Source organism: Spodoptera frugiperda, chromosome 29 (assembly GCF_023101765.2).
Source record: "Spodoptera frugiperda isolate SF20-4 chromosome 29, AGI-APGP_CSIRO_Sfru_2.0, whole genome shotgun sequence".
Classification (NCBI taxonomy): Eukaryota; Metazoa; Arthropoda; class Insecta; order Lepidoptera; family Noctuidae; genus Spodoptera; species Spodoptera frugiperda.
This window is the reverse complement of record NC_064240.1, coordinates 8464484-8608181: the sequence shown is the minus strand read 5'-3', so window position 1 is coordinate 8608181 and position 143698 is coordinate 8464484. Positions and strand designations below refer to the sequence as shown.

General features: G+C 36.6%; 15 protein-coding genes across 16 annotated transcripts; 6 read left to right on the top strand and 9 right to left on the bottom strand.

Annotated features, from left to right (window-relative positions):
* Positions 1-45784: 45784 nt before the first annotated feature.
* Positions 45785-47755, bottom strand: LOC118268163 (signal peptidase complex catalytic subunit SEC11A). The gene is made up of 4 exons (XM_035582493.2): positions 47587-47755; positions 47245-47504; positions 46773-46950; positions 45785-45949 (listed from the first exon to the last, which is right to left on the bottom strand). The coding sequence occupies exons 1-4, from the start codon at positions 47632-47634 to the stop codon at positions 45899-45901; spliced, it is 537 nt and encodes a 178-aa protein (XP_035438386.1). The 5' UTR covers positions 47635-47755; the 3' UTR covers positions 45785-45898.
* An 848-nt stretch (positions 47756-48603) lies between these two features.
* On the bottom strand, positions 48604-51935 carry LOC118268166 (NEDD8-activating enzyme E1 catalytic subunit). Its single transcript, XM_035582497.2, has 7 exons — positions 51773-51935; positions 51347-51691; positions 51097-51257; positions 50846-51014; positions 50344-50593; positions 49188-49407; positions 48604-48887 (listed from the first exon to the last, which is right to left on the bottom strand). Exons 2-7 carry the CDS (start codon positions 51685-51687, stop codon positions 48673-48675), a joined length of 1356 nt encoding a protein of 451 aa, XP_035438390.1. The 5' UTR covers positions 51688-51691; positions 51773-51935; the 3' UTR covers positions 48604-48672.
* Positions 51936-52114: 179 nt separating this feature from the next.
* On the top strand, positions 52115-59087 carry LOC118268165 (uncharacterized). Its single transcript, XM_035582495.2, has 10 exons — positions 52115-52459; positions 52927-53122; positions 53228-53389; positions 53472-53756; positions 54291-54453; positions 54844-54991; positions 55507-55663; positions 56157-56391; positions 56545-57288; positions 57511-59087. The coding sequence occupies exons 2-10, from the start codon at positions 52934-52936 to the stop codon at positions 58956-58958; spliced, it is 3531 nt and encodes a 1176-aa protein (XP_035438388.2). The 5' UTR covers positions 52115-52459; positions 52927-52933; the 3' UTR covers positions 58959-59087.
* Positions 59088-60564: 1477 nt separating this feature from the next.
* LOC118268204 (ATP synthase subunit beta, mitochondrial) lies at positions 60565-62343 on the bottom strand. The gene has a single exon (XM_035582580.2). The coding sequence runs from the start codon at positions 62223-62225 to the stop codon at positions 60678-60680; it is 1548 nt and encodes a 515-aa protein (XP_035438473.1). The 5' UTR covers positions 62226-62343; the 3' UTR covers positions 60565-60677.
* Positions 62344-62799: 456 nt separating this feature from the next.
* On the top strand, positions 62800-64798 carry LOC118268209 (ubiquinol-cytochrome-c reductase complex assembly factor 1). The gene is made up of 5 exons (XM_035582587.2): positions 62800-62968; positions 63136-63303; positions 63622-63900; positions 64158-64352; positions 64650-64798. Exons 1-5 carry the CDS (start codon positions 62942-62944, stop codon positions 64728-64730), a joined length of 750 nt encoding a protein of 249 aa, XP_035438480.2. The 5' UTR covers positions 62800-62941; the 3' UTR covers positions 64731-64798.
* Positions 64799-64893: 95 nt separating this feature from the next.
* LOC118268210 (sphingomyelin phosphodiesterase) lies at positions 64894-73037 on the bottom strand. Its single transcript, XM_035582588.2, has 10 exons — positions 72870-73037; positions 72641-72783; positions 71234-71392; positions 70988-71146; positions 70327-70722; positions 69870-70045; positions 67672-67866; positions 67195-67365; positions 66224-66401; positions 64894-65524 (listed from the first exon to the last, which is right to left on the bottom strand). The coding sequence occupies exons 1-10, from the start codon at positions 72931-72933 to the stop codon at positions 65192-65194; spliced, it is 1974 nt and encodes a 657-aa protein (XP_035438481.2). The 5' UTR covers positions 72934-73037; the 3' UTR covers positions 64894-65191.
* Positions 73038-74065: 1028 nt separating this feature from the next.
* Positions 74066-79478, bottom strand: LOC118268211 (60S ribosomal export protein NMD3). Its single transcript, XM_050706411.1, has 9 exons — positions 79282-79478; positions 78915-79049; positions 78565-78715; positions 77910-78153; positions 77437-77730; positions 76892-77001; positions 76199-76356; positions 75708-75890; positions 74066-74325 (listed from the first exon to the last, which is right to left on the bottom strand). The coding sequence occupies exons 1-9, from the start codon at positions 79329-79331 to the stop codon at positions 74139-74141; spliced, it is 1512 nt and encodes a 503-aa protein (XP_050562368.1). The 5' UTR covers positions 79332-79478; the 3' UTR covers positions 74066-74138.
* A 395-nt stretch (positions 79479-79873) lies between these two features.
* On the top strand, positions 79874-81692 carry LOC118268182 (ATP synthase subunit beta, mitochondrial). The gene has a single exon (XM_035582535.2). It carries the CDS (start codon positions 80020-80022, stop codon positions 81559-81561), a length of 1542 nt encoding a protein of 513 aa, XP_035438428.1. The 5' UTR covers positions 79874-80019; the 3' UTR covers positions 81562-81692.
* A 2309-nt stretch (positions 81693-84001) lies between these two features.
* LOC118268265 (60S ribosomal protein L24-like) lies at positions 84002-85570 on the bottom strand. The gene is made up of 5 exons (XM_035582683.2): positions 85481-85570; positions 85280-85355; positions 84953-85038; positions 84346-84507; positions 84002-84176 (listed from the first exon to the last, which is right to left on the bottom strand). Exons 1-5 carry the CDS (start codon positions 85483-85485, stop codon positions 84038-84040), a joined length of 468 nt encoding a protein of 155 aa, XP_035438576.1. The 5' UTR covers positions 85486-85570; the 3' UTR covers positions 84002-84037.
* Positions 85571-85746: 176 nt separating this feature from the next.
* LOC118268266 (protein MIX23) lies at positions 85747-86695 on the top strand. Its single transcript, XM_035582684.2, has 3 exons — positions 85747-85915; positions 86036-86308; positions 86503-86695. The coding sequence occupies exons 1-3, from the start codon at positions 85874-85876 to the stop codon at positions 86608-86610; spliced, it is 423 nt and encodes a 140-aa protein (XP_035438577.1). The 5' UTR covers positions 85747-85873; the 3' UTR covers positions 86611-86695.
* Positions 86696-86944: 249 nt separating this feature from the next.
* Positions 86945-88320, bottom strand: LOC118268267 (UPF0389 protein CG9231). Its single transcript, XM_035582685.2, has 2 exons — positions 87940-88320; positions 86945-87364 (listed from the first exon to the last, which is right to left on the bottom strand). The coding sequence occupies exons 1-2, from the start codon at positions 88143-88145 to the stop codon at positions 87145-87147; spliced, it is 426 nt and encodes a 141-aa protein (XP_035438578.1). The 5' UTR covers positions 88146-88320; the 3' UTR covers positions 86945-87144.
* Positions 88321-90134: 1814 nt separating this feature from the next.
* On the top strand, positions 90135-96725 carry LOC118268141 (importin subunit alpha-7). The gene is made up of 11 exons (XM_035582444.2): positions 90135-90301; positions 90830-91003; positions 91163-91372; positions 91763-91986; positions 92230-92339; positions 92417-92570; positions 92733-92937; positions 93199-93326; positions 93410-93576; positions 93820-94052; positions 95791-96725. The coding sequence occupies exons 2-10, from the start codon at positions 90830-90832 to the stop codon at positions 94008-94010; spliced, it is 1563 nt and encodes a 520-aa protein (XP_035438337.1). The 5' UTR covers positions 90135-90301; the 3' UTR covers positions 94011-94052; positions 95791-96725.
* Positions 96234-100663, bottom strand: LOC118268140 (juvenile hormone esterase). Of its 2 annotated transcripts, none has more exons than XM_035582441.2 (4): positions 100379-100663; positions 99862-100030; positions 96866-98163; positions 96234-96612 (listed from the first exon to the last, which is right to left on the bottom strand). In XM_035582441.2, exons 2-4 carry the CDS (start codon positions 100009-100011, stop codon positions 96399-96401), a joined length of 1662 nt encoding a protein of 553 aa, XP_035438334.2. In that variant the 5' UTR covers positions 100012-100030; positions 100379-100663; the 3' UTR covers positions 96234-96398. The 2 variants fall into 2 exon arrangements, with proteins under 2 accessions (XP_035438334.2, XP_035438336.2); XM_035582443.2 differs by having other exon boundaries at positions 100240-100380.
* Positions 100664-102016: 1353 nt separating this feature from the next.
* Positions 102017-104026, bottom strand: LOC118268142 (uncharacterized). The gene is made up of 3 exons (XM_050706413.1): positions 103858-104026; positions 102541-102633; positions 102017-102301 (listed from the first exon to the last, which is right to left on the bottom strand). The coding sequence occupies exons 1-3, from the start codon at positions 103947-103949 to the stop codon at positions 102043-102045; spliced, it is 444 nt and encodes a 147-aa protein (XP_050562370.1). The 5' UTR covers positions 103950-104026; the 3' UTR covers positions 102017-102042.
* Positions 104027-120145: 16119 nt separating this feature from the next.
* Positions 120146-124417, top strand: LOC118268484 (protein artichoke). The gene is made up of 2 exons (XM_035583003.2): positions 120146-123158; positions 123420-124417. The coding sequence occupies exon 1, from the start codon at positions 120576-120578 to the stop codon at positions 123090-123092; it is 2517 nt and encodes an 838-aa protein (XP_035438896.2). The 5' UTR covers positions 120146-120575; the 3' UTR covers positions 123093-123158; positions 123420-124417.
* The last annotated feature ends 19281 nt before the right edge of the window (positions 124418-143698 follow it).

Sequence of the window (143698 nt, the reverse complement as noted above, 5' to 3'; positions counted from 1 at the left end):
TTATGAAATAGAGTACCTGTAGCATTTGTAATAGGAGATGTAGGAACATATACATACCTACATCTCCTTTGCATGGAATTCCTCCCCCTTCAATCCAGAATAACAAAATATGCCTGGAAGAATGACGAACTAGACTGATAGCACGCTAACTTTTTACCAGCGCGAGTGGGACATTTTGTCAACTGGACATGGAACGGCGCGCTACGCTGTAACTACAAAAAGCCATAGATTGAAGAGAAATTCTGAGTTTCAGGATTGCAAATCTAAAAATGTGTGTAGTCATGTATTATTCCACGTTTATATTGGAACAGTGGGTCTACCCAGATTGGACGGTTGACCGCAATAGTGCACAAGGAACCAAAAGAAGCCCGGAAAATTCTCGATTTTTCTATCATACTGTTATTTTAATAAAATATTCCATGAGCAAGTCGCGCTCCCTCTGCATGAAACTAAAATATAACATCGTTGTTCTTTCCTCTTCTATCTAAAAGCGATATATGGGATACTTTATTTTTAGTCACATACTCTCTCATATTATAGGTACTCATATTAAAAATACTTTAACCAAAGAATGCAAATCACAGATCAATGAAGCCACTACGTAGACTATAGTTTCTTCAACCATCAAATGCTTTTCCACTTGTAGATGATCAATATAATATAAGACGATAGAATTTTCTAGTATTTCTTTTTTTAAGTATAAAAAAAGTTTGGGACCCGAAACAAACTAATAAGTACAGATTTAATACTAATAAATATTTTAATAGTTTCAAAAGATAAGACGAAAATCTTCAACTATATTTTTCTTGAAACTCTTTTTCTTTTTAAAATAACGAGCATCTAAAGCTCGTGCTTCAACATTTGCTGGATCAGAAGGCTTACCTTCAAAGCAACAGACAAAAGATCTAAAGACAATTCAACAAAACTTACTCTCGGAATGCAAAAACCGGTAAAACATATTTTTCTTTACAGTAATAAGATTTATAAGATCACTTTTAAATTTTAAAACAAACTTTTGGTCTGTTTAGGTATATTTAGTTACTTAAACTACGTCTAAATTAACACTGAATTTAGATAACGTGACAATCCTATTATCAGAATATTTTTGAGTTCGTCGAATTTAAAATGCCTTTAAAAAAAAACTTGATTTCTCTAACTATGTCTAAATATTCGCTGATTTTCTCATTTGTGTCTAAGTTAGGTCAGAATATTTTAGGGTACCTAGATTTTGATATTCTCAATAGTTATCGCGAAGGCTGGAATTACAAGCCCGAAGTTCAATTCAATACGCTTGCCGTCCAAAAAATACTGTAAAGTATTTTTGCTTTAAAAAGTACAATCATTTTTTTTTCCTCAAATGAAGAGTAGGCCCAATTTTCACCAATTATCTTATTAATCCCCTGTATTAAGAGATGAGCCTGGCATGTACCGGACACAAATCCAATACTCGTGCTATGACGAAAAAATGCTAAACAATTTCAATTCTCCTATAGCGTCAGTTAACAGGTTAGAATAACATATTTGAGTGAGTCTGGTGCACAGTGGCGTAAAAGTATTGTCAGTTATTTTATTAGGTCTCCCCAATCGGGATATGAGTAAAAGACCTGTGAAAAATAAATCATTTCCCAAAACAAAACCTAAAGCGTTAGAGTAAAGTCCAATAAATATTTTAAACCTAAAAAAATAGCCTTGTGTTTCTTTTTTAATGTCCAACCCTTTTATAATGTTATAAAATACAAGTACGAATCAATGTAGCCAGGCGTTACCGGTATATTGACCCTTACAACAACTATTCTAATAAATAAACGTGGTTTTAAACAATAATGAGGCAAACTAACGTTAACTACTTATTTGATTGTACACCTAAATCATATCGAGCTAAATGCGTCGTTGACATGAACCGTGATCCAATTTGGTAACTTAACAATCTCTAGCATAACAATCGTTTGAAATAAATCATTTTATGGTATAATTAGGTAGCCATGATACCGCCAACGAACGTCGATGGAGGGTCAAGCTGGAAAACAATAAGAAATGGAAAAAAACCATTAGTCACGCGAACTTGCCAACCGTATGTTTTGATTGCGGACTACGAATATGCCGCTGTCGCCAACCCTTGTTTTCGAAATAATTGTCAATTAACGTAGCAATTTTAATTCTGATTGCAAACTTTTAGTTGGCAGTAAAAATAATATTAGTTCTTTTTATTATTGAAATGTTAATCGTGTAATGTGCTCGTTAACCGTCTATACGTTTTTTTTTTTTTTTGTTTTAAAAAGCTTGCTCAACGCTAGTATTTTCTTCTGTATCGTAGGTGCGTTTACAAACATACAATTTCACATACACATGACCTCCAGCCCCGAAACAATGATTTTTAGGTCACACAAAGAGTTGCTCCGTGCGCAAACGAACCCGCTACACATTGTGCGGCAGCCAGTTGCCCAGCTACCACGTCAACTGTGCAGTCAAATTCGTTAATATAAAAATAGGTTATATACGAAGTTTGTGTTATTTGCTTTGCCAACTATATAAAGCATTTATTTACTCAACCACCTTCTGAATCTACCAATTATTTCTCGATACTTTTTCAGTCTACTATTTTAACAGTGCGAAACAACAATAAACATTTTGATCTTATATATAGGAGCTTATATACCCTTATCTTTAGATCCATGAAGCAGTTCGGCAACAAACAAACACTCATAACCTTTATCATCAAAAAACCGCTAATTCCTAAGACCCCTATGCATTACTAATTGGCTCAGTTTGCATGTGTACGTTATTCTCTCATGATATAGCAAGTTGGAGCTGAACAATAGTAAAAGCTTATACTAAGGCTAACGAGGTTTTAATGTGGAGTGGAGCGCCCAATCCGCGGCTTATCATTATCTGAACCAGTATAACTCATATGATAGCGAGATAGAATGACTGGCCGGTGAGCGCAGCGGAAAAAAGCGTTCTTTATGGACGCGCCGAGTTCTTGATACAATCTCTTTGTTGAATTTTAATTAGTGGTTTGTTAATTTCGCAATTCTATAGAGAATTGGCAATTTACTATTTAAGTATATCGTGATTTTTTTATTCGTATAGTTATCTTTCTAATATCGATTCCTTCAAGGTATTATGATGTATGTATATTTTTGTTATACCACAACGGTGGCAAGAAAGCACACGGCCCACCTGATGGTAAGTGGTTACTGTAGCAATGAACGCTTATAGATATTTAATATTGAAGAGTGTAACCACTACTTAATACCCTTGGAAAACCAAACACTAACAAAAAAGAATTTCTTCTCAGAAAAGAACTTCTAGATTATATCGTCTACCTCTTAATATCTTTACCTAATACAACACACAGTAAAACCTGGAAAGATATTCCAAAAAACGTGGTACAAGACTCGGCCATAAACGTATGTAAATGTACGTAAACGATCTAAAGGCAATATCGAATATTGATCATTTTACTGCGTATAAATAAAGAGAAAGTGAGGTTTTATTGGCCAATACGAAATTGTTACTGCTATAACTTAACGCTCTCAATCTCTATGATATTGGAGTGGATGAGTTACGTCGAAAACATTTGCCATCGCACTTACGGAAAACCTTCGTGTTCCTCGTGAATACTAATACCTTTTATTAGAAACGACGCCATAATTTACCATTAAAACTATGTAATATCGTTACAGGGGTTCGCCATAACATATTGCTGCAGTTTTGCATAGAAACAAATTATACAAATTACCACTACGTGTTACATGTCGACAAATAAAGCAACATCAATTAACAGGATACTTCAACTATTATGTTATAATCAGTATTTGCCTAATCGGAACATTTGGATAATCGTTTAATACCAAGCACACATTACAATATCGCTTCGTCGATATGTATTACGTAGCCAACACAACAAACAGAGCCACATATTGATAATTTACAATAGGAATGTACGCACAAGGTAAATAGTACAAAAAGGCCACGGTAAAAACAAAACCTCGTAGATCCCCCAAATCCTCGAGGTGAATCTCGAAAAAGTCTGTTACGGAAAATTTGTTTAACTTGAGTTGAAAAGGGGCAGATGCCGTCGGAACAAAGTAAAAGATTTGAGGAACACCTCTAAAGGAAAAATACGAGGAAAATTTTATTTGGTAGCACTTATCTTTCAATTAACATTTGGCTTGACAGAAGTCACGCAGTGGGACCAACTTATGCTCAATTACTCTGTGTTACGCCTACTTAGGAAGAATAAAAGTAAAATAAAACAAAGAGGAAAGTGTGCTCGGACTTCTAATACGCTGACAGTAACACAATTGTCTAATCACCTGTCCCAGTTTACCTCAAGTGTTAATAGGAACAAACTTATCTGAATCGTGGATAACTCCGGCCAACTATTGGTAGCACTAATCAATTCAGAAGTTTCTACTGGAAACTTTTCAATGGTCGGATTCGAGGTTAGCAACAACGTTTTATACAACTATCAAAACTTGATTTTATGTTATTTGCTAAAGTTTATACGTGAGCGGACGGCAGCGGAATACTAATGCTTGCGTCCACCAGCAACTTTAAAAGATAAACATTCATAATATGGTAATCATAGCGCTCGCCCGATTGAACAGAAGGGTTCAAACCAAACAGTTCGACTGTAGAACACGTTGTTTTTATATTGTATGTATTATTATGTGCTACCTGAAAATAAGGTCCGTATCAACATAATCGTCCAGAGTAAAGGTGAACCGGTAACATGTTTTTGTAAGCTACAGGATAATAAACAAAACATGTTCTTCGTGTGTACATACACCTACAAAGTCATATTGTAAATTAAATTAAATTATAATTCAGCTATAGACGACTCATTGTATGTATATGTTTTGTTCATAATCCTAAGCACTTTAAAACGTTATGTACCTTATCAAAATTATATAACTACCTAGTTAAGTTTATCTTGTTAAAAACTCCGTACAAAATATCAGTAGAAGGCAGCTTCACTGCAACGCTGACTCGGACAGTATTTGGCAAGGAGAAGTTTTGTTTTTCTTCACCAGTTACTTGTTCAAGCTTAAATTAAGATTCGCGTTAAGTTGGAGAGGATGAAACAAGTGTAGGATCCAGTTTTAAGTGCACATAAAGCGGGTTAGCCGCCGCTCGACCAGCCGACCGACGTACTATATATCGCATTCTTTTTAACGAGTCTCCCGCCAGCCATATTTCATGGCGTAGAAATAAAAACTCAACTTGTGACTTGTCTGTGTTGGGGACGGATGAAATAATTTCCGTGGCCAAAGAAATTGGAGAAAATTCATGTGAAATTATATTTTTGCTTTTGTTTAATAACTGAAATTTTACAATTATTTCTACTTATTTTTAATTTATATCGTATATCTACTCATCAAATTCAATTCCCTATTTTGACAGAAGAATCTGAATAAACAAACAAAGAAATACAGTTTCATAATAATCAGAAAAAATAATTAAAAAACGATTTTTTTTAATCTGTAGCCATTTATTAATTACCCATGTACAACAAGTTTATATCCTTTCATTTCAGTCCATACTATCGGAATACCAATAGGCCCATTGTTAAAATCTGTTACTTTTACATTTACTCCATAAAGAACTGTAATTATTTTGCAGAGACTCTTGAATCTGTTACTGAATTCAACGCCCGTATCATCACCGGCCGCTCGCTCGAATCGAATTTACATCTTAACGCATCATTCATTGAAACTTTATTGAAAACGCCACGTTGAAATTTTGTAAAATTGAGTGGACATTCACGTAAATTCGTAGGAAATCTCTTGTTAATATTATTATGGTATATGCATCACTTTTGTTCCCTGGAACTAGACAAAGATTTTATTGGAACAATATTAAGAATAACTCTGAGTCTGGAATTCAACCAGTGCACTGAAATAGCCTCATACCTAATCAAATCAGATTCATAACGCATTTGGTGAAAAATTAAAGTCGTGTACCTCACTTTATGGTTAATAAAAAAGCGTGAAATGATGTTATGTAACACACTGCTTTCCATACATTCAACATACGCCAAAACATTATCAATATTCATATATCAGGCTGTCCCTTTTAATACTCCCTCCATTTCAGCATATGAACATTAACATAAAATACGCAATCGATTCGAAATCCTTTGTTTAAGCGAGAAAATACGAAACACATTCTGAATTCAAAGGACACCGCGGTTCGTGGATTTTCTGTATTTTTCCGTAGGTTAACTCACGCAGTGTAACCAAAGGATCTAAGCTTATAATCTTCATACAAAGTCACTAAATGGACTTGGCTTGGCTCTTGCCCAGGCCAAAACCAACCATGTCCGAAGCTAAAGTTGAACAGAATTATGCAAATTATCATACTCTTTGTTCCGTTCCATATGCTATTTACATTTTATTTATTTGCTACAAAATAATGTGAGGTTACCTCAGGTCGGTTGGACGGGTGAACGGTTTTGTTTAAGCTACGTTATGTTAAATCAGTACTTACACAAAGATATGTTTGTGTTCGCTGTTTACTTTAAAGGAGATAATGCTTTTTATTTGAATTGTTATTCTCTGAAGGGTAGTGGTAGAAGCGTACTTGTTGAATTTCCGTTTTTTGATGGTTTTGTCATTTTATTGGTTACTTAAAGTCTCATTGTAAAAAGATGTCACATTTTTAAGCTATAAATAATTATATCGCCTTCGTATAAAGACGTCGTTAAATTATTTTTATTAATATTTGCAAAAAGAAATTACAAAATGTTTAATTATTATGTTATCGGCTTACTCACGTAACGCGTGTTACGATTTGCTACTAATTAATTATTAAAATTGTACTACTAACAGTAGCAGCACGACAATCGCCACGTCGTGTGTCGAGGAATGCTGCTCATGAATATGAGCCTCTAGCATGGCTTGAAACTAGTCGAGTTCCCCGTCAAACAGTAACGTATGTAAGCCAATAACATAATAATTAATTTAGTGTCTTACGTTATAATACTACATTTATTACTATTATTTATTACTTACGTTATAATACTATAATATTTATTTAAGTTATAATACTTCATTTTTGTTCTGTGTAGGTAAAATATATGTGTATTATGTAGCAAAGATGGGAACTGTGTTGGTTGTAAATTAACTAGATTTACGGTCGCTGCACCACGAGACTGCAGCTTGACACTTGCCAGATGGTCACCGCGTTACTTTGCTATAAACCTCGATCTTCCAACTTCTCTATGTACGATCTGATACATATAAATCTATTATGCAGAGGTATGAGATTTATATACAAGATGTAACTGAATAAATATAAAAGTAGTAGAAGGACGGTTTGCAAGGATTTGCATACATTCTGCTACACACTCCCCCATAGAAAAATGGTGTTTAAACACTAGTCGAATGAATAAATATACATAAATCCTTATGTATAGGATTAACATATTACAATAAAACTTAAGTACCTATGTGAAAATTCGAACAATTTAGTACATACTTGACTTTATGCAACGTCACGCCTTTTATTGCCGAAAGGGCATGCAGAGTTGCACTTGCACATTACGACAATTAATGCCACTGGACAATGTACTACTGAGAAATTTTCGAAAAAACCGAAAAAAGCCCAGCATAACTTTGCCCGACGCGGGAATCGATACCGTGACCCCTTGTCGGGCAATCGCACTTGTGACCACTCGACCAACGAGGCAGTAAATATAATATTAAAAATACAACTTCAAGCAAAATTATCTTCGTAAATAAACTGAGAAGTATAAAAACTACGAAATAAGATTCATCAAATTATGCAGTTCATAAAGAGAAATATAAAAACTGCATCAAAAACTTCTTTCTTCGAAACACGAAACTTAATCCTGAAGCGAAATAAAACATAAAAAATATTAATTTGCTTCACAAAACATTACGGCCTTTGAAACGAGAAGGGTGGACAGAGATGCACATATTTTTTAATAGAGTAACGATAGGAGTTTCTTGCTCGTTCTTCTCCATTCGAAACTACACTTTGGAACGACGGTCACTTCACTGACGGACAGACTGACAGACTGTTATTTATTTCTTGATTTGCTGACATTTTAAACATACGAATTTGTGGTTTCATTGGAATAAATTATTTGATTGTGATTTAGACTTTGAAATAAATATAACGCCCTTTTCACAGTCATTTTATAAATCTCATGTTATTCATAGATGATTGATTCATACTTCAGATACAATTCTAAACACAATACTTTTACTAAGAATTATTTTTAAACTGGATACAATATATTATATAATCATCTATGAAACCCGGAACCGAACTTGGTACATCTTGTCGTATTTGCCAATGAGGCAGCCTATTATTCCCAGCTATTTCTTCCTGGTTTATTTAGAACGACGCACAATACGAACATACGTATGTATCCACATTCCCAATAGATTGTTCTAGAAGCTATCTATCTTTCATTATCCATCATTAGTGTAAACAAGTTTGTTAACAAAACCGACGCTGCTTTTCTCAAGTCTTGGCTCATGGGTATTGAGTTCCTACACTCCATCTTAGTAAAGGCGATCAATTCATTTCAACTCACCCTCTGACATTAACACCCCTTGTCGAAGTATATTACCGAAATCTCAACACTTTTCGAACATGATCATTCTTAGTCTTTTCCTTCTTGTTCTTCTTTAAAAGTACGAAAGAATGATTGAAGTTTTTGAAGGTTCTTTACATAAAGAAACTTGCACTTTTGTCCCGTGAGCCTGCTTGTTACCAGCCTTATTGCTTTGGCTTCCCTATCAAACATGTATTAGTATGTATTTATAGGTACCTATTACCAGAAAATCACAACGTTTCCTCCTTTGCGACCGCACGTTTTAAATCATTATAACTTTGTAACATTAAAGGTAAATCGAAATCACATAATTACTTCTCTAACTCATTTGTATGTATGATTTCGGGATGTAATCTGAATGTTTGACTAACTATCAAGTTACTTCAAGCCTTTTTCCCTAAAGACTTATTTGAAAAGGTTTCGGGTTTAGTCCGGTATTGTCATCCGACCTCAAATGTGGAAGTTCAAGGTTAAATCTCTGGTTAACATTTTGACTGTATTATATTTTTCTATCAAGCACTGTTTTAAAATCAACATTTAACAGACTCACGAACAACAGCCATCAATAATAACACAAAGTTGTCCCTTTAAATGTAATTAATCTGACCACTCGTTATCCAATTTAACTTAATATGTACCTACTTCAATGAATGTGATCGGTAATACAACTCTCAATTAGAGATCAACTTACAATTTTAAAGAAAATGGTGATAGCGCGGTAACAGAGACAATTTGGACGACGTTCAAGCAAATTGGCTGCGATCACGAATCTCCTACAGAATTTAGGTACATACCTACCTACCTGATTTTCTTTAGTTGTAACTTGCCTCTTAAGTTGCAATAGATTAAAGAATTCATACAACGCAAACGTTTAAAATGACATCACAAAATCAATGTAAAAATTAAGAAAAATATTTCTGTTTATTGATGACGTAGGAATGTGTAGAACTCGGTTGTCCTCAGCCTTTACTCTACTTCACAAACAAGTGAGAAGATCCGCGGCAGTGTGGCGTGCTCGAAAACCTTACAATTGCATAACAAAAATAAACAATAGTGCAGAAACGAGCGTTGCCTTTGTGTGGGCTTCGTCTTGCCAGGTGAAGGAAGCTAAACAATGGTCTGTTGAATCTAACACTCAGGCTCAAGCCCCTAAAGTCTACTGAACGAGACAATGACTGTGAGAATATGGGCTCGAGAGAAACGCTCGCGTCTTGTTACCGCGAACGTTGTTAGTTTTATGAAGGAACTGAAATAACCCTTTGTGCAGGCTTTTTATATTACTGTCGCGCCATCTTTGGAAGCTTTTTACACGTCTTCTATGCATACACAATTAAACACGTTAGGTTTTACTGCACAGATTCTGTGTACTATCTTTATTTGTGGTATGCCTTTGTCTTTTTATTGCCAGTGCTACATGGAATACCTTGTTAGTCTAATGATGGTATGCACTGCTTAATACGAAGCCTTGAGCTCGATTCACAGTGTAATAGTATTCACGGAACTTATAATTGAACAGAATAAGCTATAATGTAGCCCTAGGCATTAACATCACTAGCGATAATTATGTATTTAGACCACTTAGCTTTTCGACGAAAAACTTGATTACGTCATGTTATGTAACGAGACGGTTCTGAGAAGTGACCGGTGTTGATATTGTAAATATCCCAGTCTAGTCCAGTCAAATCATATCCCCTAATGGATACTGGCAGGCACCTATTACATAATCTAAACAAAGCAGTGAAGGCTTGACCAAACGATAGTTAGGCCGATGATTGAAAGGGGACGTATCTAGTCGCTCGGTGCGTAAACACTAGAGTTGTGGACAATAGACCAAAGCGACTGTTTGTGCTATCGACTGGATACACTTTTGTAATTAGCGTAACAATCCACTCTAGTATCTACTTACAGGTATCGATGTTTTTCGTTTTACTCTTGTTACGTAGCACGTTTCACTCAATTTGCTTTGAAGTCAATTTCAGAACAGTAATCAAATAGTTATTGGATACTTAAATTTTATTTGAATACTGAAATCCGAATTGGTTTTTTAAATATTTAGTTCTTAGTACCTATGTGTTGGTGTTTTTTAAAATTTTGTAAAATGGAGAGATTATATTGATTTAGCTAGACATCTAGAAGCGTCCCTTATAAATACCAAATCGATTGCGCTCTCATTATATTCTATTCATTCATGCGTCAAAAATTCCTAAACCGCAGCAAAATAAATTCTTTAAAAACAAAAACAATATTTCCTTTACTACCTATACTACATTCCTGTACCGTTGCTATTTAGAATTCGTTTAAAAACCGTGCATTTTCCAGCGACTGATAATATAAAGTTGAGTTGTTACTCCACCGTTAAAAGTTTTAGCGGCAATCCGGCACGACACGCGAATTAACTAAGCTTGACGTACTTATACCGACGCGGCATTGTGAATTGTTTTTAAAATGTAGACACACCACAAGAATTGTGATTGGTAAAACATGCATGCGATTTATGTATGATGGACAATAAAACTATTTTGGCAATGTACTTGGAAGGGCCAAATAAATTGTTTAATATGGCCCTTCTAAGTACACTTAACACTAACTAAGAGCATGTGTACATGTGTTACAATAGTATTCAAAAGGCTGATGACTTTTTATGAAGTCAAAAGGTATGTAAGAATCGTAATAATTGGCGTTCACTAGTCTCTAGCATGACTTGAAACTAGTCGAGTTCCTCGTCAAACATTTACGTGAGTAAGCCCATCACATAATAATTAACGTATCTGTTGTTACTCGTACTACCACGGATTTTAATGGAAATTCACAGAATCAACATTTTTAATGAAACTCATGTCAAAAATATATCTTTCGTAGCCATAATTGATATTGGTAGTTTGATTATGTGTCTTACCAAAAATGAAGTGAATGGCTGTTACTGCATAAATCTGCTATATTTTTCTAAGAAATCGATGTATTTTACATATGTGCACAGCCGTTTTCTAAGCCTTAAGCCTAGACCTATGCAGTCAGTCTTGAATAGAAATGTGAATACGTGTGCCAGACTGTGGAGAGACTGAAAGGAACGTTTTACATGTCAATAGGTCAATGATCTCCTGTAAAGCCTTGCCAGAATCATTTTAAAATGATACGTATGAATCGTATGGTACGGCAAAGTTATAGTTAAAATGCGTCTTATTTATCTCTAAAGAAATTCGCTTTCTAAGAAATATTATACTTATTCCATTACAATTCAGTATCCCTCATGTTATGGATGTACATAGTAAGGACTATAAAAACCGTGTATATTTTATTTTATCGATAGCAACAACACCTAAGAGCAATCTGATGGTAAGGGCTAATGTAATCTGAAACGCCAGAGGCATCACAATCGCATTGCAGATGATGTACTAAAACACTTAGTGCTTGGTCAATTTCGGAGATCCCTTCTCCTTGAAAATCTCATACATGTAATAGTAATTATTACTATCATATTTTTTTACTACAACAAACAATAAAACTTCAAAAAAAGAACGTATTTTTTTTTTAAACGCCGGCAACACACCTGTGTCTCCTCTGGCGTTGCGAGTGTCCATGAGCAGCGCTGATCGCTTGCCCCCCTATTTCAAAAACAGAACAACGTGGAAAACGAAATATGAATACAAAACATGTACTGTACATACTCCTAAATGAATAACACCGAAACTTTTTAATTAAAGTATAGACAATAATATATGTATCCATCACTTTATACACGCTAATAGTGGCCAGTGTTCCCTCAGTCTTTGATCCTTCACTCCCTTGTTTTAGCTTCAGCCACCATTTACGACACCCACGGGACTAGCCCCCTGTATCCAAAACCCTACTACTCTATACTTACCCTATGATATTTATTATAAATGTAACATTCTAGTGCTTAATTAGTTTTAAATCATAAATGTGTGACATGTCAGGAGTTTTAAATATATAATTACATTACGTTAGTAGTAAATCAAAGTTTTAGTTGGTGTTGCTTGCTTTTGGAGTGTTTTATTTATCTAGAGAAGGTAAAACTTTGATACGAGGGTTTTAAAAAATATCTGTCGTGTTACTTTAGTTTATTTTTTAAGTAATTAGAAGTTACTTCTCAGTTCTGGTACTTAACTTCTACTGTTAGTTAGTTAATAAATAAACTCCACTTAACATATTCGATACAAATAAAGTAATATTTTCTTTATTATGAAAATAATTATTTCACGAACGCAATGTCATAGCAATTATTTATTAAAATAAATATACGTGTATGATTGTAAATTCTGTCGCTTCGGCGCCTAACAACACAAGATTGACGTAACGTGTTCGCGCCATGTTACTCTCTGTGACGTCACATCCGCACGCTCGCAGCATCTTGACATTTCACCCCCTTTAAATATACCAATCAAAATGTTTTTGTAAACATGCTGTATAATATTTACATAATATAATATGTAGCAACAGTTATCTACTCCTTATGTCATCAGTCAGTACAACTGTTTGCGAAATTCATTGGCTGGTCAATGATTAGACATTATATTCTGATTAAAAAAGTTTTTAACTATGTATATTATACTGACTAAACTACATAATGATTAACTATTTTAATGGTATTGTATGTGAGATCAATGTAAAGCCCTTTCGATTTGTAGTATTTTAATGTCAGTTATAAATCATCAATGTGTCGCATATTTTAAACAAAGAAAAATAAGATTTTTTACCAAAAACAGCCTTACAAAAGCATAATTGTAAAGGTTTTCTCTGATTTCATTTGTGCTTTCCCTACAAAGAGAAATACTCATTGAATTGAAGTTTATAAAGGTGTAAATAAAACAAGATACTTACTAAAGGCATAAAGGAAACAGGCAAAGTTAAATGTAATATAAGGTCCGCAGTCGAGCTTAGGAGTATGGCATTCAAATCCTTTGATGTTCGCATTTTGAATAGAATACTTCAAACAAAACACAAAGTATTGTGAGAAAGTATGTAAGTTATATTTTTGTTTGTTTTTTTTTTGTTTGTATCAAAAGAATTGTATCGTTTGGGGCAGCCCTATGCATGTGCTCGCGGGAAAACTTTCCGCGAGGTAGCACAGACTTAACAAGCCTTTATATTGACGCCTCTTCAGATTTAAGCTGATATAATATTATGATTAGTAACGAAATTATTATAACAACAATACATTTTTTTAATTGAATATTTAAAAATGTAAATGTCAAGTAAAGTAAATAAATAAATGGTGATAAAATACTAATACTAAATTACTCTATAAAAACAAGACTCGATATTTAGTACCATTGAACTCGTACATTTTATGGTCTCCAAATGAGTAGCGTGTCCAAAAAAATAAATAAGCATTGTTACCAATAGCCCCTCATTATAGCAACGTAGTCGTACTCAGTATGGTTATATCAGGACTATTTTAACCCCAATTACAAGCAGAAACACGACATTAAAACCGCCAAATATATTCGTATCGGTAGTCTGGCATTAAGTTGAATAAACATACTATTACAGTCGCTTAATTATTTTGAACATAAATCTTAAGATATTTACTTATTATAACGTCTCTAATTCTAGGTTGACTGAGGTCTGAGGTCACGCTATGGAGTAAAAGAGTATGGTATAATTTTGTTCCGGATTACCAAGCAAATGAACAAAAGCCATTTATACGGTCGAGTTATTCAATAATGAAGTGCAGCTGCCTTGCATATATGAATGTTCATTACAGCTGTTATTATTTTATATCACATACACGTGTAATTGCAGGCATAAAATTAAATTAAATTGCATGTAGAAATTCAAAACCATTAAACTATCATTATGCCTAAGCAATTGACTTGGTTACGTAAGGTACCTACTCCGTTTCTTATTAATTGTTATTATATTGTTACGGTAGATGGCTGGAGGTAAGAAGAATGATTAAGATGCTAGCTGATGCCCGCAGCTTCCCTCGAATGGATCAGGGACTTTGTGACCAATAAAAGTAGCTTAAGTTACTCCTTAATATATCAGCTACCTGGCAATAAAAGTCCCGTCAAAATCGGACCAGCCATTTCAGAGATTAGCGAGAACAAACAGACAGACACAAACAAAAATTAACAGACAAAACTATAGAAAAAACATGGCTATTTCAATACTACAAACAGACACTCCCCTTTTATTTGTTAGCCTAGATGAAATAATACCTAAAATATTAGGTAAATCGTTGTTAACTATCATATGTACCATCATTGCTGTCACCTTTTTGGTCTAATAACAAGAAATTAGGAACTGATTTTCATCTTCCATCCGAAAAGAAATCTTTGCACAGAAGTGCTACAAGAAGGCGGATATTTTATTGATTATTATTATTATTTGGGACGTAAGAACTCAAGGTTACTGCTTTCATACTCGTTGGGGGTGCGTAAACAATGCGACATTATGTTATTAATACAAGGTAATTGAAAACATAGCAGTTTCCCCCGTACTTTCTCACTTTATCGGTAACCAGTGGTATTGTTGTTTGAGGCAATAACATCTATTGTGCCGTGTTGAGGAAACTGAAGCCGTACCTTGTACCATTGATATTATATTTGTTCACCATTTTATTTCTTTTACGCAACTTCTTGTTATAACCGTATTTCTTGGAAGTCAGGTTTGATTAGAGTCTACTTAATGGAAATGGTTTATGCATTTGATTACTCAACTGGGTATACCGTATGAGGAAACCTCTTATGACTTAATTTAAACACACATTTGTTATCATCTTGGCTGACAATATACGAAAAATGGGCGAAAAAAAAACTTTTGAGCTAATTTTAACACTCTATATAAATATGGCATTCCAACAGCCGCGACACATATCCGTTAACATTACTAGGCAACAATACAGCTCTTCTGCTCATTCAGAATTTATTACTTGATCAATATTATTTGACGTTCAAAAGTGCCTTCCTGGTCTAATTGAAATAAATAATTTTGACTTTGACTTTAACTATAATTATTTATTTTGTTTGAAAATTGCATTATTTTTTAATTTTCAGTTTTCGTTGAAATATTAAGTCATATGAGTGATCTTCATACTGCATATAACTGGATAACAAGTTGGTTTAAGTTGTAAGTTGCAAATCAAATTAATTAAATCCTGACCTCTGGTAACTCGTCTCGAAAACCTGCCAGATAAAAAAAAAATCATACTGTAACGTCTATTATATGGTAACGAGTGACAACCCTAGCGAGGTAACTCCGCACGAGTTTGAAGCAGAACACGAGCCCTTTCGTTATGCATGCCGCTATGCAAAAATAGTTTTTTGCACCACAGTCAACATTATTTCCCTACTTGATCCCTTTACGCTTTTTTTATTCCCAGCTATTTATTAATTTATTACGGTACAAATTACGCTTCATTTTTATAATGAAATTGAACCTTATTAACATAGAATAACTGTAAGGATATAAAGCCGGATGAAATGTATCTTTGAACTAGGTAGACTTGATTAATTAGACTGTATTGACTACTTGCTATCAGACTTGTTGATTACCAAGCCGTTTAAGAAAAAATCTCGTTTTGAAGTCCTATAAAAATGTCAAAAAAGTCACGTTTGTGGAATATTGTTCAAAAAAGATTCAACTATCATTACATACTTATAACTGGTGAAAATCAAAGTGCAGTGGATACTCTTACTTGTCTACCTTTATAGGAATTTAAGTGTTGAAGTACATAACTTAACATATACATATATAGATTGCTACTATGAATTTCGTCAATAAATATTCCAAAAAGTAACTGTGACGAATGATTCTAGTACATACAGATACAGGGTGCGTGACACACAAACATACGATTTAATAATACAATAATATTACAAGCAATGGGTTCGTCGTATTCTAGTTTCCATGTCTAACTGTAACATTAATATCATATTTCTTCATTTTATATAATTATCTAGTTTAAGTCCTAATCTGATTTTGTTATGTGATTATAATATTGGGTCAATTGAAGCTAGGTATTACGATAACATTGATTCTAGCTTTTATTTAGATGTCCTATATGAAAATGCTTGATTAAATAAACCGTACTCTTTATTTTGTCGATCGCATCGTTAGTTACACTGAAAAGTAAATACAACTAGGCTTTGCTTCTTAAGGCAGATTAAGGTTAATTGCGAAATTATTGATCTAGATTTTAGGTACTCGACGTACGGTAAAAGTTACATAATTCTCCAAATTTTAGACCTAAAAAATATGATAAGTATTTGCTATATTTAGACTACTATCTCTACTAAATAGTATATTTGTAAGTTAAAAACTAAGAATATTAATTGTACATACAGAATGCAAGTTCTACATGAGCACTCTACCGGCCTCACATTATGATTGATAACTGCGATGAGTGGCAGGACTAAGCCGAACATTTTCGCTCGGTCATTTCACTCTCAGGAGAAAGACGAGAGGGCCACGAATGTACTCCTTGAAACTTCGCTCTACTTCATAGAATTTGAATTTCATTTTAAAGATTTTATTTAATGTTATTTCTGTCGTGTTTCGATGGGGATGGATGAAATAGATTTGTTTAATGTGATAGCCACTTTTGGTTGGTACTTCATAAGATACTGTGTGTTTAAGGCCTATTGTCACACGTTGAAGATCATTAGTACGTACGTATTTATCTCTGAAAATAATTTAAAGATGTACCTATGTAAATGAATAAACGCGTTATACCATATTTAACTATGTACAATGAAACGATTTGATATCCACATATGACTACTGTTTGAACTAAGTAGCCGAATAAGAACCTCTGGGATTACCTTTCCTAGACGAATGTGCGGAATAAATTCCAAGAGTTCTTTGAAATAATATCTCGGGAAGCAATAAACCAGTAAGTTGGAACATACTCCGGAGAAATATACCAAAGTTTTCAGCACGAGTCGTAACTCGTGAATACTTAGCGTTGAGGTAATAATTTGTGTCGTGCTTCTTATATCATTGGCTTATACTTCAACCGCGCCACACGTAAACCAACTAATACCGCAATGAACACCCGGGAAAGGGAAGGGTTATCCAGGACTTGATGGAATCGATCATCCAAACAACTTCGAGCATACAGCAATTTGTAAACGAGAAACAACTAACTGACGCGCGCTGTTGACAAATTGCGACCGGCCCAACTGGTATTCTACTCTACACCATAGATTGGTGATAAGCGACCAATTTGAGGAGGCGCCACGACGGGGTACGGAAGTCGTTATTACAGTAGGCGGTGCGACCTAGCAAATTGCACCCGAACACGCCATCTGAACGTGACAGCCCTGTCGAACACATTCCTTATTTGAAACGTCTCAGCATGACATTCGTACAGTTTACGTATTACGAATATCGAAAATCGGTGTTAAGTTACACGGTTAGATTGGTACGTTAGTACCCACACGTAATGGCAGAAATTTAAATAATAATACTAAATCACAATTTACGTATCAACCCGGTCTAACGCTATTTTGACCGTGAGTATTAAGCAATAAAAAGTTTGGTAAAACCGCTACGAATCTGTAAGTATTTCGTAGCACGCGCGGCTACGCACAGTGCTACGACTGCTACGAGCGACAAGGCCAGGCTACGAGCGACATTGATTCTAATGCATTGGAGCTCATTATAAACAGTGAATAAATAGGATCGGTATACAAATATGAAGTCCCCAGAGAACCAAACCATATTCACAGACTATTAGGTTATTATTATTAGATTTGCTTTTATGTTTTAATATTTTATCGTCCACTCTGCAACACTCAGTCCACGTGACAATCATCAAATATACAATATTACATTTCGAATCTGCGGTTGTTTCGTTCATTATACAATTTCCATGTTCTGTCGATCAAATGCAATTTATGTCACTATACATGTATGTGAGAGTGACAACTATATTTGATAGAAAATAATTTTATAGTTTCAGGTTTGAAATGGTTTAAAAAATGTCGACAAAGGTAATCCGTCTGTTAACACGTATATATTATTATTGAATGTCGATACGCTGGACTTTAAAATACACCATTATTTATTCTTTTTTATGAACTAAAAATCATGATTTACTCTCGTAAATTAATTGAAAATTTGAGAAAAGCTCTACTAGTTTCGAGTCACAGATGGACTCTTCGACATGAGCAGCGTGCGCAGACGCGGCGATGCCACGAAGCCTACATTTACGTGAGTAAACCGTGATTTTTAGTTAATCTAGTATGTCTCACAATAGTTATTATAAAAAATATATTTTTTTATTCAATAAAAAAACAATCGCCAATCAATAACCAGAACGTCCAATAACTAAATAGAAAACAATAGAGAAAAATATTGTAGTAATAAAAATGTTTAGACAAACAATTTTCCGAGGAGTCTATTTACTTGTACTTAAGAACGATAGCGGGAATCTAAGTGACACTTGAGAACATTATCGGAATTACTCTTGGGACTAGCGTTGACAGTTTCGCGAAGAAAAAATACATTTACAAGTGATAGGATCTAAAATGTTTTACGTAATTATATGTAGGTGTTTATTTAGGTAACCACCTCATCATTGCCTAGGGAGTTTTGCGATTACTGAATTACGGAACATCGCAAGAGATTTGTTTTTTTTTTACCGCCGATAATAGTTGAAGCTTTGATCCAGATAAAATGTAGAGGAAGGAACGAAATATACCAAAAAATACTTTAACATTTAGTGCTCTAGAATTAAAAATATTTATTTTTCTGTAGGTAATAAAACGAAACAGTCGTTTGAAATACCTACTCATCCTCTTTTTGAATCAACTTTCGGAGAAAAGTATTTACTAAAGAAAATATGTTTCGTGGAAGCCAGCTAATTGGTAGACATCACGTAAAAATACAAATATATGCCTACTATTTTAAGATTCCAAATAAAAAGGAGGAAAGAAAATTTCAGTTTAAATATTTCTACTTATTTTGTAATGCAAATAAAGTGAGTTGCAGCAACTGCAGCAATCCTTTACCCGGCAGTTAGTAACTAAAGTTGTTGCAAGTCAAAATGCCGAATAATGTACAACTTTAAGGAGTTAAGTTAACTACTACTATGTTCAGGTATTTTGCGTCAAATTCGATATCAAATATATCATATCACCATATCTCTCACTTTTATCTAATAAGAAGATTCAATATGAGAGAAATGTAATATCCATTTTTGACTATACCTTTAGCCTCTAAAAGTCTCGAATATCGAAGTCTGATTTTGGATTCAAACCTGGTTTAAGAATAGTGTAGATGAGAAAAAATGTAGAACTCGACCTACCAGCTAAAATCCTTCCTTAAATCTTTTTGAAAAATTCTTATTATAACAATAAAAAAAAATCCGCATAAAGTATCTGGAGGTCCAAAGTATCATGACATACTTACTTCCAAACTCCTACATACAACAAAACGAGCACATGATTAATATTCAAACAAGCTCCTCACACTAATTTCCTACAGAATAATACGTATAAATTTCTATTTAGGAACGAAAGAATATCGGCTCCAGTCGAAATTATTCTTAAATGGCGCTCGTATATTTTAATTAAGGCTCCGTGCTCATGCAGTAGTCGATAAGGCCAGTAACAATATGGTTGACTCACAGTCGAGACCATAGTGGCACGTTTTATTTCACCTAATAACATATTAGGTTAGGTTAAAGGCACGCGTACCCCCACAGTTTGGAACCCATGTAAATAAAACTGATTTAACGACTACTTACAACGCTAGCGGTCAAATGCTTTCAGATTTTTTGGTCGGTAATCAGCTTTTAAAATATTAAAATGTACTGTAGTAGTAACCATGCAATTTATGGTATATTTATTGACTGTGTCGTCGACCGAGTGGTCGCAAGCATGACTGCCGAAGAAGGGATCTTGGTTTGATTCTAATCCAGAATCCATGACAAAGAAACTATGAAAAATTCCAAATATTTGAGAATTGCATAACACTTTCCTGTTACATTGCTTTACATATCCTAGTGCACTCTTTCCTATTGTATGGAACTTGAGTTAAAAAGTATTAGAAAGTTGCGCGACGATTTTAAAATATTGCTAGAAGAATAACTGCATATGCAAAGTGTGCATACTTTCTACATCACCTGTATACTTTTTATGTGCCTAAGTAAAAGTAAGTAAGAGCGAAATAACATAATATAAAAGTCCTATTACAACAATCGTAGATATGGTTTTCTAAAAAAATACAAAGTAAAATACTGCATCTCAGCAAAACTTTCACTTAATGCAATGAAAAAGAAAATCTGTGGAAAACCATTTTGAATCTATCTTGAAAGGTCACACTTAGGTCTAACCTGTCGCAACTTTTCAAACGCAACTGATCCCATATCTAGACGTTTTTAACACCCACGCTTGAATAACTCGTGTCACACAAATTACGTAGTTATTTACAAAAAATGTGAATATGTTTTATTTATTTTTGACATGCACACTTTAAGACTCCGTCTCACCTCCAACTTAGTCGAAATATTTCACGATTTGTTATGCATACTAAACAGCAGTAAACACATAATTGCATTTTAGGAAATTAAATTTTCTGAATACCACTACCAATAGGTACATCGTTTGCATAATTTACTCGAAGTCATTCTGGCAACTTTATCTTATTCGCTTCAAATTTCATCTGCAAGAGCTCTATCGACTCGGACAAAGTTTTCTTTACTCCCAACTTTATTGAATTGTAAAATAAATTTCAGCTATAGAAGATACGTGAGCACTTCGATAAGAAATCGAACCATCATTAATCTAACAGATCATGTTAGTTATAAAAGATAATAATTCTCGTTAGATGTGCATTAAGGGTATTAAAATATGAAACATTGATGTGTAGTGGAGGGGTCTGGCCGGGTGCAGTATGCAGCTCTCATACCGCGGTTACCTGTACTGGGGTTATAGACAGTTAGGGAATGTAAGGGCTCTTACCCCCGTATCATCCACGGATGGCCGGCCCCCGTAATGAGGGCGAGTTGCGTAATTTACGACCAGGGGCGGTTATGAACTCAGGGTGCAACTGTTTGAAGTTTTTACGCGTATTTGGACTGCGCGCACTAAGTGAAAGCTTTATGACGAATTTTAGCCTCTTCAAAACATGGTTATAGTGATTTGTCAAAGTGTTACACAATCTAATAGGCTTTTGTTTGATACTGAGGGACGTCCCTAATTGTATAAAATTGTAGATCCCTTCTCCGGTCGTGATATAAAATTAGTTTTGTATATACAGGACGTGGCTCTTCGGAAAGTCATGATAAGCCCGTTAAGCAACTTTTAATAAAACAGGGTATTCAACCAATTAAAATAATTATTATATTTGATTAGTTCGAATTAAACATTGAGCTTACCTTACACCTGTATTAAAAAAACAGTTTTGTGCCTTCCGGGAATAAAAAGCATAGTGCTGTATTTAACTATTTTACATGCATGTTATAGTCATGATCATCAATTCCGATTTCCGACACTAACGCATATGTTTGAACGGTCAGAGATGTTATCACAGATAAATTATTATACACCATATCTACCCCTGTGCATAAAAAATGGCGACTCAATTTTTGTTACACCCGGTTTTATTTCCAAAACAGGCTTTTTTAACAATTTAATTTAGATGTAGTAGGTATAGCATGACTGCCTCGAGGGTCGAGGAGTACGACTGTTAACTACGTGGTTTGGTTCTTAGAGTAGGAAAAACTAAGGATTGGAGATTATGTTTGATACATAATGATCCCTGGTAGTAGTTGTAAGAGTTCACTGGACACATTTCCAGACTAAATCCGAAAAAAGGTCGTAATATTAATTTGCTAGAACTGAGATTCAAACCAGCCTTGCCTTCAATCACTCGACCAACAAGGCAAACTATGCATGATAAGGCACAACTAATTAAACATATTAATATTGTATCATTACCCATATCAAATAAATCGAGTTTGTATCGTAATTACAAACTAAGTTTATCATGTTAAATAACATTAAACAACTTACCGAAGAGATTACTATAATTACCTCCGTTAATATATCCTAGCTTTCTGGCCCAAATTACAAGTTTTTTATGTCTTTTTCCACGTATTTCGGCTGGTCGTAAGCCTCCCAAATGATGATGCAAATTATGATCTGTGTTAAAGCAACGATCCCTATGTAAACATCTCATTAAAAATACTAAAGCATATGATGATATGAGTTCATTTTAGCCAAAAAGAGTACGGAAAAATATCCCTTCTTGCACACCTGTATAAGTTCTAAAAGTATGGCCACAAATAAGTAGTGCAGTTATTGAAATTAAGTTAGTTTCTTTCTTTATCTCTTCTCATGATTTTCCTCATTTTAACACTACATTAGTGTCTACTATCTTTTTAGTGCCTACATCAAAAACATTTGCAGCAATTTTTCTTCGACTTTCATTCTCATTCGCTCACCCAACTTATTTAACGACATCGTTTTAGATAAAACGAATATATCTTATTACAGCAATATCAAATATCGTATATCTATAACATCATTGACAGTTACTTAATATCAAAAGTCATAAACCAATAGGTAAAGTTTTATGGATCCCGCGCGTCCATAGCTCATCCACCTCGAGCACACCCTTCTCATTTGTCAAATCAACAGAAATATATGCGTGAGAACTCACAGATTGATGGCGAGGCCTAGATTGAATTACATCTTGGTAAAACCTGACGAGGGTCTTACATTCCATGCGGGTATAGCCGAGAACAAGAATAATATGAGAATTTGGTCGGATATCCGATATAAGGAAGACGTTCGTTTTGTTAGGGATCGTAAGAAACCGAGTTATTTATTTGAAAACCATCCCACCATCCCAATTTTATAATATAAATCTCTCGGTCCCCTCTCTCACTAACGCGACAACGCTTAAACATCCATTAAATTCTCCATCAAAAACCACTTTCTAAATCACTTAACACATGTTAAGAGCGCTTGTTAAGTAATCCCGCGGTCATAATAACAACACATCAATCCATTTACTTACGTGATATCTTAAATAATCTGAGTATACCATCTTCGATAAGTAAATAGGGCTTATCTCAAGTGTGTAGTTTAATCGGATGTTTATCCAACTAATTGGATTTTCTGAACCAGCCCGCCTCGCCCCGCGCCCGCGCCCTGCTGTATGAAACTGCACTTACACAGTACATGTACACTCCCAAGCAGTTCGCGTACAACTTGCTGCAATATTAATGTTGTTCCCATATTGAAACCGAACTGAAGTCTTGATCATAATAGTTTGCAGAAGCGGAACTTTGTAGATCCGAATCGAATCTCATGAGTCCACTTCAAATAGAATACCAATTACTCCAAATCCGAGCACAAAATATAAAGCAAATGTTCCGCTCACGTTATTTTGTGTGTTCCCATTTTTGCTCGTTGGCGGTGGTTGGCGGTATGCACTGTTGGGGCTCGTAGACTAACAAGCTGTTACAATTGGAACATGTTACAATATTTGAGCACAATATGTTATTGGTACGATATTCTAGCAATATCAATTGACTAGTGTTGATACAGGTCAGAGCTTTTACACGTGGGGATGAATGCAAATATGTACCTTCTGGTGTATAACTACGTAGTATTCAGTGAATTACACAATTGCACATTGGAATAACACTCTATTCTATATTCCTGACAAATAGAAAATCCGGATTTTAGGTATATTCTGCCAACGCCGAATAAATTTATACAGAAATTACTAGACCGTCACATGCGAGTGTATCCAGTCCCTTGATAATTGTTTCGTCTAACCCGTAAACTGCGTCACCCATCGAAGGGATTAAAGAGGATAAAATAAAATAATTCCCCCGAGATGTAGGAACTTAATAGTCTAAGCACATGCTTACTGAGCTCCTAAACTAGGTGTTGCATATTCAACGAGCGATTTGCGTAAGTAAGCAATGGCTTATGTACATAACTAGATATACGTCTTAGTGGAATCTACATTACATAGTTTGCCGAAGAATACGCTCAAGTAGTTCAAAACACATTCGTAAGAGACAGTCAGATGTTGAGACAGATTTAAATACTTATACAACTTTGTCTTAACTTACAACTGCATATGTTATATGGAACCTCCTGATTATGAAGGTAAGTACTCTTTCCGAAAGCACAAAAGATCGTTATAAAATAAGTCCCATTCTATGATAATACTTAATAAAACTACACACAAAACCAATATTATATTCTTTTAAATTATCACCTACAACACAAACGCCACCTACATTCAAACACACGAAATAAAGATTTCTTCCAATCATTACGCAGGCTTCTTAAGTACGCGCCTACATATTCAAAATGCTCGTGACATCAAAGAAAAGGTTTTCATTCGGAGAACTTATTATTTATTGTTCCACAAAATGATACATTAGAACACACACGTTCATAGAAAGTTATTTCGTAACATGTTTTATGTTTTGACACTCCGATTGATTAAAAGCATACGAGTATATGTATGTAGATAAGAGTACTGTAACGTATCCGATTCATTCATATTGTTATGTTCGGGAAACATGTTTTCAAATGTTTGATTTTAGGCAAATATCATAACATACCTAAATATAATGACGATTTGTTTACAATTCTATGTCTATGTCGTGTCGCTCAAAATTGTCTTGTTTGTCAAATAGTTGCAAACTTGTACAGTACAGTTCCGAAAAAAATCAGTGAGAAATACCAATATCCCAGGATTGAACTCTAAGAAGCCGTGTTTGATATTTTTAACCACTTTCATTGATATAAACAAAGACAGATAAATATGTATCTTCAATAACAAAATCTTGCACACTCACCAATCATCCCAATATATACTCCCTCAGACAAAGAAAAACTAGATAGAATCAAAAATAATTAAAAAACAAAAGCGCAACATGAATAAAATTCCCCCGTTTTTCGATGCGGAAACATCATCAGTTGATACAGTGAAAAGTGTTAAAATGAAACAGATGAACACGCTGAAATTTTATTTAAAACCAATTAAAGAGTGCTTTTTGCTGGCGTCCATGGGTTTGTCAAGCATTTCAATTAATTTTTTTCACTTGATCGATCAGTTCGCGCGAGAACAAAGCAATTACGACATCGGAACGTAACCGATAGCAATTAATTTGTTTTCGCCTCTGCGAGCAACCGTCCGAACGCGCCCTTTGTAGGCGTCAATTCGGCGCCTTTTGTATTAAATTTTTGTTTGTACTCAACTTTACAGATAACGAATTCCAGGATAAACTTTTAGTGTTTTTATTGCCTATTATCCTTAATAGCCGACATGCTATAAATCTACTTTATTTGCATCTTGCGGAAAACTTATCTTAGGCATTAAAGATGTTACCCACGCAAGTAGAAAATAAGTAAAATAAAATTGGTATAAAGTCTCAGTTCATTCTATATAATACAAACTGTCGAGCTGTCGCCTTTCTGATGTAATAAATGTGTGGAAATGTCGTATCAATTCATTAAATCTTAATGAAACACGGGGTTAAACAAACATCATTATTTATTAAGCAGATAACCTTTGTTGGCTTCGCGTTCACGTAACATTATTTTAATTTTCCAACCCAAAGACAATAATTGCGTACATCTATTCAGAAAAACACAACATAAAAAGCGTGTATTTAATGTCGTACCGCTTCATAAAGTATTCCTCGATCCAGAAAATATGTATTTCCCTAAAGTAATTCTCATGTTGGGTAATATGTGTAAGCGGGCTTTAGTAGGGTAAATCGGGACGCAATATTTAAAACAAGCTTTTATGCCCGAGCAAAGACGGGCTTTCAGGAGACCAAAGAAAATAAAAAATCTGTAGATTTACTTTTCAACGTGTATAGATTGTTGAACAAAGGCGACTCGGGCCTCTTTGTCTAATAAAACCTTAGAAAATCACACACCTTAGTGTTTTGATGTTCAATAAAAAGCTATAAAAATACTTTACGGTTATATTTATGAACTGTTCGTGGATTTGATATCAATTGTAAAGTGTGTTAAATATTTGCTCTCATTCAAATTATTACTTTATTATCGCCATACTTTCTGAATCACTAATTTGATTCGACATAAATCCTGCTATTTGTGTAACTCCAAAATGATGATACAGCTCTACTAAAATCTGTCAAAGTTCGCAAAAATATTTAGTCAATTAAAAATAGTTACCAATCCAAATTTGGATTGTAGTATCAATAGTGTTGTTATTAAGGTTCAATATGCTATTATTCAGTAAATAGCATAAAATTCATGTATGTATGAAATAAATATTTCTCCAACGTTCACGCGTGCAGCCATTTAGAATTCGTTTCGTGTCGTCGTCGTTTCGCAATGTTGTCGTCAGATTTTAATCGACGTTGTTGTGATACATTTTATATCGTATTCCTTTAGACAACTGATGTTTCACTTGTTAAATAGAAATGGTTCGAGTATTTTCTAAGGTGAATGAATTTCGAGGTGGGCTGAGGTAGGCTCTTTAATTATGGTTTGTTTGATTATGATTTCAGACAATTTAAATAATAATAATAGATTGGCTTATTTTATTGGCTACTCTAAGTAACATTTCAGTCCGAAATAAAAAGATGAACCGTATGACCAAAATGTAGGACACCAATAGTTGGCCTTTTAGATTAATTGCAGGCTAGATTCCTCTTCTTTATTTATACCATTGTGTCGTTCTAATACGTTATGTCCGATCTGACCGACTGACTCTCCTGTGCCCATCGGACACGTATATCGAAATACCGGGTCACGAAGAATGAGCAACGTAACGAACGTGCAATAAACCCAAGACGTGATATCTACCTTTTTCTGGCAAACATCTGGTAAAATGTTACATTGAACGGTCCAGCCATCAACAAATGACAGGCATTACGAAAATCTTAACAGAAAATCGATTCTCGAAGAACAATATAAAAGACAACTGCGTCAGAAACTTATTGAAATCAAATATAAACCGTTATCAGTGTGAATGAATCCGGGGAAAAAAGGAGTTAAATAAAAGACAAGAGATAAAGGGCAATAGTAAAGCGCATCATTTATAAAATGAACACGAATGGTACCATAAACTGGAATCATGAAAGTTTATTCCCTGTTTTAGTTAAGGGCGGACCATTCAATCGTGACGTAAAAAATTTACGATCACACGTCAAGAGAAACACCAATGAGGCTGTAAACAGTACCCTTCCAATAGTTAAGTATCTTCTTGTAAAAGTTCATTAGCAATTAACGTTATCTAGTTTGGTGATTACGTCATCCCCTTTCTTTATTAAATAACGCCATCTTGATCCGGCTTCACTTGCGAAGTAGTCGGGACAAATCATTCTAACTTGGTTTTGTTAAAACCTTAAGCCCCGGCCACGAAGGAAAATATATTCTATATAAGCTGTTTTCTTAGAGATTTATTCGAGTAGGGTCACATAAAAAATAGAGTTGGCTTTTAGATGTAGCCTCGCGTACAAATCCTGAAATATCGCTGCTCATTTCAATTAGTTCACTCAGTTAAAAATTCAATACAAGAAGCGCAGTGCTTTAGTTTTTTTAAGCAGCAGTTCCTCGTTTCTTTTCTTAAAACATAAAGTACAATATACGTTCTTAAACATAATTTAATATCAACTTAATAATAAGCAGAATTTCGGACGTATATTCGTCCAGATGTTTCAATGCTTATGTTGTCATCTTCACTACTTTTAAGATTTCTAAATGCGGCGAACACCACAAACTAATCCAAATAATTGTCAACAAAAAAAAATCTTAAACGTATCTTAACCTGCCACTTATTAATATCTCAACATTACGTACTTAAATCTCCATTCCCTTAAGAGAAAACAAGCATTTAAACCAACCTTCAAAAAGAAACAAAACTTGGAAAACAAAAATCAAATAAAACAAATGAAAGTGCTAAACTTGGAACACGCATTGTAATAGTCCATCGAAAGTCGAAAACTAAATACTAAGTCCATTCTATTATACGATAATATATTACAGTATACAGAGCTACCACATTGAACTGTCAATTACGACGATCAGATTTCGATAGTAGTTTGAAAGTAATAAATATATTAACGCTATAGTTTAGTACGTAGGTCGAAGGATCGTATAATATTCTCAACGGACACGTCTCAATTATTCAGAGCGAAAAGATCGACACCTGTTAAAACTTTGCTCTGATTCACGATATATTATAAGAGTTTTATATCACGTGTGTAAATATATTTGTATCTACTCATTTATATAAAAGAAAGACTATCTGTCGGACTGTTCTATTAAATAAAATTTAAAAAGGATCATTCACAGAGCAAAGTTTTCTTGGAGCTTCGGCATGAACTGGCCGGCTCGACTGGAGTGATACCACGGCCTCACAGAAAACCGACATGAAGCAAAGCTTGCATTGCGTTTCGTAGTCTGAGTGAGGTAATCCCTTCCCCAATCTTCCCTATCCTCGAATCCTCAACAGTCCTCAAATTCGTAACCCCCAAAAGGCCGGCAACGCACTTGTAACGCCACTGATAAGCGACGCCGATTGCTTACCATCAGGTGATCCGTCTGTCGTCTCGTTTACCGACCTTTCCGACATTCCTTTATTAACCTTACGAAATCAGAAATGCAATAACTTTAAAAGTAATATAAAAATGGCCGTTACTATAACAGTAATTACTCAGGTAATATCTTATCTCTCCCTTTTCTCCTTCACAAAAACTGCATAGCCTGCAAAAGAACTACTTTGATTCAATAAAAAGTACCGTTTCCAAGTAATTTAAATTTACAGGCAGAGAGAATAAAAATGTAAAAATATTTTAGTCACAAATGAATGCCGTAAATGAAGAATAGTACTTATGTTTAATATGGTATAATAGTTATCAAAATAAAGTAAGAACTTTTTTTGCAAACCTCATTCCAGCTAAACCTGGAAATTATGTATAAGAGCCCTATAGTCCAACTGTAAACTCCCATCTGGCTTTTTTTGAGATGGGAATTCTGCCTTTGGCTAGGCGAGAGGTAGTATCAGACTCTCGCTGACTAAAAACCGCCCCGTTCCTACTCCTGCTTTTCGAGTCGGAACCCCGGTAATCCGCTAGGTAGTCTGCAGCTTCAGTACTGTCATCTACATTGATAAGAAGTAATTTACAAAAAATATATGTATATAACATTGTATGGAGTTTGGAAAACCTAGGTAACAAACAAACAAACTGAAAACCGAAAAATTTACGTCAAACTACACCTATAACTAGATGTAGACATAACATGACGTCATACCGCAGGTAGGTACGTTAATACATACCCAAGCATTCACTACATCAGGTCTAATAACCCATATGAATAACAAATTCATGAATAATAATAAAGTCTAATTTATTAACATTAAGCATACATAGGGCGGATTAACAGACAATTAACATAACTTATTTGCAATTTAACTATAGTAATTAACCAATTAGTATTAAACTGTTCTAATTAACTGGCTTGTTATTCTATTGGTCGGAAGATCATTGCTTAGATCGAAGTTTTTGGTTCATTTTCTGGATCAGGCAAAATAATTGATTTAAGTATTTTTAATTCTTCTTACATAGCTTGAAGTTATAACTCATTACGAAGTCATTTCAAGGAACAGACTTAATATTAAGATTTGAGGTAATACGTAATTAATGGAACCTGAGAGCCCTTAATTTACAGTCGCATTACAGCTTGAGCAATGAACAACTATGAAGAATTCAAAGACTTAAAATAATCACTAACTAAGCATCCATCCCTTTGTCCCCTTGGCTTATAATAACTACACATATTTCAAAGAAACCATCTCAGTTGAAATCTCCCAAGACTTAACATTGGAAGCTGTGAAAAAGCACTTGTTCAAATATTAAGTCCCGGAAGGTGTGATAAGTAAAACATGAGTTCGTTTAGATTCAAACATTAAAACGTTGACTGCCGCAGTGACGAGGGTCAAATAAACTGGAAACGTGAACGCCTTCTGCTTCATTTATAACTTCACGCACACTCCCTTATGGGATAAGCAGTAAACATAAAATGTCACATACGTCTGTGTGTCTGACACCAATCGTTCACATATGGTTGCTGCTAAAGTGGAAATGTGAGGAAATGTTGCGTTTCCTTGTTTAATGCAAATACTTACACAGACAAAAATAGTGATGCAATGGCGTAGGAAAATATTTTATTTTAGAGATTGAAAAGATGTTCAATTTTGTCTTGGTGTTAATAACTGTACCTAAATATAATACTATATCGACTTCGCATCATGATATTGTAATGTTAAGTCAACACTAATACGAGAACACGATTTACATATTTCAGTTTTCCGAACAATAGTAGTTAAACGAATTGTATCGTATTTCGTTTCTAACGTTTACCTGAACTAGACCGAATAGTTTTTTGAACCAAAAACTCGTTTAAAAGCGGATATTGCATTCGAGAGCGCTCCAGTTAGATCGATGCTATGTAAACTATTCTTTTGCGTATTAGTATATTTCTTTCCCATGCACCACTCGGAACTATAAAGATTAACACAACAGGGAATCAGCCTGTTTGGATAATCCTATAAGCAAAATTGGAAAAGGAAAATCTATGTTTCTCTAAAGAGAAAATCTGTACGCGTAGCTCTTTGTGCCGGAAATTTAAATACATTTTACTCCTATACAAATACAAGACCAATCCGTATACCTTAATGTATTCAATTAAATAAATTCAATCCTCAAGTCATGCATGAGCCAACTAACGCAAATTATTAATTAACCCCAAATTCAGAATACATCATCCGTGTCAGCTTAAACCTATGTTAATGTATGGCACTAACGCCAAACGTATGCTGGTGTAATCGTACAAAAAATAAAAATATGTTTCCGTAACGAATAAACGTTGGAAATGCCGAAATATGGGGAATTAAGTGGGGCTTAAAGCTGGGGCGGTTGGGGGCGATCCTGTACTCCAGTAAAATATTAAACGTTTGGGCAGATCGTAATTAATAATGTGCTACCATACCACGGCCCGCTGGACGTCTACCGTCCGGATATAACAGAAAAATTGCCGGATCACGGCCGAGAGCCCGGTTAAAATTCTGGAAGCAATTTTAAGCTTTGCCGTTAAAAAGTTATGTTGCTTTTAGGAGACTAGGGCCGATACCGTACCGACAAACCACTAATTTTATTATGAACAGGATGTGTGCATAATGAAACACGTAAACCTCGTGCCGATACTTCGATACCATCTCAACAAGCTTTTACTTTGTTAAATTAAACATATACTTGCAAAATAAAACACCTACTCGCTTTGGTAGTACATCTCAAATAGAAACACGAATAAATACAGAAACACGTAAAATCTTGTAGCTCGGATACTTATACACAAAATTGAAATCCGTGCACACGATTCTCAGCAAGTATTCGAGCCAAAGATCGATTTAATAAGTCAATAAACCGTCGTCGATTGAGCCAATCTCATTTTATGAGTCCCTCGGCTGCACGATCAGACATCCTAAAAGTTACCAACGACCATCCGAAGAAAACAGCCTGTCTGTGGCATTTATTCCGGCTCGGCTCATTGCCGATATTCACTCTCCAGCAATAATTGCAATCTCAAGACGCCTTAACAGTACAATTTTGTTTAAATAACAAATTCAAATTGTACGTGTAAGTGTGCAAGCCGGAATGTTAATGATCCCATATCGAGAAACAAGATTAGATGGCGAGAAAATAGCCATTCTCATTTTGACGACATGATTTTACAAAAAAGTGCTTACACTCACTTTTTTAAAATTAACTTTTCTTATCTTTACAACAGACTAACCTTTTCCTTATCACGTGCGCAATAAGGAGTTTCTCAATTTGACGTAAGAAATTAAATTGAATGTATTTGTGGCAATGTTACTTTTAATAAAATGGTCGCTATTTAAATTCAACCGTCCGGGTTTATACTCGGCGATTTGATTTCATTGGTTCATTTTATTATTTGCGAAATGTTATTTTTATAACAATTTAGTTAGAGGAAATCTTGAATTTATACTCAAGAACGTTTTAAAAAATAAAACATTGACAAATAGAGTATAAGTTTGAAAAATATCATTAAAAATCGAAACGGAAAGCACCATGATTACGGATGAATGATCATGGCGCTTGCAACAGTGCCGAAATATCGGAAACTCATAGAAACCAATAAAAATGGTAAGTATAGTTAGTGACCATGTCAGTTGAAAAAGGTTGAAAAAAGTATTAAAGCGCCTTTCTTCGTCCTCACTTGTAAAATACCTACTGTTCTCAGTAAACAAGACTTTTTCTATTGATATTGAAACCATGAATAATCGAAAGACCATAGAAATTAATTCACGATACACCTATTGTAAGCAGTCGGTATAAATGAATGAAATAGCAAACGGAGCGACACAACTCAAACAGCGACAAACTCATTGGATGATGACTAAGTTTCTTCTTAAGCTTTCATAGAACACACATGTTACCTACAACACCAAATGTGTTAGCAAATGAAGGCTTTACAATTACATATTACAATAAAATCATGCTTCTTTACAACAGAAACTCTGGGAAGTACATTACGCATAAAAAGTAAATCCAAGTAGCCAATTACCCCCTTGTTTATTACATTTGATCTTGAATATTACATTTAAAATCTTAATGAGTTCAAATAGATCTCATTTTACAAATCTACGTAATCAATTTTGCGTTTTTCAGAATCAAGAATGTTAAAAAGTGAGTCAAAGTATAAGAGTGCGCTCGGTGGGTAACGAGCACTCGAGTAAAGAGTGGCGACTTCACGTGAGCATCCCTTTGATCCACCATTCATACCGGCCTTGTTGCCTAATGAGATGGTAGCCATTTTGAGAAAGTAGCGCTAAATCGACATCTTGTAATAATAAACAAATAAACAGGTGCTACGTTTCTTTTAAAAAAAATCACGTTGCCCCACACTAGGATTTTCTCCTGTGCGCTTACAAACATACACATGACACCCAGACCCGAAACTACAATTTGTGGATCACACAAAAAGTTACTCCGTGCGGGAATCGAACCCGCTCCGCGTTGCACAGCAGCCAGTTGCCTGACATGTCTAGTTAATCTAAGAGACTCCTGAATCAGTTGATTTTTAATGACTTGTTTTCAGTAGTACCTAATTACTGCTTGAGGAACTTATGAATAATTGTTAATTAGAGACGGCATTGTTAAATCTTTAAAAACATTCTTTCTTGTAGGTTTAAAAAGATAAGGTTTGTAGGTGTAGTTCTAGAATAAATATCTGTTCGCATATTCACATATCTTATTAGCAAAATTGTATGAAAATTATGTCTTTGTTCTACTTACATTTCATTGACAAAGTGTTACGACATTTCCATGTAAGCGTACATTTGTATGCGGCACTCAGCCATGTTGTATCATAAAACAGTTAAAATTCAAACATTTAAAACTTCATCTTGCTGCGGCTAGTTAAGCCAGAACCTTGTTTGGCATATTTCGGGCAGCTCGTATTTGCCAGCTTTACGTCATAAAATGGTGGATTACTTTACTTTGTACCACAGTACCACTACTCCGAATCTGTCTTTCTGTATTTTGGGTTTAGGAGCTGCGGCTAAGAGGGTTATTCTCGTATTCCTGGATTTATTTCGGTAAGTGATTAGAATTCTCTAACGCTATATATAAATGTATTAGCGTTTGATTTTATTGTGTATATTTGTGGTTAGTGGTTTGATTATGAAATAATAACTTGAATAATTTGAAAAAATTATATTAATTAGCCCTTATTTTTATTCCCTTTTTTTGGGTAATTTTAAGTTGTAAATAATGTGTATATTTAGGATTAATTGAAATAAATGTTATATCCATAAAAAAATATTGCCCTTAAATTCTGCTTTTATGTTATGTGTGCGTGTTATACCATATATACGAACGTTACATACGAATAATCTCATCATTACAACTGTCTCCTTTTATAATATAGGTACTTGTAAAATTCCCGAAAATATACAAAATAACTGAAACAAAAAGAAAATATTATAAAAAAAAACTCAAAAGCCTTTTTCCAGGTCAGAAAATATTCATCGCGTTGCGAAACATGCAATATTTTCCTTCCCAGAGTGACCCAGGTCCAGGTACTTCTTTGCTAATTAAATTCCTAGTCAACTTTAGCATTTATTTTTCCTCACTCCTAACACTGTTTCTTTGAAAGAACTTGTGTAAAATATCATTCATCTGAATGAACTACTTACAAAATGGATAAAAGTTAATAAAATGCTCGTTGCATTAAATTTTGATAAATTGTCATTATGTTTACTTTGCTATTTGTGTTTGAGTAAGAATGTAGTTTATTAATTTATTTTAATTATTTTATTTTTGTAAATAAAGTAATATCATACGAGTAATACACATAATGACCTGTTGTACGTATGTGTTCCAGTACATAGGAACATAATATAATAGTAGTAAGACAGACTGGCCACCGTGATCGAAATCGATCGTAGGATTTACTTATTTAAAATAAATTGTTTTAAAAAATTCGAAATTTAAAACGCTTGATTGACGCTCGAATTGACGTGGCCAGTTACATTTTGACCAATAAGGCAATCAAATTAGATACACTTCTATTTTCAAACATACAAAAACTAAACATTCATATAAAATCAAAAATATGCATAAGCCAAACAAATTCAAACGATGTCAAGATACGTTACACTTACTTAGTAAGTAGTTAAGTACCAAACACTAACAAAAGGTTATCTAAATCATGCAAAGTAACACTACATTCACAAGCTTTAACTGAATAACAGAATTAGTGCACTGAAACTTATACAAATAGCAGACAAAGTCATTTCATAGCCAGATGGCATTTCACAGTACTACCGACCAACTAGTAAATATACTACATACGTACGTATATAATTTATTTGCTCCGTAAAGTTTCTTCGCCGTACATTTTGTAACGGTTGGCAAGCATGGAAATAAATTGTTCATAGTACACCTGCTTGAAATTAATCTGTGAAAACTTAGTGCATGTTTAAGACATGTAGGACTTAGATACATAGGTATGTATTAGCTTAGTAGATCACTATAAGTAGTTTTTTTTTTATTCGGACGTTGACATGGTTGAACATCATTTTAGAAGATTGTTTTCGTGTTTAGGTATGTAGGGGTACCCAAAATGGCGTCTTGTATCTTTTTTTGTCTACTTTGTAGAACAAAGGCATTAGGTAGGTCTTTGTGTTTTTTCGTGTGTGAGTTATTTTAATAACAAAAAATGTTGGTCTAGGAGTTTTCCTTCAATCTTCCCAATCCCCGATTCCCCTTAAATTCCTAACCCCCAAAATGCCGCAACGCACTTTTAACGCCTCCGGTGTTTCAAGTGTCCATGGACGGCGGTGATTGCTTACCATCAGGTGCTTAAATCTGCTCGTTTACCAGCGTATTCCGTATTTTTTTATCCTAGATCAAAAAAACGCACAGGAATATTAATAACTAGAGCAAAACCAACCGCAAAGGTTTATCTCATATGAAACTACTAATGGGATTACAAAGCATCGGATACGATTGCCAGTTCCAGTAAGAAGTGGTCACAGTTGTTCCTAGTAGTCGTTAGTTCAGTTTGACAACGTTCTAACCGATTATGTCAGAACAGACGCAGCTCTTTAAGCTACCCAGTGCTGCCAAAATTACGTAACAGTTTTCAACTTTACATGAAATATAATAAGGATTAAAATCTATTGAAAATGTCAATGTGTTGAGATATCTTGATGTGCTGGTTTCAGTACATAATATGTACTTTGTGCAGAGCAGATGGTACTTAGTCGCTTTTAGTAGATAGTAAATTATAATTCGGATAAATTATGGCTGAATGTTGATAACTCTATTGACTTACTAATTAAACTCATGCGAAAGTTATAACAGCTTATAAAGTGCAAAAATTAAAGGCTAATTTGTCCTCAGTATTAGATTATAAAAAAATATAATTAAACCATGTGACAAAATGGCCATAATTCTGGAGTTTCGTTATTAAAAGTTCTTTTCACTTAATATTGTTGCCGATTCGGGTATCAAATCCAAGATACTTACTCTATAAGGTGGTTTTTTCACCAGAGATATGCTATGCTACGATGCCGTTGGAAGCATTTGGCTTTCACCAATCATATTCATTGGTACACATAGCTTAGCATTGGTATAGCTAAGCTATGATTTTTATATGGAAAGATACGTGCTATGGATGATATGGATGGCTTCCCTACTATCGCATACTCGAGCTGAAACACTTCTTAAAAAAACAAACTCAATTAATAACCAAGTAAAAATTATAAATCCCCACAAAAAGGCCATTTTAATTTTCATAAAAAAAACACCGATGTTTGAGCTGGATGTTTGTAACATTACTTCGGAAATAATTAATGGGTTAACAAGCTTTCAGTTATTCCACGAGAAAACTTTGTCGGCTTTATCTTCCGGCTCGCAAACGGTTTTTTAATAACCCTTTTTATATAACGAACATAGTGTTTTTTTAAACGTTGCCCCACTTTAGGATTTTCTCCTGTGTCGTGGGTGCGTTTACAAACATACAAGTTCACATGCACATGACACCCAGATCCGAAACAACAATTTGTGGATCACACAAAGAGTTCCAACCCGCTACACGTTGCACGGCAGCCAGTTGCCCAGCCACCGTACAGTCTATAGTTAATACCACAAAGTACGAATCAAACACTAACTGCCACACTCAGAGTCATTTAATGGTTACTTAAACCACCCTTAGCAATCGTTTTCGATACAAAATCGTTACTAAGGAATAGTTTAAGTTTTCATTAAATGTCTCTGAGTGCGGCAGTAACACTATAGCAATTGAAATAGTTTATTAATACATCGAATTCAGAAATGATGATTAATGAATTACTGTATCTATCGATATAAATACGATATCAATGATTAGTGCGTATAATTATTACATGTTGTGATTAATAGTAATTTTAATGCAGTTTGATAAATACATAGGTAATAATAGATTCTCAGTAAAAACCGTGCTTGATAATACGCAGAAGAGTAACCCCAGTACCCAGAGTCATTTAATGGTTAGTTAACCCAATTCCGATGGTTTTCGGAACAAAATCGTTACTAAGGAATAGTTAGTTAGGTAAGGATAATAATCATTAAATGTCTCTGAATACGACTATTAAAGTTCAATGTTCACTATGTAGATACAACATCCCACATAAGTACAATTAGGTATATACATATGCATTCGAACTCTTTCAACCAAAACACAAGGATTTTATCTGCAGCAAACAGAAAAACCAACCGTATCGCGTTTCACAAATTCAATTTTCACGTAGACGTAACAACGTCAAACGCACAATACGTAAACAAGTATAAAGTAAAAAATACAATTAAAGATTACAAAGAGATATTCGCATGCGGGTCACGAGTTTGCAGTGCCTCTGCAAGTGCACCTAAGTACACACAGGAGTAGGTACCACGAAGTCACTGGCCCGGGGCATGTACAAATAGTGCAGGAGCTCATTCGGGCACACAATGTACGCGAATTAAGGTGCCTTAAGAATTGTAGTGAAACAGTTTAAAGACAGCTTTCCTTCCTCACAGCTTGCACCGGTTAATTATCCCGTCGACACGCCTTACTAGACGTATTTTCCTTCCTACATTACCGAGGATCATCCAATGAAGTGTAACGTATAACCCGAAACAGAGGCGTAAAAGAAACTTGGTTTAAACATTAAGAAACTAGAATAGTAAAGCTTATATACGTTTACTTCTCTTTAACTATAAACAAGACGTTGAACAATAAAGGTAAAAACAATTAAACTCCCTCAGAATGAAGGCTATTGTTTAAACATTACGGGAACAAAAACGGGATCATTAGAGTGGTCATTCCTCTCGTGTTGAGGGAGCATAACGCACCATGGCGGTTCCTTTAACGGCTGACACACACTTAATGAGCCCGTGAATTGTTACATCCACTATAATGGCGGCAGTAATAGCATGGTGTCTTGTTTTCTTTTAAAATATAGTCTGTAACAAAAGCTGTTCTAGTACATCATGGGTGAATATCTCACCTTTACCTACTTAAAGTACCTAAATCTACACTTACTTACTAATATTATAAAGCTGAAGAGTTTGTTTGATTGTTTGTTTGTTTAAACGCGCTAATCTCCAAAACTATTGGTCGGATTGGATTAATTATTTTTGTGTTTAATAGTGCATTTATCCAGGAAGGCTATGGGCTTTAAACATCACGCTATGGCCAATAGGAGCCAAGCAGAGCGGGTGAAACCGCGCAGAAGTAGCTAGTGCATGATATAAAGTCACTTTCTGAACGTACGACGAAATCTTTGTCAATTTTCTACATAATTTTACAAAGTAACAAATGAAAGTTATATAAGTTTAGTAGATAGGATAAAATTGTAGTTCCTCTTTCATCTGAATGTCATAAATAACAATGTAAAATAACGTGTCTTTTTAAATCGGATAAAGTTTTATTAGAAACCACATTGAGGCAAATAACACTTAAAATGCAAATGTTTAATATTAATCGTTGCTCGCCCTTATTTATTTCCCAAGTTACAGCTTGTTGACTTTGTAAAACGTCGCCTGGGAAATATGCTTTCTTACTCTGAATTTGTTTCTTGACCGACTGTACTCGAGCTCACCATTTTATATTTTTTCAAAGATTATTTCAGCTCTGAATGTGTTTAGTCGTCTGTTATTGAAAAGGTCGGTTTGTTTTGCTTTTTTAAGGTTCGAGCTAAGAAAATTCTTACGGTAGCCTACGTAGGTAAGATTTTGTGAACTGTCTATGCCCGTGGGAGAGAGTTTTGACATCATTTATGTATGACAGTATCTACCTTTGTCCTAGACCTAAACATAGGACCTTCACAAAAGTGGCACCTTTACAAGTTTTATTCCGACAGCTCGTTGGAGGACCGAAAAAATCTGGGCAGCGAAAGAGTGTGGTGGTTATGAAATTGTCCTTTTCTTACATTTCATTGAAAAACAAAACTATATCTCCGTTTTTAATCGCTCATAAATAAGACCTACCTACAATGTAGGTATGCTACTCAATATGAAATTAGTGGGTAGATAAAATTCAACCAAAACTCCAGAACCGGAGCCATAAACTACTTAAATAGACTACGCTAAAAAGAAAACAATTACAAAGAACAAATCATAGTCAGAGCTCAGACTACATTTACACGAGTCGATAAGATAGACACATATTGTAACACCGATTGACAATTTTTACTGCCAAATTCTGGGTATGTTTGCCAAGTGTACGAGCACATACCTATGTAGTGTATGATAGAGAGTGGGAATTGGGATGCACCGGCGGGCCGGGAGCGCGACACCGTAAATACACAAAAACTTCCCTGCCAAACTTCCGCTGCACTTGTTTATGAATACGGCCACCGCCTGGGGATCGACCATCCGAATAAATGATGACCTGCGTTATTTTTTCAACGTAACAAAGTTTGCATTGAAAAAAAACAAACATGATTTTATTTTGTCTTTACACTGTGCAGCAGAGGATAGTTGTTTGTTGAAAACGAACACACAAACCTGTATACATATTATGGAATAAAGCGCTGCGATATTTTCCAAAGGAAAAGCGTCAGAACGAGTCTCTTGTGGTGAACTAAGTAATCAGCGAAAACTGAAAAGACTAGGTGTGTGCGATATTTTGCATGGTTTCTTTATTTTAGAGTATTGTTAGTAAGCTAGCTACCTTCTATCTGCTGCGGACTACCTAGCGGGTTTACCGGGGTTCCGGCTCGATAAGCAGGAGTAGCAACGGAGTGGTTTTTAGTCAGTTCGAGTCTGACACTCCCTCTCGCCTCACCCTGGCGAGAGACGTCATTGGATGATTTTCCCTCCTTAAAGCTACCTTCTATCTATAAGTTTTCAATTTGGGTTTGTTTTAGGTAACCTTGTTTTACACACAGACTCGCAAAATATAAAAGGAGTCAAATGGACATCAAAACATGGAAATTCGGAAAGCAATCAAATCATTGCGCCGTCCGTGATGAGTAGAGTTGCACAGATTGAACTAGGTACCGTACCTATGTACTGGGTACATCGAAACGTACTGCCTACAGACTACAGTTCACACACGCCCGTACGTGTTCATGTTGAACAAATCTGTGGATGCAGGAAGTTCGTTTAATTTTCGACATAGACGCGATATCCCGCTCTCGCCGTTGCCGCTCATTTTTCATCATTCAATGAATGCTCCGTCCGTGGTCGCTGTATGATCCATTTCTATCGACACGTATTTAAAGATGTTTTAGACGATTTTTACAGTGTTAGAAGTTTAAAGTTTATAGAAGGAATTTGGTTAAATGGTAGTGCGAGTCCATTTATTACACGACAAATGATGTTTAGTACATTTTTTAATGGATTGGATAGTTTACTCCTCCACAACATAAAATTTATTTCAATGCAACAACAAACAATAGGCACTTCAAGTAAACAGTGTAAGTACATTATGTATGTGGCGATACTCGGTATGTGCTATAAAAGTAGTAGTACTAGGTAATAGTGAGTTCTAAATGAGTATTATTGGCTCAAAGTGATAGTTGCATATTTAAGTAGAATTAATAATCGGACTAAGTAATCGGTCATCACCTTGACATTATAATAAATCGATTGTTTTCGCACCAACGCAGAAAGAACCAGAAATAATCGGAAACGCGTGGCAATAAGTGAATATCATAGCTATTTTACTCGGAAACCATCCAAGTCTGCGTAGTTTATACGTACATTTTTATTTATATGCCTCCTCATATTACCAATCTCCCACTTAGAATTACCCTGCCTACGTTTCATCCATAATTTCCATTGAATACTGTAATTTAATGTTTTCGTGTATCATGTTTTTGGTATAAAAAGTAGTTATTTGTCTATGAATAATAAATTGACGACGTGAACGTTTGGCTGTATGTTTGAGTCCTAATATCCAGTTAATAGCGCAATGGACTCGCCAAGAGCTGCGGACTACTTAGCGGGGTTACCGGGGCTCCGGCTCGAAAAGCAGGAATAAGAACAGGGTTTTTTTTTTTTTTTTTTTTTGAGGGTGGAAAATCATCCAATGACTTCTCCCGCCTTGGGCGAGGCGAGAGGGAGTGTCAGACTCTTACTGACTAAAAACCACCCCGTTCCTACTCCTGCCCGTCGAGCCGGAGCCCCGGTAAACCCGCTAGGTAGTCCGCAGCTCCGGATTAGGCATCAGCCCTACTGGGCCCCATCTGTGGTGGTCTGATGGCTCTTTGAGGCGCGCGCAGAACGCGACGCGCCGCACGCACGGGTCTGGTTCTGGTCGGGCGGCGAGCTACCCTTGCTCACCGTCCGCAGACCCGCACTTACGGTGGCCGGAGATCGTCGCGCGATCCCCGACGCCCGGAGTGTCTCTCGCGACGGCTGGGGCGTGAGGAGGTTCGTTCTCTCACGCGACCCGCCTCCTCCTTAGCTAGCATGACTGCTTCGCAGAAGGAGGAGACGGCATCCCAGTCCCCCTCGCTCCGCACCATGGCTTGTATCAGTGCCGGACGCGAGAGGCGCCGTCGCCGACCACATCCCTGAGAACACGGCGGTGCTCAGCCCACGCAGGGCAGACCGCAAGCGTATGTTCCACCGTGTCCTCCGGGCGGTCTTCGCAGTGATGACACCCGGGCGTTTCCTCCCGCCCAATCAGAAACAGGAACCTACCGAAGCTTCCATGTCCGGTAAGCACCTGCGTCAGGCGGTAGGTGAGGACGCCGTGGCGCCTCTCTAGCCACTCCTCAAAGAGGGGACTTACCGCTGCAATGACAGCGAGCCCAGCCCTTGGTTGCGACAGTCGCTGCTGCCATTCCGCCATGAGATCGCGCCGGAGCTCATCCCGCCACGCATTAATCTGGCGCGGCAGTGGAGTTTCGCCCCGGCGACGCGCGTCGGCGCGCAAACTAAAGACGCGCGCGAGCACCTTCGCCTCCAAATCCCACGGCGGGAGTCCGGCAAGGAGGTTGGCCGCCTCTCCGGAGATCGTGCGATATCCGCGGATCACTCGAATGGCCATGACCCTCTGGGACGTGAGCAGCGCCCGAGCTGGCCGCCGCATCAGGTTCGGCGCCCACACAGGGGCTCCGTAGAGGGCCATGGACCGCACGATCAATAAGAACAGGGTGGTTTAGAGTCTGACACTCCCTCTCGCCTCGCCCAAGAAGGCATTGGATGATTTTTACTTTTAAAAAAATGGACTTTCGCTGGTTAATGTTAGACCAAATTGTGAGAACGAAAATGTCAATAATACTTATTTAAGAATTAAGTTAAGCACAAAATAACGTAGGTTTATAAAACGGTTGAGCACTATAAAATACTCGCAAGGTATGCAGTAACTTAGTAGTTAGCTATAAGTGCAAACGTAGATAGGTATAACATTTTAAGTCCGAAACATTTAAAAATATCTATCCAATTTAGTTCCCCCAGTAATGCAAGTAGAGCAGACGGTTGGATATTCGACAAGGTGCTCTTTACAAAGAACTTTCACACGCCCCAACGAATCCACGTAAACGCCCGCACGTGTTTGCACTAAGCTTTAACGAAACCGACTCAAGAACGAAATTGTTCAAGATATTCTACGTTTTTGGACCTTCCGGTTAAGCTATAGATACTACTATATACATACTATATATGTACTGACCTAAGCTCTTACAGCTCTAAAGTACTTATATCAGTAGGTATGTATTTTTAGGAGATAGCCTGCCTGAATTAGTAAACGGATGACCATCAGGTGATAAGTCTGCTGTGTGGTCAATTATCTCTATTACCGTGGCCCACGACTACCGGAATTCGCAACAACTAACATCAATATATGTAGATAGATACAAGTGCGTTGTTGACTTTAAAAAAATATGTCAACGCTATTGTATTCCCCGCAGAATCAGTTAGACTACAAACTTTAAAAAAAAACGTTGACCCACACTAGGATTTTCTCCTGTGTCGTGGGTGCGTTTACAAACATACAAATTCTCATACCTACACATGAGACCCAGATTGTTGATCACACAACGAGTTGCTCCGTGTGTCCGGAATCGAACCCGCTACACGTTGCGTGGCAGCCGGTTTCCTATTTAATTGTAAGCAGTGGTCTATTGTCCAACCCCGAGTAAATATACCTATATGTATATGATACGTATGGAGAGAGAGTAATAAATAACTGAGACGGATATCGGTACACCTGCTCTTAAATTGTAGCTTATTTATTTAGATAGGTAAATAACATGCCTCCTTAAATTACCTACCTAGGTACCTACTACCCGACTTTCATACATCAATAAGTAGGTACTGTAGGTAGATAGGTACCTACAGATTAGATATAAGTAGCGAAGAAGCTGCCTAAGTAATGATTTAGCATTTTTTCATCCCAAGATGCGTTTAAACCAGATCAGTGGTCCATATCATTACCAGTTTCAAGCAAATGTCGGGCCGGGATGAAAAAACTATCAATCTTATGATCTTCAACGCATTTTTCTTGTCGGATTCCCACTTATAACTTAAATCTACTTAAAATAAGTTGTTATATCATTATGACCAGGCAATAAAACGCTTGGGTAACTAGGCACTTATAACTTTTGCAAGATGGTCAGAGTAAAAGAGTACCTAAGTAGGTGCTTACTTAAATCTGTTTTGATCTTCTTTATGTCGATCCATCCATTCAACGCAACGCTGTTCTTGGCAGGTACCTACATCAGCACATAATCGCGACTGCGTAGGTAGATATTCTCGAATTGGTACATTGTAAAATGCATTTTTATACCACGACCCAGTAATACTATGCTAAACGCTAAACCTAGTTTCTTTGAGGGTTGAAAATCAGTGTTAGACTCTTACTGACTAAAAATCACACGGTTCCTTCTCCTGCATTGAGCCGGAGCCCCGGTAAACCGTTAGGCTGTTACGTTGTCCGCAGCTCCAGATCGGGCATCAGCCCTACTGGGCCCCATCTGAGGTGGTCTGGCTCTTTGTTGCCAGACCCCTAGGATCGAAACCGCAACTTCTTACTTAATCTGTAAAATCTTCGCCGTCGTGCAACAGTGCGTGCCCAAGATGATAGAAAAATGTCCAGATCCAAAGTACGATTCTGCACCAGACGGTAATTAATTACCAAAAGGGTAAGCAGAGGTGGCTGCATGAGTTTGCCTGTCAGGATGTTTGACCGCTACTAAACGGATTTTGATGTTTGGATACAGACGGGAAATGAGCTGACTTGGATACTTTTTATCCCACGTGAATACTGATGAAGCCACCGCCAGAAGCTAGTACTTAATAAGTTAGTACTTAGACACATATTATGTAGGCACCTTTCTACGTAGGAACGTAGGTGTATAGCTACTTACTAAAAAAATGCAAACACTGGAAGTATATTATAATTACAAAATAAATATTAATACATAAAGATAAGTAGGTACGAACTTGACACACGGTACATACCTACTGATAAATAGTTGCATACGTAGATAATTTCAGTCTTAACTACACCTGATACGACATGTACCTACGTAATAAAGTAACGCCTACTGACACAAGTGACGATTTACTACTTAATAAATGTGCGGTATTAAAATCATTGCACTATCCTTGTAGCCTTACACTTGGGAGCAAAGAAATGAAACGTCGATTTTTTCTGTTTTGTTAATTAGTAACCTGTGGTATTACGTATCTGAAAAGGTAATTTTATTATTTTATTATTAAAACCTTAAAAATGAGAGTATCTTTTTTGTAAAACGAATAATTGTTTTAAAGGTTTTGAGGTTTGGCTAAAATGAAAAAATCGCTAGTGGCTCTGTTACTTTGCTACCAAACGTATTTTTTGTTCTCTAGAGTTGTGTATATTATATGTGTATATTACCTACATTATCAACATCAACTTTTCGCTAATTATGTTTTACGTAATAAGGGGGTGAGTTCTAATTGTTATTTGCTCGGGGACACTCAAACAGGTACAGTGCTCATGCTTGACAGCCAAACAATACTTGGGAGCAATCCTTACTTTATTTGGAAAATAGAAGTGAATTATAGATCTTTGTGGCTATGTAAATAATAAAATAACAATAATTACACTATAAAGAGTATCCAGGGGTTATCTTATTTATTCTACACACAATAATCTAAAACAGGTTGCAATAAATAATGTAATAAAAACCATATATTTAAGTAAAACAATTACATTAAGTAACACTAGAGAGAACTTTCATTTAATCATAAAATTAAATACATCCACAGAGCCATTTGTATCTCTTTAGACGGCCATCTTAACAACACTTCAGATCAAATTAATGCTGTCACTCCCTGTGCACTAACACGTACATTGCTAAGCACGCCAGTACCGCAAACTGGAATAGAAACAAAACAAATTAAATTAGTTAATAGTTTAATAATATTCTACTGTAAGTTATTTTACTGTAAGTTATATTTTGATTGTAGCACTAAAATAATAGGTAGTAATGTGTGCTGAATTGCTTAGTAAACTCATATTAAATTTTATTAAGCATAATATATATTCTGTCATGTTTTCAGACACAATTATCCTTAAAGACAATGGGACAGGACATTGGAATAATTTCATCAACAGACAATATGAGTGTTGAGAAGCCTACATAATGAGCCTATAGTACTGGAATTGCAACTTATGGCTTCCCGCTTTAACTTCAACTAATAATGTGTCTTCAATTGTTTGACCTTATTTTTATTGAGGACAGTTTTCAGTTTTCTGAGATACATCATGTGCAACAAATACAAAACCCTATTACTGTAGTAAAGCTAGGCATTGCGTGAGAAATAAGAAGGCAATGCCATTTCCAAAAAAGATGAAACAATGAAAACATGGGGCATAAGTTCCCAAGTTCAATAACTAATATAATTATGTAGAATAGTATGGTGGAGTTAACAAAAGGTTTTACATCCAATAAAATTCTCATTAGAATTTGAAACTTTCAGTAGTTTCAATTATGATATTCAATGCTTTATCCAGTAAAGTATAAGAATCTTATTAGAATTTATACTTCTAACTTGTGCAGCTCAAACATAAACTATTTTGGTATTTTTTTTTTTTTTAGGATGGAAAATCATCCAATGACTTCTCCCGCCTTGATTCTGGTAGTTTATATTCAGATTCAGATTAAATAAATTATACAATCAACAAAATTATACAGTTACCTTAAACTTTGGATATTCATTCATATAAATTGTGACCATTCCGACATAAGGCAAGAAACCTCTGGCACGACCGACTACATCCTTTTTAGTGAGCCACAGCTGTCCTTGAGCATACAAGCCTCGATCATCCACACTGTTGTTGTCTCCTTTAGTTAAGAACTTCACTGTACCATTGTTCCTGAAGATTAACAAAGTTTATTGTTAGTCACCAATATTTTAAATAAGATCCTTATTGTGGATTTTTTTTCATTTTCAAGTCTATAAATAACAGTTTATCTGCAATTTCATTAAAATCAATAATTTATGCTGACTACCCTGCCTTGTCATATTCTGCTAATATACCTAATGCAAAAATTTACAACAGTTGATATCTTGTTGCTTGATCAAGATGACGTAAACAAACAAGTTTTCATACATTAACTTGAACATCTATGAAAAATTAAATGGAGGTATGCATTATAAGGATACTTACTTTTCATGAAGCTTTAGAACTCTGTGAACGATTGGAATGTCGCGTCCCTCCACCTTGAATACTACAATCTCTCCAACACGCACTGGCTCCTCGGGGTAATTTGTCAAAAACAATAAATCCCCTCTGTGGAAGGCAGGTTCCATACTGCCTGACAACACGACAACTATTGGGCTTTCGCTACCGGTGACCACCATAAGGCCCTTCCATATCATGAGAGCCGAAGACACTATCATACCAAAACTTAAAACTTGGTAGATAAACTGAAAAATAATTGGAAAAAGCATAAAATAACAGCCGGTGAATTATTCACATACAACTTACTAATTCTCAATGAAACATTACCTGCCGTTTGTTCATGCGCTTCACATCATCAAATATGCTGTCCAACATTTTGATTTCTGTAAATATTTCTAACAACTACAGAAAACGTATTTTATTTTTTTGGTTATCGCCTTTCCCTGTTGTCGTCTTGTCGACAGCACCACGTCAGATATCTAGAGTAGTTCACACTTATCGATATGCTATCGATAAAACATGAATAGATAATAAAAACGAAATACATGTGGTACATAAAATATTTCTATTTACCTAATAAAATATATTATGATTAATAAATCATTTATAAATTGTGTGTTATTACAATTTATTTGTTGTTGCAAATATTTCTTACCGTGATTCTCGTCTGTCTTAACGAAAAATGACAGTATAATTTTTTTATTCGTTATACCTACCCACAGATAATTTAGAGCAAAGAGTAAAGTTATATTTATTTTGTATTTCGATTTTTAACTTATTTTCTAAATAATATAGGTAATTCTATTATGATAATTAATAGGATATACTATACTTTTTTGCTTTGTTTCATATTTAATTGCACTACACCTGCACATGGAGTCGCAAGACTAAAACCCGCAGAACAAATATTGGCTGTCGGATTCGATACTCGGTTTGGGCAAAGACTTGTTGTTATTTCCAGGTTCTTAAAAAACTTTATCATAATTATCATGGGGTCTGTACTGTAATTGTACCCGGCATTCCAAACTATATAGCCAATCCTTTTTCATATAATAAATGTCCCTTTATTAATTTGTCGAAGTATTTTCGTAGATCACACTATAACCATGATTTTCAGAGGTGGGAAAAACCATGCTACCGATTCCCCTATACTTATTATTCCTTTGCCCATGTTGCAAAATAATACAAAGCAGTGGATGGACTGCGTATCGTGGGTTCGATTCCCACACATATCAATAGATTCTTTATAATCCCCAAAATGTTGTTTAGGTATAAGTGTGATGTGAATCCTGCCCAGACCAGAACACAGAAGAACATTACATTTAAATAAATAAAAAAACATAATTGAATTTGTATGTAAAGAAGCATTAATTTATTTGTTTAAATATAACATAAATAGAAGACAGAAACCCCCTATCGCGCCATTTCAACATCCTGGTTTTCCAGAAACTTCAGTTTTATTGTTATTGTGTTTGGGGTAGTGACATCTGCAACTAGTATATCAGCACCATTGTATAGGCCCAAGTCTGTTATTTTCTTCTTCAAATTATCCCTTGTTCTTTCTTCAATACTCTTTATAGAAGACATGTATAAAGTTTTGTTACGACCATTGATTACTGTTGTTATACCTGAAAAACAATCATATTGATTAGATTACATATTAAAATAAAGGTATTATAATACTGTCTCATTGGTCGAGTGGTTGCAAGTACGATTCCCAGTTCCGGCAAAGTACTTATTACTGCGTTATTGTTCAGTGGGTTCGAAAATTTCTTAGTAGCACGAAGACTGGAATGGTATATGGCAATAGGCTCACCCCCTGTTACATGGGACTTATAACACAAATAGTGAAAAGTGGGAGTACATTTTATAGCGGCATTTTTTTTATATTATGAACACTTCATTACGATATTGGATAAATAACTAACCAGGACTCTTCATCATAAAGACAGGATCTTCACAGAGTTTATCATAGATCATCTGCAAGGTTGCATCTGGCTCTATTTCAACAATGCGAGTGGAGTTGCTGCAGGCGACACAGTCTGGTCTCTTCTCCGCATTGAATGTGTATGTGTACACACCATCAGCCATATTCATCACCATGTAGTTGTTCATGTTCACACAGCATGATGAGGCCAGCTTGAAAACCTGGAAAAAAAAGCCTTTTATACTCTCTCTGTGTAAAATTTACAATTAAAAATAGAGATATTGATAATCGAAAACCTGGAATGAAGGCATACAATTATGGTTAAATTTATTTATTCTCAACAATTTTATTGATTTCATATTCCTGACGATGGCTGGCAGGACCTGGATGCGAGTCGCTAGTGATAGAGCAAAGTGGCGAACTATTGGGGAGGCCTATGTCCAGCAGTGGACTGCTATAGGCTGATGATGATGATGATGATGATATTCCTGAGAAGATAATTGTTCATCACAGTTGTTGTGTTGTGTTGCAGCATAGTTGACTATTTATAAATAAGCTAATAATTGGCTATTTGACAGTTGTAACAATAAAATATGAAACAAGTTTGATATGATAGCTTTAAGGTAGACAATCACTGTATAATTATTGGTTTGCATTAATATCAATTATAATATTTTATTTTTGAAATTTAAATTTGTGATATTTGAATCTGTGCATTAGAAGACCAAAACGCAGCGCGGCCATGGTTGTACGTCAAGTGACGTCACATTTTATTAAACATTACCGCCGTACGTAAACAGTGACAGCACAACACCACCACTGTTTTGTGAAATGTGACGTCACGTTATGGAATGTCACGTAACAAGCTGTTTTCGCGCGACAATTCAAATGAATGAAGAAAATATGTTATTTTTCTATTAAATAATTATATTTCGAGAAAATAAATTATTGTAAGACGTAAAAAAGAAACATCTGAATATAATACAAAACTTTTTCGAAAACTGTCAAGTAACCAATTGTATTAGCCTTACATAAAGTGTTCCAATGTCCAATGAAAATCTAAGCAATTTGGTTATAACCCAAAGAACCTGTATATGGACATACTAGACAAAGAATGTAGTCAAAACAAAATATAGGTATATACTTTTATGACATACCTCTGTGGCACAGCAAGCTGCAATAGCAGCATTAGTACTAGCAACTGCTGGGATAATGTTCTTTAGGACTCCTTGTGTAAGCCTATAAGTCACATTTGAGATTCCATGCTTGACAGCCCTATCCTGTGCCTTCTCAAACACCCAAGCAACATGTTGAGGGTCATCACCATCAAGAGCTGTATTGTTCCCCCAAGGATTTTCTTTTGCCCATTGTATTACTTTCACATATTCAATACAGTGTTCTGGTAATCTGAAAGAATACAAAATATATCATTTACAAACCACATCTCAGAACTGTATTTGTATTTGTAAAACATCATTTAAAGTATGATTGAGTGCATGAATGTGATAGAAACTAAAGAACTATGTAGGAAACATACTTATAGGTGGCATTGGTGTTTTTCTATTTTAGCCATTCTATACTTTCTGTTTACCACTCTAAAATTAAGGCATGATGAAGGCATAAGTATTATAATGTATAATAATTTAAGTCAACAACTACCTTGGAGTGTTAGCAATAGTACACAAAGGGAATGTCTTCTGAGGAGGGTATAAATCAAGAGTACATTCAATGCAAGCACTCATGCCTGGCAGGATCACTCTTGCATTGCCTTTAAACCCTTCAGTTCCTCCATCAACGAGAGGAATGACACTGCTTTGATCTAAACTCCCTGCAAAAAGCATAATTATTTATATTTATAGTCTGTTACAAACAAATATTGAAACAATAGAGTAATAAAAAAAGATAGTTACTATCATCATTGTATTGTAACAGTGACATCAGCATTCCATTCAGCCAGCGTCTAGCCACAATAGAATCAAGACCACAGACAACAATATGGAACTGCCTATAAAATCCTTCATCTAAATCTTGGATGGGACAGTGATGAGCAACTGCTTCACAGCCTGGTACTCTGTAAAATATTATAGGGACATTTAATACAAATCGATTGCAAGAAAATTGCTTTCTATTCATTATTCATGATTGTTTTATTATGGTTACCTTTTGTTAACAAACTCAACAGCACATTTAGCTTTTGATAACCCAATATCATTTTTTCTAAATAGAAACTGCCTATTCAAGTTCGACAGTTCTATAGTATCCATATCTACAACATGTAACTTTTTAAATCCCATAAGAGCCAAGTCTTTCAGTAATTCGCAGCCCAGACCGCCAGCGCCCACAATCAGCACTTTACATGAATCCATGATAAAATCTAATATCTCCGGTGATGGCTCGAAGTCTGGATGGCAGAAAGGTCCAGACCTTTCCAATAATTTTCTTATGTGATGCCATCTTCTTGGCTGGTTATCAGATGATGACTGATTCTCGCCGGATGCCATAATGCTACAACCAAAGTTTTATAAATATGATATATAAATTAGTAATTTTATTAAAATAATGCATTATAATTTACATATCACTCACTTTTTTCAATCAAATTTAACAAACCGGCTTACAAAATTATGCAAATTGCATTGCAAACACTAAAAGTCAAGCAAATGACAAACTGTCAATGTCAAATTGTCAAAATATGTAAAGAATCTGTCACTCCATGACATTCGTCAATTTTCTATTTTTTTAAAAGTAAACGAAGGAACTAAAAATTATTAAAATTCATTGAATAATGCTTTTCATTGAATCCCTGTAATATTTACAAAAGAAATGACCATGGCTTTAATGTCAATAATGTTCAATTTTGTATCTACGCACTCACATAGCGATAAGGTTATATGAATTTATTGACACACTTCCAAATATCCAGTGGCGCCCTCATTCTAAATATCGGAAGAGGAAGCGATACAGTACCTGGATTTTTTTAAATCAATCATTTATGCACTTACTTTATTATTGTTATCAGTGAACTTAATAAATTAGGAATGATAAATACTAATGACTATTTTGGGTTCGTGATAATTTAATTGTGCATTATAATATTTTTAAGTAAAACTCTTTAGAGTATTATTTTTCTTTACATGCTATAGTTGTACTCATGGCCATGAGAACTCGGTTACGTACTATAGGTGATATTCATTTGTTGAAAATGGAGGCGTGATGGAGGTGTAGTTGTCGCAGGACTAGGATTTTCAAGTTTGCGGTTGTGAAGATTTCCACGTGAGTGTACCTATTTAGACAGTGGTATCGTAATCTGTATTGATTAAAATGTAAATTGCGTATGTATTTATGGCATTTAGTCGCATGTTATTGTGTATATTTGAGGGAGAGACGGCGAATGTCTTGGTAGCTGTGGAATATGATATTACCATGCTCGAGTCACATAGAAGGCTTGATAACGTTTCGTAAATAGGTATTATTGACATCGTAAAATAATATAAGATGTATATGCGACTATTATTGATATAACTATCTGTAAATCTTTATCTGTTACTTCATTGTCAACATGGTTGGTCAGCGTTATACAAAACGGTGCCAATATGTATAGCGTGGTGTTTTAGATTTATAGTTTAGTGACTAATTTGTCGTGTTACGATATTTAATTAAAGTACTGTCGAGTATCTTATAATTTTTATGTAACATATAATGTTTTTATTTATGTATTTATAAAATACCTATAATTTTAGGTTCAGCATGGCAGGTAACAAGGTGAATACCAAAACAAAAGCTAAAGAAGATAGAAATAAAGCTAGTGCTAAGAATATTGGTCAAAGTAGTGAAGAAACAGAAGAAACAGACTTTGCTTTGCTTAGAAAACCTATACCTACTAGTATAACAGGGTTTGGCCAAGCAAGGAAGATATTTGACTTGGCTACTGAAGAAGTAAGTTGATCAATAAAAATTGACTTTACATACAAACCTAAGTGTTTTTAATTCTAATTAATAAATATGCATTCTTACATAACAATTTTATTTTTCTTTTTTCAGCTCAAAGACTTATTATCAAATGAGTGTGATTTACTATATGAATGCAAAGTTTGTCGAAATATATTTAGGAGCTTAGCAAATTTCATATCTCATAAACGTGTTTATTGTAAGGAGAAGTTTAGTTCTTCGTTGCATAGCCATTTTATCAATGCTACTTCAACGGTAAGTTACATCAACATGTAATAAAATTATGTTTTTATAATACATTGTTGTATTTTATTCATTGTGTCTTTTCTCATTACAGTATACTGAATTGTTGAAAATAAAACATTTGGAGCAAGGATATCAGGCTTCTTTGAAGGAGAATGTTGAGAATGATGATAAGGAAACTGATGATGCTGATGACAGAGTACCGTTAACTAAGGATTTGACAGCAATAGTGGAAAAAATTGCCAAAAACAAAGGAGTGTATCAAAATAATAATGAGGAACCTGAAATTGCATTGCAAAAGATACCAAATAGTTCTGTGGCTGTTTTTCAAAGTGTTCAGTCTTCGGAGGATAAACAAAATGAAAATATGAAAGCGCAAGTATGTGTTTGATATGTTACTAGAAAATGTGGTATAAACAGTGTATTTTAGAACATCAAAGTAATGGAGTAATGAAATAACCTTTTTCCCTTGATTTTCATTATGAAAATACTAGTTTTTAAGATATTGCATATTTATTAGCAGAATCTCTAAAACTAATTCATGTTATGTAATATCAAATTACATTATTTAGGGTTACTTGGAGTATAAATAAATGACTATTTGAAATCATAAAATCTATAAATGATTGCTTGTAAACTAAACACTGTTATTACTAGGTTTTATGTAATTTTATGGTCAGACTACAAAATTGAACCTAGGACTCCATTCCCACATCACTTTTACTACTGAACATAAAGGTGTTTTATTTTATTTCGATTTTATTGCATGTTAATAGTGAACTAGAAGATATTATTGAGCCTGTTGTATATTTTCATTTATTATTAAAATGTCTATCAGCCTTTATGGACATTCAGCAGTGGACTCATGGGTTGTTATTATATAAAGTATTTATAATATTATTATTCTTTTTAGGTGAATGAACTAGACAATATTCTGTCAAGGGACATTGCTGTTCTGCAAAGTGATGGCAACTTCAAAGTGAAGAGTACAGTGACGGAAGAATCTGATAATGTCATACAAATAAGTGATGATGAAGACAACAGTGATATTACTAATATACTTAAATGTAAAATCTGTAAGTATTTTATATTGCACTTTTTATTTTGTTACATAAAATGACTTTGTTCCTAATAAAGATAAGCAGAAGTGTACAGAAGTGTTGCATCAAATTTTTGTATGTGTTTAGGATTAAACCGATTAAATTATAGTGTTTTTGCCTAACACGAAAATTTAATCTGACACGAATAAATGTAATACTATAGAGATTTCCAATTTCAATCAGTTTCAGCGTTTTGATGAAAATTGTACCTTGTGGAATCAGCTCATGGATTGTATAACATAACTGGTGAAAATAGGATATGTACCGCATAAACTTACGCCTTTCGGTCGTGGATTAGCCCACAGTGTGTCACCTCTGTACTATTATTTTCTGTAATACATTATCTACATGTATTAATTTTTTCAGGTGACATGCAGTTCTCCACTCAAAAGACTTTGAAGTTCCATATGAAGTACAAACATGTTGAAACTCGTCTCGTGTATCCATGCCCAGACTGTTTGGAAATTTTCTCCACATCTTGGAGTGTCTATAGGCATCTCTTCAAGGTTCATAGGTGAATATCCTTACATAATGAAAATTTTAAAACATGCTCCTAAGCTGTCACAAATACTTTTCTAAAAATTGCATCAAAACTGGTTCAGCCAATCGCGAGGTAATCGCACACAAACATAAATACATAAAGATCAAACAGACATCCTCTTTTTCTGTAAAATTTGTTAAAATAAAATAAAATAACTCCTTTTGACTCTGTCTGTATGAACATTAACTTAGAAACTACCGGTCGGATTTCTGTACGGTTTCCAGCAATAGATAGAGTAATTCTTGAAGAAGGTTCAGGTGTACATAATATTTTCAGGTTTATGCTAGTTCTAAATAAAACCGAATATACAAAAACGGTTGGAGTGGCGTAACTATAGGGTGGCAAAGTGGATAAAGAACCACTGCCCCATAGCACAGTTTAAAAAGTTAAGGAAAAAAACCGCTTCATGTTTTACTTAAAAGTCTAGACTGTTCTATTCATGCCTTTAACATGTGTACTTAATTTATCCCCATTATTTTTTCATTCAGAAAAACTGCTGCACAAATTAGAAGGCTGAGGGAATCGATACAAGCGAAGGCGTTCAAAATGAATAATCCACCTGCTTTCTATGAAAAGCGTAAGAATAATATGAAGGCTACGGCTCAGAAAATTTCTGAAGAGGAAAGATTGGAACAGGAGAACCAGGTATAGTTCTTACTTATTTTTTCTCATTAAAACAAATTTTACCAGTACATTTCATCTTGTTACGATTGGAGAGTCTTGAAAGGGTAGGACCTCCCTTCTTTCCTTTGCTGATGCTAAGCATTATACTTGTAAGCCAACTGCCTATTGTTAAGTAGCATATGAAGCATATGTAAACTTACTTGACTACTATGACATGGCCTGAAGTTTACGTTAAAGATTTATCTAACGTAAACTTCATTTCGACCTATCATCATTGTGTGATGATAGACGATTTTTGGAAACGAGCGAATGGGAAACGGATGATTTTAAGCAATAGGCGCTGCACCGCTCATAGACACTTGCTATATCAGAGAACTTACGAGTGCCTTGGCGACCTGTTAGATATTTAAGGATTGAGGATGTTGCCACTTCTAATTAGTTCCATACGTGATAGCAAATCGATTCGTTGATGCTATTAGCAGGGTCGTGTTATGAATGTATGTGCGTGTTCCAGGCGTGGATGGACGGTATGGAGTGCGACGGCGAGGTCCCGCGGTGCGGCGGCTGCGGGCGGACGTTCGAGCGGCGCGCCGCGCTGGCCGCGCACACACACACCTGCCAGCCGCGCTCGCGGGCTCTCTCGCGCCGGCCCCACGAGACCAAGAAGATCGAAATACAGATCCGCAAAGACTACCACAAGGGACCGCCCGTTAATTTGAACTTGCCTATCAAAATTACTGATGCTAACGGTAAATATTTTACTCCATATAAGTAAACATGTTTATTGGATCAACTAATGAAATTAGTTATAAAATGTTTCTCCAAAGATACGATAAATATGTACAATAGCAACCGCAAATCAACATTTGCACATATTACAATTTTACTGTTGTTGTTCACAGAAAACAAAATCACCAAGGAGGAGCCGCAAGCCGTATCAAAACCACAAAAAGAAGAAGAAAAACAAATTGTGATCGAAGACAAAGAAGGTGACGAAGAGAAGGATGAAGATGATGACAAGGAAGTAGAAGAAGCGCCAATGGACGTTAGTGATGAGGATAGCAAGTCCAATGACGCAACAGAATCTCCAGAAAAAGTGCCTGAAAAACGACAAATAGATCCACCAAAACTCAATATAAGATTGCCCTTCGCTCATCAAGCAGAAAAAGGCAACCTAGCAGCCTTCAGACAAAGAATACAAACAGAAATAGAAATAACCAAAATGTTATGTAAGAGATGCGACACCCAATTTAGTGAAACACAAGAGTTGTACGATCATGTGGCGGAACACGTGAAATGGATGCGGTATGCTTGCAAGCTGTGTAACTTCAAGCATTACTACTTTGAAAAGTTACCTGAACATGTAAAAGTTGTTCATAAACTGAAAGGTGATAAAGACTTTTATTATAGTACTGTGAAAGCCATTGATGGTCCTGAAGCTTTGGAACTGTGTGAGTCGCCGGAGGAAGTACCTGATGCGGCTGAAACAAGTCCTGAGTCTAGACGTCCTAGCCGATGCTCCAGCGATTCCAGTAGATTATCTGATGATAGTTCCTCAAGTAGCACTCGAGTAGAAGGATTAAGTAGAAAGAGAAAAGTTTTCCAAAGCAAAACTAATGCGAAAAAGAGAAAGGAATATAGTAAACGTAAGTATATTTTGGGTGTATTAAATTTACTGCAAAAACACAGACGCCTCTATCTATCTATCTATCTATCTTTCTCTCTCTCTCTCTCTCTTTCTCTCTCTCTCTCTCTCTTTATTTCTCTCTCTCTCTCTCTCTCTCTCTCTCTCTCTCTCTCTCTCTCTCTATCATTTACAACGACACTAGCAACCCAATTTAATTTAATATTTTATACTTTACTTTCAGCTATACAAGATAAAGATGGTGATTCTTCCATGGACAAAAATATCAATCTAGACAACTATTCATCTACAAGCATCAAAAACTTTGAAGAGAATTCTTCCGACTTGGATGACATTGATGCTAAAAAGCAATTGTCTAATGAAAACGCGTCATCTGTCGCCTCTAGAAGACCAGTTAGGAGAAAAACGAAACCGAAGAATGCAGATTTTGAATATGATTTATCAAATTTACTTAAAATGGAAGCACAAGGTTATAGAGATTCTATCTCAATGGCGACGGCCAAATCAGGACAATCCAAGAAAAAAGCTCAAGAAATACAAAGTAACTATGATAATCTTAACAAAGAATGCTGTGGAGCACTAGTCACTTTGTCAAAGAAGTCTGTTGAAAGAGCAGGCGCACATATAAAAACAGATTTCACTACTATTTGCCCACAAAAAGATACAAGACTTCCAAATGTATTTGTCAGACCAATGTTACCTAAACTTATTTCGAGAGGAGATAAAATATCTCCTAAGAAGGAAAATAACGAAGATACGAAAGAATCTCCTAGTCCAGTAAAAGAAGTGCCTGAAAAAGCTTCCCCAGCTAAAAATGTTCCTGTTGAAGAAGTATCTAAAACTAAAGATAAAGAAGTTGATTCAAAGCCTGAAGTAGTTGATTCAAAGCCTGAAGTAGTTGATTCCAAGCCTGAAGTAGCTGATTCAAAGCCTGAAGTAGTTGAAACTGCAGTTCCAAGTGCAGTTTCCTCTAAAGAACAAAGTACCGTTAAACCTGTTATTCCTGAAATAATTAAATCGAAAAGTCTTCCATCAGTTGTTCCTTTCAAGTTTCGTCGTCAGAGTTTAGAAGTTATGAAAAATCCAATTATCAATAAAAATATTTCAGATTTCACAAAGTCCGGATTGAAAACTAAAATACTAGTCATCAAGCCAATTAACAGAAATAAAGATGGGACACAAGCGTTGTCTTCTCCACTTAAGTTCCAAACAATAAAACTGAAAGATCCAAATAAAAGGAATTCTAGTGACGACCAAGATCAGGTAGTCGTTGTTAAAGTTCCTAAAGTGGAATGCGCTATAGCTCGACCAATTAGTGAAGTACCCAATAAAAATCACGAAACAGCTTCTCCGGCGTCTTCCGAGACACCAGTGGAAACCTCAACAACAACAGCAACAACAACACCGACTGAAAATTCTAAATCATTAACACCTGAAGATGTAAATGATACGTCTGCTACTGCTGTATCAGATACTAACGTAGAGAAAAAAGAACCCACCGATGTTGAAGAATGCATTTCATTAGATAATGATAATGACACTATGGATTCGAAATCTGAAGACAGACTTCTTGCTGACGATGATGATGATATTATCGAAGAAGAAAGCATTGACGAATCTGTAATAAATAAGGAAACAACTCCAGAAATTATTGACACAACTGTATTATAAAATTTGTAAGAAATGACGGAAACATTTATTTTAGTTTATGCTTTAAAGCACTTTTAGTTTACGTTTAAATCAATTAGAACCTACGCCCTTAGGTAGAAATAACAAATTAAATAGCTATTAAGAAATAAATTGTTTATTTTCATTTCTATAACAGTACATTGATTTGTACACTATCCCAATTCTCTAAAACATCCTCAGGTCACTGAAGACAGAGTTATATTCATTCCTATCACCTAAAACCCCCATTCGGAGACGGCTCGGGTTCAATTCCCAGGTTATATTTTATCGTGGCTCCGCCCGGCGCGGAACAGGAGTTGAAACAGGCTTTACATACCTAATCATAAAACATTTACTGGTTCTAATGAACCAGTAGGTAAGTCACACTCCCTCACGTCTAAGATAAGAGTAAGTACTGCTCACGTCTCTTCCAGGATGAGGAGAGTCAATTGATGATTTAGGTGGCGAATAACTTAAAGATAGGAGGAATACGTTGCAAGATTTTGATATTTGCTGTGATCCCAAACAGACTGAAAGCTACATAAATAATTAAAACTTATGCAACCCAGTGTTTTAATTTACAAAAACAAGACTAATTTCAATATGTTCATAGTTTAGGTTAAAGTTGCCCCTATAGTTGGTACTTACTTATCTAGGTAATTATTTGGTATATCATTATCAGTATAAACATTGGGAAACAGAATGTACCTACTTATACCATGTACTTCGTATGCCCTTACTACAGGCTAGGTTAGGAAAATATCCTACTGTAAATCATTGCGGTCATTGATGCCTGCATTTTTATCTATTTGAAAGTTTTTCTAAGTTATATCCTTGTTATGTATTGTACCACACTTCGGAAAATACATGCATTATGTAAATTAGGTAGTTGCATAACCAAATCTGTATAACTATATCATCGCCGTTTACTATATTTTTGTAAATAAATTAGGTGCCTCTTATAATCACCGTTTCTCTCTAAATAACATACGGAAAAGCAAAACAGCAATGATAAAATAATATTTTCATTGTTATTGTAATCAGCTGATACACATAACCTCAAAAGTTAGGTCAGGTGAAAAAATATTCTCTCACAACTGTAAAATTAGAATTCTATTCTAATTTAACCTACTTCTATAGGTACTCTATCTAGTTCTAAAGAAGTTTTGCATTTCAGACCTAGCTATGGGTCAAGATTTTTTTTCAGCAGGAGTTCGAAGGCAATTCGGCTGGTAACCACTATTTTCGTGACTAGGATATTCTAGCAGTGTCAAATTGGGTTTGTTGGTCAAGGTTCGGGATCAATGCACGAGTAAGTTATTAAATTATTAGTTAGTACGGAGTCTAAATTTGTTGGCTACCAATTTCACTAGGTCTGTATTATAAGAGACTCATAACTGATGGAAAGCGACTGAATATTTATTACCTCTACCCATCACTATCTATCCTTTCGGGAAATCAAGAGCTTTATGTCTCTTATTCAATGATGATTATCAGTAGTATAAAATAAGTTATGCACTGTGGCACTATTTGAGTAGAGCAGTCCTCTGGCTCAAAAGTATGTAAGTAAATAAAAGGGTGTATTTTAGGGGTATGAATAAAAATGCTATTTAGTTTTCACTAAGTTTATTTAGAAATAACATAACTCCCGCACACGCATTCGTGTCAACATTTGATTAAGGATTCTTGCAGGGTACTCTGTTAACAACAAGTTGCAATCATTTACGACTTGGCTAGGGTTTCGGCCTTAGCAACAACTTCCTCAATAGGTCCAACCATGTAGAATGCTACTTCAGGTAGGTGATCATACTCGCCCTGCAGGATTTTAGAGAAGCCCTTGATGGTTTCCTCAAGGGGCACCAGTTTGCCAGCATGTCCAGTGAACACCTCAGCAACCTGGAAAGGCTGGGACAAGAACCTCTGGATCTTACGGGCGCGAGCGACAGTCAGCTTGTCTTCCTCAGACAACTCATCCATACCCAGGATAGCGATGATGTCCTGGAGTGACTTGTAGTCCTGAAGGATCTTCTGGACACCACGAGCCACATTGTAGTGCTCAGCACCAATAATGTTGGGGTCCATGATACGGGAAGTAGAGTCGAGAGGGTCCACAGCGGGGTAGATACCCAGCTCAGCAATAGCACGGGACAGTACAGTGGTGGCATCCAAGTGAGCGAAGGTGGTGGCAGGGGCAGGGTCAGTCAAGTCATCAGCGGGCACGTAGATAGCCTGCACGGAGGTGATGGATCCCTTCTTGGTGGTGGTAATACGTTCCTGCATGGTACCCATGTCGGTGGCCAGGGTTGGTTGGTAACCTACGGCAGAGGGGATACGACCCAGCAGGGCAGACACCTCAGAACCAGCCTGGGTGAAACGGAAAATGTTGTCAATGAACAGCAGCACATCCTGACCTTCCTGATCACGGAAGTATTCAGCCACGGTCAGACCAGTCAGAGCGACACGGGCACGCGCGCCAGGGGGCTCGTTCATCTGACCGTACACAAGCGCTACCTTGGAGGTCTTGTCCTTCAGGGAGATTACTCCGGACTCAATCATCTCATGGTACAAGTCGTTGCCCTCACGGGTACGCTCACCGACTCCAGCGAACACAGAGTAACCACCGTGCGCCTTGGCGACGTTGTTGATCAGCTCCATGATAAGTACAGTCTTACCGACTCCGGCACCTCCGAACAGACCGATCTTACCTCCCTTGGCGTAGGGGGCGAGCAGGTCGACGACCTTGATGCCAGTGACCAGAATCTCCTGCTGCACGGACATGTCCACGAACTCGGGCGCCTCAGCGTGGATAGCGGCAGTCTTGTCAGTGGGGATGGGGCCACGCTCGTCGATGGGCTCTCCGATTACGTTGATGATGCGGCCGAGGGTCTCAGCGCCCACGGGGATACGAATGGGCGAGCCGCAGTCGAGGACGGGCTGGCCACGGACCAGACCCTCGGTACCGTCCATAGCGATGGTACGGACGGTGTTCTCTCCCAAGTGCTGCGCCACCTCCAGCACAAGCCGGGGTTGACGGTTTTGTACTTCGAGGGCATTTAGAATGGGTGGTAGGTTGTCTTCGAACTGTACGTCCACGACGGCACCAATGACAGCCACTACCTTACCTTGGCCTTTGCCTGCAGCGGCTTTTGCATAATCCCTTTTGTTGATGGCAGATACCGTTGCGATTTTGCCACATTCTGTTAAGGTTTTTTCAGCTACCGACTTTACGGCTAAAAGGCCGCTACCAACCCGACTTACTGCCCCCAACATTTTCGATTATTTAATGCACTTGGGCGAAGAATCGGCGCCCACCGTAAATTATGTAACCTTAAAAAATACTATAGACACGGAATCTCAAAACGTGAACTTATTGAACGGGCTAGTGTTGTCATTAATTACATTACACTTTAGTCTATGAGACTTGTTTTTAAATTTTATTTTAATAATACAAGTTGAATTAAAGAAATAGATTCAAGTTATAATATAACATTGCAAAATCTATAGTTCCTAATATATCCTATATTCAACAATAGTTTTGAAATATAATCAAATTAGATTTTATTCCAGTGTCTTTTTACATTCCAATAAGTTTGAAACAGGACTGATCTTAAATCGAATTTGAGTTTGCTTCATTCTTATAGTGTATTTAAGCAAAATAAATTACATGTTATTTATTATTTTATTCATTAATCGAGACCAATTTTATTAAGACTTGAGAATCATTTTGTATTAGAATATTTTGCCCCGCACCGTGGTCAAGCTCTAGTACATAGGTTTGGCTTGGCTATAGGTATATCCATAGACTATACACATGAGATGTCTTACTGTCAGACAGTCTCTGTCACTGTCAGGTGTCATTGTCATTCTTGACATCTATCTGCTGAGATTCGGTACTTCAGCTTCAGCTGTAAAAAAATAGGAAAATGAAATAATATCCAAGTGGAAAGTGAATTTATTGTATATCTGTAATATATAAATAAAACGGCATGTTCCGAACACGTACTATAACTCGTGTAGGTTGAATTGATGTTTATAAATGTAGTGAATAAGACATACATTACTATACCCAAATATTTTCACATTTTGAAGAGTTAAATGTTCACCTGTAACCTAATAATTTAACACTGAATATTATTTTGACGACAAGAATGCAATGAAACTAATAAAAATATAATTGCAGGCATTATGGCATCAGCAAACTCAAATAAGAACACATTATGCAAGACCATGCGCTAGCATCTTGCATATTAGCAAACCAAATACAAGAAATTTGAACACTGTAACTGTAGAAGATAGCTATGTTAAAAAATTCATGAATGCTGTCGGATGGATGGACCAATCTAGGACAGTAAGTACTTAATTTGTTTAATATTTCCTTAGTCTTTTAGGTTTTTGTTAAGCCGATGAAGTATAAAAAAGTGGAAAATCACACACTATGAAAACGAACATTTGCTTCTGCCTGGAACACGTTCACAAGCGATATCGGAAGATCAATAATAAAGAAAAATTGCTATCCACAATGATGTATACAAATTGACTAAATATTTTTAAATTTAATTTTGACCAGTCAGGTGTCTTGCTGGTAAATGTTTACAAGTAATTTTTTAAATCCTCAATTAAGTATATTGTTAATATAAAACTAATTACTGAATCTTGTTTTTTCCAGCGTTTAAAATTGACAGGATATTTCTTATATGAATGTATACCAGAAAATGTATCTTATGCTGAATGGTTTGAGAGCCTAGAATTGCCTGATACTTTTGCTTCATGGTTTGTTATTACTGAGTTACATGTTTGGATGCTTATGGTGCGTTATATGGCTGAGGACATCCTATTACCTGTCAATGAAAAGAAAAAATACATAAAAGGAGATGGACATTTTGTAAGGAATTGTATTATTGAGGCTCTGTGGGCCGATGTTGCCAACAAAATAAAACTTTTGGAGGTAATTTTTATCTTTGTTTATTAGCAACTATGAATCTTATAAGGAATATGAATTAAGATAAATATTCCCTTCACTCTGATCTCTGATAGCAATAAATAATGTTTACTATAGAATAATAGAAAGCATTTAATTATTTCTATTCTGTACAATTATTGCAAATAAAATTTTAATGGCAGCCTTAAAGCAAAACACATGTAAATGAGTTTAATTGAATTTTTATTAACCATTTTTTCATTAATCCTTTTTATTCTCCTCAGGGTGCCAATCCAGCAATAGCAAGAAAGCAAGTATCAGAATTGTCAGAACAGTTCCAAGCTTCCTTGGTAGCTTATGATGAAGGACTGAGTGATGACAAAATACTGGCTGCAGCCATTTGGAGAAGATTCTACTCATTATCTGATGATGTCAAAGCGGAACACATTGAGAGGCTTGTTAAGTTTATAAGGCATCAGGTAAATAAATCTTGTATTGATTTCCATTGTTTGTTTTGGCATATGATACTCTAACAGTAAGGTTCCCAGTAAAAACTTAGAATTTAAATAATCGTAAATGGTTATTGTACCACTATGGGCAATCAAACCTGTGTCCCACTACTCAACTGGCTATCTTGCGCCTCAAAGAAGTTAGTCAATTGGTTATGTGGTCATTTTGTTGAGAGGTCTTCTTATTTAAACCACATCTGCAATGCTGACCACAAATGTCACATTAAAAAAAACAAACTACTTTATATTTTGCTCTTTCAATTCCAGGTTGCAGAATTAGACAAGATACCAAGTGAAGATTTAAGGTCAAAACCGAAGATATCCTGGCTAAGTATATTAGACCACTAATGTTATTTATTACGTAGATGTATAGAACATTTAAGTTATGTAATGAAATAAATCATTTGTTGTTTGCACTTTAACTATTTTATTAAAACAATGTGTACATAAATTGAGTTGAACTGTTGAACATGTGATTTTAATTTGTGTAGGTTTAAATGAAAAGATAATGTATAGACAAAAAAATCTTTATTTTAAAATAGTTCAAAAAGTAGGGCTCTATTATATCATTTATTTCAGTAACATTTATATTCTTATTCTCTGTTTCTTGTTCTATTTCTTAGTTTTGTGAACACCCTGAACATAACAGCTTACAGTAATAGTGTTGGAGGGTTCCGGATAATAACATCTCATTTAGATTAGTTTAAACCGATATAGGTCGGTATCAGTTTGTTCGTTTTCTGCTTAGGTATCGCCTCGAAATATCGAGAAAATTACTAAAAAATACATTTATTTCTAAATAATATGGCTTATGCAAAGAACAGGTTTCTTATTTCGTCACACTTCTGCCTCTGCCACAATACAGTGACAACTGTTTTACAAAGGTTGTCAATTTTACACCAGTCATTGCAACTTGACCAGCGAACGTCGTTGACTTTGGAATAGAAAGCTGCATACTTGTCCAGTAAATGTTTTTCTCCTGTGACCATTCTGTGGACTAAGTTGTCCATAGAAACGGCGGAGAGATCGGGAAGTCCAAATGTGTTTTTCATATCGTAGAGCTGGAACCAATGAGGTGGTCGGTCCGGTGTGAGATTGGCTTCTGTTAGGTTGTACACGTAGTTCACTATACTGTCTGGGAGCTGTGAACAGAGAGAAAAAGAAAATAACTATCATTAGTACCTATCTAATGCCTTTTGCGCTTAGGTGAAGGGACTGGCCTTCATGGTAAATATATAGATCTGTACATCAATTAAGGTATCAGTAAGGTTCTCAGTAAAACTTGGTACTTCAGTAATCGTAAGGCCCGGATCGTACGTCTCGCACGCATCGTACGCACCGCACGCAACGGATTTCAGTTTGTCTTATATAGAAACTCATACAACTGCGGTCACTGTCAAGTCAAGTCAAGTCAAAGCATTTATTTCAATTAATCCTAAATTAGGCACTTTTGAAACGTCAAATTGAATTGTCCGTCAGTCTGACTGATCCGCATCGTACGCATCGCATGTAGGCATTGCTGAGGATGCGATGTGTAGGTAGGTACGATGCGGACGCGTACCTTAATGGTGCGTTTACATTAGGTCGGTCGTAGGTCGGTCACCGAAGGCGGCGGCCGAATTCGGTTTAACAGACACCGAATTAATACGGCCAAACCGAATACGGTCAAACGAATACCTGTTTATATTAGTTGGTGACCGAATAATACGGCCTGCAGCCGAACCGACTAATGTAAATGCGCCATTAGATTGCTTTATAATAAGAACTAAAAGTGTGTATCAATTATCAAACCAATCTGACTGAAGAAGGGTAATTTAGTAATTAATTTGTAGAATACTTACGTAAGTTTTACTGTCAAAATCAATAATTTTGTAGTTGAGATTGTAGAAAGTGAACGCGGTAGTGCTGCCGGCTCCCCACGCCACGTTGATAGGGCTACCATCTGTTAGACTGTAGAATATCTTGAACTCGTCCGAGTGAGTGTGTCCATTGAATTCAGCAGCTATTGTTTTTGAGAATCTGAAAATAAAAGACGGTAGTTTTTATCCCAACAATCATGTTATTCAAGATTAGACATTGCGTTGATGTAGCGTACATCACACAAACAATTATTTCGTGCGGGAATCGAACCCGCAATACGTCGCACAGTAGGTACCCTACGCTGTCCATGTTACCTAGACGTTGCGCTAATTCACAGTCATCTTTATTTAATAATTAGTTTCAACGGTACAGTGACTAGAAGACTTCGAATAGGACATACCTAACGCATCACTAACGCCATCTGAGTTATGCAAAAAAATAATTCGCAGCAAATTGACTACCAGAACACTTAATGTCTAGTCTTAAAATTACTAGCGTACATATTTTGTTCCTATAAATACCGATACAACATAATAAATTAGAGAGTGCAATTATTGCTACACAGTGACTAACATTAGAGAAAGGAATCGCCAACAGCTTTATTGTAAACACAATAAAACGTGCTAAACCTAACTAAGTGAATCTTTTCTCGTCGCGCTCCAACTTCAACAACATCTCTGCAAGTATACGCACCGTACACTTGACCTTATTGACTTTGGACTCATCAAGTCCACCCTTTGTCTGTAAATCTTTCACGCAACGTACCAATTAGCAGATAAAAATAATAAATAACAACGGAAAATCAGATCATTATCTCCGGTACTTTTTTACTGTCGACGATTAATTAATATTGTTTATTACTTTAATCTTTACTAATTAAATTGTTATTGATATGTGTGCATATTTACAGGAATTGTTATATCATTGCACTGATTGTTATCGATGAAATTACCTGTTAACAATCTTGTTGTATTCTCTTGTCCATGTTTGCGTAAGATCGCTTACTCCTGCTGGTATATGTGCTAAGATGTGAACCTTCTCTCCAGCCTTTTCGGCTTTGTATAATTCTTCAACCAACCAATCCAAATGTTTTTTCGCGTCTAATGGGTCATAAACTAGCCACCTGAAAAAAATAAATAAAAATAAAGTCTCACTATTACAGACTAATTCTTAAAAAAGGACATATGATTTTTTTTTTATTTAAGCATTTTAGGGCTTTGTTTCTCAGAGACAACACCACTAGATTTGTGTGATCATCATTTACACATGTGTCTCATTCCTCAGCATCTACTTCTTATGGTATATGTGGCCCTTGATTGCATTGAAGCACTTTTTATTCCTTGGCTATACATAATACGGTCATTACCTATACCGACCTTTTTTTGACAAAAATACCTAATTCAAAGCTCCGTAATGCAAAGATACTCACCAATTATATTTGTAGGCAATGTTGTTATTCATAGCAATAACCCGAAGCCCTGGTCTGACCAGCATGGAATATTCTCCACGCGCCCGTACAGTTTCTTTTGCGTCCTCAGTCAGATAGAAATCCCATTTTTTCGTAAGAGCGTCGTACAACCAAGTTGTGTTTATTTTGTCACCAATCACATACGATGGGGCGAATCTGTAAGAAGTAACATCTTTTTTATGGTGTAAACCGGTAAACTTGCCGATGGATCACCTAATGGTAAGCAATCGCCGCCTCTCATGGACACCGGAAACATCAGAGGCGTTAAACAAATGCGTTGTCAGCCTTTTGGGAATTAGGTATTTAAGGGTGTTTGGGTATCGCGGATTAGAAATATTGTGAAGGGGGTAAATGGGCCTTGTTTTACGTCTGATCCGGCCCATTCGTCCCGAAGCATGGCTCTACGAATACTTTTATGCAATTAATCAATAGGTTAATGATTTGCATCACCATTAACCGTAAGCACGTGCTTAATTTGATATCATAAGGAAAATCCTCTTTTCTTTCAAAGTCAAAGTCAAAGTCAAAGCATTTATTTCAATTAATCCTAAATAAGGCACTTTTGAAACGTCAAATTGAATTGTCCGTCAGTCTGTCTGTCAGTGAAGCTAGGCGCTCGTTCCAAAGTGTAGCTTCGAATGAAGAAGAACGAGCAAGAAACTCCATCGTTACTCTTTTAAAAAGAAGTTTTTTACAATTTCTCTGATACACTATTTATCTATTGTATATATATGTAGGAACAATGTAACTACAATACGTCAAAACTAACGGGACAATAAAACCAATTTGTAAAGAAAATAAAATAGCGGGTTATTTCAAACATAGTGCCCACATATGTACACTTACAATTTTGAAATAATGCTTCTATACAAATAATAATAATATATAATTTAATCTTTCACATAAAAAAAATATATCTGCTTGATGCCACAGGATCCCTAGACTGCATTGGAATAAATTAATACTTTAAGTTAACGTGTAACTAGTGATCGTATTTGAGCATTGTCTAGTGTGTGAGCGAGTGTCCAGTGGAGCCGGACCAACATGCTGCCACGCATTTTTATCCTCAATATAATCTGACAGTTTATAATATGCCTGTTTACACAGTTCACGCTTTATACAAGATTTAAATTTTTTCTCGTTCAGATTCAGTATGGTAGTTGGTAGTTTATTATAACATTTAACACAAAAACCCATGAAGGATTTCTGCACTTTGGACAATCGGAATTGCGGTATAGCCAACTTATTTTTACCTCTCGTATTAAAATTGTGTCTGTCGCTTCTTTTTCAAACAATTGTAGATTTTTTCTTACGTACATAATATTTTCGTAAATGAATTGAGAAGGCACTGTAAGAATATTTATAGTTTCTCTCAAAGATTCACGACGGGGCAAGTTATATATTGCTCGAATAGCTCGCTTTTGCAAAATAAAAATTGATTCTACATCCGCGGCCCGACCCCACAGCAAAATGCCGTAAGACATTATGCTGTGGAAATAGCTAAAATAAACAAGCCTTGCTGTATTTACATCCGTTAGCTGCCTAATTTGTCTGACTGCATAAGCAGCGGAGCTTAGTCTCCCCGAAAGTGCTTTTATGTGGGGCCCCCATTGTAATCTGTCATCTAGTGTGATACCCAAAAATATAGTCTCCTTAACAAATTCCAACTTTTGTCCGTTCAAAGCAACATAACATTCGTTATTTTGTACGTTTGGCAAGCAAAATTTAATACATTTGGTTTTTTTCTCATTAAGCGCCAAGTTATTAATAGTAAACCAATTATAGACTTGAAGAATGGAGCTGTTTACGTCGTCAAAATTATTCATACGTCGACCTATCTTAAAAATCAATGATGTATCATCTGCAAACAGTACCATTTTTGGTTCATTTTCGAATATGAGTGGCAAATCGTTAATGTAGACTAAAAAAAGAAAAGGACCCAATATTGAACCCTGAGGAACGCCCATTTTTATCTCAGACCCTTGTGAATTAACCCCGTTTATATGAACTTTCTTCTTTCTTTCTTTTCCTTTACTTTGATAAACTATCTACTTAAGTATTTTTTTTTAATTATATCTATTGCGTATTTATTTCTTACATCCTATTGATAATTTTAGATACTGAGTTCATATGTACTGGTTTAGCAACGCAATACTCACTGGTTCGTCGGTTGAGATTCATGATTTCCAATAACTGGGAAGACTGGTACATTATCTCCAAAATTAGACCTGATTTTGTCGATGACATGTCGGTTACTATCGTCAATCAATTCATATGTGGTCTCCCACACTCCGTGGTCAATTGTATCACCGATGTAATATACTGCGTCAATGTTCTGAAATGTTATCAGTCGTATCAGTAAGGATTATTAGTAGTTAATAGTTGTTTTAGCACTATCATTCTTTACAGTGGAAATAATGTTAATTTCATCATCTAAATTAAGCAATTTTTGCGTTATCGAGTAACAAATATACTAGAAAATAATATCTCCAAAATTATGAAAACAGCGGGCGAGGTCATTACAGCTAGTTTATAAAGCCCTATTCCAGTTCGGGAGGTTCTGGTTTCTTCAAACACCCGATGACGTCTTACTTAAGAAAATATAAAAAGAATTACCGTGTGAGACTCTGTAATAGTATCGATAACATTATCGAATGCCCAAATTGGCGTATCACAGTCTCTATAGTCTCCCCAATAACCGGCAGGTTCTTGATTTCTTGGCGCCAAAGTCCTAGTTTGTATCGATCTCCTCAACTGACGTAGCTCAGGAACTACGCTTAAATCTATTTTAATTTCATCATTATCGTCTTTAACGCTCTGATCAATTAAATTTTCTTCTGCGATGGATCGTTTTAACGGGTAAATATATCGGTGAGCTGGTGATTGTCCCACTCTGCAACAAACTGGTTGGTCGCAGTTGGCAACTCCGTTGGCTTCATACAATGGGTCAATATGGGCATCGGTTATAACAGCTATTCTAAGTGGTCTTGTATCAGCGATAGGGTCTGGTTGCTACAAATATAAATCATTATATTAGAGATGCGCAAACCACTGAATGAAGAAGTGATGTCATTGCATGTTGTGCTGACTAATATTGGGTACATTTTACGGATTTTACCACCACCTTAAACATCACACATGATGTCTTTTTGTAAATTAGGTAAGTAGCGAATGCTCGAGTGTAGGTATCAATGTATAAATCTTATAAGTGTTTATAGGTATATCTGACTATCCGTTATAAAATCCTAAATTAAATATTATATTCAAAATATGTTACCTGGGTTTCTGGCATCGGTTCAGGCAGATCAACTTCCCACTCGAACCTCGGATCGTCAATTTTACAGAAGTTAGGATTGCCAGCATTTTGCAAAACGAGTCCACAAAACGCTCTCGGTGTGGCCTCAGGTACTGTTTCGATTATGTGTATTAATATTGGCTAAAAAATAAATGGTAATCATCAAATCAGTCTAGAAAAAAATTATAAAAAATATTCGATATAAGTAGGTATGCCACAAGTTCTTACCACATTAAGTTCTATAGCTCCTTTGCAGATAACATAAGATTGAATACCCAAAGAAGTACAGAGGTTCGTTATAACTTGTGTAGCTTGTTCAGATTGGTTGTTGTGTACGTATTCAAATACTGTACTAAACGCCGCTCGGCAAAATGCACAATCCAGTGACTGCAAACATAAGGTACTATTTATTACAAAAATAAGCACACGTAAATTAAAATTGGTTATTGAAATTAGTTATGTCAGAATGACCGACCGCTACGGCGTTTTGCAGGTTTGATTTCCGCATGTGCCTATATGCTCTTGCTCAGTCTAGGTGAACTGTATCATGCACTAAATAAATTATTTATTTAATCCATAGCTGTGTACAGAATTAAATGTTCAATCTGTAAAAGCGCGACAGAAGAGAAGATCCTAGTGTTAGGAAATGTTATGTTTCTTAGACATTGGTACATCCACTAAAATAGTTTAATCAGTTATTTTCCTTTAGGTATATTTTAAATTGTTAATAAGCCAATAAGTATTAAGGTTAGATTAGATATGTGAAGAGGATACGGGGTTTTTAATACTAATTACCTATTATTAATTAAACATGATAAAGTTATTGAAAGATGAGTAAGTATTGAGTAATAGATACAAGTACCGCGTATTTGAATAAATCATATTTAACTAATGGTCAAATACTCAAATGTCTCTCAATTTTAAGACGCTCCCAAGAATAGTTCTGTCCCTACAAATTTTATGTATATGAGAGAGATAGCACGATATGTAAGTACAACTTAAAATTGAGTAGTATTTCAGTACTTGCTTGGACGTCAGCAAAACTCAAATTTATAAAAATGGTAGGTAGGCATGATAAGAGGGATAGTAAATCGACCGGATAGAAGAATATACAGGTATGTACCTACGTATAATTCACAAATGGCCTATCATGGGTATTGTTGTACCTATGTGTATAACTAAGTTGTAGTTTTTTTCTTCTTTTCCTTCTTAATTCGTTTTTGGGGACTGCCTCGTTGGTCGAGTGGTCGCAAGTGCGACTGCCGGGCAAGGGGTCTCGGGTTCGATTCCCGGGGCGGGCAAAGTATTGCTGGACTTTTTTCGGTTATTTGAAAATTTCTCAGTAGTAGCACGGAGTCTGGAACTGTGCCCAGTATATGGCAATAGGCTCACCCCCTATTACATGGGACTTATAACACAAATGGTGAAGTAGTAACACGGCACAAGGGTAATGGCAAAGGCCTACCCATTCGGGGATAAAAGGCGTGACATTGCGTGTGTGTTGTTTCGTTTTTGAGACGACGCGACACTTTAGCAGTTCCTCAACTCCTCATACAAGAGTTCAAAGACTTTATAATCTGTTCAACTCTTGTGCATTATAATAGGACATAGGATAATATCTTGGATATTACTTACCATTCTACTGCTCCGTTCATTTTCGTTTTGTTTAGTTAAATAATCTTGGCGCCGGAACAACTCCATCAAATCATCCACTTTTTGAGATTCTAATTCGGTCAATTCATTCCTTACTCTCTTCCTAAACAATTCTTCTATTTCATCTAAAACACGAACATTTAATTAAACACTTTCTTTATGTTACACTTATAATTATTTATTTATTATTATGTATATTTTGACACCATACCTATAGACAACTGTGTTGCTAAGGACGACGTGAATAATGTTACTACAAATACTAGAACCCTCATCTTGCTTGCTTGATTGTACAACAATGAATGATAACCGAGTATTCCACCTTTATATAGATAAACGAGATATCGAGCACGTGCCACCAGCAATCGAAATTGTTGTCATTTTTCGAACATCAAAGTTTATTACATTAATGCGGGCTACCAGGCGTGGTTTTTCAATAGATAATGCAAGCATTTGTTTATTTATCAATATCCGTGAACTTGATCTGATTTTAGCGTGTTCAATGTTCGTAAGTATATGTCAAAAAGTTCTATACTTTAGTTGTGAACATAATCAGCCTCCCCATGTGTGGTTTTATTCAAACTCGAGCGTGGTTTGTACGCACACGCAACGTACCTATATACGTAAGCAGCGATAGAAAATCCGCTATCAATCATTATTATCTTAAATTCACGCCCTTAAAGTGTGTATTCTCAGTAGATTATGATAAGTGTGAACTAGAAAAAACTGACCAGGATTTTCGCATACCTTAGTAATTAGTTTTTTTCTTGCTTAATTTTATTTGGAAATCGAGTAATTCGGTAATGTGTTGTAGATATATTTTCGGAAGATCCTAAAAATAATAAATCCTAATATGACTTTAGGAAGGATTAAAATAGGACATCACGTCGTCTTCCAAAGTACGCAAACCACAACACATGTGCCAAACATTCACTAATTATAATGATGTGTTAATAACTATATTATCTTGATTACTGCTATCGTACATAATTATCATTTACAAAGGATTATCGCCTTCGTATTTTCGAAATACAAATTCCCTATGATAATATTCTATACAGCTGTCTCGAATCCGGACGACCCGGTGGAGCATAGAGCCGATGTACCCTGCATGGGCTGAGCACTCAGGGATCGGGTCGGTGACGGCGACCTCTCACGTCCGGCATTGGTTCAGGTCATGTTGCAGAGCGAGGGGATTGGGAAGCCGTCTCCTCTTTTTACAAAGCAGTCAAAGAGCGCGTGAGAGAACAGAGAACGAACCTCCTCATGCCTAGCCGTCGCGAGAGACACTCCGGGCGTCGGGGATGACGCGATGATCTCCGGCCACCATAAGTGCGGATCATTACCTGTGCGTACGCCGCGCCGTGTTCCGCACGCGCCTCAAATACGAAGAAATCAAACAGTATATAAAAATAAACATACTTTATTATATAAAAACAAGATCTTACGAATATATAATTTAAGTTACAATCCATTATTTTCAAACTTCGGTCATATCAACGTCTTCAATGACCATATCGTCTAACATTTCGGCGAGAGTGATGCGAGGCAGTGACGGATCAATCTCGTCAGTGTCAACCGGTATTTTGTTCTCATCCTTGAATATATTAACGTTCTGTCTGAATGCTGGGTCTTCTTCTAAGTCATCCAAGAAATCATTGTAATCCCTGTGGTAAAAAAAAAAGTATAATTAGTTTTTGTTCCTATGATATTATAAATGAGAGTTTGTAAAGATGTGGCCAGCAGGTCAACCTCCTTTATATCAAAGTTAGATTTTAACTTTATTGTTTTGGTATAAAGTCGAAAATCCAATGAAAAATAATTACACATTGTATGCGCTTACGCAAAAACAACTGAAATGGTCTGAACGAAATTTGCTACAGAGATAGACTATAGTCTAAAATCTACACAATCTATCTTCAACAGGAAAAATATATTTAGTATTTATACTAAACACATAAATTAAAATATATTTAGATGAATGGTTTAATACCTAAATCTTATTGGCCATCGCATAATTATTGCGATTGCATCAGTTATCGATAGGATTTTTCACACGTACACAATTGATTGCTTTTTACAAAGAAAAAATACCTAATACATGTTTTAAGATTAACCTCAAACTTTCTTTTGCTCAATTAATTGAGTAATGTTTTAAAAACTTGGAAGATCGAATAATATAATTTGTTTGTTCGTAAAAACAAGTATTGCAATAGATTAACAACATTTTTATTATCATTCCATTATATACTTTCCACTTCAAAAGAAAATGTGGGGTAACCATGACGAAACATTTATGACAGGATTATGTCAAGGGCCCACTTATGGTAGATAATGTTTACTCAGAGGAAGCAAATAAGTATGTGATAAGAAAGAGAAAGATAATAATGATTATCGATAAGCTTCGGATAGAACTAAGCCATTCGAGGTTTGGAATATTATATTAATATTTAATTCCTACGTGAACGGAAAATTAGGAATTTCTGTTTTACAAAGTCGTGACAAAATTTTATTATATATAGCCAATATTAGATTCTTTGTTGCAAAATCTTATGTTTAGTCTAATTTAAACTTTATATGGCTATGGCTCAAATCGTTTTGATCATTGAAGCGTATTTGTGTTACGTGATTACGTCGGATATCAAGATAAGCGCGCCTCTATTCAATGGAAATGATCACATTAGAAATTGTTGTTATGAACTTGAAACTTTAAAATGGGACTAATGGTAGTTGTATGATATGCGTGGATTATTTATAGAATTTTACACATCATAGAAAAAGCTTGTTAATCACGTCCTTCATTCCCCGTGGGTTTAGGCAAAAGTGCATTTTAGAATTACTTGTAAAATCCGCTTTTTGTCATCAAATTTGTGTCCGGAGATAGTTAGGACACCTGGAGAGCGATACTTAACTACTTTTTTACTAGACCACGCGGCCCTAGCCGCGAGCAAAAAGCTAGTTATATTATGTCTTCTCATGTATGCTATTATTGGTAGAAACTTACTCAACAAGACATTTTTTACTCTTAAATACTTAAAAAAATACTCACTCATTGGTAGAGCTAAGTCCTTCATGTAGTTCTTCAGCCATGTGTTTGAGTTTCCATGCGCGTGCGCGCCTTCTAGCTGACTTCTCACCGTAAAACTTCTTCACCAGGAATACGTCAGGAATCACGCTGCGGTCCAATTTGTCAAAGTTCGCGTCGTTCACGTTTGAATCACCGATGTTGTAGCTAAAAGATAAAAAAAATATCATTAATAATGCAATTACAATAAAATTTATTGCGAACTAATAGCATGCCCCTGCTTCACACGAGTGTTAATTTAGAAGAACAGATAAAATTGTCTGTAGAAATTGGGGAGCCTACTTTTTATCCTATCCATTGGCAATAAAGCAGCTTGCAGCCTTGTTGATTAGTATAATAAAATTGTCTTAGATCTAGACAGAAATTGCTACAAGACAAATTCCGTGTTTAATTTACAGGAATTTGCAGTTCAGCATCCTCTTTCTAAAGTAGTAAGTATAAAAGAAATTCCTTACCCTAGAACCGTATCGCCAGGCTTCAAGATATGTCCTAGATGTGTTCTAGTGTGAACGGGGCTGACGTCTAAACCGAGTTCACTTGCCTTGACAACCCACACATCTGCTACCACATGTTTATTAGACACCATACCTTGGCCAGGGAATGATTTCTTCTCCTGTAAAGTTAGTAACAAATGTAAAGAAATGTGTACTAGATATTTTAACAAGGATTTGTCTGTACGAACATAAGATATTGCATTGTATTCTAGAACTAGATTTTATGGAAGATTTTAGGATACTAACTGCTTGAGGTAAAGGGAAAGCATTTGTTAAGCAGTGAACGATGATGAAATGCTTGACTGGTTGAGTGATCGCAAGCGTAATTTCCGAGCAAAGTCGGATTCAGTCAAAAATTATCAGCAGTACCACAGGTTGTGTATATGGCAATAAATTACCTCCTGCTTATCTTATGGGATTATATCTTGCAATGTAAACTGTAATATTTAGTTTTAAAGAATTTTCCAGCTATATAAATTTGACTGCACGGTTGGTGCGGTGGCTGAGAACCGGCGCAATGTGTAGTGGGTTCGACTCCCGCACGGAATATTTTTTTGTTGTTTCGGGTTTGGATGTCATGTGGACTCAGAAGAGAATATCCTAGGGTGGGGCAACGATTTTTTTTTAAATAATTTAAAAAAATATTTAACTTACATGTTCTTTCAATACATCAATGTCCATCACAATGTATTCTACTAGCTGTTTCGGGTTACAAATTGGTTGGAATGGGTTTCTCCAGTACACTGTAGCTGAGACATCACAAACTGAAAGAAAATACATTTCATTTTAAGGTTTATACTTTAAATATTATTGTTTTATTATTCTACTAGCTACTTCCGCGCGGTTTCACCCGCTCTGCTCGGCTCCTATTGGTCATAGCGTGATGTTTTATAGCCTATAACCTTCCTCGATAAATGCACTATTCAACACAAAAAGAATTATTCAAATCAAACAAACAAACAATCAAACAAACTCTTCAGCTTTATAATATTAGTATTAGTATAGATTGTTGAATTGTTAAATAAATTTTTGTCTGGCTAGGATATACAATACAAATTTTTAATTCAAATTAATCACAAAATACATCCCATTTACATAGAAATTCGACTGGCAACCCATCATACAGAAAACTGCTATACATCAACCAATTCTCATTCTACTAAGATATTCCTTAAAATTATCTAATCTTATCAAATTACCTTGACCAGTTCTGGCATCAATCAGATGTATAGTACTTGTCACTCTGTTCACCAAACAGATGGGTGAAATGGCACCAAGTTGTTGTGTTAACTTCTTCGGTAGGCACACAACACTGTCCTTGGACAGAGGCACAATCTCAATACTGAATGTGAACTTGTAGTTATAAATGTTACTGTGAATATCATGTGATATAAGCTTCTTGGAATGTTGGCATTTTATTGGCAGCACTGATTGTATGAAATCCACCATTTTGCGCGCATGACTCTCTGATGCATAGAAGAAGTCTAGTCCATCTGAAAATGTAATGTTTTAAAAATTAACTAAAGAAAGTAGTTTACACTTACACAAGCTTTAAAGCTTGTTATGTTGTGATTGATGGAATAAACTAAATTACTGTTAGAAATGTATGAATTTGAATTAAAATTTTCGAATTGTTATGTAAGAAATTGATCCTCACAGATCTTTCACTTACCATGTTTAGGTTTAATCCCAAGGGTATTTTCATGAGCCTTATGTTTCAAAATAAGCTGCTCTAAATAGTAGAAAGTCTTCCTGTTATTGGCGCGTTGCCTGACTTGTACTAGAGCGCGCCAGTAGTCCTGTGCTTCAGAACGGTGGCAGGCGTCACACATCTGGTGTTGTATTGTGAACTCTACAATAAAAGTCTGTTGAAGCACTGCTCCACCCATTACCTCTCCCTGGACAGTTAGTTTGACCTGTAAATTAATACAAATTCAGGTAAACATTAAGAAAAAGAAATTATAATATAATAAATATTAAATTATTATATAATAAATTATAATATAAACCCGAGAAGGAGAGACCTTCCAAACGGATATAATATAGTAACTAACTGCATGCCCCAGCTTCAGAGAAGTGCTTGATCCTTAATAAATTCTCAGTAAATATTTTTATAGAATTATACAAATCACACCAAACACAAACAAAAACAAAATAATTATGTAATTTAGTGTAGTCAAAAAAAAATGGAGTGCCCCAACAATCAATAAACAAAGTTTAAGTAATTTCGTATTGCACAATATTATATTATAAGATAATATTAAAACGAAACATTAGCAATACCTTTATTCTCTTAGAATAATATTAAAACGAAACATTAACAATACCTTTATTCTCTTAGAATGTGGCTCAGTCCATGCAAATCCAGCATCAATTAGCTTGACTCTGTTCAAGCCTTTCAGTTTTTTTAAGCATAGAGCAAGAAGCTCACGGGACTCCAGGGCAGCAACCACCCATTCTGCTGGTGGTTGTAGATACCTGAAACAGATAATCATGTCATTGAAACAAACCTTTAATAATGTTATTATTAGAACACATACAAAAGGAGTACTGATTATTAATAAGTAAAATAAAATTTTACACATATCACACAGGCTAATACAAAAATAGATAATATTCTGAACACTTCTGGCATTTCATGATTCTGCTGTATATGAAAAAATAAAACTTAGTTTACCTTTCACATCCTCGGCAGAAGAAAAGAGTTGCTTGTTTTGGTATGCCTTCTGAAATGTCTACGTTTGCCCGCAAACAGGCCACACACATGTTGGAAGGATTGGGCTCTATAGGCACAGCACATTGACAACATAATCTGAAAAATACAAATATTAAATAATAAATCTGGAGTACTACTACAGTGATCTTTTATCAAAACATGATTTGTTTGTAATTTCACAACTTTAAATCGTACGCAACGTTATCCTTAATGGTCCTGATGTTAGAATAGAGTAAAATTATTATTAATTATTACTTGGTAACTATAGCAAAATTTCACAATAATAATGTAACACTAAACACATTATTAAAGTAACCTCAAAACTTACATTCGTGCTCCGCTAAGAGCAATTTCGTTTTCAGGAGTAATGTATTCCATTTTTAAGTACCTACTTTTAGAAATGTTTTAAGAAATAATTAAATCTAAGTTAAATTATATTAAAATATTTTAAACGAACACGCTGTTAACTCGCGCAATTTCAATTTCCACTTGGATTCCCCGATCCACACACACAAAATAAAACTGTCAAAATTCATATACAATGTCATTGTCATAATTGTCATGAATGTCAACAACTGTCGCGGTGTATATAAAAAGGTTTTGTACTATATTTGAATCACGTTAATAATTTTTTTTCCAAAATTCTTAGTATTATTTACTATGTTGAAAATTAATTACAGATAACTTTTTACAATCAATTATCATTGGCATAAACGAAAGTATATTTCAGTGTTACTTGTAAGATTTAAGTTTTACTTTTAGGATTCTAGGCCATTATATTAAAAAAAATATAGCATTTATCCAAAATTAAAAGAATAATTATGAAAAAATTCTTTTATAAACTTATTTAAACCGAATAATACTTATACAAAACCGATAATTTATCAAGTTGAGAATTTGAGTAAAATGTTTTTTAATCTGTATGTCCGGATACGGCAGTGCCGTAATCACCTATCTTTCCGATTTCTGAACGTCGAATTGTTACGTAAAGAGTCCGGCCGAACCTCTTTCGTGACCTCTCCGACCATCTACTGTGCATTTATTCGATCGATTCTTCTAAACGAAAATGTTCTCTACCGTCTGCAGGGCCGGCCGTTTGGCCACAAGGACGGTAGTAAATAATAGTTCCGACAAGGCACCCCTAGTTGCAGCGCCCGTGGTGAACAAACGTGATTATGCGGCCAAAGCTGCAGCAGGCAAGGGACAAGGTAAGGTGGTAGCTGTTATTGGTGCCGTCGTGGACGTACAGTTCGAAGACAACCTACCACCCATTCTAAATGCCCTCGAAGTACAAAACCGTCAACCCCGGCTTGTGCTGGAGGTGGCGCAGCACTTGGGAGAGAACACCGTCCGTACCATCGCTATGGACGGTACCGAGGGTCTGGTCCGTGGCCAGCCCGTCCTCGACTGCGGCTCGCCCATTCGTATCCCCGTGGGCGCTGAGACCCTCGGCCGCATCATCAACGTAATCGGAGAGCCCATCGACGAGCGTGGCCCCATCCCCACTGACAAGACTGCCGCTATCCACGCTGAGGCGCCCGAGTTCGTGGACATGTCCGTGCAGCAGGAGATTCTGGTCACTGGCATCAAGGTCGTCGACCTGCTCGCCCCCTACGCCAAGGGAGGTAAGATCGGTCTGTTCGGAGGTGCCGGAGTCGGTAAGACTGTACTTATCATGGAGCTGATCAACAACGTCGCCAAGGCGCACGGTGGTTACTCTGTGTTCGCTGGAGTCGGTGAGCGTACCCGTGAGGGCAACGACTTGTACCATGAGATGATTGAGTCCGGAGTAATCTCCCTGAAGGACAAGACCTCCAAGGTAGCGCTTGTGTACGGTCAGATGAACGAGCCCCCTGGCGCGCGTGCCCGTGTCGCTCTGACTGGTCTGACCGTGGCTGAATACTTCCGTGACCAGGAAGGTCAGGATGTGCTGCTGTTCATTGACAACATTTTCCGTTTCACCCAGGCTGGTTCTGAGGTGTCTGCCCTGCTGGGTCGTATCCCCTCTGCCGTAGGTTACCAACCAACCCTGGCCACCGACATGGGTACCATGCAGGAACGTATTACCACCACCAAGAAGGGATCCATCACCTCCGTGCAGGCTATCTACGTGCCCGCTGATGACTTGACTGACCCTGCCCCTGCCACCACCTTCGCTCACTTGGACGCCACCACTGTACTGTCCCGTGCTATTGCTGAGCTGGGTATCTACCCCGCTGTGGACCCTCTCGACTCTACTTCCCGTATCATGGACCCCAACATTATTGGTGCTGAGCACTACAATGTGGCTCGTGGTGTCCAGAAGATCCTTCAGGACTACAAGTCACTCCAGGACATCATCGCTATCCTGGGTATGGATGAGTTGTCTGAGGAAGACAAGCTGACTGTCGCTCGCGCCCGTAAGATCCAGAGGTTCTTGTCCCAGCCTTTCCAGGTTGCTGAGGTGTTCACTGGACATGCTGGCAAACTGGTGCCCCTTGAGGAAACCATCAAGGGCTTCTCTAAAATCCTGCAGGGCGAGTATGATCACCTACCTGAAGTAGCATTCTACATGGTTGGACCTATTGAGGAAGTTGTTGCTAAGGCCGAAACCCTAGCCAAGTCGTAAATGAACTTAGTTTTTAGTATTTCCATTAATAACATAAGTGATTGCTTATGCATACAATAAATTATGTAAACAACAATCAGATATTGTAGATAAACATTCTATACCAGTAAAAAATAAAAATTTATAACTTATTCTTTTATTTCATTTTGAGTGTTACATAACTACTATCAGGATATTCATATTATTATGTACCTATCCCTAATATCCTATAACGAGAGACATTCTGCTAGGTACTTCAATCCGCAGGCGCAATATTCTGGTATCTCTGTCTCTAATTAGTTATGTACCCACTAAATAAAAAATTGCAAACACATTACCCTGATCGGTATCAGGCATCAAAAACACCTGTGCCAGTGTAATATGTCTAATTTGTGATGGTATCGGTACCAGATTTTTCAAAATCCTAATAATCTGATTTGGGATTGTGCCAATTTTTTATAACATCTTGACCCTGGCCGATAATTTTTTACATAACGATGACGTATGATGAACACTACTTAATTATGTAAAACTTACTAGGTTAAGGTATCTACTTGCATGAAGATAATTATTATGTAAGTATTTGATGGACAAGATCTAGATACCAATAAGTTCTAATTAGGTACTAACAACGTTGACAGCACGTACCTAACAATTATTAGCACTACCTAAATACCTACCTACTTTATTAGGCCATTGACTTTTCTCTCCTGCGGCGAGGTAAAGAGTATAACTTCTAGTGAGAGCGGGAGTGTCAGACTGTTACCTAAAAACCACCCCACAACTATCAGCAGTCTCGGCAGGGCATCAGCCCTACTGAGACTTTACTAGGTAGGCATTCGATGTGGACTCCAATCCTAGTCATACTTGATGCTAACGACAGACTGCACGGTTCCTGGACAAACGGCGGCCTGCCGCGAAACATATAGCGGATTCGATTCACGCATAGAGTAACTCTGTCGTTTCGAGTCTGGGTGTCATGTGTATGTGAACTTGTATGTTGTAAACGAACCCACGACACAGGAGAAAATCCCAATGTGGGGCAACGTTATTAAAGAAAAAAAGAAATGGTTATTTCTCACTCTGGTCTAACATACCAAAGATTAACAACTTGGCACAAGAGTCTTGGTACATCTACCATCTTCCCCAACAGACGCAGACGTCATCCAACAATATCCGAATCGCGCTCTTATTTCGGGATAATAAAAGATAGTATTTACATAAATTCCTCGACTTAGTATTTAGTAGATGTGGACTATATACAATTCTTACAGTAAAACCGGGTGAATAGAATATACAGAAGAGGGTTTAAGTATTTTATTTATTCACCCCATTGCTTTATATTATTATATGCACTAAGTTTTATGATATTCTTGCTTCATTATGTTGGGCTCTACTGGTTCATCTAGAACCAAAGAGTATTCTCCTAATAATTATAGGGGAACCCTCCACAACGAGGTCAGATTTCTTTTAGGACCTAGAATAACAGTATTATCCCTAATGCAAATACAAAAAAGGGGCGCTGCGAGATGGCGTGCCGTAAAACTGGGTAAATAAATATGAGTGAAGTGAATAGATCATAGATTTTTTTTCCAACATTTTTTCACCCCTCTTCTGATCTATTCACCCTGTTTTACCGTTACCCAACTGCCACATTGGCAAAATAATAGGGTCACCTTTGAGGTGTCTGCCTAAGCCGCCTTGCAGATTTGATCCGCCTTTGCCCTTCAGACACTACTAACAGGTTTATAAAAATAAATAATTCTTATATTTGTCAATCCTCTCCAGATAAATATCAAACCATCTTAGCATCTTTGTCACTTAGTCTATTCAGATCAGTGACACAGTAAAGGTATTTAGTGATGGTTAACTCGAGTACCTAACTCGAGTCAACTCGAGTTGGGCGTAACTCGATTCCACTCGAGTTGAATTCTCTCTGACTCGAGTTCGTAATTACGTAATTTTACTAATTATTAAACAATTATGAGCCTGTAAATGTACCTATGTACATACTTGCATCATAATGTTAGTCAGATTTTATTTTAAAAAGACTGCTATATAATTTCATAGTTTAATTGGTAGTAAATATTAGTTTTAATTAAAAATCGAGCCAAAAGTACTTAAATAAATGATTCGATTTCAAACAATAACTTTTTCTTTATTTAGTAGGCATAACTCTCCCGATACATTATAAATAAGTATGTAAAAAAATAAAGAATTGAAACATATAAAAATAAAATTTGCCTGTTCCAATTTTTTCAAGTATTTATGCCAAGTTGAGGGAATAATTTGGAAAAAGCTCAAAAAACATTTACTTGTCAATCCAGTTAACTCGAGTTACGTAATTCGAGTTCAACCCGAGTTACATGGATTTTAACTCGAGTTAAATCGAGTTTTGTTTTTCCCGAGTTGGCACATCACTAAAGGTATTTTCTGTAAGGTTACAAATAAAACGTAAAACTTTTGTGGCTTATAAAATCAGTATTTATTTAAGGTCTTATCGTTTTCCTCCAACCCTAGGGGCGGACTTTTGACTGACTTTAGCGGCCTTGGCTTTAGGTGCTGCCTTAGCCTTGGGTGCTGGTGCTGAGGCCTTCTTGGCGGCCTTTGTGGACTTCTTTTGTTCCTTGGCAGCCCTGAAAAAGTGCAAAGTTGTTTTTAAGTTTCTTTTTTTTACAGGATGTTTCTTAATATGTAACTTACAAATAGTGTTTACTAATTTTTTATTCAAGTTTATGTGTTCCATTAAAACAAATTTTCAATTCATCTCCTATTTTAGTGAAAAGCATATCAGCTGTAACTCACTTGATGGCCTGATCTCTTTGAGCCTTGCGCACTTCAGGTTTCATGTTACGCTTAGCCATGATGTCACTGAGTGAAGCGCCAACGATGGCACGCTGGTATTTCTGCGTCCTCCTTGTGCGCTTCTTGGTCTGCTCTTCTTCTTGACCCTTCTTGAACTTGCGCCTGAGAAAATTAATAATTACTTTAATTTTTGATGTAAGCAATCAAGTAAGATGTTATTTCTAACTAGAACAATTTAATAAATATGTATGTAATTATGGATCAATTTTAAAACAGTACAATATTTTAAATTGAGCAATTCAGTAACTCTAGATTTAATTACTAAAGCTAAACAAATACTAATATTTTGTACAATAGTTTTTTCTTTTTGAGAGCACAGGGTGTAGTGCTCGGGGAAATTCTTAGTTTTATTACAGATTCATTTAACAACAAATTCTTATTGTACAAATTAGTGTAGCTAACCTCAATAAAAAGAGGTTATGTTAGCAAAAACAAGACATAAGTTACGGCTTACTTTTAAGATATGACTAAAACAAAAGATTTATTCTAATCCTGTAAGTTTTAATTATTTAGTTCCAATGATGTATAATGAAAAACTTAATCTTACCTGTACAGCACAGTCCATGTCACTTTACGAGGATTCCTCCTCATCAAATGTGCAGCCTCACATTTTGAGTTCAAGAATGTGAAGGTCTGGAAATAGAAACAATAATAATGCTATAATTTCATGTTATTATAAATTGAGTAGCGAGTTTAATGTTATGGCAAGGGGTTGTCGAGAGTTTCACCATGTTTACATCGAAAATCATGTGATATTTTTAATAAGCCGGTAAATAACTAAGCAATATAAGTACTAGTCGATTCAGTGATAAATATAGAATGGTTAGGTACATCATTACTTGAACCAAATTGCAATAATAAGTGAAATAAATACCTTGCCGTCCACCTTAACCATGGTTTTGCCATGGCCAGGATAGATCTTGTATCCACTGTAGGCGCAAAGTCCGATCCTGAAAATCAATCACACACTATAATAAGCCATCACAGCACTTTCAGAATATATCACATAATTAACAAAATTGCAATAGATCATTCAGATAGTAAGAAATTAAATAAAAATTGGTTAAAAACGTACTTCATTTTGACTTGTCGAAATGAAAAGGAGAATCACATAGACAAACCAGAACCGACCACAGATAAAAATTGTTATTGTGTCTATGTCTGTTTGGACACCCAGGCAATTGGCATCCATTATCGTGAAATTCTGTTACCTATGTGATTTTCTAATTTTATACACATAATTTTTGGATAAGCAATTGAAATTAAAATTATAATTTAATATTTTCGCTCTGAAAATAATTGTAAATCAGAAATAAAAAATATATCGATATCGATGACAAAATTTCATTAACTGACAGATCAACTCTACTGCTCTAAATTATTTTTGTGACCTAACCTCAAAATATATCTTATTGAGCGAAAGTAACCAAAAAGTCCGAGAGATTACCAATAAATTTAAATCTCAAAAATGTTTAGTCAAATGAATTGCCCCGATTTTTTAGAATTTCAAGTAAGTTTTTGCCGAGAAATAGCTTCATCATCCATACTTCCCAGTTTAAATCCGTCATTAAACCGCCTATCTTAAATTTTCCAATCAGTTATTTATTAGACTATATTGTTTTACTTACAGGACATCCTGAAAAAAATGCGTGTCATGGACGATAAGATAGTTTACGCTCTTAATACTTCCATCCCGACAGAGTCATTCGCAAATAAAGTTGATGCTCACTCTGCTTGTGAAGATTTGTACTCTCAAATTCAAAAAGGGCACACGGACAGAGAAAATGTTATAAAAAATTGTATCTTAGTAACAGCAGAAACGGTAAAACAGCTAAAGGCGGTTAAAGATGAAAAACCGAACGACTTTGAAGTACTGAAAAACTTAAAAGCTGAACAGAAAAAGGTTTGATAACCCAGACATTAATTTTATCGTATAGCTGATATCTACCTACCTTTAATATGTAAAAGAAATATCATATTTAGTTAACAATTAAAACAAATTTATCATACATACTTACTTGATACTTATGTGTACATTTTTAATGTATTCCAATTTCTTTAGATAGTTTATATACTTGAAAATCTGTACTTTTTCAGCTGAGACTTTTGCAAACGGAACTTAGTGTGGAAGAAGTCATTAAAGAGAAGACAACAAAAGTGTTTACAGAGAAATGTAGAAGTTACTACAAACCCAACAACTTATGAAGACTGATGACCTGCATTTTACTTAACCTTGTTTTGGAATTTATAGTGTATATACGTATATAAATAGAACAATATAGACTGTTAACTTTCTTTCATTTCTTAAGCCCTGAGAGCATCAGAAATGTAGTCTGACCACACAATTTTACAAGTCAATTCACACAATTTTACAATATATTTTCATGATAATCAATGTTTAGACTATTTTTGTATTTCTTTGATAAGATAAATTCAAAAGATACTTTATTATCACCAGGCAAAAGCAGCTACAGCACAAAATGATTATGGGCAAATATTTGCTAACACTAAGAATGAGGTAAATAGGAATAAACAGGAAGATTTTGAACATTTAACATTTATTATCTTTTAATAAATTATTTACATAATATATATTGTACATTGATCACTCTGTAATCAGAATTGCTCTAAAAATTACAACTTTTAATAAAAGATGTATAATAAAGCTTTTGTAAGAACCATTTTGTGTTCGAGAATATACTACAGACTACATAAAACAGAGTTCACAACAAGCTTACATCATTTATTAGCCTTTGCAGCGGCTGCAGCCTCCTTAGCTTTAAAATCTTCTTCATATTTTTTGTGCCAATCAAGGTTGTATTGGTGAACAGATTCTCCTCTTTTGGCTGCTGATTTTCCAGCCAGGATGGCTCCAAAACTAGCAAGTGCTGTGAGTAACATGAGCACATTTGCAATCTTTATCCTAGCTTGACTGCGAGATTTGTCAATGATTTCAGCACTGAAATAAAACAATGGGTCATTAAACTACTAAGTTTCTCTTCACAATATGTTATAATTTAATAACTGATTCAAATATGTAACACATCATAATTATCTTTTCAACAATAATTAAATTCATTGCAACATGTTAATCACTGAAAAGTTAACTAAAATGAGAGAGAAGTAATTAGATTAGATAGGCAAGACCTTTTGCCCATAATATTTAGCTCTTGCTTATACTAAAAAGATAAAAATAGATATTAAATTGACAGTACATGATAAACAAAAATTTGTACTGTATAATTGGAAGTCATATTTGCAGTCAATGCATAAGGAAATATCAAATTAAGTACATTTTACGGTAATCTCAAATACGTGACTCTATAGAGGACAAAACAATAAAATGATGCACAGTGGGTACCACTGTCAAGATGTGACACAATTTAAAAAACAAGGTCATGTAGGACAAGTTAAATTAACACTAAACAATTGATGACCAAAACATTCGATCATTTATATTTTTTACGTTCATATAATTTATGATTTTGACCCGTTGAAGTAAATGATTACATAAAAACAATGAGTTCAACGTACGATACATAGGTTGGGACCTCTTCCTTCGATTTGTACTTTTTGGTCCAAACTAAAATGAACTTCTGGAAATCGGTTGGTTTGTATCTTGGAGCCATACTGGTAGGTCCTGAAGCGGAGCTCGGCGGCGTATTTGGTGGTGGTGCGCAAAAATTCCTCTTTACAGAACACAGGCATGGTCGAAGTCGTAAGGAAATTATTTTATTCATTTTGCCACAATGTTTTTAAGAAACGAACTTTGATTATTTCAATTAGTACTTTTAAATTAATGAACAAAAATTATTGGGGAACTTCCCACTATCAGCACAACTTTAATTTGACAGCTGGTTTGCTTTGCTGATTACTTTGATTTGATTGGGTTGGTCGACTAAAAAAAGATGTTAGAACAACAAACGTCATTACCAAGGTCACAGCACTACAGAAGACGATCCAACAGTACAAAATAGTGAGGTGTGCATTAATAGTAAAGAAGGTGTGCTTGGTGCGTGTGCAAGAGGTGTGCACTAGAATAATTATTATTGCAAAGGTTATTCACACTATATTCGATTTCAAATAACAAAAAACACAGAACCCTTTCCAAATGAAATCGAATATGCAATAGTACCTACTTATAATTATTACAGCTTGAAATTGCAGTCAGTCTCTCCGCTTACAGACGCAAACATTTTGAATTAACTGCAAAGAGAATATATGTTATATGTGTTCCTTTCATTATGTACTAACTTCTGTACTATGCTCTAGTGGTACATACTATATCTGAAACAGATTCAACGCCTTCAATATCGTCTCGATAGCCTGCATAAAATCATATAATATGTAGATGTGTACTTTTTTTGGTTTTGCGTAACTTTAATATTTGTAGTGGAAGCAGTTGATCGCAGTTTGATGTGATTTTCATGGATATTAGCAAGGCTTTTGATAACACAGTATATTGCTACATAAACTGGCAGTATAAGGAATTACATGCAACCTGTATAACTGGAATAAGTCATATCTAGCGAATCGTGAATTTTTGGTGATGTTAATGGATTCTGATCAAGGAATATATTATAAAGGATAAATATTACATGAGAGGTTCCAAAGGGCTCAATTATTGGTCCAATTATTTTTAACATGTCTGTTAATGATATGCCTCATTACCTTTAATTCTCTATTTCTCAATGTTATATGTATACAGACGACCTCAAATTGTGTAGGACAATTAAATCTATGAAATGTATGAATAGATGATTGCAATGTTTGTTGATAAGTGTACTGATGTATACAATTGTCGTAAAAGTTTCTAAGTACCAAGTACCATAGCCACAACATAAGTAACTACGTATGATTAAATGGGCGCATACCCGTATGCGCCCATTTAATCCGGAAAGGGACTAGAATCCAAAAAAGTGGACCAATATTTAGCAATTTTGAGTATTTATCGGAAAAATCGCCCATTTGTGAACGGGACTAATGAGACAGATTTTGCTTACAATTTTGGTCTTGCAGTAACTAAGCGAGAAAAACTAATTAGGAAATACAATAAAGTGATTGATAATTAAATTAAGGATAATGTTTAGTAGGTACCTGGTTCGAAACCCGGAAAGTACCATTTACCAAACGTGACGTAGTGGCAATATTATTGTGTTATGCAAGTTGGTAGTATTGACATTATGTTGGTGGTATATAGGTATGCATGCAAGAGTTTAGTTCTCATATCGGTATTGACAGGTAGTTTTAATCTAAATAGAATCGTTATGCAGTTTGATGTCTGATTTGCCAACCCTATTGTCTTTTCCGATTTTCCTACAAACACAATTACACAAAGGACACAAATGACCATTTCTATACGAAATAAATTATATCTTAAAATAAAATGTCGTTTTCATAAAAAAAATAAGTTTAGATTAGAAAAAAAATATTTTGCATGATTGCATGGTTTTAATAAATTGTCGCACTCTGTGCTACTATATTATCTATGAAAAGATGTTACCAAGAGTAGAGAAGTTTCCCTGGTTTGCTGTAAAAATATATACCCGTAGTTCATTTGCTCTTATCGCTATAAATTCCAAGTTGATTAGTAATTACTACATTAGTTAATACTGTTTACATTTAAATAATTTTAACATCAGTTTTGTCAAATATATGCGACGCAAGTGGTTTCTTGTAATTAAGTAAGGAATTTTTAATAATATAACTGGCAACATAGGTGACGTGATTGCTTATTTCATAAAGGTACTTTCTGTCTCATCTGTTCGATGAAATTTCACAGTAATAGCTACAATCTACATGCATCTAATATTTTTTTTCAATTAATCGATGGTGAATTGATTCACGAACCTAACAATTTTCTTTATTTTTCATCCTTCTGGTTCTTATAATAATTGTGAGTACTCGTTTTTCTAATTCTATAAGTGGATAACGCATTTGTTTGTTATATTCGGTTGCAGTTTTTCCTCGATAATGTCGTCGATCGTGTTGCTTTGCCTTCAATTTTATTTGTCTATATTCTCTTCGTATGTTTCTTACTTTAATATTGTAATTATTTACCGTGTCATCTATAAATATTAATGTTTTCGAGTACATATTTCTTTATGGCACAATACTTTAATTACCACGGATTTGACATAGGTATGCATTTCGGGTATTGATAGGAGTAACTTAGGTGTTCTGGTAAAGAATTGAGACATTTATTGCAAGTCGATTAGGAATAGAAATTATCCTTACATGCTGTCTACTTTATAGGAAACTAGTATATTAGTATCTTCTAAAAAATATAAATATTCCCTAGGCGATTGTTAGTAGAATACAAAGAAATGGATTGGGTCTGATAAGATATTATAGTGCCAATACTATACAAATATTAATATTGTCAGCTGATTGTCAGATATTTATTGTAAAGTTTATTTTCAAGATGTCTGGTGGTCACAAGCACCGTTATAAGAACGCAGGCTTGAGTGCTGATGAACTGCGTCGCCGTCGAGAAGAAGAAGGTGTGCAGCTTCGGAAACAGAAACGAGAACAGCAGCTATTCAAGAGAAGAAATGTTAATCTTCCTGCACCAAATGCACCCGACAACTTATTGCAGGTAAAACATTGTTACTCTAAAACTCTTATATTGAATAAAGCAGTTAAGAATTAAATCTAGAAATCTGACGACCAAACTCATATTGTTGTTTGTTTCTGAACAAAATATAGTTCTTCAAACTCAACATTCTTATAACAACTGCTTCTGTTATACTTTCAGGATGATATCAATATATCAGCATCTGAGGACATCACTCCAGCCATGGTTGCTGCCTTATATAGCGACAATCCCCAAGAACAAGTTGCCGCAACTCAGAAGTTTAGAAAACTATTGAGTCAAGAACCAAATCCTCCAATAGATGAAGTGATTCGGACTGGCATAGTTCCTAAATTTGTGGAATTTCTAACTACCATTAATCCAGCACTACAGGTAATATATTAATGAGTAACTTCTGCTTGTGCCTTCCCCCTCATAGTAAAATCTATCTTAAAGTCACTATAAGATAGATTTTTCTGTGACAAACATACCAATAATTCTCTAACTGTTTCCTTATCACCCTGTATTTGTTTTAATGAAAAAATTTAGTGTAGACATACTTTTTTATAATGTTATAATAATAATGATTGTATATTATGTATATGCCATATGATCAATGGGTAAAAATTCTCAAGATACAAAGTCAATTTTAATTTTTTAACTGAATTCAAGTCAATGATTTAATTTCAAACAAACACAATTACTCATGTCTCTTGTGTTTAAGACACACTGAGTAAAACCAGGAAGGAGTTTAGTATTCATCTTTATTTTATTTGATTACAGTTCGAGGCAGCATGGGCACTTACAAACATAGCATCAGGTTCATCGGAACAGACCCGTGTCGTAGTGGAGTGTGGTGCAGTGCCTGTGCTTGTGAGCTTGGTTGGTGGTGGCGCAAGTGACGATGTCCGTGAACAGGCGGTGTGGGCTCTCGGTAACGTTGCTGGGGATTCGCCGCGTTGTCGGGACACTGTGCTTGCTGCTGGAATCTTACCACCATTGTTAGAGTAAGTAAATTGTATAATCTAAAAAGTGTTAAAACTATGCTATGCTGATATAATTATACTTTTGATTGTATTCCCAAAGGTTGTGCTAGACACCACTGATAAAATTATTAAAAATATGAAAATAGAAAAATATGCAATAATAATTCAAATAGGAAAATCTTGAAACTTATAATGATATATCATCATCCCAGCTTTGATGAAGTTATTTGATAGTTCTAATTGTTACTTTTTCTGTTTTTTCAGAATATTAAATAAGTATACCAGGTTATCTATGACGAAGAATGCAGTTTGGACTCTATCAAATTTGTGTAGAGGCAAAAATCCGCCCACGAACTTTGAAGCTGTTGCTCCAGGTTGGTTTGATCAAACATATTTAAATATAATATTTAATACATAAAAAAATATATTTTAATTTTAATGTGTTTTTCAGGAATTCCAGTGTTGGCGCGATTGCTACATCATACCGACGCAGATGTATTAAGCGACGCATGCTGGGCTCTCTCTTATCTGTCAGACGGACCAAACGAAAAGATACAAGCAGTGATAGATGCTGGAGTTTGCAGGCGACTTGTGGAACTATTGATGTGAGTATAAAATGTAACATGATTTATAATTTGGTGACCAATATTCAGGAAAAATATTTATAGTTTAGTTACTATATAAGTAATAAGTAATATATATATATATACATAATATATATATAAAATTTAAAATGATATAAATTGATTATCTGTACTTTTTGGCAGGCACAACAAATCGACTGTTGTATCGGCGGCATTGAGAGCTGTCGGTAACATTGTGACCGGCAATGACGCGCAAACACAAGCAGTCCTTAACTGTAATCCCCTACCCAATTTGCACGCGCTGTTACGGTCTAGCACAGAAGCGCTTCGTAAAGAATCGTGCTGGACACTTTCAAACATAACAGCTGGCAATGCTGCGCAAATTCAGGTGCACTTCTTAACTACATAACTTTATCTGTCCCTATGTCACAGTGTATGCTTAAATCTTTAAAACTACGCAACGGATTTTGATGCGGTTTTTTTAATAGATAGTGTAATTCAAGAGGAAGATTTTAATGTATATATAGTACAGGCATAATTTATCACCATTGCACCCATGCGAAGCTGAGGCGGGTTGCTAGTAATCAAGATATTTTTGCCTAAATACATACTTTATAAAAATATTTATTTACCAATATTGTATTTACAGGAAGTAATAGATGCCAACATTTTCCCTGCGCTGATTGAAATTTTGGGACAAGCTGAATTTAAAACAAGGAAAGAAGCAGCCTGGGCTATTACTAATGCCACTAGTGGAGGCAGCCATGACCAAATTAGGTAAGTGCAAACGTTAATATAGGTCTTTTATTGACATTTTCTTTTTATAATTTATATTTGCTAACATAATTTTGTTTTTTTAGATATTTAGTTGAGCAAGGTTGTATACCACCTTTATGCGAATTATTAACATTAACGGACGCCAAGACCGTTCAAGTGGCTCTAAATGGATTAGACAATATTTTAAAGGCAGGACAACAAGCTGACCAACGAGACAATCCTTATGCCGTCCTCATTGAAGAGTGCTTTGGTAAGTTCTCTCACATTTCTCGTCATTTATTTATGTTTCACTAGCTGACCCGGCTAACTTCGTACCACCTCAAACATTAGCTTCTCACCTTTTAAACCTTCCTTGGATTTGCCAAATTGGTCCAGCCGTTCTCGAGTTTCAGCGAGATTAGAGAGAGAAAGATTTATATAGATTATGCAGGCACTTCAAAAAACATTTTAGATTATTTTCTCTAGGGTTAATACAACATTTTGCTTATTTCAGGTTTGGATAAGATAGAATTTCTCCAGTCACATGAAAACCTTGACATTTATCAAAAATCTTTCGAGATTATTGAGAACTATTTTGGATCTGAAGAAGAGGATGGCAGAACTGCACCTGCGGTGTCGTCTACTACGGACCAATATCAATTCAGTACCGATCAGTCGGTTCCTATGGGTGGCTTCCAATTCTAACCTAGGCTTATAATTATACTTTATATTGATGCTGACCGTGCAGTGAGTATAATTATGTTGTAATGTTTTGTAAATTTATTGTTTCTTTAGTTCACAAATATGGAATTCAAAGTTTGATTTAAATCTAAATTTTATCAATCTATTATTTGAGCTTTTATATTTAACGCTGTGGCGCTGATAACTACTATAGCTTGTTTCCATGATCTTTTAGTTCCTAAGGAAGTTAATATTATTTATATATTATACTGCTTTTTGTTAAATCGAAATTTTAATTGAAATCCGAGTAGAAAATTAGTATCTTAAAATTTGGTCACAGCAATTATGACTTGGGGGAAAAGTAAAATAAAATAGACATTATGCCATTTTGTGCTCTTAAATGCTATGCAAAAAGAACTAGCGTTGACTGCCGGCACGGTATGGCGTGGCATGGAAAAGGATTTTATCACTAATCAAGTTTATTTTAGTTCTTATTTCAATGGGTTTAGAATTCATATTACAGTAGAAGCTCCTTATTCGCGCTTCCTTCATTCGCGGTTTCACTATTCGCGGATTGAAAAATTGCGACCCAATTCCCATATTCGCGGTCTAAAATTTCTTTATTCGCGGATCGATTCGAAATATCGGTGCGTAACCTAAAAAAATACATTCGCTATCCTTTGTCAACGCGTCAGTAGAAGGATAAAAAAAAAAAAAATAGACCTTATTACAGCTACGTCTAGATTGTGACTTCTGCCTAAACCTAGTGTGACCTAAACCTAATGATAATAATATTATTATCAGGCAATCTGTATGACCAGAAAGTTCAATTAAACATTTTTTTTATCTACTATTTGCTTCTTAATTTCGTCATCTAGGAACGTATCCCCTATAACCCCATACAAATTACCATTCCATATTCACGTTTTCTGTATTCGCGGCATATTTACGGAACGCATACCCCGCGAATAAGGAGCTTCTACTGTACTTTATATTAATACTACGATGCCACGACGTGTCGTTGCATGCCGTTTTATTCCACAGATTGCGCAGCACGCCATTGTATCACGTCTGATGTATGTGTCACTTTGTGTCGTGGAATTATGATCACTGATCTAGTTAAAATAAGGTTGCTCAGTGGTCATGGCAGAATTACTGGGCTTTTATCAGAATGCCGCTGCGTGCCTTGTCGGTAGAGAGCGCTGGCTCTAAGTATCTTACAAAATGTATCACAATTCTACCAGTAAATTACACTATAAGGAATTAAGGAAATGTTATGATAGTGACATGTATTGCGGGGTTCATCTAATAACCATTATAATATTAGAACTCATTTCATGTCGTAAGAATCGACTTTATTATTAAACTAAGATAATGTTATGTAGATAGAACCACTACACGTATTTCCTATTTATACATATTTAAATGCAATAATTATCATAAATTAATTTAGTGCTTATGACATAGAACCCATGGAATACTTGGATTAGATAATTAAAATTACAATGGGTTATGGATAAAACTAAAATTCACCTGGTAACATCTATGTTTATTGAAATCAAAGTGCTTATTAAAAGTGAGATCATAGTTTTGTGTATGTATAGTAGTTAGCATACCATGTATAGGTATATTGACCAATACTGACAATATCAGCTTTGTAATACATAGGCAATATGCTTACTCAGCAATATTGGAAATAAAATATGTTTGACCACTATATGACCAACTTATTTTATTTTCACCATGTAACAAAACACATTTACTATTTTGCTTTATTGTGACTGAAGAAAATTTCTTTTTTCAGATATCTATGTGTATACAGAAGTGGGTAGTATCTACAACTTCGTTGAATTAACTGTTTTCAGATCAAACTATCTACACAATGTGTATGTAATTATATTATGCACCCATTATGTATAGATTATTTTATTAATTTATATAATTAACAAAGGAATTCGCCTTCTTATTTTTTTACTGTAGATAATGGCGTATCTAGTTCATTTATTTTGTAGTATGTATTGTATTTGTTGGCCTTGATGCTTTTGTTACTAAAATAATTAAACTTGTATATTGTTATGTGAAAGTATCATTTCATGCTATATTACAGATTGGTACCAACAAAAAATGTCATTTAATTTTCAGTCCTGTTCCTTTCTTTTGCGGTTCTTATACAAGTCAGGGGAAGTTTATGTTTTGTATTTTGTATGAAAAGATAGGGGAATTCATTTTAGTATAAAAATAGTAAACTTTAGTCAAACAATAAAACAAATATTTATTGTATAAGTAGTGTAAAATTACTTACAATAATATAACTTACAGTTACAAATAGACCAAAGGCCAAACAATATATTATTCTTATATTATGGAGGTTTGAATGAGTCTAAATACAGCTACAAATTGTAGTTGTATTGTTTACCATGAAATACCTATATCATTAAAATAGACAATTGTTCTAAGAAATGCATGTTCTTGATGAAGAGAGTCCCAAAACTTCATTCTCTCATAAAACGGATTCCTGCCTTTTGTAAGTTCGGATCCTATGCTCAGATAGTTTAATTTATCCTTATTTTCAACGGGATCCCAAGTTATTTGTAAGAGAGGGTCATCTTCATTAGGAGTTGGATTGCTGCAAATAAAAATGAATTCTCATTATACATTCATTGTGTATACAGGGAGTATTTATACAATATTAACTTTGTATTAAACAGACTCAAAACCAATAAAATATAGATATCCTTTTCCTGTTGTATTATTGTTATTACATAAACGGATATTTGAACAAGTGTGGCAGCATTTAACACGTACATAAAGAAATATGTTAAACAATCGTGACAAATAAATGAATATAATAGACACAATGATTAAAATTAAATAATTACCCGGTTTTGGCAAAATTTGTCCACAGTTTGATTACTCTGCTTCTTGTGATCACCGAATCTCGACTACCCTTGCAAATTTCTGGCATTTTAATACGGAATATGAAAGGTAGCTCGGCGCAATGCCCGGGAGAGTTCAAAAAATTGATGTCTGTAGGTACTGACCACTCGCCAGCATAGTTGACAATATAATAGTACACTGGGGATTCTGGTGCAGACTGACTATGCATTCTTACAGTCCTATTGACATAATATAAGAAATAATAATCACTTATTAATTGCAAGTACTGTGTTCTAGTTTCGGCCGTAAGGTGTTCTTCACCACCCAAATAGAACTTTAGTAATTGTTGACCTATACTTTTTGTTACTTTGTCTTCTCTAGCGATCGATCTAGGTACGATAAGACTGGTGTTCTCATTAAACTTTTCATAGTCAGAATAAAAATCTTCTTTAATGAATTCCAATAATGCAGCTTCAATATTATTACTACCAATGATTAAAGGCACTTTGTTGAAGTTTCCAGATTTCAGAATTAGAAGAGGGCTTTTTGTAAGGAATGCAGGTTGACCTTCAAAGTCAACTTCGATACATGGTTTAAAGATTGAATCAATGATATCATGATTGGCAGCCTTTTGTGTTCTTAATGCCATATTATGAAATGCCTGCATTATATCTAACGCAGGTAAAGTCCTCAGCTCTTCAATTATTTCTACTTTATTCGTTTTCTGGATGTTCAATTCATTTGCTAGTTCTATGACAGCTAGAGAGGGGTTTTTGGTTAAAGACCAATTGTTCAATGCACTTGCGCTTTGTATAATTGCTTTGTGGAAAAGACCAGTAGCCATTGGGGATAACATCATGAGATGGACCATAGCTCCACCTGAAGAACTTCCAAAAATGGTGACATTGTCTGGATCACCTCCAAATACAGATATATTTCTTTGTACCCATTTTAAAGCCATGACTAAATCCTTTAGGCCACAATTACCCGGTGCTGTAAAGTCATTGATAGAAAGGAAGCCAAATGGTCCTAATCGGAAGCCGCACCTTACAAATACAACATTTTCATTATTGATTAGAGTAGCATCAAATAGTTGATCCATGATGCCTGTGAATCCATAACTTCCTATCCAAAACATAACTGGCATAGGTGTTTCAGACTTTATATTAGGGGTTGAGATTTCAATATAGAGGCAATCCTCTGAACCTTCTATACTTTTATTTAAGACACAGCATAGCTGTAGGGGTTGTTTCTCAGTACAATCTCGAACTTTTTCCCATGGTTCGATAGGAGATGGAGGCTGCAAAGAAAGTAAATAAATCAGTGATGTAATAAAAAGTATAGTTACAAATGTGTGCTTACAAATCTACATGGCTGGTAAGAAATCAAGATTATAAAAAAACAGCAACAACAAGATGAAAGTACATTATCTATCATAATTATTATTATACTACATATTTTATACCAGGCTAGTATATAAATACAAAATCTGTAAAAATATGTGTTGTACCATAAATGTGAATTATTGTATCAGTTTGTTTTTATTTATTTGATTGGCTCTGTAATGATGATTGCTAATTTATTATGATAATAAATTAAGTGTAACATAATCACAGATAAGCTATTTATATTTAAGAAAACAACATGGTCAGTTCCAGTTCAAATATTGTTTATAGAATTTAATTACATACAAAATCATCTCCAGTTTTATAAATACTAGGTAAGGTAAGATCGGCGGAGGGGTACGTACAAATCAAATAACTTTATTTGGTTATATTTTTTAATGCTGATCACATTGCGTGGCACGTCATTAAGTCCCGCCCCACCCCGCGGTGACCACCACTCGCTCTGGTCAACACAGGATACTTTTATTTTTTGTATCCGGTCTTTCACCTACATTTTTATTTGCATATTTTAGAAAAGTATAGCTTATTTTGACATGGTTTTGCTTAAATACAAAGTTTTGAGCAATAATAATATGATAAAACTAATCCAGATTTGTCTACTACCTCTGTACTGAAATCCGGTACCCATGTCGGGTAAAGATCGCACAAAAATATCCCTATTCGAAAATGGGCAGTGATTGTCAAACTTTTGTTACACATGATTTTAATTTAATTTTAAATAATTACTTAGGGCTGATCTTCTGTTGCCACGTAAATACTCCCGAACCTCTTCGCGGGCCACTTCTTATACAAAAGAAGCGCTGGAATTAGCCATGCAGCGAATAAGTAATAAAGAACTCACGTATGCAGCCGCATCAAAAATGCATGTGGATAAATCCAAACTTTGAGAAACTCAATTTCTTTGAAATTTGGTATGCGGGGTAAGATCGGACAAATTAAACGAAAAAAAATAGAATCATTTGGAACATCTATATTTGTTGTATTAGGTAAATTTTTGTGATTTCATGTTAAAGTACAGGATAGATCAGATACGTTCCTTTCATACACCTTGTGCTCCTAGCACTAGAAATTATTTTAAATTGTTGTTCGAACTTACCCCACGATAGCCAAATCGTCATCACATTTAAAAAAAAATTGTCCTGATTTTATAGGCTTGCAAAGCAAAAAGTATTGAGTATTTACAAAAATTAAATTTTAAATTATACTGGGTTTAATCATTATTCGACTGTGTACCAAAATTGAGATAATAAAGTTTTTGCAACATCCTTGCAACTATTCGAAAATCCGTCCGATGTTACCCCAACCACCGTATAGTCTACCTACTTACCTACCTAAATTAAGGATACTTTTTTTTTGTATTTTTTTTTTCGACAGGGAGTGTCAGCTCCGAAATTAAGAATACTAAAGTGATGATTTGTCTGATTTAATTTAACATTAATTAAACTACTAAATTGTAACTTTGAAATTGGTGACTATATCCCATTCCTTCACATGTGAAAATAGACTTTTGCTCAGCAGTGGGCACTTATAAGCTGATGATAATGTTGACTTAGGTAATTGTAAATAAAGTGATTTAAAAATATGTGACTTACCATAAATCTCAAGCGACCAAGGGGTGGTTTGGCATATGGTATACCACTAAATTTATAATAAGTTCCTTCATCGTTTTTATCAATATATCCACATATAGGTCCATCTTTTGTTTCAACAATGCATTTTACATCTTCTGGTACTGAACACATTTTCTATCTTTTGCTTGCTCTGTAAAATTTAGATAATTATTAAAACTATGTTCAATAACTGTTAAATTGAGTGCCATAACAAATCTCTATTTGAAGAAAATATGACCCTGACTCTGCCCAACTGTTTAAATTGGCCGTGACCTTGATATTAGTAAGATATAATTTATTTATTTAATTTAATACTGTTACTAAATTTTCTCAGATATAATAATTTTTCAATTTACTCACTGCTTAATAGATAAAACTCCAAGAAATTAATGTGATCAATAAATTTAAACATCAGTTAACGTAATAAGATAGATTACATATACATTTGACCTAAGGAACTGGTTAAAAGTAATTACAAACAAATAAAAGATGTACTTGCCTAACTTGTTCTAAAATTTCGTCACCTTGTAAGTTTACTTTTGAACAGTTAAAAACTTATGATTTTCTCTTAAGATTTGCACAATAAGGCACTTGAATTACACTAGTAAGGCAAACCTACACTGACCAATGATAAAATGATCTATTCTATAAATATACCCATTAACAAGTGAGTTGAAATCTCGAACAATCATTTATTGTGATAAGTGATAAGAATGGTACAGTTTACAATATTCTTATCAAGTTAGCGCTTCTTCAAAATGTTGCCATAGTTAAATCCAGATTTCCAGATCCACAGTTTCTCTTTTCATCTAATGATTACATCTTTATTGCGCAACATAATGTAAGAGCCACGTGTAATATATTTTGTTTATAGTAGTAATAATCACTACTGACTACTCAGTAATAAGTAGTGTTAGAATTTTAGAGATATACTGTCTTTACCCATTGAATAGTCATAATAATATTATAAATCAATAAACCAATCGATATTATATTCGATAAGTATTTGAAATGAGGATCTTTAAAAAAAGCTCTGAAAAATATTTATAAATTATTCCTCATTCCTAAAAAGTGTAACAACTATGATAAATATACAAACTTTTACAGCATTTTTTTATGTCTTGATATAGAATATCCAATAAATGATATTACAGAATCTCAATTTTATACTTCTTGTGACATGTCTTGATATTTATAGAATATCCAATAAATCATAATTATTACAGAATCACATTTTTATACTGGCAACTCTTTCAGTCACTTTGACATAGTCAAAATTAACTGTCAAAATCTTTGTTCTTGACAGCCACTTAGCCGATAAGATAAACAGGTACGTTCAGGTACGTTTCTCATCAGTGTTTTGATTGGAGTAAATTGGTTACATTCATGTATATTTATAGGTAGCTAACGTAACGTAGCATATCAACTTCGGCTTTTATTTCATACCTTCTGCGTAGGTTTTGACTTAGTAGATATAAATAGATAGGTTCCTAATGTAGATGTACTTACGGCTATTTATAGTAATACACGTATTTCTGAATGTGACCATTTTTAAAGCTGGTTTGGTAGAACCTTTCAATTTCTACCAAATTGTCGATCGATTTCGTCGATCGTCGTCGTCGACTAATCTATTCTACACATTCAAATCTTCAGTCAATAAATTAACTGAAATTGATGTAGCATCTAAGAGAGAGTTAAAGGAGGAACTATAAATGGATGCCTGTGGGTAATAATAAATATCTGAAAGAGGCCCTGGATGAAAAGAGGCGCCTCAGGTGGCGGCGTCCATTACAGAATAGAAAATTCTACACTATGGCACTAGAGACACACTGGATACCTACCTTCTTTTGTCAATAAGGGTATGTTCACCGGCCTCCCCAGATGGAATATCTGAGCGCGATTGAAAACTACCTGTTATACCTATGTTATTTTGGGAAATTCATAACTTCTCTCGCGTGATTTGTATTATCTGCTCGTAAGTTAACGTCGTAATATCTATCGTCGAAAATTTCTATCCTGGGTAGTTATCAGTAGTTACCTACCCACTGTACCTAATATTCAACTTTTGTCGCTACTGGGTAGTGGAGGGCTATTGATGTATTTCCCTGTTGACAGTTTAGGCGATGAATAAAACAAATCGAAATACATAGAATATATTTTTTTTTACATTTTGGACTGGTCTACTTCCCGATCGTACAGGGCTTGCAACAAATCTTGATCCATGACAACACTGTCACAAAACTTCATTTTCCTTATCAAATCCTGCCTAAGTTCTTCTTCATCCTTTGCTAGCGTATTTCTGAATTCCGGCGTACTTATCATGTTTGCAAAAAATTTTCGATTGCTAGTGAATTTTGGTGCAAATCCCACAGTAGTTTTTGACGGATAATTTACGAAACTTTTAAGATCGTCTCTCGCAAATCTAAAAGTAACCCAATAGACAAATTAATTAGTATTTTTGTTTCTAAATAAAAACTAAAAGTTAAATATTTTAATAACGCGTCATTTCTTTGTTGGACAAAAATGTGGGAGACGGGCTTTTCTATAATTTAACATGAGATTATGATTACATATTCTTAAAAAGTCGCTATACCCGTAGAACCTGCCTGTAGAGGTTCTTGTGTTTTATCTTATAAAATTATAATAAAGATAAACACTTACTTCATAGACGGCATGGATGAGCTTATACAACCCGCAAACATAGCATAGAAAGCAATAGTAGTATCTAACGTTATTGCTAAAGCTTCTTTACTCCTGAAATTAAACAAAAGACGACATAACAACAGCTAATGAAGGAAGATGAAATCTTTAGGACTTCGTCTTTACCCAGGTATCTTACACCTACATCCAAATTTGTATAAAAAGGATTAATGCTAAAAATGCAGATTGGATAACAGACTTGGGTATTATTTTGGACCGTGACTTTTCCTGGGGACCTCAACTGGGACAAGCAAGTCTGCCGGAAAACGTTTGCATTGGCGTAGTCTTTGCGTAGACTTCGAAACTTTCTTCCGACTGCTACTAAAATTGCGCTAGCTCAATCACTTCTCCTTCCCATTATCGATTATGCCGACGTCAGCTATCCGGATCTTACAGAAGCACAGTTAGATAAACTTGAGCGACTCCAAAATTTTAGCATAAGGTTCATATTTGGATTACGCATATATGACCACATTTCTGAATATCGCGCGAAACTCAAGTGGCTGCCGATCCGCCTTCGCCGGAATACTCATATACTGTTCAATCCTACTACCCCCCATTACCTCAAAGAACGTTTTAAGTTCTTCCATGACACACATTCTAGACCAGTACGGTCATCGGAGGAAATGAAGCTTGAGATGCCCCAGCATGCGAGCAGAGCCTTCGACCGATCGTTTACGGTTTGGGCTGTGCGACTGGAATGCTCTGCCGCTTACAGTAAGACAAGCACAGTCCCTCGCGTCGTTTAAGGTGCTCGTGAACCATACTGCATCTTACTGGGATACGTCCTTCCCCCAAGCGGAGCTGAAGGCAACTCCACTTTTGCGAATCTCCACTCAAACCAGCCAATTAAGGCAAGAATGAGGCAGGAGAGGCCACTCCGGATAGTCGCGAGTACTAACCGGAGTTAAGAAATAGAGTCTCTCCCGGGAGTCAGGTCCGTAGGGTCGCCACAAGCTGCCCTGCGGCCTTATTATTATAACATGGTTCCTGTTAATCAGTGGTAAAACTATACCAATGGAGGTGCGTGCCAATTTCATCGAAGCGAAGGCCTACTAAGTATAAAAAAGAATAAAAAAGAAGTGCAGATGAGAACCTCTGAACGGATGCCCTTTCCAGCTCGGGCCGCGGCATTTTACCGACTACTGTAGTTACGCTACTGGTGTTAACAACTACTAAGAAAATTGCAACTTTATTGGGCATTTTTGGTAGAAAACTAGGACTACTATAATCTGGGAAGCAAAAAATTATTTTAATATAAATCGGATAACTCAATACCTTTCTTCTGTATTACATGACACATGACATATTATTGTAGCAACTATTATTGCACTAAAAAATAACATTTTATTTATAAACATTTTAAGCATAACATTGCCTTAGTACCTACTATTTATTACGTACTACTTATAGTTCAGTATTTTTATGTTACGTTGTTGATTTCGTTTCCGATCGTAAAGCTGTTTTATTGTACTTAGGTATGCATTTTATATTTGCAATAATATTTGTTTACAGTGAGTAAAGAAATAGGTACAGCGGAGGTTAAGTAAAAAATAATACGTATGTAAATTAATTCTATGGAAATATTAAATTATATAAATAACTTGTGGTAGAATAGATACTAGCTAGTAAGGTAGGTACACATACATATCTCTACATTGTGAAGCAATGAGCAGTCACGAAGCGTCTGCAGTTTATCAGAAGATCCGATAAACTCGGAAAATCATTTCTCAAGTGACTTTCAATTTGGATCCCTCTGCTTTGGTGCGTCGCATCGAGAAATTGAACGATCGCTTCCAAACTTTCATTCCTTTCGAATTTGGTAAAGGGAATTTACCAAGTTAGATAGTTTAAATAGAAATAAGAAAAGTTATGGCTATTGAGATAGCGAAGAGTAGGTATTGTAGGTACCTTACATAAGTACAGTGGTGACCAAATATGTTTAAGTCGTTTATCCGATGTATGAACTTAAAAAACATAAATTCTTTTAGTGTTAAGGCCTTGCGGATTGATTCCATGCCCTCCTGCTTCTAATCAGAAAATGTTAAAACTTAAGGGTAAACTTTTTTCAAAATGAAGAATTGTTGGCAAGTAGGACTAGTTTATCTAACTACTAATTAGGTCTAATCTTGTTTAATCTAGAAAAAGAATATACGTAACAGATGCACATTCTAAATACAAATACGTATCAATAGCCATATAGGAACTGACATGATCAGTACGTATGTATGTATTTACCTACAATGGCAAAACACGAAGTATGGTGCAGACAAGGAAATTACCATTTTTCTTGAAGCGTCTAGGTGGCAAGGTGGTTCGAAATGACGTTTGGAACAAATTTCCGTCACAATCTGCGTTGTCTCCGGAGGCATTCGATTGGAACATTGGCCGGATAATAATAATTCCCTCCCTTCATGCCGCAGTCGTACCTACTTTCAAAATGGTGGCGCTTGCATCTGTTGGAAACGATAGCAGTTTATTTATCTACTAAATCTAAAACTTTTTTGTGAAACAGGCTTTTAGTAGAATGTTTTCTTGTTTTGTTATGAAATAAAGAACAGTTATGTTAATGTGATAGCGATTTTGAGTCTAAAGTGTTGAAATAGAATATAGGTAGCTTATCTACCTACTACAAAAAACAATAACAACATCTATAAATAAACTAGATATTTATCTAACATATTCATAGAGATTCTATTTCCAAAAGATTATGATCAAAGTAAATGATTAAGTAGAGTATTTTCTCATTTGTAGTGTAGCACCAATGTTCTGCCAGGGACACAGATAAGTGATAGGTGATATTAATTAGAGGAGCTTTGATCTGTCGCACACGCGTGCCTACGAGCTGCCAATCGCACTCGCTTGTCGGCCCGGCAATTAGTCGTTCCCATGTACCATGGAGGCCGAACAAGCCGGGACATAGCCTTCGGGAGCTGTGCATACGTTACACGGGATATAATACAATTTAACTGCTGTTTTGTACTTAATTATCCGATTAACCTACTTTTACCTATATAATGTTATAGGCATGTACTAACATATACCTAATCATGGTACCTAGGCTTTATAGGTATATTGTATATTGTAGACTAATGGAGTACCTATGTAGATTGTTTCTCTATAGGCATTTATCACAAATAAACATCTTTTTATAAATAAAATCATGTGCTGCAAGTGCGGGAAAGTTAAAAGTACCTTAAATTAAAAGCGTTAGCATTTATGGCAATGTAAACTAAACGTGTACACAAAATGTCAGTTGTTTTGTTATCCCACCCAAAACATAAATGTGAAAGGTTAAGTTCGCTAATATTGAATGCTTCGCCTATAAAGAAGTGAGATCTAAATAAGTACCAAGTTCCATACACAGACCTCAGTTAAAAATGATATAACAACATTGGCAAGTTTTCACACACTTTGTTATAAACCTACTAAACGCAATAAGTCAAGTATATAATTTTCTATTAAAACTTGCCAAGTTATATCATTTTTAACTGAGGTCTGTGTATGGAACTTGGTACTTATTTAGATCTCACTTTTTTATAGGCGAAGCATTCCAATATTATCGAACTTGGCACCTTTCACATTTATGTTTTGGGTGGGATTTCATTTATTTTTGTAAGGTTTATTTTCTTTTTTTCTTATTTTACTTTACTTTGACTAAATACAAACCTTCGTAACGAATTTTAGTCGGTACGACCATGGAAGATATAGATAATTTTTTTGACATAGTTCCTTAGGGGTATGAATTTACACCTTCATATTTTTAAAACCGACTCACACTTGGCCATTTTCAGATTTTTTCCTTTACCTTGACCTAAAATGTACCTCCATGCCAAATTTCAAGTCAATACGACCATTGGAAGTGGTCTAGGTTTTTGATGAGTGAGTCAGTCAGTGAGTGTATAGTAAAAATAGCGATTTTCTGATGTCAATATCTCAAGACCTACAATAGGTACATTAATGAAATTTTGTATTTTAGATAAGTAAGTAGATCTCGACAGATACTAGAAATTTCAATGCGTAGATAAAATAGATTTTGAGTTATAATGGGTCGAACTTGGCCCGAAATGGTTCGTGTAATATAACCCACGTTCAACTTGGCGGAATGCCGTGTGTCTATATCTGGTTCAAAATTTATTACCTACAATTTAAGATTGCAAGGTTTCTCTTTAGACACACACATATATTCCAAGTTAAATAAAACATTGTAAAAAATAGAGCTCTATTTTTCCCGCAAAAGATTGAAGCAATTTCTGTCCTACGCAAGAACAGCCCATTTCAATTGGATTATTAGCTATCTGATAACGAATTCGTCAGGGGTTGAAACCCGGCAATGAATATTTCGCTCAATTTCCTATTAAATTTTGACAACATTCAATTCGCGGGAGGTGGCTTGCTGCATGTTCATGGAAATGAGGTTATGAAACCCATTGACAATGTGTTTGAATGTTTGTTTGTTATCTTATTTGGATAGCAGGATAGCAAAGACATGTCTCTCATTTAAATCTAGAATGAACACCACTATTTTTCATAAAATTAATTATTTTATACTTTAATTGTATAATTAAAATATTCCGTTAATTAGATAAGTAGCATCTATAATATTTTTCTATAGAAAATCAACTGAAAGAATTTTTTAGCCTATATGGCTTTATAGTATCATACCTCTGTAGGTTTAGAAACAGTTATTACTATCAGGTATTCAAATATGTTGTGGAATTCTAGCATTATAGTATTAATCATCTTCAATTTGTTGTAATAGTTGTCAGAAACACATATCGTAATACCATTTTAGCAAGTCAGCATTGTTTACAGATTTCATTATATTTTTATCTCAACTTACACACTTTTATATGTCGATATCAACAAAAATATACATCGTCATTATTATTGAATCATTGATATGTGGTATCTTAGATAATTGTGTGGGATTGACGATTGTGAGTCATATGTATAGCAGATAAGGTTAAAAATACTCGATCTAAAATCGCAGCTGGCGTATTAAAAGTTTAAACAGGCACTTGTCGATGTAAATTGGTTAAGATTTAGGATTTTATTTTATTGCAGTTATGGTTTTACTTAGCAACTAGTCCCTACAATGTACAATATGTTTTTCCAGTATCATTTCAATAGCCCGTGACCGTCTTATTCGAATATTAGGTACCTACTCTTTGTACTTAGCATAATATCTTTCACTGCTTGTGCTATTATCCTCACGTCCTTTTTATAATTACACGGTTTTAAACCAAATATCAAGCTGGAATTTCCCGCTCCGAATTTCCTTGGGCAATTTGTTTCTGCTTTTTGCCCCTCCACAATTAAATTTAAAGTGAACCACCGGAGACTTTCGAGGAGCGTTGTTTTGATTTAAGAGAATTAATTAATGTAACTTCCAAGTATACGCTCTCTGAATGGCGAGAGCTTAATGTGTAATAATCGTTATGCTTAGTCTCGATATAATTAAAACGAGCACTTTGCCAACTTAAAGCCTCACTGAAACATTTTTTAAGCTGGTTCGTGTTTAGTGTAATTGTAAGAAATCTTTTGGTGTTTCACAAACGCTATAAGTAAAAAAAATATTTTAATTATTTATCTAAAGATGCGCCAATTTTAGTTGAGATAGGTATGTATATGCGACTCCGTATGTAACGATGAGCTATAATATTTATTTGTATACTTCTGAAATGTGATCCCAATCTCAGTACTTATCACTAGACGCGTGCAGTAACTTATTTACTTTATATTTTAAACTAATCTTTACTCACCTACCTAGTTCGTTAAAAGAGAAATGTAAAAAGTGTTTGGTAAGAAGTGTTTTGCGGCGGGCCTTTAGTTTCTTCAGTTCATGGCTGATTACCCTAGACTGATGAGGCGGCCTGCGCCAATTGAGTTCTTTCACCCTACGGCTTAGAACAGGTTACGGTAACATTACTGGGAAATATTTATAGATCTGCCAATTACGAATTCGTCCGACAGCTGCGCTCTAATGGAGTATTTCGTAGTCGCTCTAGCTTCAAATGAACGGGCAACGTCGCAGATGTGGCGTCGACGTCGACGATTTTGAGCGGTTCCACAAGCGACGAGCGAGGCCCATCAATTGAAGCAACTAATCATTTTCTAAGAGCAGATTCAAATTTAAATATCTTTTCACTGAAGGTTTTATGTAAACATTCCAAATTATGTGTCAGTAAACTATTAAAGAACATGAAAGTTTTTTCTAGTTTAATTTTGTACATAAATATTGTTTTAAAATGCGTCGGAACACCATTTTTAGGCATTTTTTCAATATGGCTTTGTACGAGGTGGCAAAGTTGAAATTCCCAAATCATAAATTCACCAATTTAATATTCCAGGTAACCCCTATAAAATGACTGGACTAGAAGCCATAATGGTATTAAGTGACCAAAACACAAGTTTATTCAATGGTATGTCTTACAAGATATTCAACTCTTCCCCTTGTATCTTGGGCCACAGTAAAAATGTTCCGGTACTGCGGCCACCTAGTCGTCTCCTTTGAACGTTTTCTTGCATGTAATTTTAATTTTATTTTAGCTAAAATTTAATTTTGTATAAGCCTTCGTTGTTTTAATGAAAGAGTAGGAAATTAAGGACATTTGGATTATTAATCTGATTGTGTTCTCAATTCTGAACTGTGATTAGATAGAGCTCAAAATACGGGTTATTAAGTAATAAAGTAATTTAACTTCTAAAAATATAATTAAGTGTTTCAACCACGATGATGAGTCAGCGACCTGAATAAAACTTATGTTCAATCTGCAATCTCGTGCATGAGAAGTTTCTGCCAGTAAGCGAATTAAACGATAGAGTGCAGAATCATACTTAAGTTAGTATCTCAGCATAAGCGTTCACTACTTTGGTTGGACATGTGAAGCTTCACAATCTTAATAATATTTAGTACAAGAGAACATTCAGCTATTGTTGTTATGAAATTCAAGTACAAGTAAAGTCAACAATGTTGAAGATAAGATAAATATTATGTCATCAAGCACTAACGGCATGCGAGGTCGCCAAACTGTCGCCAATATTAGCCGGGTATGTTGAGGTTTGTTTGTGCAGATAACAGCACCGGATGGACCCCAAGATCGGACATCTAGGGCCTTGGGCACCGCCCACCCATTGTGACGCACCCAGCTAATTATTATTATATCATTCGGATATCATAAACCAAGTTGACTGGAAATCTACATAAGCCCTTTTTCAAAGGAACCTTATCCGATCTCAGTTCGTTAACTTTGTTCAAAGTATCTATCAGTTTTATAGCGCATATTTCAAACAGATATATTTGAAAAAAGTTGCGTCTTGGATTAAAAAAGAATTTATAGGTTGGCGAGACCTTTTTACCCTAAAATAGGTAGGTACGTCTTATTTGTGATATATAGGATGGAAAGACATTGTGCGACTCTAGTCTTTTCATGCAAAAACAGTTAGTATGGTCCCAGGGGCCATGGGCGATCAGCTTTCACACCATTAGCTTTTTTAGCTACGAGCTTATCACAACTTGCAAAAATGGGTTACCTACAATAAAGTAAGCGTCCCACAGTCCCCCCGAGACTTCGCTGCAGTCCAGAACTAGGTAAAAGCTATAGATAAAACCGACCAACTATGTTATGACTGTTGACTGTGAGTTAAACGATAAAAGGAAATTAGAAACTATGGAAGTAGGGGTAGCTCTCGTAATGTTGCAATTTCCTAATTTAATAATTGTATTTAGGTACCTGAAGAGGTATTTGTGTTTGTATGTGGTCAAATATTGTCAATTTTTTTTTCGAAATGGTCAAAATTTTTTTTGACTGTAGATTTATCGATTGGTTGGAAGGTTACCCGTAATTTCGATTGTGTATGTTGTCGAATTCAGATGGTCTGATTTTAGTTACAGTATCAGTCATTTCTGGCTAAAAAGTCGGTGAATACTGTCGTGTTACTATTCGGACCGTGTATTGTTTTTAATTTCTAACGTCAAGATATTATTTTGAGCTCCTTTGTTTGGAAATTCATTTGAGAAATTTTAGGTATAAATAACAATGAATTTGGTGTACCTACTTACATCTCTGGTTCATTGCTTTTGTTTTACGTGGGTTGGTATAGATATAGGACGACAATAGCTTAATACACAATCATGTATGACTCGGCTATGGCAACAATGCCGCATTTCCATCGATCCACAATTCGGCGGGAAGATGAACATCTGGTACTTTGTGTTTTGCTTTTATTTCCCTTACGAATCAAATGTTTTATTGTATAAATTATAATGATATGCTCAGTGAGGTCCACTGAGTGCGTCAGCAAAAGTTTACATATAAAGGCAACCTTGCTACTTATATATAATTGGCTCTATTCTATTCGGGATATAATAGGCGTATATTTCGTTGAAAATAAATAACTTTGGTTTTAAGCAACACTGTCCACGTTGCGTCATTTGATGGTTGCTTGCAGCCGTTAGTGAGTCATGTTTTTTAAGGTTGCCGCTTCGTTGATAGTTTTCATTGTTTCCAAGAAAGATACAAATATATTGTCACTGGTAGGCCGCCTATTGCTCGTGAAGCATGCCTGCATTCGTCAAAAGACGTGGACAGTGTCCCTAATTTAAAAATAAGGCAGTCAGTCTTACAAACCAGCAAACAACGTAGTATCTCTAATTATACAACATTCCATAATACGGTGCGTGTGGCATATAGGTGACATGTAACATTTTTATCGGATTTCAGTTCAATCTCATAAAGGGAGGCGGCATCCGCTCTGAGACACAATATTTCACTTTTTATGGCGAAGGTGGTATCCAGAGCGCTATAAAAATATAAAGAGAAAGAAAGTGTGACGGCGGTTTTACGACGCCTTTAATAGTGTCTCTCTACTAGTTGGCCACGTTTTAATGAAAAATGGGATATAATACCTATCGATACAGGGTGCCGCAGAGTAGGTAATATAGGGGGAAGATGATCTGTGGAGATATATTGATAGATTACTAATGGTAAGAAAGACTCCATTATATTACGTGTGGCAGTTTCAATGATCGCTATTGCTACCGGAAGCCCAGTGTGCGGTTTTACTTTATTGTAAAACGTATTTCATTTACAGCGTCGCGTTCATTTTGTTGTTTGTATAAACTTCCGCAAACAAATGAATTAACTTCCCCGAGGGAGAACAAATCATAAAACCGTAACTTTGCTACTTCGATGCGATACCGCGGCATCACATGGGGAATATTAAACCATTCATTTGTTCCGCCACGTGCATTATCCATCTGGAGTTACTCACACACAGCTAACGAGCGGCAGTGTGGCAAACTTTTAGTTGGTGACGAGAACACAATCTGTCAGGCAATAAGTCACGAGTGTCAATACAACGATAGAATATAAAACATTAGTTCCCCGGAGCGGGCTCTCATATTTCAAGAGGGCGTGTACGTGCATTTTGAAGCGAACGGAGTGTGATTGATTAAAGTGTCGACCTTCAGGATTTCTGTTTGCCACTGACCGATTCAGTACATAACTCTTGGCCTGACACAAAATTAATCCTCTACAGTTTGGACTTTCTTTGCAATATGTTTTCGAATTTTAGACAAGTTCGTTGAATATTTTGAAGACGATTTATGGCCATGGACAAATAACTGGCCAAGAGGCAAGTAGCGTCTTACTAGTATAATGTATTGTGACGTGACCGTTTATGCTGCGGTTTCTGACCGAGATTGGGCCGCTTTTGTTGTCTCACGGCAGTGGACCGCAATCAGTTGAAAATTAATTTATAATTCAGTTTATAAATAGGTATTTCAAAGTGTAAGATTATATCCATATCATTAGAACTTGAGACGGGATATTTACCATGTTTATTTATGTTAGTGAGTTTGCGATATTTCGGCATGCGTTGCAACGCCATCATCACGGATGAACCCCAGTTTATCATAGTATGACCATGTCAGTTTGAAAATTAATATTTCTTTTTTCAATATTTCATACGAGTGATTTTTTACATGAAATACGACATATGTATATTTACGTGAAACTTGATTCTCCCTAAACCTTGTTAGACTGAATTTTACATTACCTACGACTCAATGCATCAAACAAAATGTATGTATTTGTATGTTTCATGTTTATATATGTTTGTTTAAACGGAAATATGCTTACAAATGTAGGTACCTAGGTACGTCTAAAGTATTTATGAACTTCATGATAAAGTGTGTAGAATACCTACATAACAGGGAACCCAACAACAATGATTTACTTACACGAATTAGATATTAAAACGGAACATTTCTGTTATATTCAGGTTTACTATATATTTAATTTGGTACTAACATTAAGGTACGCTTAAAGATGGGCGACTATTTTTTGCGTACATCAACAAGTTTTTGTATACACAAGGAAAGTGTAGGATTGATACAAAGCGAGGCGGGGTTAATGAGAATGATGGTCGTTTCGCATCCCGGCTGTGGGCCGAGGTGGGGCTAGTAATAAAGTTTTACGCCACGACCCTTATTACACAGTTCCCACGGTGAACTGGCTCTTCTCCGGACAGCCCGATTAACAATGCGTAAACGGATTTAGTTGCTGCCAGACACCGCCAGATTACCGACACATTATTGTTCGCATTGCTTGTAGAATACATAAACCGATCCTTTATTCCATTACTTTATTAGTTACGCCGTTTAAGGGGTGTTTGCGTAACTGAAAAGTAAAAGTAAAATGGTTGGTTAAATGGTTGACATTTCTCTTGAAAATTCGTCGTAAATGTCTACGGGGATTACAAGCGTGAAGTTTTTAATTGGTAAATCAGTTATTTGAAATACTCAACACTAATTTTAGTCTGAAACGATTCCTTTTCATTTACGCAATTATCCTTTTCAAGGTCTAATGTCGTACTGTAATAGTCGTCTACTGATAAAGTAGGTCCTAATGTAGTTTCCTATTGTAGTATTATTACAGTCTTCTATTTTACTGTTACTAAATGATCAGTGATTATTGCTATTTTTCTTCAAGTTCCGAACAAGCTTCCTCCCAACGTTGAAAAAAGATTTTATTTTTGTTGAAAACTTGTCGCTTAAGTTGCTCTTTCACGTTCGGAGATGCGCAAATTGAGGAGTCGTATTAGCACCCTAAGAGAATTTCTAGTGCTGGCGCGGCAGCTTAATGAGCGAAGTTTAAAAAAGATTTTCATGTTTACGAAGGTACCTATTAAACGAACGTTTATACATTTTTTCAATCCCATTCGTATTTTCTCCAGATGGTGTAGTGGGATGACTGAGATAATGTTTACTAACATGAATTTCGCTTACTAAAAGACTTTTTTTGAGTAAAAAGAAAGTAATATAATTCGTAGAAAAGTGAGAAATCTCAGTAGACGTATCACTAAATCACTAGTACTATCTCTTACAAAACCGTACAATTGTCTGTCTTTTAACAAACCAAGCGGTTAGTTTCTTTTAAAAAGCAAGACGGACAATTAGCTTTTTACCTCTAGAAAAAACAGTTCGGCTAGTAGCAATCAGCGCTTGGCCAGCGAGCCGAGGCCAGGGGATGCTCGGGGCCCCGGGCCCGGGATCCCAGATCCCGGTTCATTAGGTCTTGCAAGCTAAAGAGTTACGTCGGCCACTCCCGCTGCGTCAGCAGGCGTCCCTCGTTACCCTAATGACAGCGATTTTGTTCCACTGAAGGCGCACTTTTAGTTCCACGAAACCGTTTAGTGTTGCCCGTCGCTAATGGCCTAATGCCTGCTTGTTCCACGGTTATTTCGTTACTTAATCACCTTTATCTAGCGTCGGTAAATACAGAGTTTACTTCGATACGAGTAGAAAGCGTTGTAACTTGTCTTGTGTTCCGGATTTATCGAGTGGACGTTCCCATCTCTATTAAGGTGAATTAGCACTTAATGCCATTAACGTCCGGCTGTTGATATTCACCATTGATTAGAAACAAGGCTACTCATTACTGAAACTAATTTGATTATTCTATGATTTGCATGATTACCTATTCTTTTATTGTTTCATCAACAAGTAAAAATGAATTTGTTGTTTTAAATACATAAAAAAATAATTTGATGATTTTTTTATCTAATCTGTATTAACGTGTAGCCTACTGTAGACAACAACACAGAATATGTTCAATAGTAAAATATAAATGTATATGTGTTCTATGAAGAGAAAATACTATTAAACTTTTAGTCAATATGGGTATAATAAATTCAAAAATATTATTTTTAGAGCTTTCTCTAAATATCTTTTTGGTAAATAGTTTGCTTTTTCAAACCTTTCGGAAACTCTTTATGTAAGAAAATTATGAAATACCAGTTAACTTCGATGTAAGGGGATTAAAAACAAACGGTAAAAACGGAGTATACAACAGGAGCTCCTGTGCTTACCCCTTCGACGCATAACGGGCGTGATAGTAATAATAAGTAATGTTTACGTTACGTTTATGACGACTGAACCATTTGTCAAATTCAACTTAGTAATGGACTTAAGTTGTGCTGTATTTTGACAGCTGTCAGTTGTTATTGACAGCAGCCCCGTCCCTTGTGTGCCGCGCCTGCCATATACCGGCCAGTGATCCAGGGAATGAATTATTTTGATACTGTGCATTTTGAAATCGGAAAATCAGTGTGACGTCATTACCAGATTTGGAACAAGTATCAACTTGATTCCGATTTAATTTTTTTCTCTCAGTATTTTTCTAGACGGAATAAGGTAAAAACTGAATTAAAATGAAATGAAAATTACTTTTCTATTAGAAGCTGCATTAATGGTAGTAATTATTTTCTGTGTATGATATTAAAACTATGACATATTTTAACATTTGTTATTGGAATTTTCAGATGTTGACTTCGTTATTCGTACTCATTCATCACAATATTTTTGTATGAAATGTAAGTATGTATGTAAATTTATCATGTATGTGGGATAGGATTTTTAAATAAAATAATAATAACTCTTCTTCTATTTAATTTTCCGTCTTAACGTCTTCGTGCCAATAATCATGTGACGTCTTTTTTCCATTCACTTCCTTTCATCGTCTATATCCCTCTCTCTCACACATAACACTCTCTCTTACACTTCCTCTTGCGTTCCGTTTCCCACATTCGGCCATCCGACACTCATGTCTGTCCTCAGACATGCTAAGCGGACATCCATTCCTCATATCATTCTTACATCATCATCATCATTCATCAAACAACATGAATAAAATAAACACATTACATATTACACATATCTTAATTTTAACTAACAACAAAGTCTACTTTCTTTTTATTCATTTTAAATCTAAAGCCTCTATATTTTCTTTTACGCCGTCTTCTAGCTTGCTGGTATATTTTTTGGTTATTACCATCAATCTCTTTTTGTCGTTGCTTTACTTCGCTTTGTATTCTTTCTCTCTCCTTCTGCCTAGCATCATTCTCCTCTTTCCCAATATAATACTCTTTAATCTGCGAATCACCATCCAACGCTTGCTTCTCCTCTTTTTTTCTTTCTTCTTCTTAGATCTCTTATCTTCTGTCTTCTTAGATCTCTTATCGTCTGTCTTCTTAGATCTCTTACTATCTCCGACTGGAGTCTTCCTTCGCTTCTTGGAACTGAGTTTATCTCTTATGTTGCTTACCGTAGCTGTTGTTTCTTTTTCTTCTTCTATGAGCTTCGGTAAGGGTTTTTGTTCTTCTAACTCTAGTTCGCCAGTAGTCTTACTGCTCAAATTAGGGTCTTCCAGCAGGTCGGGCGTAGACTTGGGTTTTCCTCTGTATTCCGCAGCCTCACCCTCGTCCTCTTCAGTAACTTTCACTGGATTTGGCTTGTAGTCCTCTACAAGTTGTAAAACTTCCTTCTTGACAGCTGGGCTAACTGTAGAACGTATAACCACACTCATTCCTACAGTAAAACCATTAATTCGTCTCATCCACTCATCCCCAGAGGGTAACAACAATACACTCCCTTCATTCATAATCATTGTTACTCTAGTGAGAAACTCGTGACCTAGTACGATACTATAGGGCATACAGTCTTTAGGCACAACATAGAACGTGATTCCGTCATAACATCGTTTGTCAATAGTAGCACAAGTTGTAAATTTCCCGGAAGAATGCACTTGAGTAAGTCCGAGACCTGACAACACAACACCATCTTCAGTCGTTTTTGGTTGACCAATCACGTCGTAGAACTCTTCTGACATCAAGTTGACATCGCTCCCAGAGTCGACAAGCGCCTTTCCTTCGATATTTTTAATGAAAATATCCAAAATCGGCTTGCTTAGCTTCTTATCAGGTTTGTTTACAATCTGCATAATCTCTTTGTTTTGATTGCATTGACAGCCGTCATTCTCGTCATCGCCATCAGTAGTGCCAACCGGAGAAATAGAATCCATAGCGAACATTGCGCTCTTTGAAGTGATAGGATTGGCCGGTTTCCGCACCGAACGTCCTCCGTCATGTTGGCAGCGCTGTCGGTCAATCTCGCTGCTGATTGGTCGACTCGAACGGCTGCCGAAGTTTTCCGAATGCTTCGTCGTAGCACTCGTGGCCGTGCATTTCGTAGAAAGATGGCCGAAACTGTTACATTTGAAACACTTTATGCCATTTTCACAAGAATTCGATAAATGGCCGTGTACACCACAGTTGTAGCACCGTTGCCTTGTTGATGTTGGATGTTTTTCAGTTTTTTCTGGGACATTCACCTTCATTTTTTTCTTCATATTTTCGTAAAGAACGAGTTTTTCTTTTAATGTCGGGTACGTCGTGACCCCGTACAAAATTGCTTTATTCGCTTCATAGTCCGAAATGCCATCGATAATGTACTGAATTGCAACATAATCAGGAAATTTCGCCCGTTTTCCCATTTCCTTCATTGTCAACATATACTGGTAATAGGTTTCGTCTTTACGTTTTCGGCGCGCCGCCATGAGCTCGTGCATTTCTTTGCTATTTATTGCATCTGGGAATTCTTTTAGAAGCGCCGCCTTCAATTCTTCGTAGCTTCGGTGCACCTTCTCTGTTTTGAGCCACAAATGCGCTGTCCCGGTTAATGATCTGCGGGCGATTATTAATTTTTGTTGCGGCGTCCATCCAAATATTTCGGCATTATCCTCGATGTCTTGAGCCCATTTTGTGGAGGAATATGTGTCGCCTTCGTCGCCACTGAACTTTGATATATCCATGAAGACACCGTCTTTGCAAAAAATACTTTCATTTGTTCTGCTTTCCGCCATGTTCCGTGTCGTCTTGCCGTCGTATTTGCGTCCTCGAATATTCTCTTCGTCTTCCGTCTTGTTTTTCTTTTTATTTATTCCAATCCCGGACGAGCCCCCAAAATTGTGGGATAGGATTTTTAAATAAAATAATAATAACTCTTCTTCTATTTAATTTTCCGTCTTAACGTCTTCGTGCCAATAATCATGTGACGTCTTTTTTCCATTCACTTCCTTTCATCGTCTATATCCCTCTCTTTCACACATAACACTCTCTCTTACACTTCCTCTTGCGTTCCGTTTCCCACATGTATTTCATGCTTTTCGACAAATTTAACATTTTCAGGTTATTTAAATCAATACCACCTTATGACAACCGAAATAGGCGCAGCTTAACTTTAAAAGTACCACGTTGTCGTCATCGTGTGTCCTGTGTCTATGTTTTTATAGGTACTTAACTAAACTGACACTATAATCTCACAAAATAAATACTAATCTACACAATGATTACATTAGACCTATAAATATGAATATATATGTATGTACAATTGTATATATTACACGCATATGTTATTAGGTACAGAGGTTTTTCCTTTTTATTCGGTTTACCGCGAAAACCCGCCATTTCCTGACTATGATTTATCTTGCGGCCTCTAAGCTGAGGGTCACTTTAATAAATGTATTCGGGAAAGGTGCTCCCAGAATGGATGGGGAATATTCTGGATGCAATAATCTAATATACAGAAAATATAGACGTTACTAGTTCCTATACTGCGGAAATATATAATGTTATTAAGGGGACCCGAACTGGGTGATACCAATGCTGTCAAGTCTATTACTGAGTTATTGAGCCTGCGACTTTGCACGCGTTAAATTCGGAGTTATTCGGCGTTATATACACATAGACCTTCTTATTGAATCAATATATCTATTTAAAAACACCATTAAAATCTGTTGCACTATTACAAAAATCCAAGTTTACAGAAAGGGACTTTGTTTTACATCTACAAGATCCAAGTTTACAGACACACAGACGACTTTCCTTTATACTATGTAGTGATTTCTCAATAGATTAACTATAAATAAGATTGAGAATTTAAAATTAAACATTTGGCTACTAGAGTTACTAGGTAAGGACGCAATCTATTAGGGTACCTAATGGAAATTTTGCCAAGGCAAGGCACTAGCTAAATATTTGGCTTATTATTGACAAACTCTTCCCACAATTTCGTGGAACCGTAAAAATGTAATAGACATCATGTTATTTCTTTGCTGATGAATCCTAAAGACATTGTCTATTTTGATAAAAACCTACTGATATTTATAGAAGTTATTTACCTATAGTGTAGACATTAAAAATATTTAGATACTAAATATTTTTTTCTTTTAAGAAACTACATAAGGATATTTACACTAAAGTATTATAATATAGAAATGTATTATAATAATATTATGAATATAAGAAATGGAGGGATAGACTTTAGTATTATTGTAACTAAGCTTTATTGTAATTTGTATGAGTACGTAAAGTATGGGAGCGCGGCCACTTCTGTTTGATGGCTCGAGCCTTCGCAAAAAAAGTCATAACTTTGGCATTAGGTGTCCAACACAACATGTTAGAGGTGCTTGAGCTACGATGTTTTCCCTCCTCAAGTTATTCGGGGAGGGACAAGAAAAGTTCAAATAACCCAAATTAAGGAGTGCAATAAAGAGACCCTTCGAAAAGCCTTGCGGGAGCAATTCATGGAAATGCTAGTCAAAGGTTCCGTAAAGATGTTCGAAACAGTACGCATAAAGGGTTGAGTAAAGCAGGCATCGAGCCGTTCAATTTACTTTTCACTTGAACTGCCCACGCACCAATTACACATAGTAACTTCCTACTTAAAAATGTACTCGTCAGATATTAATATTTTAATTTTTTTTATTATCTGTTGTTTAAAAGAATTCACCATCTGATTGGAACTCTTTCATTACTACTTAACATCTATCTTCATTTTAATGCAACAATTTTTTCAGGGTCAGTATTTTCTAGATCGCCTACATTTTACTTCCCCTTGTGTGGTGAAAAACATAACAGAAATAAAAAAACATCTTACGTTAAACATTGCGTACCTGAATATACACGTAGGTACGAGAACTTTATTATTAGTTTTGAATAATAAACTATCGTAATATAGCGCAACAATAACGTATCGTTTAAATCATAGTGTCCTCCATGAAAACCCAACAGGGAGCAATCTCAGGCGTAGCGAAAAATATAACGCACACTTACAAATACTCGCGTCCTTAAAATAACGTATTAAGGAGCGCCGAGTATGACATAAATAGTGGTGGTGTGGAAGTCAGTTGACTATATAAAAATGAGGTTGTGAGGGATGTAAAAGCGGCGGTAGGGCGCCGGCGCCGCGGCTCTCGGCTCGCATCGCACAGTTCGCAGACAGACGCGGTGGCGCCGGCAGTGTGCGCCCAGCCCGCCGCGACACCTCACGCGACTCGAGCGCGACACGAGCGCAACACAACCGACCGACGTCCGACGTACCAGTGTCACGTGGTGCTCAGTGATCCTCTCGCCTCGCCACCAGTGCCCACCAGTGCCCATCAACTAACACAATGAGTGACACCAATGTGACTGAAACAGCGCCTACTTGAGTTTAGTGCCTGTGATAACTTACAAGATGTTTGGTTCATTACAAATAAACTCTTTAAGTGATTATGTGATTCAGAGAAATATGTGTCCCAAATGTGAACTGCAATACCATCTAACTTTCAATCCGGCTTAGATTTAAAGAAGTTTAGACGATATTGTCAGAAATGGCTGAATTTTTTAAACGGTGTTTATTTTTAACGGTTATATTTTGGTGGCAAGTAACTCATTTGGCATCAATTTGTATAGACAGTTGTGCTTGTATATCCAACACAACTTTGTGTCAACAATGTTCGTACAACATAACATTGACGGATCACTCAGACATGCACCACCAGCTCACAGTGTGCTGTAACAAAGAGGTGGACCTGCCTCAGGAGTACACAAATAAAACCGTAGCCCTTGTTACCGCCCATTTCGGTACAACGTGTAATGCGAGTATTGTTTACATCGACTTGCCGTCATTAGACACGAACTCTCTACAAATAAGAAATAACAGTTTTATTCAAATAAGGATCAACATCAAAAGACAAAACTTGAGAGAAATTGATTTATCTTCCAATAACTTGCAGTACGTTACCAAGGGAGTCTTTAATAACTTCCTGAATCTCAGAAAACTTATTTTAAGTAAGAATAAGATTATTAATATATTTGAGGAAAGTTTCTTTGGGTTGTCGAAATTAGAGACTTTGGACTTGTCTGAAAACAATTTGACTATGTTAACGAATGTGTTTACACCTTTGAAGAATCTTCAGCATCTGAACTTGAGCAGAAATAATCTCGAGTTTATCCATGAAAATTATTTCAACAACTGGTTGCTACAACACCTAGACGTGTCACACAATAACCTGAGGAAGCTAGCGCCGGGTGCCCTGCAGTTATTACCGAATCTAGCGCGGTTGTTACTCACTGATAATCCACATCTGGGCATCACACAATTGGATACGCAATTATTGGTCGGCACTGGCCGGAGGCTGCAACAGATAGATGCGTCTCGGACGGGATTACACCAAGTACCCGAAGCATTCACACATTCTGTGCGCTTCCTATCGTTAGTAGGAAATAGAATTTCTGCCGTTAGGTGTGGGGACTTTGATAGTTATCCCCTACTACAGTCATTGGACTTTTCGGATAACAAAGTTGTCTCTGTAGAAGATGATTCGCTGGGTAGACTGGAGATGCTATTATTCTTAAATATTAACAAGAACCTTCTGACGACTGTGCCCAGATCGTTACCAGATGAATTGAAATATCTTTCTATCAATAATAATCAAATAAAAAATCTGACAATTCCTGATTTGAAAAATTTACCTAACTTAAGGATATTATTGTTGCAAAATAACGATATTCATTATATCCAAGACCACGTATTTGACGACCTGCTGTCGTTAGAAATGCTGGATCTGTCAAGCAATCCGATACAAACATTGTCGTGGAGTACGTTTGACGGACCGCTGTCTCTGCGAGATTTAAGACTGTGTTACTTAAACTTATCGGTGCCAGAACGAGATGGCTCGTTTCCAATGTCGTCGCCAGAAAGCGTTCAGATGTTACATCTCCAGTCCAGTCCCGGGCTGGCCAGACAGCTACTGGCTGACTCGGCGGCACTCGCCGCATTTTCTCATTTACAATATCTAGACTTGAGAATGAATAATTTGTCAGAAATCAGGAATGATTTGTTATTTTACTTGGCACAACTGAAAACTTTGAGATTACACGGCAACAATATAAATTGTAGCGCTGAGTTATGGCTCAAAGATTGGATGAACTGGAACAAGAGTTTGTCCAGTAGTGAAACTTGTTATTACTCTACTTCTGAAGCCAAAGTGGAGATAACTAAATATAACTGTACATTCCCGGAAACGTTCACTATAAGTGACAGCCTCCCGCCCGTCAACTTGTATAGTACAGAAATGATAAACAAGTTATTAAGGTACTACGGGTACTTGAATAATAAAACTGAAAAACCATATAAACATACGAGTACTAAGAACAAATATGACTACACAAATATGAAATCTTCACAATCAAAGAATATGACAAAGAACAACCTAGATAAAAGAGACAATTTGTCTGAATTAGTCAAGGAGAATTATAAGGGGACTGAAAGAAGCGAAAACAAAATCCCCATGAATGATTATATGAATGAATCAACAATTGTGAAAGCACGTGAATCATCAAAAATATTAGATCAAAATAAGCTTCAGAATGACCAACTAAACATTGATCACAGATTTTTAGACATAGAACCGTTTTCCTCTGTATCGACTCGAAATTATAAAAAAGACATGAAAGACGATGACAGCCATGTTTATATAAGGAATAGATCTGGGAAACGTTTGAACACGCCTCTCAACGTTACAAAGAAAACAGAAAATATTGTCATTGAATCTAAATCTAGCGCCGGTTTTAGTAAGAATTTGGGCAGACCAGAAAACGTGACTGTACCCGAAATGGAGGCTTCTCACCCAAAGTATAAGATTGAATATTCACCGTATCAGTCAGCTGATAAGAGTTACGCTCAGTATATAGGTACAGTAGCAGTCTGTGGACTAATAGTGATGTCTTTGATATTATGGGTGAGTTTTCGCCTCAGATACAGAAGAAGAAACGTGTCCGTCGTGAACGCAGAGGCCGAGGACCAAATAGAGGTGTCGAATATCTCGGGAGGGGTGTTATGGTGACACCTGCGGGCAGCCGACCCCACGCCCTTCGAATACGATTCTCTCCTTACGTAGAACTAATGCAATGTAAGTATAATTAATTAGTAGTTTGTACACAACTAACTCCAAACTATACCTCACCTCATTATAAAGTAAACATACTAATAGAGAGATCAATAGAATGTTATCAAAGGCTGTGACTAACTTAAATGTAAACCTCATTTGCTTCCAGCCAAGCGTATGATATTTCGGCTAAAATATAATTCAACCAGTGAGCAGTGTGCTGTGTATAGATTGTTATTACATTTAGTATGACAGTGTTGTAGATACAATGCTCTTTTGTTCCAGTTCGAAGCGGTCGGCTGCACGAGGTATGGACGGCGTTTTGTGATATAATTGGACGTACATATTTTTTTATGAAATAAGTACAAATAGATTGGTTAACATTGCAGCGGGGCTATGAATTGTTTGGACAATGTAAATAAACTGTTTTGTTGACTTATGGTGATCGTAGGTTAATAGCCCTATTTTTATGTAAAGTCGTCGTAGAATCGTGATTTTAATTTAGATACCTAACCTAGCTGACTTCATCTACTACGCCGTACTTAAGGGCTTTTTGTGGTTAGGCTACAACATACTGTACATAATTATGGTATAACGCAATACGTAATGTTAAATCACCATATCGGTAATAACATACGTGGGTACGATGAATGGTTATGACTTTGAGGCCGAAAATGTATTGCGCAAAATATCGTGAAAGCAGATCATGTCTTCCCTGTAAACCTTGTAATTATAACGTTGTAAACAATTTATTGCGTAACGAGCTCTACTCAAGTGCCAAAGTATATTATTTCATACTAAAACTTAGACTTGTATCTTGACAATCATTACGATTAGCACACAAGTATACTGTAATGTTTTATGTTGTTTTGCTCTTTCTGTGATTGGGTATGTAATGTTAGGTGCCATTTTTAATAATAATACAGATAATATCGGAGAAAGGAACAAATAAGATCTGTGGGTTGTATAAATATTGGTTCTTATGCGTGAATTGAACCCGAAATTAATATAAAGGTCAAATGTCTTTACGATAAGTTATTGATTTTAATTAAATGTATCTTTTCCTTTAATAAAAATTGCAATATTAGACTTTCTTCAAACAAAGTAACGCACATCCTTTGTTTATTTTGTCACAACAATGATAAATAGACTGAGTGCGTAGTATGATTTCTCTCAGTACCTTTTACTTTTGCTTACTGTAACATGAAAAGGAACACTACATAATAAACCAAAGATTACATATACACAGTTTTTTGAAAAAAAAGGTAATTTAAAAAACTAAAAAACCCGACTGCGTTTCTTTATAACATGAAAATGAAAAAAGCCTAAAACAAGAATACAAGAAAAATTTAAGCAGTCAGGACCCATTCTAATAGAAAGTATGTGCCCTTACTAAGTCTTTATAATATTTAGAATGGGTCCCGACTGCTTAAATTTTTCTTGTATTCTTGTTTTAGGCTTTTTTCATTTTCATGTTATAAAGAAACGCAGTCGGGTTTTTTAGTTTTTTAAATTACCTTTTTTTATTTTATTTTCTTTTAGTTTTATTATATTTTGATATATTATCTAGTGTCACTCTCACAGTAAATACGAATCTAACGACACGACATCTAACGACAGTTTTTTTAAATTACCTTTATTATTTAATTATTTTTTTTAGTTTTATTATTTTTTTATTTTGATATATCTAGTGTCACTCTCACAGTAAATACGAATTAAACGACCCCTATCAAGCGGAAATCCATCGAGTCGTTCAGGCTAGAGAGTGAGAAATGTTTGAATTTCGCGCCAAAAATCCGCCATTTTGTTTTTTTATTATTTTCATATATCCAGTGTCACTCTCACAGTAAATACGAATCTAACGACACCTCTGAAGTCAAAATCCATCAAGCCGTTTAGGCTGCAGAGCGTGCCAAACAATTATACATACATACATACATACATACATACATACATACACTCGAAAAACATAACCCTCCTTCTGGCGCAGTCGGGTAAAAAAAAAACAGACCGGTTGACAAACAATATATGTTACTACAAGAAAAAACAAACCAAATCACAGTAGCAGTATTAAGTTGCTTCGTTTGTAGAGAGCTTTATTTCCCTAAAAGGCGATATAAAATCAAAATTGTAATTTTTAAGTTTATTTCCATTAAAATTTACTAACGTTTATTTTGATAGTAAACTGTTTCCACTAAGAACACTTTGAAATATTTGTGTAAATCTTTTATATTCAAATATTGTGCATTATTTGTTTAATTGTACAATTGTACAATTTGTTGTTGTACGATACGAAATATTTCACAATACGAACATCCATTCACGAATTAATGATCATTAATTATTTCCATTCAAGTGTTACTTTTTTCTAACTGGATAAATTAACTTGAAAAAGCGATAAGTTATTGTATACATCACGAAATGTACTGTATTTAAATAATGGCAAACTAAAATAATCAATGATTGATTTGTTACTTTATAGTTGATACTGTTTCGCATACCACTTATTATTATGTCATTCATCATTCTGAAACCTAAGGTTGTAACTTGATATATAAACATTTTGATGAAAATGATGTGTAGATATATGTTTTTACGTGAATCGTAGATTATGATGTACAAACAGATAGCCAAAGATTTAATAAATAATAGATTGAGTACGATATTTTTTATTTATTTACACGACATATTAAAGACCCTGAGTTCGTTGACATTTGTTTGTAAAAAATCTTTAGAAAAACGGCCGACATTTGAATAACAAAATCGTGATTACAATGTTCGATTTGCTTACACACCTGAAGAGTCAAATATGAATAAACGTCTCTCAGATATATATTTGTTCGAAATAAGAATAAGTCGACTAAAATGTAGCTAGTGAACCGAAAGTAATTTTCTTTAAGACCCATCTGAAGAAAAATTGTGATTATTTGAAAAGAAAAAGGAGAACGTTAGTAATGATTTTCACACCGAGACTTCAAAAAGAAGCTACGGAATTTTAATGATTTTTTTGTGAATGTTTACTGATTACTTTGGAAGTACCTACTGATAGATTTGCATAGCTTTCAGAGATAAGTTTAATGAGGATACGGATGTTTCATTTTTATTTTTACCAACTTGCCTAAATACTCATTAATACTTCAACGACTCGAGTTTTAACTTTTTGATTTAGACTTAAAGTTTTGTTTCAAAGGGAGTGTTTGGATACAATTTTCACGGAATTTGCAGACAATGATTGCGTAATGGATTCATTATAAGGAAAACAGTATACACGTGCCTGTTCTCTGGGGTACACAGAAATGTTCTGTTTTGTGAAACGAAACTAAATGACTCAATTAAAGCTATATTACTGACACAATAACGAACAAATTCCAGATAACTGTAATACTAACCTGATCAATTCAAACTAAAATCAATTTACTTTGGCTAGAGTGAGAAATAAAGTCCCGTTTTCAGTAAACGCTTACAATCACTAGAGCAAACCAGTCGACGTAGATATTGAGTAAAAAGTAGGATAAAAACCAGAAGCCAATTAAAAAATCCATCAACATCAATATTGGCGAAGAAAGCATAATACGTACAGCCCTGCGGGGATCGAAATAGGGTGCGTTTGTTTATAGAAGTATTCCATTCAATATTGTCCTTGTATTTTGATTATTGACAGAGGATGTCGAGGGTTGCAAATTCTGCGGTTTTTTTTTTTTTTTTTTTTTAGGGTGGAAAATCATCCAATGACTTCTCCCGCCTTGGGCGAGGCGAGAGGGAGTGTCAGACTCTTACTGACTAAAAACCACCCCGTTCCTACTCCTGCCCGTCGAGCCGGAGCCCCGGTAAACCCGCTAGGTTGTCCGCAGCTCCGGATTAGGCATCAGCCCTACTGGGCCCCATCTGTGGTGGTCTGATGGCTCTTTGAGGCGCGCGCAGAACGCGACGCGCCGCACGCACGGGTCTGGTTCTGGTCGGGCGGCGAGCTACCCTTGCTCGTCGTCCGCAGACCCGCACTTACGGTGGCCGGAGATCGTCGCGCGATCCCCGACGCCCGGAGTGTCTCTCGCGACGGCTGGGGCGTGAAGAGGTTCTTTCTCTCACGCGCCCCGCCTCCTCCTTAGCTAGCATGACTGCTTCGCAGAAGGAGGAGACGGCATCCCAGTCCCCCTCGCTCCGCACCATGGCTTGTATCAGTGCCGGACGCGAGAGGGCGCCGTCGCCGACCACATCCCTGAGGATACGGCGGTGCTCAGCCCACGCAGGGCAGACCGCAAGCGTATGTTCAACCGTGTCCTCCGGGCGGTCTTCGCAGTGATGACACCCGGGCGTTTCCTCCCGCCCAATCAGAAACAGGAACCTACCGAAGCTTCCATGTCCGGTAAGCACCTGCGTCAGGCGGTAGGTGAGGACGCCGTGGCGCCTCTCTAGCCACTCCTCAAAAAGGGGACTTACCGCTGCAATGACAGCGAGCCCAGCCCTCGGTTGCGACAGTCGCTGTTGCCATTCCGCCATGAGATCGCGCCGGAGCTCGTCCCGCCACGCACTAATCTGGCGCGGCAGTGGAGTTTCGCCCCGGCGACGCGCGTCGGCGCGCAAACAGAAGACGCGCGCAAGCACTTTCGCCTCCAAATCCCACGGCGGTAATCCGGCAAGGAGGTTCGCCGCCTCTCCGGAGATCGTGCGATATCCGCGGATCACCCGGATGGCCATGACCCTCTGGGACGTGAGCAGCGCCCGAGCTGGCCGCCGCATCAGGTTCGGCGCCCACACAGGGGCGCCGTAGAGGGCCATGGACCGCACGATCCCCGCGTACAACCTCCGGCAGGAGGCATTTGGCCCCCGAGGTTGGGCAGGAGCCGCTTAAGTGCAGCCCCCGTCCGTTCCAACTTAGGAGCCAAACGTCGAAAATGCTCCACGAAGTTCCATCGACTGTCGAGGACGAGTCCTAGGTACTTCATCGTCGTCTCGACGCCGATGGTAACCCCTCCTGCCGTTATTTGGGACCCATCCGGAGGTGGCGCGTTCCCGCGGCCATGAAAACACATGGCCTCGGACTTGTGGAGCGCCACCTCGAGTCCCAATTGCCGGATCCTTGCAACAACTGTCGCAACCGCTCTCGCCATTAAATTGGCCGCCGCCTGGTGCGACCTCCCGTGCGCTAGCACCAGCGTGTCGTCGGCGTAACAGACTACGCTGACGCCGTTCGGGAGGTCGGTGCGCAGCACCCAGTCGTAACCAATGTTCCACAGGAGCGGCCCCAAAACCGAACCCTGTGGAACACCGCGCGACATCTCTCGCCGGTTCCACTCACCTTGGTGACCGGGGTAGGTGACAAACCTATCCATCAGGTAGGCCTCGATAACACGACGGAGATAGGTAGGCACCCGGTGGTACCGGAGTGCCTCCAGTATGCAGCTCCAAGGTAGTGAGTTGAAAGCGTTGGCGATGTCCAGAGACACCGCCACAACGACCTTACCCCTGGAAACTGCATTCCCCGTCGTGAGGTCTCTTACGCGCATGATGGCGTCCACCGTGGAGCGCCCTCTACGGAAGCCGAACTGGCCATCCGCGAGGTCCGGCCCAAATCCAGACAGGTGCGCGACGAGGCGGTTCGAAATTATCCTTTCGAAGACTTTTCCCACCTCGTCGAGCAGCACAATGGGCCGGTACGCGGACGGGGAGTCCGCAGGGCGCCCCGGCTTCTTCACGAGGACCAGTTTTCCCGTCTTCCACTGAAGCGGGAACTGGCCCCTCTCCAAGCATGCGCTGTAGAGACCTATTAATCGAGGCCCGAGAGCCTCCGAGGCCAGGACCCACGCCTTGCCATGTAGGCCATCGGGTCCTGGGGCGGTGTTCTTGGCGCCCATCCGGCGCACCGCCGCTCTCAGTTCTGCCTCGGTCACCTCCGGAACGGTGTCGTCGTCATCGTCGCTGTGGCCCGCATTGGGCACCGCAGGGGGCGGAGTCATGAATGGAGGGGTGAAACCCCTCCGAAGTCGGGGGAACAAGGCGCCAATTACCTCCTCCACAACTTCTGGCCGGAGACTCTGAGTCAGCGGGGGAGCCCAGGTGCGGAGCTTATCGCGCACCATCCGGTAGGGGCGCCCCCATGGATCTCTGTTCAGAGTCTCCAGCATCTCTCGGCGGGCTTCCTCCTTAGCCCGCCAAATTTCCGCTTTAAGGGCGGCCTTTGCCGCCTTGTACCCCTCGTACAACTCCGCCTCTCTGACCTCCGCATCTGAAGGACGGATACGGAGCCTGCGGTGCCTGGTGTACCGGCGTCGCGCAGCAACGCAAGCACTGCGCATAGCAGCCAACTCCTGCGACCACCAGTACACCTGGCGCTTGCGCTGACCTGGACGGACCCGGGGCATCGCCACGTCACATATTCTGGACATGGCGTCCTGGAGCCATCTTGCTTCCTCGTCGATGTCGGCAGGCCTGTCCGGTGGTATCACCCAGGCCTGCACGATTGCGGCTTCCAGGAAAAGCTCCCGGTCCAGCTGTCTCAGCGCCCAACGCGGGCCACATGGGGCCTGTCTGACTGGCGGGTCCGCGGACTCGGCGGAGACGTCAAACCGGATGTACCGGTGGTCCGAGAACGTCTCCACCTCCTCCATAACGCGCCAGTCAACGACACGAGGTGACAGAGCGGGGCTGGCGAACGATATGTCCACCACCGATTCGCCCTGCATCCGCACGCACGTGGGGACAGAACCCCGGTTCAGGACGACTAGGCCTGTCTCCAGGGCCCAGTCTTCCACCATCCTACCCCGAACGTCAGTGAGCCGGGAACCCCAAGCCAAGTTTTTGGCATTGAAGTCCCCGAGGACAAGTACGGGGAGGGAACGGAACCCGACGACGACGGCGACCAACTCCCTCAGGGAGTTGTGGAACTCGGCGAGAGTTCGGTTCGGAGAGAAATACACGCCCACCACAGCGATCTCTCCGAACCGTGCTGCGACACAACCCCGGCCTCTCTGAGCGCTCTCGAGAGTCGGGGTACCGGCGGCGGCCGACGAGATGATAGTCACCGAGCCGTCCAAGTCCGCAACCCAGTGATCCCTGGGCGGGACGAAATACGGCTCGGAGACCACAGCAACATTTATTGACCACTGCGCCATGCTTTGGAGGAGAAGGTCCTGAGCAGCGGCGCAGTGGTTGATATTTGCCTGGAGGAGGCGGAATGGAGTCATCACTGGCACTCCATCACGACCTCCTCTCTGGCGGCATTACGGCCGGCGGTGGCTGCGGCGGTGGTAGCAGTGGCGACTGCGGCGGCGGCGGCGGAAACGACGGGGGCGGCGGAGGGCCTACCCTTACCCCTGGGGGAGCAGGCCTTGCTCCCGACCCGGTGATTGGCCGGCTTGCCGGCCGCTGCACATGCGTCGCAGTGCAGCGGGGCGGTGCACGTACCGGCCTTGTGACCGGGCTGACCGCAGCGGAAGCAGCGGTCGCTGCGGTCAACCTCCGAGGTGCATTTAACGCTCACGTGGTGGCCCACGTGGCAGCGGTAGCACCTCAGAGGCCGGACCTCGAGCAGCTTGACCTGCGCCGAGACCCACCCCACCAGGAGCCTTCTGCCCTCCTTAATCTTTTTGGCCGCTGTCACGGGGCAGCTTACCACCACCGTGCGCAGCCCCGAGTTGTCCGGACGGATGGTGCCTGTTTTGACTTGGTCAACAGGGCACCCTCCCGTCCTGGCGACAGCGGCCACCACTTCATACTCCGTCACGGAGTCGTCCAGGCCCAATATTCGCAGGTCTAGGCACTTGGTGGGCCTGGACACGCGAGCCTCGTCCGCACCGAGACACGCCCTAATCCTTTCGGCTAGAGCGTCAGCGGTTGGACCGCTGGTCGCGCCGGGGACCTCAAGTAGACGGGCTCCTGTTGCCGTCACCTTCATCGCGAACCCGTCAGGGGCCCCGAACTCCGCGGGAGTCACCGCCCCCTTTAATTTGGCGAGGACGTCGCCATACGTCACGCCTCTCTGGACCGCATCGGGCTGTAGCGTTATAACTACAGCCGCGGTCTTAGGGGCGAGAAGCAAGGCCGCAGCGCGCTTTTCTCTGCGCTGCTGCTGCCGCCGCTGCCGCTGCTCTTTCTTGCGGCGCTTCCTTGCTTCTTTGGCGACCCTCCTCGCCTCGCCTACTACTTGCCACTCACTACCCCTTGCTGTTGGGGTAGGCACGCCTGTGGCTGGGGCTATGTGCTGAGCCGCTGCGCCCTTCTCCTTTTTTTGCGTCCCGCTGATGCATCCGTCGTCTGGACAGCTGGGCCCTGCGTCGGAGGGGGCGCTGGGGCCCTCGCTGGAAGAGCCGCTCTTGTTCTAGCCGGCGGTTGAGCGCCGCAGCCAGTCTGCCCTGAAGAGGACGACGGCCTAGCTGCAACCGCCGCGTACGTGCTCGAGGCCGCTAGAGGGGGACGGAGGAGCCTGCTTTCCAGCACGTCATAGCGCTGCTGGAAAGCAGTCATCTCCCTGCGCAACAGCCCGAGCACATCGGGCTCCGCCTGAGGTTGCGCTGGAGGTTGGAGTTGGCTTCTACGGCAAGCGGCAAGCTCAGCCTTGGTGGACCGAAGCTCGGCCTCCAGAGCGGCATTCGAGACCGACAGGCGAGCCAGCTCTCGCCGCATTTCGGCCAACTCCTGATGGACTTTTCCCGCTGAGGGAATTCTGCATACATCGAAGGCCGCCGCCATAATTTCGGCCTCCACCAACTTTAACTGAGCGGCTCTCGCGGACTGGGTTTTCTTCCCCGCTACCAGCCGGAGCCCCTCCCTGACGGCTTGGCGAAGCGTCTCAGAAAGGCGCGCACCTTTTGACCCCTCCACGTCCAAAACCTCCATCACGGAGGAGTCTGACTGAGCTGCACTTTTCAGGGTGCTATCCGCCGCAGCCGGACACTCAGCCGGCTTGGACCGGGCAGTGGCTGCCCGCCTCTTGGCCTTCCCCTGCCTCCACCCCGCACAGCCGTAGGGATTTTAGGGGGGGCCGGGCCCTCCAGCGCGTTGGAGGACGAGGACAGACCCAGACCTTCTTCCATCCTGGGGCGTTTAAACGTTGACCTCGTCTGGCGCTTTAAAATCACGCTCACGCCAGACACGGATGAGGAGTCGGACTCCGAGTCCGATCCCTTCCGACTTGGGACCCGTGTGTGGGACTTGCCGGACGAGTCCAGCGCCTCCCCACGGGCACCAGAGCCACTCGGGCCCTCCGCTAAAACAACTGCAGACGAGCTAAACTCGCCTACCTTCTCCTCCTCTGGTGGTTTTTTTGTTAAATTATTTTCTGTTTGCATATAGTTCCCACGAGTGTGGGGGAAATATTCAGTCCACCCAGGCAGTGCCCCCTGTACCTGGGTAAGTGTATATTTGTAACCCAACTAGAGGGTCCACCGGTCCCCTAGCTGGGGGTGCGCTCGAGACTGACACTACTCCTCAGCCACGCATACCCTCGCCGCGCACCAGAACTTGGTATTGGAGGAATTTTTTATAGAGGTTAACTTCCTCGCGGTCCGGGCGATCAAGCCAAGACCCTCGTCCCGTTCAGAGTCATAAAACATGACTATGACCTCTTCCCGGATTACGATGTCAACGGTTGCAATCGAGGACAACTTGTGCCCCGATGCTGCTCGTTGGCAGGGTGAGTGCACAACGAGCACCGTCCTTGCCTCTCCGCCACGCTCTCTGCTAGGTTCAGAGAGACGTGCGGAGTGACGCCCCCTCGGAGGCGCAGGCCATGTGTCAGCACAAAGCCTGCCGCCCCCAGGACCCATCTCGGGTTCTTCCGCCTCGTCCAAAAGTTCGCTACAGGCAATAGCCTCTCCAACCCTATCACCCCCGTTAGGGGGACTATTGCCTGTACCCAGGGTGCACCACGGGGAGGTCTTCTGGCACCGCACCCCGCAAATTCTGCGGTGCCACCACTATTTGCCTACGGGGGAAACAGGGGCATTTACCCAAATAATGACCTTATTAATTTATGTACTCATCTCACGGAGCATTGGGGCACGTTTATGTGCATTTGACATTTCTGTAAATATCATCCTGTAGGTGGATAGCCACTTCTGAGGCAGCGGAATGTTACTTTTACGACTGACATTAACTTGGAAATTAGATAAATGAGGAGTGACAATAAAGATTTCTTCTAACATAAATCGTCCTATTTTAGTCAGGTTGCTTCTGCGTATTATACATATGTATATGTATGTACAAGTAATCGGATAATGGAATTATTGAGCAACTAAAAGCTAACATTGGTAGTGATTCTAGGTATCTAGAAAAACGAATAGAGAAATACCTATATATGTATTACGTATAGGTAGGTAATGTATTCATAGTGATGTCCTGTGTGATTTTTTAGCTTGACTTTCAAGAGTTCATCAGCCTTCCTCGTAAAGGCCCTTTTCAATTTCGATACTTCATTTAAATTCTCATTATAAGCTTAGTTGAATACTAGAACTGTGCCCGAACTCATTGTAACATATCAAATAACATTAATGTAGAAATTTCGTGGTTATGTGAGCTAAGTCGCAAAAAGAGGAACAACAGGTACGTTACAACTTTTAAATTGATTTAAAGGTAAGTTTTATTAAATTCAACTGATGGCTCCCGCGAGGATTTATCCAGATATTTAGCGGTAGCGTACATACATATATTAGCACTCAAGTTGCGCTCCATAATTCCTACATACTCTGTGGCCCGGCAGCGAACAGGTACGCAGGTTTGCTGAACAATCAACCAGGGAATTTAACAAACGTAAATTATATACAAGGGTAAGTAATGACTACAATCGTGTTTATTAACTTGTTATATAAATTAATTATATTTATAAGACTCTAACTTAATACCAATAAAATTTGTGGTAGGTTGTAAACTTGCTAATAAATCAACTTTTAGTGGTAAACTTTGAATACTGTTATTAATTTTCGAAGTTGTTCACCAATAACGATCGCTCAGCGGCTTTAGAGATTATTTTTACGGAATTACTGTTTTGGAAATTAATTGCTGATACGACCTAACCTCGGATTACGCGTATTACTAAAAGTGTAAGTAGATTAAACAGAATTCATGTATATTTTAGTTATAGGTAGTAGGTACCTCTACCTATATAAAGGTAAGTTTATGGCTCTTACACGCCTCATTTAATGCTATTTAGTTTAATCCAAAATTTGATAACTTGGTATCAAAACAGTCTACTAATTATTAAAACAAATTGTATTTCAGAAGACAATTAAAATACAGGGTGGTTTAAAATTGGCAACACTGTATTAATTTCAAGGTTCTGAACATAATTCAACTAAGAAAATATAAATTATAATTAGCCTCATCCTGTGGTAAGTAATTAAAAATATTGTTATAATAGTATCAAGGAGCTACAAGCTTTTTTAAACTTGTTAGGTTTCTTTAACATTTTTATATAACTAGAGTTGGTTTGATGTTAGAAAAAAATGTCTTAATATTTTCTGTCACTACGATAAAAGAGATCAAGGGTAGGTAGCATTATGACACGGAATCCGATGATAGCCATTTCATTAGGAACAGGAAACCCAATCGTCTGACAAGCACCTTTGAGCAATCCACTCGTTGCTATTCCTGAGTCAGCACTTTCTTCAATCAATAGAATAGACAGTTGGTTAGTTGGCCCACATTGAGTCTAGGTAGACTATTCCAATTTCACTTCAATGGGATTACAACTTATTCGAAAAAAGTTGATAAAATAATAAATCTGGAGTCTGGTTTGGTGACCTAATTGAAATTCTCTAATGAAGTATTTAGGGTTATTGAAGTATGTTACATAGGCCATGATACCTACATACATAGTTACCAAAAACTGTCTTTTCATCGGTTATGTACGATGTCGATAGGTATGACATTATTTGAATAGGAGCTCTCACTTCAATACAAAGAGAAGGTAAGCTCATTCATTATTAAGCCAGTGTGAACAATAACTTTTGATAAATGTGTTTAATTCAATATTATTTTATGAGAGAGATGAAATTTTGTAGAAATAGATATTGAATTAAGTCCACAGTAATTACTCTGACAGCAGGTGCTGTAGACAGACATAATTACGGTTAGAGAAGGCAATTTAGTTGAAAGTAAAGATGATATCACAAAAGCGCAAGACGTCCTTACGTAGCTTACGTAAGAAAGTGGTCCGTGGAGTAACATAACACTAACTTATTTACTCCGGAGAACTATTAGGGAAATCGTTGTCGTTAACTTGTTTTTCTGGAGACTTATTCGTAGTAAATTAAAAGTTGTTCTTCTACTAACTAAGATAAGGTGGGCGTGACATCGTATAAAGCATAGCTATTACCAAGTTGAACGGACGAAACAACGTTTGAGAGTATGATAAATATAGTATACTGCTATGGGTAGTGAGTTCAGTGGTTAGTAACATCTAGAGCTATGACTTTCAGTACATCATTTTAGTAGATTTGTGGACAATGTGTGACATCAAGGAATTATAGTCGAGCTAACACTGGTGCAACTTCCCAGAAAGGGGTTTTGGATTCTCGAGAAATTGTAAGTAGTTCTTATCATGGTATGGTTTCTATGCAATATGCGCTTCAATATATTGTACATATCTATCTGGTTCATGCATATTTATTTATTTTATCGTAGGTATAAACATACATTTAAAGCCAATGTGACAGGAACTTAACATTCAATATAATAGCAAATTGGATCACGCAAGAAACAGCAAGTAAGGTTTCTCCACCAAATTGATGAGAAACAAACTGCAAATGAGATCGTCACTATATATAAGCTCGCGTTAAGATAACCTTTTATTGCATTTCTATTTCGTGCGCTGTTTCCTCATCCATTAAGTGCGCGTTGACTTGCTAAGCACCGACATAAGGAAGGCGTAAAGCGAATGATCTTGAAGTAGGCGGAACACGAAAATGTTAATAAGGTTATTCGAGATTGTATAGTGAAATGTAAATAGCCCTTCAGCTATTACGAGTCGTGGTACACAAGACAAACAGTTTTGGAGCGGCGCCGGCGTCTGTCCCGCTTAAATATTGATACCGTGGCTCAGTTTCTCAGCGCCCTGTTCCTGGTTCCAGCCCTTCTCCAAGATTTCCCACTTAATTATTTAATTTTATTAATTCCAAGATTCATACCTACTACTGTTTGTTTTGTATAATTGGCCCTCTAAACTTAGCAATCACGTTAACTTTACCAAAAGGTTAATTGATTTGATTTATGCTTAAGTGTCTTTATGAGAAACATTTTATATTAAATTTCTGTCTCCATTCATTTTGTTTGTTGTTTATTTGTTCAGTTTAATTTAAAGTTGTACATAAATAAGGCCGAATGTCGGTACTTAATTAATTTGCAGTGACGCAGCTGTTGTGTGTCGTATCTGATTAATGCACTTATAAATTAAATCCTTAAATGGAACCAGTCCCCTTTCATCAGGAGTGAAACCCTCCGATCTGCCGACTGTACAGAATGAATAAAATTACGTCGCTTTAAGTTACAAAATTACAAGTACTTTATATGTTCGATGAATACTATCAATATTGCAACGCGACCCCGCGTTTGTACCTCACTGAAGGACATTAACCGTGACGTGGCATATTGATAAATTCATTGCCTCCGGCCATACTAAACCACAGAGACAGTTACACAACTAATTGGACATAGAAATTCAGAATCCAAATAACAAATGAGTGACTATTTACCATTATAGGTTAGTCAGATTGTGTTATAAACCCACATTCCTATTTGTTGTTAGCTCACAACCTAATATCCCAACACAAACGCTGCCTTCGTAACATTAACACAATTATGCTAATATTGTTAAGATTAGCATAAAGCAAATGTCATATTCAATATTTACGATATTAATTAAACACACAAGATCTATTGACTAATTATAATTAGGCACCAAACTGACACAATTAAGCTATCTAATGATAACGACGTAAGCTCGGCGACTCGGCGCAAGACAAGGCGCTGGTTACATGCGACGACTTAATAAATCATAATTATAGTAGACAAAGGTCGTTTATTCTGGTTGGCTTTAATTACCAACCCCTTTAATCCCGCGCTCCAATAAAAGCATTTAATTAAAATTGTACCAGTAAATATATCACAAATGATCCACTAAGAAACCAGTGTTGTAAGGTAAAATTTAATAAACAAGGCTAACGAGTGATTGGGTTTCAATGAAATGAGAGTCCTTTTATTAATTCTTCGAATGCCTCGCGCCGAGTTAACAGATTAAACCCGTACCTTATTAGGGACGTACTTCCTTTATATAACAACGTACATTTCAGAGATATTTTAAGATTTGCTTTTTTGATACCGTTGAATTTTTTTAATGTTTTTTGTCATCATTATTTATTAATGAAATGTTGTAGTATTAATTTGTTGTTTACTGCTATAAGTGAGGCTACAACTTCATGTCCCGATCTTTGCGAATATATGGTAATACATATATTGTAACCTGTACAAGTGTAAATATGAACTCAAGTTGTAATCTGTGTATACTGTGTAAATGCATATTTACCTTTATACCTTTATTCCTTCCATCTAAATCTATTCTAAGTAGCTTTTTGGTTTATTTTTTGTCTGACCTGAAACTGTCGCGTTTATAATAGCAGTCCACACTAGCGGCAAGATATCATTAAATTTCTAAATGCATTTACGGGAATCTGGCCGAAACGGACTGTTCGGTGATCTAATATTAGAAAGCGTCATTAACATTTCAAGTCTCGGCTTCGTTACGCCGGCCATACGGTTTAGGAAACATCACCTGTGCACTCTCGATATAGCTAGTGTAGGTTAGTCAGATTGTGTTATAAACCCACATTCCTATTTGTTGTTAGCTCACGACCTAATATCCCAACACAAACGCTGCCTTCGTAACATTAACACAATTATGCTAATATTGTTAAGATTAGCATAAAGCAAATGTCATATTCAATATTTACGATATTAATTAAACACACAAGATCTATTGACTAATTATAATTAGGCACCAAACTGACACAATTAAGCTATCTAATGATAACGACGTAAGCTCGGCGACTCGGCGCAAGACAAGGCGCTGGTTACATGCGACGACTTAATAAATCATAATTATAGTAGACAAAGGTCGTTTATTCTGGTTGGCTTTAATTACCAACCCCTTTAATCCCGCGCTCCAATAAAAGCATTTAATTAAAATTGTACCAGTAAATATATCACAAATGATCCACTAAGAAACCAGTGTTGTAAGGTAAAATTTAATAAACAAGGCTAACGAGTGATTGGGTTTCAATGAAATGAGAGTCCTTTTATTAATTCTTCGAATGCCTCGCGCCGAGTTAACAGATTAAACCCGTACCTTATTAGGGACGTACTTCCTTTATATAACAACGTACATTTCAGAGATATTTTAAGATTTGCTTTTTTGATACCGTTGAATTTTTTGGATGCTTTTTGTCATCATTATTTATTAATGAAATGTTGTAGTATTAATTTGTTGTTTACTGATATTACTGAGGCCTACAACTTCATGTCCCAATCTTTGCTTTACGAAAATATGGTAATATATTGTAACCTGTACAAGTGTACATATGAACTCAAGTTGTAATCTGTGTATACTGTGTAGATGCATATTTACCTTTATACCTTTATTCCTTCCATCTAAATCTATTCTAAGTAACTTTTTGGTTTATTTTTTGTCTGACCTGAAACTGTCGCGTTTATAATAGCAGTCCACACTAGCGGCAAGATATCATTAAATTTCTAAATGCATTTACGGGAATCTGGCCGAAACGGACTGTTCGGTGATCTAATATTAGAAAGCGTCATTAACATTTCAAGTCTCGGCTTCGTTACGCCGGTCATAGGGTTTAGGAAACATCACCTGTGCACTCTCGATATAGCTAGTGTTATGTTCACAAGTACGGGTAGCTTTACCCATTTACTTCATTTGATTTTCAAGAGCTTAAGGATTGTAACGGTAAATCCGATAAACCCGATTGTTGAATTCGGGGTTCAAAGTGAAATTTACGAGGAACTTATGCAAGTTACCGGACAATATTGTCCGATTTTACTGTTTGTAGCATAGTCTAGTTGATTTATTCATGTTTATATTTCGAAACTGAACAGCTAGTTGCAAACTCGATGGTTCTGGTCTCTCGTGAGATTTTTAGTTAGTGTGTCTTGTTATTGAAAACGTAGTTTGATTTTACACCTGGTGTACCTAGTGGAAATGTTATAAGCATACCGAAAAGCCCATGTTCTAAAGTAACGTGAAGTTGAGATATTATTTTAATTTAGGTTAAAAACTAGCTTCCCTAGAATAGTCCATGTTCATATTCATGAATGCAATGAGAAATAACTATCATATGTAATTTAAACGGTAACTGCCAACCTATGTGGTTAGAGTAAATGCTTGAAGCTCTGTTAATGCTTACAGTTCCATTCATACGGGGCCTGAAGTTAAGTGAGTGCATTAAGCAAATTATTGCCATTTATTAGCGCCGGCATCGGGTCGGAGCATACGCGATATGTTAGAATTTCTAACCGCAAATCTGTTTTGTTTCTACGTAAACAATGTTAATAGAATTTTGTTATTTGATTTTGAAATCTGTTGTCACAAACGTGTGTACGTTTGTGACAATGTTTTGTGCGATAAAAACATAAGTAGTCCACAACCGTATATACGAATAGTACTCGTAAATTGTTTGACTATGGTTTCTTAGGAAAGGGTTAAGTACTCTCGATTTTTTTACCTGAATGGGGTCCAATGGGATTTTAAGCAAAAGCTAAACAAAGTTAAATGTCTTGTTTGTAAGCTTCAATCACAGGAACCGCACTTCCAAGCTTGATCAGATTGAGCAATTGTTTCTTATAAACGGTTAATAACGAAATAGATCATTCAAAAAGTGTAGTAATTCTGGAACACTGACCAACATTAATTTCATTATTCATACATGAAACAGAAGATAGTGTGTCGCAGTCTGCTCTCGAAAGTAGGTACAAGGAAAGTTGTGCGGGTCAATCTTTGAAATAAATCTGACACAGCACATCGCTAGACCGAGGTCCGGTCGGCGGAGCGCCACTGAATTATTCATCCATTCCTAACTATAGTTGCGATTCATTCTTTTGTTTTTACCACGTGAATACCGTATTAGTTTTATTTATTTTTTCTGTAACAGTATTTGCTATCTTATTTTGGTTCTTAGTTAGTGTGAAAGTGTTTGAATTGGTAATTTAAGTCATTAAAGTATTTGTAAACAAATCAGTACATTATGTGCTCCGTAAAAAGTATTGTGTTGAATACAACTGAAATAAAATGAAGTTTATTTGGAAACTTTTGAGCTTGGAATACCAAGCTTTTATTTGCTTAAAGCGCTAAAGTAATATTTTATCACATAAAGCATGAATCTATTAAAAGCCATAACATAATAAAGGGAGACCCATAAAACCGATAGTAAAACCTTATAATGATCATAGAAATGAATGAAATAATAGTATAGTTAAAGTTTAATGCCTTTATATGAGGAAGGTGTGGTCAGCTGTGACCACGTCGGCTCCCGACGTACATTCAGCGACCCTGAATAATTCATCGAGGCTTTTGCTGTCACGACCTTACTTTGCTTCGAATAACGTCTACTTCTAACTACTGTACCTATTCACCTGTTTACATAAATTCCCCTAGGAATTCTTCTTAGTTAAAAATATTACCAGACACTATTTTAAGCTGTGGAATGGAAGGTGTTACTTTACACTTAATGGACTCAAGTGCACTTGTGTCCTACAATTTATTGGACTGTCTTGGAAATGTTTCGCGTTCTTTATTTGGACCAAATTTTCCGCTCGTATTTATTGTAATGCTACAAATACTACATTTACAGAGAATTGCAGAAAGAGATACTTTTTTATTTTCTCCACCGGGACTGTAGGGAGCCATTAGGATGTTACATGAACATTTGTACTAATAACGGTCTTACATATTTAGCGAATAAAAGTTGGCAGCAGTTTTGCTTCGACTGAAATAATTCCAGTCGACCATTACGGCATTCACCGAAAAAACCAATAATCACTTTGTTTCTAAGCAAGCGAACCATACATTCCCAGTGGAAGTATGTCACCAAAAAACATAAGAATTTGCATACCGTTCTTTATGACTATTCGGGACATAAATTGTGACACGAAGACAATAGAAGAAAAGCGATAAACTTCATAGAATGGGACGCGAGGAATCAACTGGAATTGGCATGAACGTTTGGACCGCACGACATTTCGTCGCGAAGTATTTATACAATGATAATGTCGGTTCTGTTGAAGTGCTAAAGCACCGTCTGTATTGTTTGCAGTCGGCCAGCTCGAACAACAGACCGTGCAGCCGTGCAGTTATGCCAACTGCACAATGACCTCGTCTAAACTGATGTGCTGCAGCTCGTAGACTCAATGAGGACCATTCGTATTGCCCATTGTCTGTTCTGTGGGTGTGAGCTTCTCGCCTGCTTGTGTCCAGTTATATATCATCTGCTAGAGTCTACCTAATTATAATCGGTTTAATAACTTTTTATAATACAGTTATTTTTCTCATAAATAACATTAAAAACAAGGGACTTGTCGTGTTTTCGGCGAAGAACTAATTAATTAGCCAACATCCATCAATTATCAAAAGTGGCTCTTCTGCAAAATCTTCGCGGTGTTGTTTTCTTATTTCATTAACAGGGAAATAGAGGGAAACAGTAGAGGTAAACATTGAAGATTTTAATAAAATTATAAATGAGTTTTTGCTTGTTGGGCAACATAGTCTCGGGTTTAGGGTGTACATAAAGCGTGTATATTATGTACTTACTTATAGTGTAAATGTTGTGATGAAAACGTTGTGAAACATTATTAGGAAAAGTTTTGTTATTTCACTACATATTTTAGGTTACTTTTTTCGGTTTCCAATTTCGTAGCTAATAGGTATCGCGTAATATGGGATAGTAGTTCAGATTCACGTAGTTATTTTCGGTGATATCCCTAAACAATGTAGTACAATATCTCTAAGTAAAGGTAGAAAGTATTTCCACGTATCTAACAGAGTAACATAATGTACAAAGTTAGTTTCATAAGGTCAGTGTGGTGTGTAGGTTTCTAACATTTCAGTGACGAAGGAAACCTTTGTATATTTAGAACTTTGCCCACTTCGGACCAGAAACTTAGAAAATGTGGTTTCCATTTGTTTCTAAAAAAACATGTATGAAATGGAGCTATAATTTTGTTTCTAGAATGAGTTTTATTTCAGTAAAGTTGTTAGAACTGTATTAGTCTGGAATGAAATTGTTAGAGTATTTACTAAAGAAATGTTGCTAAATATATTTTTTTCGAAATTGAGACTAATGAATAGTCATAACGAGGTTTTTTTGAATGACAAGGACTTCTTTAACTATTTTATTCTCCCATTCTAAGTGATATCGAGCTATTAGGTAAATGAGTCTGCTAAATTATTCAACATAATTAACTTATCATGTAGATACCTCTAACCACCAAGGTGCCCCTATGTAAATATTACATAACATATACCCAAAATTATATCACAAGAAGTACATAAGACAAATATCTATCCCGCATACATGTGTCAAATCAGGAATGGAATTCGAAACCCCCATCGCAGCGGTTGTACCGTGAGGCCGGCTCACTATGTCATGATATAACGATTACTTACCAGCTAGGGAGTAGTAGGGAGAGGTTGTGACTTCCAACTAAATCATACAATAATCGTCATTCGTATTTTGTGGGGTGTAACATAACAGGTTGTAACACACTGGTTTCTCTTTCACGGGGTTAGTAGAAGTGTGACTTATAAGAATATTTGGATATTTATGTGAACCCAGTTTGGTAGTAACTTTTAATACTTACTATTAAGTACTAAGTAAATAAGATGAAAAGACTGATGACTGTTGCTGAAGCGAAAGAAGTGTGTAAGAATCGTAGCAATTGGCGTTCTATTGTCTCTGCCTACCCCCCATGGGAGACAGGCATTATGTATGTATGTATGTATGTACTAAGTAAATACTGCAATTTGAAACTTTTATGTTTTCTTCTGTATAAGTTTCTTGTGATTTGTAATAATATTTGCAACCGAAAGGAATAGAAATTAACTGAAGCTTTATTCTTTTCTAAAACGTATTTAACTATTACTCATTATTAAAAATAAAGAAATATGTGCAGCACTTCCATTATATAACAGGCATGAACTCAGAACTTAGTAAATATCCGTATAATACAAAGCACAACTTCGCTTAAAATATCACAGTTCATTAAACAACTACGAAAATACACAAAAATGCTCCAAACATGCTTTAAATATTCTCGCATTGTAAAGTTATCCGAATTTTTATGACCGTCGGATACATTATCGAGATGACACATCTGTAAAACGAAATGAAAAACTGAGGGTTAATATTTACACGGTCTCTGAATGGTTCGGGCGGAACGAGTTCAAACATGAACAGTCCTTTACTTTAATTGACTCCTTTTTATTTTGCTCGTTTGTTATTTAATGTAAAATATATTAATTTTGGTAATGAGATATGTTAATTATTCTGTTCTAGGAAAATGTTCAG

What these genes read in the sequence shown, in the direction of transcription:
- LOC118268484 (XM_035583003.2), top strand. Translation starts at nt 120,576, where the DNA reads ATGGCTGAATTTTTTAAACGGTGTTTATTTTTAACGGTTATATTTTGG.
- LOC118268166 (XM_035582497.2), bottom strand. Translation starts at nt 51,687, where the DNA reads ATGGCATCCGGCGAGAATCAGTCATCATCTGATAACCAGCCAAGAAGA. An exon ending in GTTACAATACAATGATGATA is followed by an intron (nt 51,015 to 51,096) that starts GTAACTATCTTT and finishes TGCTTTTTGCAG; the next exon opens with GGAGTTTAGATCAAAGCAGT. An exon ending in CTTTATGATGAAGAGTCCTG is followed by an intron (nt 48,888 to 49,187) that starts GTTAGTTATTTA and finishes ATTGTTTTTCAG; the next exon opens with GTATAACAACAGTAATCAAT.
- LOC118268204 (XM_035582580.2), bottom strand. Translation starts at nt 62,225, where the DNA reads ATGTTGGGGGCAGTAAGTCGGGTTGGTAGCGGCCTTTTAGCCGTAAAG.
- LOC118268142 (XM_050706413.1), bottom strand. Translation starts at nt 103,949, where the DNA reads ATGCTTAAAATGTTTATAAATAAAATGTTATTTTTTAGTGCAATAATA. An exon ending in TCATGTAATACAGAAGAAAG is followed by an intron (nt 102,634 to 103,857) that starts GTATTGAGTTAT and finishes GTTTAATTTCAG; the next exon opens with GAGTAAAGAAGCTTTAGCAA. An exon ending in TCATCCATGCCGTCTATGAA is followed by an intron (nt 102,302 to 102,540) that starts GTAAGTGTTTAT and finishes GGTTACTTTTAG; the next exon opens with ATTTGCGAGAGACGATCTTA.
- LOC118268165 (XM_035582495.2), top strand. Translation starts at nt 52,934, where the DNA reads ATGGCAGGTAACAAGGTGAATACCAAAACAAAAGCTAAAGAAGATAGA. An exon ending in ATGAAAATATGAAAGCGCAA is followed by an intron (nt 53,757 to 54,290) that starts GTATGTGTTTGA and finishes TATTCTTTTTAG; the next exon opens with GTGAATGAACTAGACAATAT. An exon ending in CAAAATTACTGATGCTAACG is followed by an intron (nt 56,392 to 56,544) that starts GTAAATATTTTA and finishes TGTTGTTCACAG; the next exon opens with AAAACAAAATCACCAAGGAG.
- LOC118268210 (XM_035582588.2), bottom strand. Translation starts at nt 72,933, where the DNA reads ATGAGGGTTCTAGTATTTGTAGTAACATTATTCACGTCGTCCTTAGCA. An exon ending in AACCGATGCCAGAAACCCAG is followed by an intron (nt 70,723 to 70,987) that starts GTAACATATTTT and finishes TTATATTTGTAG; the next exon opens with CAACCAGACCCTATCGCTGA. An exon ending in TACAACAAGATTGTTAACAG is followed by an intron (nt 66,402 to 67,194) that starts GTAATTTCATCG and finishes TTTTATTTTCAG; the next exon opens with ATTCTCAAAAACAATAGCTG.
- LOC118268209 (XM_035582587.2), top strand. Translation starts at nt 62,942, where the DNA reads ATGTTCCGAACACGTACTATAACTCGT. An exon ending in GAACACGTACTATAACTCGT is followed by an intron (nt 62,969 to 63,135) that starts GTAGGTTGAATT and finishes ATATAATTGCAG; the next exon opens with GCATTATGGCATCAGCAAAC. An exon ending in GGATGGACCAATCTAGGACA is followed by an intron (nt 63,304 to 63,621) that starts GTAAGTACTTAA and finishes TGTTTTTTCCAG; the next exon opens with CGTTTAAAATTGACAGGATA.
- LOC118268182 (XM_035582535.2), top strand. Translation starts at nt 80,020, where the DNA reads ATGTTCTCTACCGTCTGCAGGGCCGGCCGTTTGGCCACAAGGACGGTA.
- LOC118268266 (XM_035582684.2), top strand. Translation starts at nt 85,874, where the DNA reads ATGTTTAGTCAAATGAATTGCCCCGATTTTTTAGAATTTCAA. An exon ending in CCGATTTTTTAGAATTTCAA is followed by an intron (nt 85,916 to 86,035) that starts GTAAGTTTTTGC and finishes TTTTACTTACAG; the next exon opens with GACATCCTGAAAAAAATGCG. An exon ending in TAAAAGCTGAACAGAAAAAG is followed by an intron (nt 86,309 to 86,502) that starts GTTTGATAACCC and finishes GTACTTTTTCAG; the next exon opens with CTGAGACTTTTGCAAACGGA.
- LOC118268140 (XM_035582441.2), bottom strand. Translation starts at nt 100,011, where the DNA reads ATGTGTTCAGTACCAGAAGATGTAAAATGCATTGTTGAAACAAAAGAT. An exon ending in TTGGTCGCTTGAGATTTATG is followed by an intron (nt 98,164 to 99,861) that starts GTAAGTCACATA and finishes CTTTCTTTGCAG; the next exon opens with CCTCCATCTCCTATCGAACC. An exon ending in ACAAATTTTGCCAAAACCGG is followed by an intron (nt 96,613 to 96,865) that starts GTAATTATTTAA and finishes TTTTATTTGCAG; the next exon opens with CAATCCAACTCCTAATGAAG.
- LOC118268265 (XM_035582683.2), bottom strand. An exon ending in ACATGGACTGTGCTGTACAG is followed by an intron (nt 84,508 to 84,952) that starts GTAAGATTAAGT and finishes TAATTTTCTCAG; the next exon opens with GCGCAAGTTCAAGAAGGGTC. An exon ending in CAAAGAGATCAGGCCATCAA is followed by an intron (nt 84,177 to 84,345) that starts GTGAGTTACAGC and finishes GCACTTTTTCAG; the next exon opens with GGCTGCCAAGGAACAAAAGA.
- LOC118268267 (XM_035582685.2), bottom strand. Translation starts at nt 88,145, where the DNA reads ATGAATAAAATAATTTCCTTACGACTTCGACCATGCCTGTGTTCTGTA. An exon ending in GAGGTCCCAACCTATGTATC is followed by an intron (nt 87,365 to 87,939) that starts GTACGTTGAACT and finishes GTTTTATTTCAG; the next exon opens with TGCTGAAATCATTGACAAAT.
- LOC118268141 (XM_035582444.2), top strand. Translation starts at nt 90,830, where the DNA reads ATGTCTGGTGGTCACAAGCACCGTTATAAGAACGCAGGCTTGAGTGCT. An exon ending in CCATTAATCCAGCACTACAG is followed by an intron (nt 91,373 to 91,762) that starts GTAATATATTAA and finishes ATTTGATTACAG; the next exon opens with TTCGAGGCAGCATGGGCACT. An exon ending in ATCTTACCACCATTGTTAGA is followed by an intron (nt 91,987 to 92,229) that starts GTAAGTAAATTG and finishes CTGTTTTTTCAG; the next exon opens with AATATTAAATAAGTATACCA.
- LOC118268163 (XM_035582493.2), bottom strand. Translation starts at nt 47,634, where the DNA reads ATGTTGGACAGCATATTTGATGATGTGAAGCGCATGAACAAACGGCAG. An exon ending in GTTCTAAAGCTTCATGAAAA is followed by an intron (nt 46,951 to 47,244) that starts GTAAGTATCCTT and finishes GTTAATCTTCAG; the next exon opens with GAACAATGGTACAGTGAAGT. An exon ending in ATGAATATCCAAAGTTTAAG is followed by an intron (nt 45,950 to 46,772) that starts GTAACTGTATAA and finishes TTTCTATTCCAG; the next exon opens with TTTGCGGTACTGGCGTGCTT.
- LOC118268211 (XM_050706411.1), bottom strand. Translation starts at nt 79,331, where the DNA reads ATGGAATACATTACTCCTGAAAACGAAATTGCTCTTAGCGGAGCACGA. An exon ending in CACATTCTAAGAGAATAAAG is followed by an intron (nt 78,154 to 78,564) that starts GTATTGTTAATG and finishes ATTAATTTACAG; the next exon opens with GTCAAACTAACTGTCCAGGG. An exon ending in TTGATGTATTGAAAGAACAT is followed by an intron (nt 76,357 to 76,891) that starts GTAAGTTAAATA and finishes CTAACTTTACAG; the next exon opens with GAGAAGAAATCATTCCCTGG.